The sequence below is a fragment of the Notolepis coatsorum genome (genome assembly GCF_963971535.1).
Source record: "Notolepis coatsorum genome assembly, chromosome: 3".
NCBI lineage: Eukaryota > Metazoa > Chordata > Actinopteri > Aulopiformes > Paralepididae > Notolepis > Notolepis coatsorum.
The window spans coordinates 107935764-108065823 of NC_140167.1; the positions used below are offsets into that span (position 1 = coordinate 107935764).

The 130060-nt window shown below is 43.5% G+C and overlaps 2 protein-coding genes across 2 annotated transcripts in view; both read left to right on the top strand.

Moving 5' to 3' along the window:
• The first annotated feature begins 38910 nt into the window (after positions 1–38910).
• On the top strand, positions 38911–121402 carry cyp27a3 (cytochrome P450 family 27 subfamily A member 3). Its single transcript, XM_084310686.1, has 9 exons — positions 38911–39244; positions 47879–48069; positions 54876–55075; positions 60580–60777; positions 85970–86133; positions 87285–87451; positions 92465–92546; positions 118560–118760; positions 120683–121402. Exons 1-9 carry the CDS (start codon positions 38975–38977, stop codon positions 120839–120841), a joined length of 1632 nt encoding a protein of 543 aa, XP_084166812.1. The 5' UTR covers positions 38911–38974; the 3' UTR covers positions 120842–121402.
• Positions 121403–129433: 8031 nt separating this feature from the next.
• Positions 129434–130060, top strand: part of slc15a2 (solute carrier family 15 member 2) — a gene marked incomplete at its 5' end in the record, with an annotated part of 130554 nt that continues 129927 nt past the window's right edge. The window contains 3 exons of the mRNA XM_084311335.1: positions 129434–129565; positions 129666–129815; positions 129980–130060. The exon at positions 129980–130060 is cut by the window's right edge and continues 132 nt beyond it. Of these exons, the coding sequence (XP_084167461.1) occupies positions 129434–129565; positions 129666–129815; positions 129980–130060 (363 nt within the window). The remainder of the gene's footprint in view (positions 129566–129665; positions 129816–129979) is intronic.

Here is a 130060-nt window from a genome sequence, read left to right on the forward strand (position 1 = left end):
TTTACTGAACACCCGGTCTCGCAAGAAGCTGGTCAACTTCTCCTCTCCCACAGCATGGGCTGAGTTGAAGTCCATGATGAGTTCATCGGAGGCAGGCATGGCTGACTGTAGGGTGCGGAGGGTGGGTGAGGCTGGATCAAATGGGAAGGAATCAAACTCATGCATGCATGCGACCAGGTCCTGCACACGCTGCTCATCTTCTCTCATCCTTTTCGGACCACATTCTATGTGCTTCCTCTTGGCTCTCTTTTTTTGGCCAGGGCATTGTGAGCCACCCGGATCTTGGCCAAATTGTTCACATTTCTGGAGTGCACCAGCAGCTGCTTCTCATTCTGGAGGATGGAGAGCCAGCCAGACTTCATTTTGCTGCCCTTGTTCATTGTACACTCGATCCACATGTCCCAGGCCATGTTGGAGTAGGGGTTGCCTGTGATGGACTGAGTGAAGTCAGTACGAAGGAAGGCGACCTGATCAGCAGGGAGAGCTGTCAGCATTGCCCAGAAGTCAGGCAGCCACCTTCCATACCTATTGTTGTCGTACACTACCATCCATGGCAGCATGGCACACAGAGAGCTGACATACTCATCCCAGTTGCAGGTATGTACTGCATGCACATTCTGCATGAGTGCATCTGTCATAGACAGGAAGTCCCTCCAGTAGTCCGCTGTAACTGAGGGGTACAATTCCCTGACTGTATTGATAAGTATGGTATCATTAAACCACTACCGTCTTATGTACATTCCTACTGGCCATACAGTACACAGGTATCTAATGATGAACACTTCCCACGATGACTCGGTTCCACACAAAACTGGATTTAAGTATTTATTAGCAGCAATAATAGTACATAATATACTTTACTTTACTTTGGATGCGCTTATAAGGCAAAGGAATGTGCGTAGGCAAATCAATAACGAATATCCATTCTCATATTACGCAGGAGATAATAATACAACCTGAATTTTAGGAATTATATCTATGGTACACTAGTAATATAGCGGGAGATACTGGTAGGGTCCCCCCGGTTGTAAGCCAGCAAGGGTAGAGGATTTGTCGGTAGTAGAGTCTGGGTCAACGATGATAAGGAGACTCCAAGTACAGGAGACGGTGCAATAAGATCTTGATCCACAGACGAATACAGCTGTTCTCCGTAGCATGCAGCTCCGCATGGAAGAAAGCTAGCCGGCCTCAGGCTTCTGAGAGGCGGACTCGACGTGGCTCCTCACAGGGTAAATCCCACACAATTGTGGGTGTCGGCGATTCTCCGCTCCATCAATTACAGGACCAAAAGCAAATATAATCCAGCCGAAAAGGGCTATGCAGTCGTCGGTAGGTTATCCAGTGTACATAATCCACACGGTCCTCGTCTAGGGCCCCTTGGGTGAAAGCGCCATGGTAAGCAGCCCAGCCTGGATAAGCACTCTAGCTGGTACGAGGAAACGTTGGTGATGCTGGTCACTGTAGAACTTTAGCCGCACGATACACTATACACAAATAGACTATTACTGACTTAATAGACTAGGTCGAACTCGACGGTACAGCGTTAAACTCTGATACTTCAGTTATTAATTCGCACGCAGTCTCAATGCTCTATTTGGGGCCAAACAGGCCATACTTCACCACACGTTGTATCGTGGGTGAGGCTTCAACTTTTAGTTACTAAGTGCTTCTGTATTCACCTGCGCCGTATTTATACGTTACGTGAACAAACTAGTACCAGCTTTATTCCTGTCTCATATCCTTGCGCAGAACCGTTCATGTCCAGGCAAGTCCCCGGCGGTGACTTTGAACCAGACCTTGGAGGTATGGCTATGGCGCCTGTGGACCGCTGTCCAATAGGAGAATGAAATATTATGGTCTGTACTAGGCTAAAGGGATATTCCGTGTATATGTACAAGGAATATACAAGGGATATCAAACGATATACAAATATTATGCAATATATATCAATCAATAAATATATATATTCGGTTTAATCTGATCCTTCGTAACAGCCGCCTCCTAATTAGTCCCACCTAATTAGATAAGCAGAGACAGATTAACCGCACTGTCCACTACTCAATGTCTGTTGGGAGGGTAGGGCAGTTCACAAAGTCAGGGGGTCATGGTCGTCATCAATAGTATCGGGGAGCCTTGGCAACTCTATTAGCCTTGCCACGGGTCGGGTGTAGATCCGCCCTTGGACGAGCACTTCTGCCGCTCTGACCTTTCCGTCGGCACCGGTGATCACTTTGCTTACGCATAGCTCGGGGTAGTGACTGGTCGATAATCATGACGACTGTTCCTTCTGTCAAATTGTCTCTCTCTTTCACCCATTTCTGGCGGGTCTGTAGAGACGGTAGATAGTGGAGTAGGAAACTGTTCCAAAACTTGTCAGCCAATACTTGACTGTACCTCCACATTCTTCGGCCGTTCGCTTCTTCAGGCCTGTACACTGTCTGTGGTAGCGCGGGGTCCAGCCGCCCAATCAAGAGAGTGTTGGGGGTGACTGGGTCGACATCTGCTACATCACTTGAGACGTAACCGAGGGGCTTTGAGTTCAATACTCCCTCGATCTCCGTGAGGACTGTCGTTAGGACTTCTTCCGCCACGGTCTGGGCCCCAAGCACGGCGTACAGGGCTGTCTTTATTGAACGTACTTCTCGTTCCCAAGTTCCACCGAAGTGAGGTGCATTCGGAGGATTAAACTGGAAATCAATCTGGTATGGAGCGAGGTGGGTCTTAAGTTCTGGGCCCATAGCTTGGAAGCTCTCTCTCAGCTCTCTTTCTTCGCCTTTGAAGTTTGTCCCGTGATCAGACAATAATATAGACGGTTTCCCTTTCCGCGATGTGAATCTTCGGAAGGCCATAAGGAATGAGTCTGTGCTCATGGTTGGAAGGAGTTCTATGTGCATCGCTCGGGTGGTCATGCATTTGAATACAATAACCCACCGCTTCTCGGTCCCTCTTCCTCTCTTTACATACAGCGGGCCGAAACAGTCCATACCGGTGGAGTGAAAAGGCTTGTCGCCGAGTCGGAGGCGACAGGGAGGTAGGTCAGCCATCCGGGGTATACTGGGCTGTGCTCGCCATTTACGACAGTCTAGACAAGTCCGCTGGAAACGTCATACTGCTTCTCTCCCTTGCAGTATCCAATAACGACGTCTGATCTCCGCGAAGACTCTCTCTGCCCCGGCGTGATGCACGTCCTCGTCGTATTTCTTTATGATAAGCTCTGTGACCTTGTGTCGGCTGTTTAAGACTATCGGGTACTTGACGTCATCCGGTAAGTCTGGAGCTCTCCTCAGACAACCACCCACTCTGATGAGATTATGGGCGTCACTCTCAGGGGCTAGGTGGAGCAATCTGCTGTCTGACGGGACGGGCTTTGCTCCCTGTAGACAGTCTAGCTCGTCGGGGAACGAGTCTCTCTGGGCTCGCTGTAGGAGAAGAAGTTCTGCTTCTTCGTAGTTAGCTGCAGTAATGTCAGTAGTGGGCTGAACCTCTGGGTGGTGCCACAGGAATGCCTTTAGCTGCGCACTCTCAAGGGTGAGGCAATCGTCTATGTTGGGGTCTGTGGGGACGAGTGTGTGTGTCAACCCACAGAACATAGATTTCTTGTTCTCTGCCTCCTCTTTACTCGCCTCCCGTGGGGTGGGTGTAGGCCACTCTTCTTCCGGGAGCTTGAGGAACTCTGGCCCGTCACTATATAGATTGTGACGGGTGAGGTCATCCAGGGACATTCCCCGGGTGATGACGTCAGCTGGGTTGTGTTTTGTGTCCACATACCTCCAGCTGGCTGCTTCTGTTAAATCTTGGATCTCTGTGATTCTGACTCCCACGAAGACCTTGTATCTACACGAATCAGACCGGATCCATGTGAGTACGGTCGTGGAGTCTGACCACAAGATTGTTCTTTGCACCGGGATGGTGAGTTCACGTTGGATTAACGTGGCGAGTTGCGCTCCTGCCAGGGCTGCGCAGAGCTCTAGACGCGGGATAGATTGTTGCTTGCGTGGGGCTATTCTTGAGCGAGCCAGGATGAAAGCAGTATGTATTTCTCCTCCCTCCTCTCGGGCACGCAAGTAGGCCACCGAACCGTAGGCTACTTCGGAGGCGTCGCTGAAGACGTGCAGGTCCATCTGGCACGTCTCCGGCCTCACTGTGGGTGGGAAGTAGCTGCGGCGTTTGTTGACACCTGGGAGTGAGCTGAGTTCTGTCTCCCACTCTCTCCATGTGGAGGCAAGGTGTTCGGGTATGGGGTTGTCCCAGCCCTGGTCCTTGTCCCATAACGCTCTTACAATCATCTTTGCCCTGGTGGTGTAAGGTAGAATACATCCCAACGGGTCATATTGTCTGGCGAGTGTTCTGTATACACTCCGTCTTGTGGTCGGTAGTGCAGTCGACCTTCCCTGCTCCTTGGTCAGGGGTGTGTGTTTATAATGGAGCGAGTCTGTTTTGAAGCGCCAGACTAGTCCTAATGTCATTTCTTGGGCTTCTCCTGGGATGGTCGCCATCCAGGTCTCGCTGCTTGCTGCCTTGTCCTCTGGGGAGAGGCTGCGCAATACTTGAGGGTCGCTGCTGGCCCACTGCCTGAGATCAAAGCCGCCTTTGATCAGGGATGCGCGGAGCTTGAGTAGGAGGGCCTCGGCTTCTTCTGGCGTCGAGACGCTTTGCAGACAGTTGTCCACGTAGAAACTATTTCCTACACTTTGTCGGACCTCTTCATCAGTTGCTGGGTCCTCTGCGACGTGTTTTTGCAGTGCAAACGTAGCACAGCATGGGCTGCATGTGGTTCCGAAAGGGAGGACTTCCCATTGATAGATGGTTGGTTGCTCGTCCCCGATCCTCTCTCTCCATAGGAACCGCAGCAGGGGCTTGTCCTCCTCCACTAGTCGCACCTGCAGGAACATCCCTTTGATGTCGCCGCTGATGGCCACCTTGTCTTGGCGGAAACGTAGTAACACGCCTAGTAGAGAGGGGCCGAGTGTTGGGCCGGGCAAGAGCTCTTTATTCAGATTTTGTGATCCGATCTGGTAGCTGCAGTTGAACACAATACGATCCTTGCCGTTGTGGTGGACTTTGTGGTGTGGCACGTACCATGATTCGGTCGTCTGATCGGCCTCTTTAATGTCAATTTTCTTTATGTGTCCCGCTGTGATTAGCTTGTCAATCTCAGCGCGGTACACAGTCTCTTGAGCGGGGTCTCTGGCTAGGCGCCGCTCTGTGTTCAATAGATACCGCTCCGTCGCTTATTTTGGGGCGTGGAAGGTAGGCATACCCTCTCGCCTCAGGAGTGGAGTTGCGTATCTCATCACTCCGTTGACTTTGACTCTCTTTGTCCCCCGCTCGAGGAGGGCTATAGCATAAATGTCTTCCTTGGAACGAATGTCTTTCTTTTCGTTCTTAAAGGGCATTGTCTCTAGTGTCCATAGCCTCTCGACATGCTATAGGAGGGTGGTGTCTTCTTCTGTCACTCTGGAGTGGAGGCAGCTAGTGGCTGCTGTTCGGTTAAGAGACCTAGCGAGGGGGCCTTGTAGTGTCCATCCTAGGCGGGTCTCGACTGCTGCAGGACAGCCTCTGGGCCCTGTGTGGACCCGGTCCATCGGGACGATGAGGTCTGCATGGTCGGAGCCTATCAGCAGGGTCGGGGTGGCACCGTCTATGAGCGGTATAGGTAGTTGACGCAGGTGCACATATTTATCCATCAGCTTGGCGATGGGGTAGGTGTACTGAGACAGGCCTATGTCTTGGCTGGTGAAAGCGTTAGTGATCCTATACCGTCTCTCTGGCTGCCCGCTTGCTGCGATAGTGAAGGAGACATTCTCGCCCTTTATCGTCTTTAGGTCTCTTCTTATTGTCCGAATCGTCATCTGGTCTTCGCTCCGCCGCAGCCCCAGCTGGGCCGCAGCGGACGCGAGGAGAAGGGTCTTCTCTGACCCGTCGTCAAGGACGGCGTAGGTGTCCATGACCTTGTCTTGCTGCTGGCGGGGTCAATGTACATAACACTTGCCTTTGTGCTGCTTGAGGGTGCAGGCTTTCTTCTGTTACTGTCATGTAGGACGTCTAAGTGGGCTCCGTCACACCGACTACACCTCTTCTTTAAGCGGCAATCGGCTGCCATGTGACTGCGCGCACATCGGTAACAGCGTCGGTTGGACTTTATCCATTGACTCACCTCGTCGGCGGTCATCTTCTTGAACGTGTCACAGTGTGACAGCCAGTGTTCCTTTTCGCAGTACGGGCACACCATCTTCCACTTCTCTTTCATCGAGGGGGTACTGTGGTTCTTGTTGCTCGGTACTGATTCTGCTTGGTGCATGACGGTCACCAATCTGCGGCCATCGTTTGCTCTCCTAGGTCCCTCTCTGGAGCTTGGTGTGCTCCGCACGAACGTATCCAACCTTAGGCTGTTGACTTCTCTCACCAGGAAGTCGGCTAGGTCTAGGAGGGATGGCTCGGGACCGTTAGGATCACGGTGGTCTCTTTGCCGCCTGAAGCGCTCTTGTCGGGCGGGCGGAAGCTTCTCTAAAATCCTCTCGACATTAGAGTTTGCGTGTAGTTCGTACATACCCTTTTCCTTTTGCGCCCCCAGCATCCCTACCAGGGATTGTACCTTGATAGACAGGTCATCTAGTGAGCGATTGTCTGTGGCTGGGGGTAGACGGTCAATATTCCTTATCTCTTGTATTACGTAGTCCCATATGCGTCCATATCTTTGGTCGAGTGCTGCTAGAGCCGCGGTGTATGGGGTAGTAGAGGTGGAATATGCCAGCGCTATATTGTGCGCTCGGGGCACCTTGAGGTGCTTGAGTAGGATAGCATATTTGTACGGTTCATCAGCTACATCGGACATCATTGTCTCTAAGCACATTCGTAGTTCTGTGTACTGTGCTCTGTTCTCGTGTGTGAAGTCCGGGAACGTCGGTGTGCCAAGGTACGATGCCATGGATGGCTGGCACATCGGTGAGCGTTGGAGGAGAGGCCTCCTAGGCGAGTCTCCTCTTACGTGTCTTGGTGGGCTGGTACCTGCTGGGTACCAAGGCCCGCGTACCCAGGTGCTGTTCCTCGGGGCTGGTCGTGCGTCAAGCTCACCCGTGAATTGAGTCGGGGGTCTGTAGCGCAGAGCCGCGGGGGTAAAGCCTGGGCTGTACTGGACCTCCTGGTCCTGTGGAGTACTGTGCTGCTGTTGGGCTTGACTCTCCTCCTCTCCCTCTTCTTCTTCCTCTGGCAGGTCATCTAGATCCTGTAGTCGTCTATTTAGCCTCTCCGCGGTGTAAACCGGTTCTTCCCTGTAGCTGGGTCTCGCTTGGACCGGTCGGGGAAGGGGTTCGGAGAGGGGTATAGGCTCTCTCTGGTGGTCGGGCTCAGGGTCGCTTGATCGGGTAGGGGAGGGTGCCCTTGACCCTTGTCTTGACGAGGCCCTGGAGCCCCGTGCGGAGGGAGGGGGGGTTGCCCTGGTAATCAGCTGCTCCATTATCTGCGCTTGTAATCGGTCGTGCTCGGCTTCGCGCTTGGTGAGAGCGAGGCCGCGCTCTGCTTCTCTTTGGGCACCGGCAGCGGCGCGCTGGGCTTCGGCGGCGGCGCGCTGGGCTTTGGCACGGTCTCTTCCCATATTCTCTTCCGTCTGGAGGCGTCTAATCTCTAGACGTATACGGTCTTCGTCACTCCGTTGCTGCGCTTGAAGGCGTTCTCTTTCCATGGAAGAATGTTCGCGCTCACTAAGCGTCTGTGCTTGGAGTCGATCGCGCTCGGTTGAGACTGCCAGGCTGGCGAGGAAGGCCTGCGCCAGCATCTTGTCCGCCTCGCTGGGGGAAGACGCTGGTTGAGGTGATCCGCTCCTGGTAGTACTCGTTGGAGATCCGTTCTCCTGTGGCGAATCGAGGAGATCCATCTCTGGGGTGCTCGTCCCTTCTTGTAGTGGGTCGAGTTCCATCCCTGGAGGGCTTTCTTTATCCTGGAGCTCTCCGGGGACTACTTCTTCGGTCTTGGCGGGGGGTAAAGTCATGTCAGGTCCCTCCTGGTCCCCACCGTGAGCTTGGTCAGTTACGTTAGAACCCACTAGGGTCTCTACTGGCGGGGTAGCCTGGTCGGTAGGGTCGGACATAATTTTACTATCTACTTTTTCCGCGTTTACCGTCTGTAGAAAGCTAGGTAGTATACTGGCAACGTAATCCTCTAAGTACTGAGGTGTCTGCCGTCTACGCTGCGGGCGATCTATTTTAGGAGAACCGTTTTGTGGAGTGTTCATCATTGGCCATGTCAATATTAATACCACTATATTAATATTACGCTAATTACCCTCCGGCTCGAAGGACCAATTGTAACTGAGGGGTACAATTCCCTGACTGTATTGATAAGTATGGTATCATTAAACCACTACCGTCTTATGTACATTCCTACTGGCCATACAGTACACAGGTATCTAATGATGAACACTTCCCACAATGACTCGGTTCCACACAAAACTGGATTTAAGTATTTATTAGCAGCAATAATAGTACATAATATACTTTACTTTACTTTGGATGCGCTTATAAGGCAAAGGAATGTGCGTAGGCAAATCAATAACGAATATCCATTCTCATATTACGCAGGAGATAATAATACAACCTGAATCTTAGGAATTATATCTATGGTACACTAGTAATATAGCGGGAGATACTGGTAGGGTCCCCCCGGTTGTAAGCCAGCAAGGGTAGAGGATTTGTCGGTAGTAGAGTCTGGGTCAACGATGATAAGGAGACTCCAAGTACAGGAGACGGTGCAATAAGATCTTGATCCACAGACGAATACAGCTGTTCTCCGTAGCATGCAGCTCCGCATGGAAGAAAGCTAGCCGGCCTCAGGCTTCTGAGAGGCGGACTCGACGTGGCTCCTCACAGGGTAAATCCCACACAATTGTGGGTGTCGGCGATTCTCCGCTCCATCAATTACAGGACCAAAAGCAAATATAATCCAGCCGAAAAGGGCTATGCAGTCGTCGGTAGGTTATCCAGTGTACATAATCCACACGGTCCTCGTCTAGGGCCCCTCGGGTGAAAGCGCCATGGTAAGCAGCCCAGCCTGGATAAGCACTCTAGCTGGTACGAGGAAACGTTGGTGATGCTGGTCACTGTAGAACTTTAGCCGCACGATACACTATACACAAATAGACTATTACTGACTTAATAGACTAGGTCGAACTCGACGGTACAGCGTTAAACTCTGATACTTCAGTTATTAATTCGCACGCAGTCTCAATGCTCTATTTGGGGCCAAACAGGCCATACTTCACCACACGTTGTATCGTGGGTGAGGCTTCAACTTTTAGTTACTAAGTGCTTCTGTATTCACCTGCGCCGTATTTATACGTTACGTGAACAAACTAGTACCAGCTTTATTCCTGTCTCATATCCTTGCGCAGAACATGTCCAGGCAAGTCCCCGGCGGTGACTTTGAACCAGACCTTGGAGGTATGGCTATGGCGCCTGTGGACCGCTGTCCAATAGGAGAATGAAATATTATGGTCTGTACTAGGCTAAAGGGATATTCCGTGTATATGTACAAGGAATATACAAGGGATATCAAACGATATACAAATATTATGCAATATATATCAATCAATAAATATATATATTCGGTTTAATCTGATCCTTCGTCACTGGCCTCCACCTGGGTGAATAAATTGGTGATGAGGCTCTCGAGGTCAGTATCATCCTCCAGTGCCGCATGTGCAGCTGCACGGGGTTCTTGGGAGAGACTCATATCTCTCAGAATCTCAAGGTTCTCCCTTGTCTCAGCCAGGTTGTGCATGAGCCTCCCCTTTACCAGCTGACTCATGAGTGCCTCATAGATGAGCCTCAAGCAACGCAGCCCCCTCTTGTAATGCTTGCCTTTCAGTGCGCGGTCAACGGAGCCCTCTGCAATAACTCCTCCTGCCACGAGTACATCTCCTAGCTCACTCCCCTTGTAGCGCTTGTAGATAGCGCTCATCATCACACACTGTGTATGGAAGGGACCAAGAAAGGGTACAATGTCATCATGGTACTTGTTTGGGTTCTCGGCCTTGAGCAGAGTGATGAGGACGTACACAGGATGATCTCCCACTAAGAAGGCGAAGGGCATGTGCTTAGTGGCGATGATGGTAGACAGCTTCTCCATGATGTCATTCACAACTGATTTGTTGGGCGGTTGATTGTAAGATGTATGAGAATAAGCCTTGCTCTTCCTCTGCTCCATATTCAAGCCAGCGTGAAACCCATTGTATGAAGGGATGCATGTTATTTATGGACAAGACCATGGCTGAGGCCCATGCCACAAAGTGGAAGAGAATGAAGAACAAATCATTCATCCATCTCCCTCCAGATGCAGATAGCCTACGCCAACACTGCCTCCGTGCGAACTACTTGGCATATCTAGTGCGCCACCCCTCCCTGAAGCGACACCCTTTAAGAGAGCATATTTTGAAGGATAATTAGTTATCTTGTCATACTGTACATTCATCAATTATTTTGCTGAGATCCTTATGAAGGTAGTTTGTTTAAAGTACAGCAGTACCATGGTAAAATTGGTTTTGACATTAAAAGTTACATTTTCGCTCTACTAGATGGTGGCCATCTTGGATTTCTGGGTCAAATTGATGTCATAGAGTCAAACTGATGTCAGATTTGGAATCGTCATGGTTGACTTACACAAAAAAGTGTATTCATACATGATTCTAGGTGCTCTGGATCAAAAGAAAATTTTTCAAGATGGCGTCAGCTAGAGCTGCCGCGGTATTGATGTTTTCCTTACCGCACAAATTTGCGAAATATTTCCTACTGCGGCGATATTACCGCACATTTTTTTTGTCTATTCTTTATAGCATATAAGTGTTATATAATTATACTTGTAGTTGTATTATCTGCGAGACATCGCCACCACGCAACAAGTCAAAATGCTTGCTATCTGCAAACAGCTCCAGCCTCCACTGTCTGTGTGTCAAATCACATTCAGCATTGCCATCTTCCCAGTGTTGTTATGAAGCATGATAGCCAATTAGCCAATGTTCAGCTGCAAAAACGAATAATGTCAATTATGTTATAAGACATTGATATCAAGAGCTATCTGTAGCTACTGCTAGCCGGCTAGATGACGTTAGACAATGCATCATGTATTAAAATAAAGTGAACTATTTAGTTTACTGGATAATTTCGTTGTGATTTAACGTGAGCTAACGTTAGCTACATATGCTAACCGAGGTCTCATGCTGCCGCATCCCTATCATTCTTAAACTGAAATGAGCATTTGTTGATATCAGGAGCTATCAGTAGCTAGCCAGTTAGACAACGCCTCATCATGTATTAAACTAAAAATAGTTGACTGTGTAGTTTTGTTTAAACAGTAACGTTAGCTCGGTAGCTCACGAGCGATAGCTAGTTAGCCAACGCTAGCCAGCACTTGCAAAATGAATACCAAACTGATTATATCAGACGTTGATATCAGGAGCTATCAGTAGATTGATAACACTAGACAACGCGTCGCCTCATGTATTAAACAAAAGTGAATAGATGACTGGGTCATTTTGTTTAATGCTTGTTAAATGTTGAAAGGAGCTCTGAGGACGGTGCCCATGCACTCAAGGGTTTGTTTACAATATGCCACGGGTCTGGGAGGGGGAGGAGGAGGAGGAGGGGCAAGACGGTCAGCAGAGTGTGGCTGTGAGAGAAAAAAAAATCCTCCGTCCCCGTTTGTGATGCGGTATTCAGCTTAACGCTGCGGTGACCGTGATGTAACAGCGATACCGTGGTAATGCGGTAATCGCGGCAGCTCTAGCGTCAGCAGGTATTTTGGATTTGGCCATCTGACAAAAAATGCCGGGATTTTTGGGAGGGACACAGGGGCTAAATATTTTATAAAAGGTCCATAGAAGTCAAATCAATCATCAAAACATCTTAGCCAGAGAATGGTCACGGAATTTTGGTTCTTGACCCAACTACTAAGAGGGGAGATCCCCCCTTGAATGGCCCTTCTAAGGTTTCTCTCCTCCACACTGCCTGTGGAGCATTTTTCCCTATTGTTAGGTTTTAGTGAGTTTTTCCTTACCTTCGCGTGGGGTATGTCGGAGTGTTTGCATTCTTTCATTTATTTGCATTTATTTTAAATTTGTTGGACCTTATGGTGTTCTTGTTCTGTTCTTGACTTATTGTTATGTTTCTTCTTGACTTGTTTAAAGAAGACGTGTACGGCCCATGGGGACATTAACGTGTGTTGTCGGGCCTTACAAATAAATTTGATTTGATTTGTGTGTGTGTGTGTGTGGTGTGTCTGTGTGTGTGTGTGTGCTAATTAAATTAACCTAAAGCCAGTTGATCTTGTCTCCCTTCCAGACAGACAGTTTTAGCCTATATGAGTTCCTCTCCTGGCGAGGGCTTCTGTGAGAGATCTATTGTTTATATTATAATGCTAGTTTCCTGATTGATTAGTTTTCCAGTGGTGAGGAGGCTTGCTCAAATATATTGTTAAGTTTTTCTCTTTAGCTGGCTTTAACTTAGTATTCTTTAGTATTCTTAACCAATGGCCATATGTATCTAAAATGTTACGTCATGTGTGTGTGGGATTCTTATTAATAATTGTGTTAATTATTAATACATCAAACTAGTGTGTGTGTGTGTATTTGTGTGCGTGTATTTGTGTGTGTGTATTTGTGTGTGTGTGTGTGTGAAGGGGAATCTCAAATGCCTGTCTCCAACAGCTCGGGTGTGTTCTCTTCATTTGCATGGTTACATTAACACCCCAATGGCTTGCAATCCACATCCTTGATGAGTTGGCTGCTCTCAACTGGTCATTTTGATCATAATATAATAAGCTGTGCTATCTTGTGGCTAACAGAAGATTAAAATACACTTCAGTCGGTTCTACAACTTCCCAATGCCCAGTGATGCCAGTAACTAGACAGCCGGATTCGATACCAGTGTCTCTCACGTTGGTGACGAGCGATTAGTCTGCTGCGCCACCCAGCCGCACTAGTTACTCTAATCTGATAACTTTTTTCAGTAAATAGTAATCTAACTTGTTACTTTTTACAAGCCAGTAATCTGATTACAGTTACTTTTCCAAGTGGCTGTGCGTTACTATTTAGTTACTATCTCATAATGCTGATGATAAGAGAGCCAGGGGTACAGTCAGCTAGACCGGAGATGGGACGTGCGCCCATTCACGCATGCACACAGTCACACACACATATCTACGTTTATAGCTGATTTTAGAATGGCTTCAGCATGAAGTTAAATCAACTATCCAGTTAGTTTTATAGTGTAATTTGGCTACTTGAGAGAGAGTGAGAGTGAGAGAGATTCATGTTACGCGCGACTTGCGTAGTACGCACTGAGTCCGTTGTCTCAGAATGGATTTGGTAGAGAGAGAGAGAGAGAGAGAAAGAGAGAGAGAGGTAGAGGTAGAGAGAGAGAGAGACTGGATAACATTATCACTTACCTAATGAGACGGGTGATGTTGCTTCGCAGAAGCAAAAAAGTCCCCTGAAGACTCCGATTGAGTACATATCTGCCATGTATGCCAATTTGGTAAGCCACTGAGCATCACAGAAACTATGTGAAAGATCACATTTTGAGTCAAGTAAAAACATCATCACGCAACTCGTAGAGCCGCGCAAGCCAGCGGACCTCGGTGTGGAGAAGTAATTGGCGGTGATCACTGCCCATTGAAGGGAATTCATTCCACCAAGTCCTTTGGATTGATATTAGTATGGACCAGCTGACAGATTCAAGCAACAAAGTTGTATTTCGAAAAGGAGACTTTATTGTCGATCACACAGAGAACACAGAGAAGAGAACTCCTGCAGCCCACAGGCTCAGCCTCTCGTTCAGAATGATGACATGGGGATGACATGTATACCCCTCATGGACAAAGGAAGAGAAGGGAGGGGTGCATGTGCATGTGTGTGTGTGTATGTATGTGTGTGTGTATGTATGTGTGTGTGTGTGTATGTGTGTGTGTGTGTGTATGTGTGTATGTGTGTGTGTGTGTGTGTGTAAGTGAGAATGTGGGGAGGGATATGATCTATCTGCCCCTCCACTGACTGGCCGCACCACAGCCCCCACAAATCAAGAGGGATGCAGCAACGAGGTCATCAGGTCACTCGAGCCAGATGTCGGGAGAGAGAGACACAGACACAGAGACGCCAGGCCCCATGAGGGTGCAGCCTGGACGAGCACAGATATAAGATATCACCAGACATTAACAACCTGAAGAACCTATCAACTTAAGATATTCGACATCAATGAACTGAAAAACCTATCACCATCTCATTGCATAAAGCTGCAAACAACCATGAATTCAATGGATGGGCCTTGATAAAATGGACAGTTCTTACTGCTTTGTCCAAAACTGTTTAAAAAAATATATATATTATGTTTTTGTAGATTTTTATTGGTTTGTACTACCGGTCAGTCCGGTAGAGAGAGAGGGAGAGGAGGAAATGGGAGACAGAGCAGGGGAAGACATTCGGCAAAGGACGCCGGGTCCGGGACTCGAATCCGAGTCGGCCGTTTCGCGACGCAGCACGTTATATGGTGTGCTACTAGAGCGCCTGTCCAAAACTGTTTTGAGATCAGCAGGCATTTTTTTGGCAGCTAGGGCCTTCCTGTGGATGCAGCAGTGAATATATTTTGCTTGCTGAGCCACTGCTTTTACGCTGGTAAGTGCAGAGCAGAGGAGCAGGTGCGTCAGTAAAACTGTCATGACGCACAAGCGCCACTATTTACCCATAATGATAAGTGTTACAAAGGGTCAGATTAAACCGAATATATATATTTATTGCTTGAGATCCCTTGTATAATATTTGTATATCGTTTGATATCCCTTGTATATTCTTTGTATATATACACGGAATATCCCTTTACCTAGGTACAAACCAGACCATAATATTCGTTCTCCTATTGGACAGCGACCCCTAGGCGCCAACGGCCATACCCCCAATGGCAAGTTCAAAGGCAACGCCAAGGCATGTCTCAACATGTCCAGGTTTGCGCAGTAATACGAGACAGAACTGAGGTTGGCACTAGATAATTCACCTTACGTATAAATACGGCGCAGGTGGAAACAGCAGCAGTTCATTCAGTTCATCAGTTCGTTCATTACCAGTAAAGCCTTCACCACGAGTCAACGACCAAGTGAAGTGAGCAACTTTGCGTCTAAATAGAGCACTTATAACATGTGCGAATAGGATAGTAAAAGTGTCAGAGTTTAGTGAAATAACGTCAAGTTCGACCTAGTTTAATGTGACGGATAGTGCACAGGAGAATCTACACCGGCGAATGCAGAACCATTTTTTGGTTGGATTATATTGCTTTGGTACCGTGACTGCTGGAGCAGAGAACCGTCTACCCCACTATCATGTGGGATCTACCCCTGTGAGGAGCACCCTCGAGCCCGCCTCTAGGACCAGAGGCTGGCTAGCTTTCATCCATGCTGTCGGGCATACTGGATTATAGCTGTTGCTTTGTCTGCCGATCAAGGAAGTACATGTACCGACTCCCGTAGCTGGAGCTTCTTTATTCCTCGTTGACCCAGACTTTGCACCCGAACATTCCTCTACCCTGCCGGCTTACAACCGGAGGGAACCCCCCAGTGTCTCCAGCTGACTACTAGTGTGCCTTATGTAATTGCTATGCTACAGGTGGCGTCAGTTTATACCCATCTTACTATTCTCATGGACTTACGCTCTTGACCTACTTTAAGTGTTCTTCGCCTTACAAGCGCAAGTATAATTCTCAATCTGTAACCTACCATTGCTGCTCTAATAATAATAAATCCCTCTAACTAGAACTTTATGTGTCATTGCCGTATTCTTGTGTGGGTGTTCATCAGATATATTCATGTACTGTATGGCCAGTAATTAAAGTACATAACTAAGTAGTGGTTTAATAATACCATACTCTCAATACAGTCAGGGAATTGTACCCCTCAGTTACAATAAGCCTAATTTGAGAGAATAACAAACTATAATACCATGTTTTATATTACACAAAGGTTTAATTACATTTTTTTTATTTTTAAAATTCTTTTTTTTGTATCTCTCTGTCTCAGATTTTTCTCTGTTTTCTCCCTGTCCCAATTTTTGTCGTTGTGCCAATTCCCCCCCCCTCCCCTACCTGGTTGTTGTGCACATGTTCTCCTACTGGTCGGTACAAGGGAACCCTGAAGTATCTGCACGCTTCCTCCGACACGTGTGGCGACAGCCAGTGGCTCTCTTCTCACCTGGCAGCGAGGGCTCTCATTGGTGAAGTGTAATGCGTGGGAGGTCACGCTGCCTTCCTCAAGTCCTGCCTCCACTGAGCAAGCGCCCAGACCTGACCTGTAGGCGTCGCTGTCCACAACGCCAGTTTCCCACCCACGGCTTCCCTCCCCCTAACCGAGCCAAACGAGTTAGTATAGCGATCAGCCCAAGCCAAGGCAATGCTGACTCCGGGAGTCGAGACCGCAGTCTCTTGCATTGGTGACGAGCGCAATCTCCGCTATGCCACCTGACCGCCCTAGAATTTTATTTTTAATTAAAATTATATTATATACATTTTCTATTTTATTTAGTTTGGGAACCACTGTCCTAGAGTGCCTGAGCAGTGGACAGCTGTGACCTTATATGGCCTGATGGCTGATGACGTCTCATTATGACCTGTCTGAGCAGCCAATCATGATTTATGACATTATGCACTTTCAATAAAGCATTATTTAAAAAAACTGTTGTCATTCTTATGTTGTGGCAGCAGCAGTGGGGACGCCTTCGTAACCTAGTTACTTTCAAAGTAACTAAGTTACTTTGATAATCAAGTAATCAGTAGAGGGGCGGCTAGGTGGTGCAAGGCATTCACCACCAATGCTGGAGACGCTGGGTTCGCGTGTTCGAATCCAGCTCTCCACATTGTTTTCAGTTTTTGCTGGTCGTCCGTACTAATACAATTGGCAGTATTAGAGGGTGAGAAAACTGATGGGTGGGTCCTGGGCGTTGTAAACAGAAAAATACCCCTACAGTTCGGTCAGGGCGCCTGCTCAGCAAAGGAAGGATCTGGAGGTAGTGTGACCTTCCACGCGTTACACTCTCCCAGTGAGAATCTGCGCTGCCAGGCTGGCTGCCGGCTGGCTGCGCATGTGTCGGAGGATAGCATGTGACAGTCTCCGGCATCTCGGACCAACAGTAGGGGGGGTGCGCAACAACCAGGAAGGGAGTTGGGAATTGGCAGAGGGGGAAAAAAGATAATAATAAAAAATTTAAAAAAGTAATCAGTAGAGTAACTAGATTACTTTTTAAAGGAGTAATCAGTAATCAGATTATTTTTACAAGTAATCTGTGGCATCACTGCCAATGCCCTTCCATCAGCGAAAACGTCGGGAAAAAGGTTTTCGTTAGGGATGTCCGATATTATCGGCCGACCGATATTATCGGCCGATATCGGCAGTAAAATGTGATATCGGAAAATATCGGTATCGATTTTTTTTTTTTTTTTTTTTTTTACATTTATTTAACCTTTATTTACCCAGGCAAGCAAGTAAGAACCAATTCTTATTTTATTTATTGTCAAAAGTATGCATGTTGGTTTAATTCAACAACAAGAGATATGTAATGTTAATTTTTACTTTTTTAATTATCATATTTTGCACAGATAATGCAGTTTTTTTGGGGGGAAACCCTGCATATATCGGTATCGGTTGATATCGGTATCGGTATCGAAATTAAGAGTTGGACAATATCGGAATATTGGTATCGGTAAAAAAGCCAATATCGAGCATCCCTAGTTTTCGTGGAATGATTTGAGTGATTTTGCGCGAGCTCTCACTTGCACGCCTGTGCGCGAATCAATGCAAGATTTCTCCCGGAGGTAGAACTCGGTGGGGGACACGATTTCCCAATGCATTTCCATCAGCGAAAACATCAGGATTTTGCGCGAGCTCCCACGCGACGATATTAATTGAGGGCCGGATTCGCAGTGATGGGGAAATGAAAAAAGGTCACCCGCCAAAGTGGCTGGTAAGAGTGACAGAGTTACACGCCACTGCCGAATTCTACCCGCATTTGGCGGGTGACGGATGTTAATGTCAAGCCCTGGTTATATTACAAAGAAAAATTATACATCCTGAACGCTTTGTGCAATTGCAATCACATTTGGTGGACATGGTGTAGATACGATGTCTGAGTGACCATAAGAAATGTGGCCAATAGGTGGCACTGTAGCAGCATCAGAAGTTTAAATTGCCATAATGCTCCTGTCTGTGAGAACTCCCCCCTCCCCCTGTCAAATATGAACAGCCACGTTGGAACTTTAAATCGGTAGGGGGTGCTGGGGGGTCGCCAGATGATAATAAAAAATAAAAATAAGAAATCCATTTTTTTTTTTTTTTTTGCGGTCAGGCCACTGAACTTAGAAGCAGGCCAGGCCAGTGTTTCTAGTTGCACCAGTGCAATAGTTAGATAACCTAGGTGGGGAACAACCAGGAGATCACTAGCTAACCTGTAATAATCCCCCCCAGAAAAATTTACTTTGCATTTGATATATTGCAAACATATGCCATCACACACACTGGCATTTAAAGGGTTAGAATTATAAAATGAATATGTGGTGTTATGATCAGGGCTGAAGTTGAATAAAATATTGTATTTATCAATTACAAAAAACTGAAAATCCATAATAATCTGTGTTGTTGCTAATCATACATATGCTAGCCTGTTTTTTAACAATAATTTGTGATGCCATCACAAACACTGGCATTTAAAGGGTACAAATAAAAAAAAATCCTGCACCAGAATGCAGGAAATTAAGTCTTTGTAACAAAAATATTCCTGGTGGGGGACCCCCAGACCCCCTGCTTAAAAAGTGGCCTGACTGGGGCTATATTTCATGGCCTGAATGATTTCCCCAGTCCGGCCCTGGTTAAAAGCCTCCAATGCTTATTAGTGTGTGTGCGTTTGAACGTTTGCATGTTTCAACCATACATTTCCGTTTAACATTTTAAATTTTTTTTTACCTCCTATAATAGTGGGGGTCGCGGCTCTCTGACACCGTTTTTTTTGGGTCGCGGCCTGAAAAGTTTGGGAACCCCTGGTCTAGCCTGTACCCCCCAGACATGTTGCTGGCCCCGTCAAAACAGTATCCTATCAGCCTCTCCATGGGCAGGTCGAGGCGTAAAAGTATTTTATACACAAACACAGCGTCTCGGCTGTTGTGTCTGGGCCGGGCATTGTAAAAACCCCAAAAGAAGTTCTGAGCTTCCAAGTTGTCATCGGCGAACTGTATATTACACAAGAATTGTTCTTTTCCAGTGAGTGACATCAGTGGTTCCGTCAGCGCTCAAGCCAAAGAATGGGCTTTTGGATGCTTTGCCTCTAATTTGTCGCTGAATATCATGGGCAAACAGCTGTAAGATTTCGTTTTGGATGTTGTTGGACATCCAGTTGTCTCTCTTTTGGAGCCAATTCTTCAACTCGGGATCAGACTCGGTGCGCACTCTTTCCATCATGAGCTGCCATAACACCCCATCCCTATTTGCATCACCCCTCAGTGGAAGCCCCTGGTGCCCGAGGGGGGGTATAGGGGAACAGACTCAGTTAACTCTTCAATACCTGATGCTGAGGCTGAACCTGTCGTCTCTGTCTCTCTCTGACGTTTATCAGATTTAGTGGGACTGTCGCTGGGACCGGCGGGACGTTTAGAAAATAAATCTGATATTTTTCTTTTCTGCGAGTGAGACATTCTGTGCTAGCAAAGTCTGACTACTAGCTCAAATCGACTGACTGCGCAAGCACTGTATCACAGTAGCTCAGTGGTCCATGGCGCGTGGGAAGGGCGGGAGACGGGAGGTGAATACAATTAGTTGTTTCACCTGTCATTCAATCAGTCTGTGACAGTCTGTCATCACTCGAAAATCTACTCGGTTTTACACGTATGATTGTGTACATACAGTAGTGTAATGAATGAATGAAAACTTTATTTAACAGATTGGAGAATGGCTACAATACAGTACGGCTCAATACACACAATATTAAAATGGTGAAGTGCTTTGAGCAGGATAAACTTATAATATACAGTGTTACAGTTATACAATTACAGTATATAAATACTGTCATAAAAAAACCAAAAAAAATAAATAAATAAAAAATTATATATATATATATATATATATATATATATATATATATATATATATATATATATATATATATATATATATATATATATATATATATATTGCAATAACTGAGGGGGGTGTGATTTCAGGATGATTAGATAATCAGCCGAAAAATTACAACGTGATGACTTGATTACAGTAAAATGCCTTTTTCTCGTCTTTTTCCTGGAATTACTGAAAAGCACCCAAACCATATTCAAAACGGTATAAAACGGAAATGTACGGATGAAAAAACAATCTGTCTCGGGCATGTTGACTGGAAGCAACTCACTGAGACTCGACAGCGTTATTAGACCCATAGATATAATATAAGATATATTTTAAGCACTCGCAAATGTCGCAGTCTAAAACTATATCCATTGAATAAAGACCTGGCGATGAAGGGGGATCAGCGCTCCCTGCTGCTGGCGGTCAATGTGTTAAGTGTTGTGGTTTATTATCCCGAATAATACAAAACATAAAAAAAATTCATACAGAGGTATGACGCTTGAAACCCCATAGAGGCTTTCAGGAAGTGTAGTTCTGAAAAATTCCAACCCTGATCGACAGTTAGCGATAGACCACCGCAACACTTCCGGGATTCTAAAATCGGGGACGAGATAGCGGGGGGAGCATATGCAGGGCCGCATTAACGACCGGGCCGTCCGGGCCGCGGCCCGTGGGCCTCTAGTGATGAGGGGCCTCCAAAAAAAATCTTTTTTGAGGCCCCTCGTCACTAGAGGCCCCAACATTTTTTAAATTATTTTTTAACTTTAATATTTTATTTTTCTGAAGGCCCCTCGTCACTAGAGGCCCGAAATATTTTTTTATTTATTTTTTTACTTTTATTTAATTTTTTTGGATTTGGAGGCCCCTCGTCACTAGAGGCCCCAAATATTTTTTATTCTTTTTTTACTTTTATTTAAAAAAATATTGGAGGCCCCTCGTCACTAGAGGCCCCACATTTTATTTTTATTTTTTTCTTATTTTGGAGATCGATGTCATACTGTGACACTGAAATGAAAACATTTCATCAACTAAAATATTTAGTCAACAAAAATATTTCATCAACTAAAGTATACAGTACGTCACACCCTGCCGTCTGCAAGTGGCTAATCTTGAGTATTTTTTCTCCTCTTCATAAGAGTTTGAGGTTTTCCGTTTGAGGTAAAAACAGCAATAAAAATTCAACTTGCATCTCCACATCCCAGCCCCGACGCCTGAATACTTTTACCAACGGATTTCCAGTTTCGCGTTCTGCGCTCTGATTGGCCACTGACGTTTCTGGTAGCGCCAATCGTGTGACGCCTCTTTCTTTCACCGGTTAAGCTTAGGCACTCTTTCGAAGTTGGTTAAGGTTAGAGTTTGTCTTAGAGCAGGGCGATAGAACACCAGCCCTGATTCCATACTCTAACCTTAACCAACTTCGAAAGAGTCGCCTAAGAAACGTCAGTCAATATTTCTATTGTATTTTTTTTCTTTTATACGTAGGGATGTCCGATATTATCGGTCTACCGATATTATCGGCCGATATCGGCATTCAAATGTGATATCGGAAAATATCGGTATCGGAAATTAAGAGTTGGACAATATCGGTATATCGGTATCGGTAAAAAAGCCAACATCGAGCATCCCTAATACATACATACATACATACATACATACATACATACATACATACATACATACATACATACATACATACATACATACATACATACATACATACATACATACATACATACATACATACATACATACATACAGCCCTACCCCCACCTAATAGACAGTCCCCTCCCCATCATATACTCTCTGTCAGGATCTATGGGTAACAGTACTGTATATTTGCATATCATATATGTCACAAATGTAACAGTACTATATACCTGTATGTCATGTATGTCCCTATGCCATAAATGTCATGATGTCATATATGTTGTGCATGTCATACATGTCACTATGAATTGAAAATGGGGGACCCTGATGTAAACAAGACAAACGTCTTTCTCTGGTCTGCATCCCCTTAACAATTGTGTGTATTGAGCCGTACAGTATTATTTGTACCCATTCTGCAATCTGTTAAATACAATTTTCATTCATTCATTCATTCACAGACAGTAACACAGGACAAAAACACATTTCAACCCCCGCCCTTCCCTAATTATAATTTAAATTGACATTCACGTAAAAGTAAGCTTACTATTCTAATATTATATTCTTGTCTCCAAAGTGTGTGCATGTTTTTTTTCTTCATGAGGATGGCGCCATCCCCCCATCTAAACATGTGTTTCTTTTCTCTTCTTGATTGATTGATTGAAAACTTTATTAACAGATTGTAGAATGGGTACAGTACAGCTCAATAATTGTTAAGGGGATGCAGACCAGAGAAAGACTTTCGTCTTGTTTACATCAGGGTCCCCCATTTTCAATTCATCATAACATATATGACATACATGACATACAGATAGACAGTACTGCTACATCTATACATTTATGACATACCAGATTTGCAAATACAGTACTGTTTGTGATATGAAAAGAGTCCAGAAAAGAGAGTATATACATTTGACATAGAAACTGTACATTGGAGGAGGTTGGGTAGGTGGGGGGGGGGGGGGGGGGTGGGGGGACTGTACATTGGAGGTGGTTTGGTGGGTGGGAGGGGTGGGTGGGTGGGGGACACTGTACAACTGTACAAGCAAAACTGTACATTGGAATATTGACAAAACCATACTTGGTCATTTACTGTACATTGGAGGGGGTTGTGTTAGGACATTTACAGGGGCCAGTTTCGAATTGCAGTCTCCCGTAGGTGTTCTTCTAGAGCAGGGGTGGGCAATTATTTTTCCCGGGGGGCCGAATGAGCAACTGAAAATATGTTGGAGGGCCGGGCCAAAATTCCAAACTCAATTATGCATAATATACATTTTATTTCTATATAAAAAGCAGTAAATGGCATTGTTTTGACGTGTATGTTATTATTTGGCAATTAAAAGGTGAGGTTAGCTTTCAAAAATATAATTTATTCAAATAGAATTTATTTCCAAAATGATAAACAAAATGTGAAACATTAATAACAAAGGGCATGTATGAAAAAGTGCTATACAAATAAAGTTATTATTTTGAGTTTCATATACTATTGAAACAAGGATTTTCTTAGCTTTCTAAAGACATCACATCATCTTATAGCCAAAATAAACAAGACATGTCACTGAACTGTGTAAAGAAAAGTGTCCCAGTTTTGTAGCCTTTTTTACTTTACATGCCTATATTAAACATTTAATGTTTTCAGAACTGTGCAAAAAAAGAAAAAAAAATATCAAGTGTCCCATTTCACTTGTTATATTTCCACATTTTAGTGTTCTTCAGTTCTTTTTTTTTTCATTCAGTGTGAGAAATCCAGTCTCTGTTGAGCTTTAACAAGTCCATCAAAGTCAGGTTGCATGTCTGAGGTGGAGATGCGAAGCACAGCTGCCAGATGTTCATCAGTGAGAGAGGATCTGTACCTGGACTTGGTAAACGTCATGACTGAGAATGTCTGTTCACATATGTAGGTGGATCCAAAGAGAACCAACATCTTCTGAGCATGTCTCCTCATGTTTGGAAAGTTCTCCTCCTTGAGAGCAGAGTAGAACTCTAGCAGTGATGCTGACTTAAAGTGCTCTTTCAGTAGTGAATCAGACTGCAGGTCAATGAGTTCAAGCTGAACATCAGTGGGTGCACTATCAACACTGCAGGTAAAGGGAGAGGAAACCAGCTGCATTTCATCCTCAACCTTTTTGAAATCTTGAAAACGCCTTGAAAATTCATCATGCAGTGCTCCTAACATGGATGAGTACCTGTGCGGGTCATCAGCTGATGGTTTGACTTCTTTCAGGGTTTTCATGTGTTTGAGATTGTTGCTGCCTAGTTGCCTTGAAATTAATTGCAAATAAAAAAAATGTAATCTACCTACCTCAGTTGTGAAAAAAAAACACACTTTCGACAGTTTTCGGCTTGCCATTGCCCCGACTGCTTTGTTGTTGAATCAAGTCAAATCCTAGGTAAGCGTATATTGTACGTGTGAACGTTGACATGAAAAGAAAAAATGTAAAAAAAATAAATAAAAAAAATATATAATTTTTATTTTTTTATTTTTATTTTTTTAATTATCATGTAATCTTTCGCGGGCTGGTCAGAATCATCCCACCGGCTGTACAATGCCCAGGTCTGTTCTAGAGTGTTTTTGAAAGTGGGTAGTGATTCACATTCCTTTACAGCTTTGGGTAGGGCATTCAACATTGATGTGGCATAATTGCAAAACGTGTTTAGTCCCTTGTTTGAGCCGAATCTGGGTTTAACATGATTTGTGGAGCTCCCTCTGGTGTTGTGATCGTGGTATTCACTGACCTTTGGGAAGTATTTTGACATGTACATGGGTACCTTGGTTGTGTAGTGTATCTTGTAGACCAGGCCCATTGCAAGTTGCTGTACTCTGTTGTCTACTCTAAGCCATCCTAGGTTGTCAAAGTGGGCAGGGGTGATCAAAGTCCTTTTAGCTTGGCCCTCAGAGCCCACCACTTCTAAATATTCTATATATTTTTTAAAGTGGCATATAAAAACGCCACTGTGCGTGCGTGCACGTGTGTGTGGGGGGGCCTCCACAAGAATCTGGCCCAGGGGCCTCTGAAGTCTTAATCTGGCCTTGAGCATATGAATGAATGTGGATGAGAGCCTTGACATTAAGTGGTTGCAGCTACGGCTGTGGGGGTGCTAGAGACATGATCGAATAGACTTTTATGCGCCTGAATCTCCTGAACACGGCGCGACCCATTCCTAATCGATCAGAACTAAATCGGCCGAGATCAAGTCCCTTTTTCAGCACCTACTCCCCATACACATGCGCAGATTGTCAACGGAGTCTGAACGGGCACGAGACTACGCGCAAATGAATGTGGAATGTTCCATCAGAGGGGGGAGCTTGTGGTGGTAGTGTGAGTGGCTATAGACCACTGCACTTAAATATAAACATTAGTCTACCTGGAGACTCAATGAGGTAATTGTAGATGTCGCCATAAGACGCGTCTGGCCATTTAGTGGGATCATTTTTTCATTATCCTGTTCGGCTGAAAGGACACTGGCCACCGAAGCTCCCCCCTCTGATGGATTCATTCGCGCGTCGCCTCGCGCCGTTCAGACTCCGTTGACAATCTGCGCATGCGTATGGGGAGTAGGTGCTAAAAAAGGGACTTGATCTCGGCCGATTTAGTTCTGATCGATTAGGAATGGGTCGCGCCGTGTTCAGGAGATTCAGGCGCATAAAAGTCTATTGAATCATGTCTCTAGCACCCCCACAGCCATAGCTGCACTTAATGTCAAGGCTCTCATCCACATTCATTAATTTGCTCCCCGGACCCCCGCTATCTCCTCCCCGATTTCAGAATCCCGGAAGTGTTGCGGTGGTCTATGCATAGATATCTATAGAACACTAGATAGCTTAAGGCGGAGTCACCAGCGTCACTGAACCACTGAACAAGCTATAGACCACTACACTTCCGCGTTACATTGAAATCGGGGAGGAGATTGCGGGGGGTGCATATGAATGAATGTGGACGAGAGCCGTGATGTAAGTGGTTGCCGATACGGCTGTGGGGGTGCTAGAGACATGATCGAATAGACGTTTATGCGCCTCGCTCTCCTGAACACGGCGTGACCCATAACTAATCGATCAGAACTAAATCGGCAGAGAAAAAGCCCATTTTAAAGCACCTATTCCGCATGGACATGCGCAGAGTGCCCATGGAGTCTGGACGACGCGAGATGACGCTCGAATGAATGTGGACTGTTCTATCAGAGGGGGGAGCTTCGGTGGCCAATGTCCTTTCAGCCGAACAGGATAATGAAAAAATGATCCCACTAAATGGCCAGACACGTCTTATGGCGAATTACCTCATTGAGTCTCCAGGTAGACTAATATTTATATTTAAGTGCAGCGGTCTGTAGCCACTTACATGACCATCGAAGCTCCCCCCTCTGATGGAACAGTCCACATTCATTCGAGCGTCATCTCGCGTCGTCCAGACTCCATGGGCACTCTGCGCATGTCCATGCGGAATAGGTGCTTTAAAACGGACTTTTTCTCTGCCGATTTAGTTCTGATCGATTAGTTATGGGTCACGCCGTGTTCAGGAGAGCGAGGCGCATAAACGTCTATTCGATCATGTCTCTAGCACGCCCACAGCCGTATCGGCAACCACTTATATCACGGCTCTCGTCCACATTCATTCATTTGACCCCCCCCGCAATCTCCTCCCTGATTTCAGAATCCCGGAAGTGTTACGGTGGTCTATCTAGTGTTCTATATATATCTATGGGTCTATGTCCTTCACAAAATGGCCGCCAAAAAACTACAATTCCCATGGTTCAAAGTTTTCCAAAATGGTCGCCTCTCGCGAAATAACCCTGACCAAAACGAAGTGAAAATCTATCTAATAACACTTTAACCTATTGTTAAACTAACGTATTGATGATAATATACATTATAAATGCTGTTGTGACATGGTTATGATGTTTATACTTGAATATGTTTGAAAAAAGAAGAAGATACTGTGGTAATATTGCCTTGGAATTTCATAATTAATATGTGTGAATAAATTAGAGAACCATACTGCAAAAAGGAATGTGTGCCCTTTCAACAGTAGAGGGTGTTTTAAGTGATACTGGTGTTACAGAAATAGTCAATAAACCCCCACTAACAAATGTGCTCAGAACAAAGAGACAAAGGTCACACCTACTTACCGCAGAGCACAGCTGGTCTAACCAGAGACCTCATACTGGCTCTGACATTATAAGACAGGACAATCTATTAATCAACTGTTTAGTATCAAAAGGTCTCATATGATGTCTGGTATCAGTCTTAGAAAGCACTGACTGTACTTGGATGATATTAGACATCTGTAGCCATATAGAAGGAATGTTAAAGTTATATATTATTCATTTAAGAGGAGATTTCTGTTGGGACAGACCCATCAGGAAGACAATGACGGGGGCCACTAGCGGCCCCTCTGGGTATTGAGTCAAGATCCACACAGGAGATCAAAGGGGGGGGCAGCCGGCCTCCCCCAGAGAAACCCAGAGGTGGGGGCAACCACATGATTGGATCAACTGTAATAGTGCTATTTTGGCTAGACATGATAGGATATAAGGAAGAGACAAATTGTAATTCGGGAGCTCTCAGGCCGGACCCAACCACAGGGGGTCTGGGGGCTCCACCGCTTCGTCCACCCAGAGACTACTGTGAGCTGATGCATTTTATGTGAGTAAATCATGGGAAAACACCATTTGTTGTTTAAAGTTTAGTGTAAATCCTTAATATCTGAAACCAGATTTACTCATGTATAAATATGTACAGCATAGTCAATGTATGTTCAAATTATGTTAACCAAGTGACTGTTTGATGTGCAGTATTTAGGTTTGAGATGCAAACCTGATTGTTGATTCCTGTACACAGCAGCCATGTTGATGTTTTCTGATAAATCCTTTGTTCTATTCACCTTGGACTCCTGGCTCTGATCAAATAAATCAGCTGAGTTGAACTACAATTCTGGTTTGTCTGGCCTACACGTTTTATTCCCCATCTGCTAAGTCAGAATGAGGAGACCAACAATTCTATCAGTATGAATCTTTCCTCCTCCTTCCAGATAGTCAATCTCATTGTATTGTGCTACAATAACCTCAGATTATTGTAGAAAGTCTGTGGGAATTTACTACAGAAATGGTGCCGTTCTTCCCTACCCTTTGTGTCTCCCCCTGAAAAGGTGCGGTAGGGTCTTGTCGTATGTATCATATCTGGACCTTGCTGTGTGTTGGGGACACGGGGCGAAGAGCTGGGGTGTTGCTGCGTTTGAAGTGATTGTCGATGGGCTTGTTGTCTGAATGGAGGAGGGAGAGGAACAGGATGAAGGTTGGTTGTGTACGCCACTGTTGGGGCCCACGGTGAATATGGCTTTTTGCATGCAGGGTTGGGAATTGCGGTGTCTTAGGTTAGGATGTCCGGAGGTATGACGATCGCGCTTGTTGTGCAGTGAACATGCAAACGTGGGCTTTTTATGTTGGTATGTTTGTTCAGACACAGGAGGCCGGTCTCGGCCTGTGCGGGCCACGGGGGTTGGGTTGGTTAACTCGTATGGAATATACTTTATGAACTATACGGGGGAGTTGCACCAAGAAGGTTGGTGGCGCACAGACTATCTGGTCATGATGTGAAGGGAGGTGGCGTCGCATGACGGCAGGTAAAAGGCTTCTCTTGCTAGGAAGCACGGTTATTCTGGTGTATACGACAGGAGCGCGTTCTGAGTATATAAATTCCCTAGAAATTATTCTCAGGAAGAGGGCGCGGGTAATGGTTGATTAAGATTTTTTTGTTCTGAATGGGGAGAGAGCTGTGTATAAGAGGAGCTCTGTTGTTATTTAGAACATGCAAATCAGGTATGGTAAAGATGAGTTTGGCCCCTGCATGATCGGGGAACTTGGTCTGTGCGATTGCAGGATTAACACGTAATAATTAATAGAAGGTAGGGGTGCCGGCGTGTTCAAGAGGCTCAATAATAGAATGGTTTGCTGGCTGATCACGTGATAGTCGGGACGTGTCTGCAGGGACCTATTCGGCCGAATTAAATGAAGATGTGTGTTCGTCCTTAGGCATACAATCGAATTGGGTCCGGAGATTCCTTTTTAATCTTGAGCGAAACCGGCCTGTTGATTAATTACATTCGCTGTGATACAAAAACAATTCGGTCGGACTGACTGATAAGTACTTAATGGTTGTATGGGGACTATGGCTGTGGTTAGGAATTGTATGGGGGGGCTATGGCTATGGTTATGAATGATTGGCGTAGCGTAAGTACTTAATGGTTTTGTTATGATATTTTAATGACCAACGGACATATGTTTGAGGCGAGTCCCTGCTGGTGGTTGGGGCTGGCTGGCTTAGCTCTGTGGAAAAGTCCGCGGTGAAGCTGGGGACGTTACGATGGCGTTATGAGAGAATTGATTAAACACTGTGGCGGCGATTACAAGTAAGAGGCGGTTGAGACGCAGGGTGGAGAAATTGTGGCCGTTTTGAGGGTTATTATTGATGCAGTAACGATGGTATAATATGATATTAGGGATTCGCTGCTTGGTGACGTCATAGTGTTGTGGAGAGTATGTAACGTTCGCGGTGCTATGAAGTGAGGCGGAGAAGGTAGGAGAAAGGATTCGTGTTGAACTATGTGTGCGGCGTTGGTTGGTGTATTTGTTTTAAAAGTTATTTTCTGTAAGAGTGGTTGGCTATTTTAGGCTTGTGTGAGTTGTTTATGCTTTGGATGGTACTGAGCGAATTGCGTGGATGAACGGATCTTGAAAGGCACGGCTCCCGTGAGGGCCTTGAACGTCGCATTAGAGCTGGCTAAAGCTGGTTAGCTTGCATGCCGTTGTTTTGTGGCGTTTGGGGGCGGCATATGTCACGTTTCGAGTTTTGAGGATGATGTTGGGGAAGGGGTAGATAACGTGATAGATAACGTGATAAATGTCGTGGCAGATTATGAATGTCGTGGCAGAATTTGGTTGTCGTAAGCGACGTTATAACAGCCGCTTCGGTTGCAACTGCGCATGCGCGGTACAACGTGGATTGGGTCTAGTGCATTCGGAATAGTTCGCTCAGGGGATAGAAACGGGTAAGAGGATATTCTGCATTATGTAATATGGCGGTATTTGTATATTGTGCATTGTATTTTTGTGTGAGCAGGGGAAGGGATGTAACATGTATAGTGGTTAGGTTAGGGGTGATAGTCAGTTAGGGTTTACTTAGGGTGCAAACAATACAGTGAGCCTATTGAGGAGGAATGAAATAATGGATACATTGCCTATGATAGATCTGGGGTTCACAAACCGGCTATTACTGGGTAGATTGTAGTATTGTCTTTGATGCACAGGGGTATATTTTTAACCAGGGGGGAATGAGTGAGTACAGCTCAATACACACAATTGTTAAGGGGATGCAGACCAAAGGAAGACTTTTGTCTTGTTTACATCAGGGTCCCCCATTTTCAATTCATCAGATAGTCAGTCACCCGTGTTAAAATACATCATAACTTTTATTGCACACGTGTATGAAGAAAGGGGCATTTAGGACTAACCACTATAAATGTTATGCTGAGATGGAACATGTTTACATGTATAATAATTAGAGTTGATAGCGTATTTCCAGTTTTTTAGAATTGTGTAACATGTACAAATTGTAAGCTTGGAATAATGATGTTGTGTTTTATGTAGCTTGAATTAAGATGCTTGTATAGAATGCATTGATGTTGAAATGTCAGATGTTGATACTTGTTATAGCTTTAATGACACCATTGATTTAAATAGGATAATGTTTAGATTAATGTTTGCTGCAAGTCTTTAGATCATGGGGATGATAATTTAGTGATGTAGGCTTGTTGGGGTGTATTTTCTTTGCATTGCTAGGTTGGAATCTGTTGATGCTGGTGTAATTGGTTAAATCGTTAATACACTGTTAATATGGTTAAGACATGTGTTGATGCTTGTTTTAGATTATTAAATGTTTAATACACTGTTAAAATGTTGACACAAGCCTCCGACTTGTAGGATAATTTATTGATGGAGGCTTGCTGAAGATGACACATTTTGATATGGTTGTGTTTACAGTGATCGACATGATTGTTTTTATTAATCCTTAATAATTTTATACGCTGGGGAGGGGGTTGGCCTTCTCCCTGGGAATGTGTGATTAATTCAAAAACCTGGGGGCGGCTTGCCTCTGGGAAGATGAGAAGTGTGATTAACCATTTAATGATTTACAGATGAAGGTTATTTCATGAAGTGAGGAGATAGGGTCTTTGTGTCAAAAGCCTTTGTGCTCAGGGGAGACTGTATGCATGGGTCATGAAAGAGGCAAAAGTTGAGAAGGTTATATTACCCAGGGGGGTAGGAATCCTTTTGAGGCGGGCCAATATGCCCAAGGGGGGGTCAGGATGTACAGCTGCTTACAATAGCTGTTCTTTTATGACAGGATGAGAGAGATTAGATGCAACAGGATGAGAGAGGTCAGAGGTGAAGATGCAGGAGACAGTTGCTAATACAGAACACAGCTGGGTTAAGTGAGTGAGACAATCAAGAAAGTGGCATTCATTTGGGGTTATGACTTATGAAAGTTAACTGGTTGATAAGGGAATAATTTGAAACTGTCTGTGCACTGGACGGCAGGGATGGTTCTAAATTTAAGATGGGTCCAGTCCATCTTTGAAGTGAGGGTAGGAGTGCAGAAATAAGGGTAGATTGTGTTTAGCCTGGAGACAGCTGAGAGCAGGAAGGAAGGGAAACTAACGTTGTCTGTGGACCTGAGTGATGATTAATGAGTTAAATGTGTGTGTTGAATGAGAGAGTTTTGATGCATGAGTGAAACAAGCGTGAATGGCTTTGTTTATGAGTGTTTACCTAGAAATGTGAGGATGAGCTGGGTGTCTTTTGATTTCAGTGGGTGCTTGAGCGGGGGATGGGCCCCATGTTCTGCCTTACATTACCCATACGCACACACACACACACACACACAGACACGCAGACACACACACACACACACACACACACACAGACACACACAGACACATTCACACAATTTGATCACACATGCATACACACACACGACTTAGCTTTCACTTAAGGTGGAACTAGTCTTAAAAATAACAAAATGTGTTTAGGTAAGGAGTGTATCGAACCACTTGGGTTATACCATTATCATTTGTTTCATATCATTTGTTTTACTGAAGGAGTTTGTCTTTATTACTTTCATTTGATTTGATTTCTGTTGAATGTTTTGCAGGGATGAAGTATTGAAGTTAAATTTTTAGATTTCTTTTCTATTTTTGATCTATGATTGTGTGGCCTGAATGGGTGTGAATGGAGACTGTAGAGAGAGAATGTGCTGGCTTAAGAGGTGTCAAAGTCACTGACATGTGTGAATGGTACGGTTGGGTGATGAGATGTATTGATTTACTGTTTTGGTTATGAAAGGTTTAGATGTAGAGTTTTGATTTCTTTTCTTTTCTTTCTAAATAACCATTAAGGTGGTCTGCGGTTGGAGCTGGTTAATTTCATTTGATTGGCTTTCACATCTGTTGGGATGTTTTTTTGATTATTTGCCCTCGTTTGTTGTTTCTCTGTCATGATCTGGTGAGAGGACTGTTGGAGCGTGAGATGCATTGGGACAGATCGATGGCAGTTAAGTGGTCCCATTACGTTTGCATAATGGTTAAACATTTGGTTTCTCTTGAGAAATATTTGACATATTGTGTAAAGAAAATTTGTTCTGTGTTTTTGTTCCCTTGCAGTTCAGTCGGGGAGGGAGGATGGATCATCACAAGTGGAGGGATCATGGGGAAAATGTGTAGGAATACATTTCATTAGATTATGACACGATGGTGTGAACCCGTTCAGTCAGTTCCTGTGGGAGGTTGTTGGACTGTGGAAAGAGGTCGCTTGCGGCCCCTCCTTCAATATAGCCCCGGATACAAAGGCCAGAGGTTGAGACAAACCTCCAGACTGACGGAGTCGTTCGTCTGTAGATCCATGGAAATACGGTCATGGGACAGAATATGACAAGGTCCAGGCCTACAAACGTTGGCTTCAGCTGAGGCTGGCCGACATGGGGTGGAGGGGGGGGGGGGGCGAAAACGGTCGGAGACTGTGCAACCAAAGCGTTGAACAAGGGCCTCTGTGTGATTGTTGGTATGTTGAACGGGAGGTGACTGAACGGTAACAACTGGTATAGATTATGACACAACGCAAGAGTACTGAACTAAACACATACACATAGGTAGGAGATTAGGTGTAGGTTATGGCCGGTAATTTCTGGTGAAATTTTTTTTTTCCCTTGGGTGCTGCTCCACCCTCCCTGTCCGTCTGTGCGCAGAGGTGGTAAGGTTTATGTCCATAGGGATGTTCATAAAAGGGGGGAGAGGTGAGAAGACCAACTGAGTTGATTATGCAAAATGTGATTGGGCTGACTTGGAAAAGGAATTAACAGGAGAGGAGAAGCAAAATCTATGAAAGAATGAATACTAATTTCTGTCTCCCCAGATCATGTAAACGGATACCATAATTTTAAAAAATTGTGTTTTATTTGAAATGTGTAATGTTTAGATTAAATTGTTTTAATTGTTTTCAACAAATAGGCCTCTGGCTGTGAGCCCAGAAGAACAAAGCCCAATGATAGTAGGTGGTAAACACTGGATCATGAGGGCAGAGTAGGTTAATTGGGGATCTGGATGAATGGGTCATTTGGATTCCCCGGGAGGGGGCCATAGTCAGGGGAAATGTGGGAAAGAAAAGAAGAAGACAAGAAGGCAAAAATTGATGAGATGTACCAAAGAAAAATGGAAAAAGAAAAAAAAAATTGAGAAATTTTGAAAAAATGAATTTTAATTTTGGGAAAAAATGAATTTTATTATGTATGGTTAGTATGAAAATCAAGTCAATATACAGTATATGACAATGTGAATTGCCAAAGTGGGGAATGTGGTAATATTGCCTTGGAATTTCATAATTAATATGTGTGAATAAATTAGAGAACCATACTGCAAAAAGGAATGTGTGCCCTTTCAACAGTAGAGGGTGTTTTAAGTGATACTGGTGTTACAGAAATAGTCAATAAACCCCCACTAACAAATGTGCTCAGAACAAAGAGACAAAGGTCACACCTACTTACCGCAGAGCACAGCTGGTCTAACCAGAGACCTCATACTGGCTCTGACATTATAAGACAGGACAATCTATTAATCAACTGTTTAGTATCAAAAGGTCTCATATGATGTCTGGTATCAGTCTTAGAAAGCACTGACTGTACTTGGATGATATTAGACATCTGTAGCCATATAGAAGGAATGTTAAAGTTATATATTATTCATTTAAGAGGAGATTTCTGTTGGGACAGACCCATCAGGAAGACAATGACGGGGGCCACTAGCGGCCCCTCTGGGTATTGAGTCAAGATCCACACAGGAGATCAAAGGGGGGGGCAGCCGGCCTCCCCCAGAGAAACCCAGAGGTGGGGGCAACCACATGATTGGATCAACTGTAATAGTGCAATTTTGGCTAGACATGATAGGATATAAGGAAGAGACAAATTGTAATTCGGGAGCTCTCAGGCCGGACCCAACCACAGGGGGTCTGGGGGCTCCACCGCTTCGTCCACCCAGAGACTACTGTGAGCTGATGCATTTTATGTGAGTAAATCATGGGAAAACACCATTTGTTGTTTAAAGTTTAGTGTAAATCCTTAATATCTGAAACCAGATTTACTCATGTATAAATATGTACAGCATAGTCAATGTATGTTCAAATTATGTTAACCAAGTGACTGTTTGATGTGCAGTATTTAGGTTTGAGATGCAAACCTGATTGTTGATTCCTGTACACAGCAGCCATGTTGATGTTTTCTGATAAATCCTTTGTTCTATTCACCTTGGACTCCTGGCTCTGATCAAATAAATCAGCTGAGTTGAACTACAATTCTGGTTTGTCTGGCCTACACGTTTTATTCCCCATCTGCTAAGTCAGAATGAGGAGACCAACAATTCTATCAGTATGAATCTTTCCTCCTCCTTCCAGATAGTCAATCTCATTGTATTGTGCTACAATAACCTCAGATTATTGTAGAAAGTCTGTGGGAATTTACTACAATACTTTTGTGAAACAGTCTGGAGAGATTGATTTATGACATGATGTCATTTGCGGTCTGCCGACGGACCACACGGGCGGAAGAGGTTTTAATGCTATTGAATTTCAATGGTAATTTTAAAAGATTGTTGTCCACCCTACCCCGAGTATGAAAATAAGGATTTTGATTGATTGATTGAAAACTTTAATTAACAGATTGCAGAATGGGTACAGTACAGTACAACTCAATACACATGACAGTTAACACATCCGGGGCCATCCACGTATATATACGTGATTGGGAGCCAGCGCTTGACGGCCAATCACGTGTACAGGCGTGCGTTCTTGATATCAACTGGGGTTGCACGCACCTAATGGCGCCACGTGCGTGAGCGCGCTCCCGCGCATGCGCATAAATGTCCCCTCGCTTGAGCACAGACTACAGACAGTGCCTAATTGCCTCTACGAATGGAATGTAACACATATCATTCACAACAAGTTATGTGTGAATGTATCTGAGAACGTATTTAACACACCTGACGACCGGAACTATTGATATGCAAAGTAGCCCAGGTGGGTACTTATAGCGAGTTGGAGAGTGCAGCGCATTCCTGTGTGCGTGCACGCGCTTTGGCTCAAATCTTACCCTGCACGGAGTGCAACCCTGTCCCAAGAGCAACGCATGCCTGCACGTGTATACGTGTTTAACTTGTTATTTATTTTATTCGCTATTGCCATTCATAATTCATCGAGGCACCTTGTGCATACTGTTCTGAGTGTGTCTGCGATTGCAGACGGTCAATACCGCCCCCTAACGCATTGTGGCAGCAACTGCACTACATTAGAAACGCTGTGGTTTGTTATCTGGGCTGAGCTGAGCCGTGTGGGCGGGGTTTAAATACTCCGTCGAGGTAACCGGTCACCACCATACATTTACATATAAGATATATTTTAAGCACTCGCAAGTGAACAAAGCGCCCCATTGACTTACAGCACTAGCATTCTATACAGAAGGTAAACAGCGACCCCTGGCCATGAATGTGTTAACTGCTTCTGCGCCAAGAACGAGTTATCTCGTTATTGCCCGCCAATCGAATAACGCCAATAACGAGTAAACTCGTTTTTAGGATCGTTATTTCCTTTATTCGCTATTGCCATTCATAATTCATCCAGCAAGGCTCTGGGAGACTCTGGACTCTGTCTGATATTGCAACGGCTCAATACCGCCACCTTGTGGATTTTGGGCGATGTTGCACTCACTCTAAACAGGATGGTGCGTTCTGTGCATCTGTGAATATGTTCCGGGCAGAGCTCTCTTTTTATGTGGATCCAGACAAACAAAAAAAATCAACTCTAGTGCATTGGATCGCTTTCCAGACGCAAGAATCAATATGCTTTTGGCGTTTATTGCGTCATACAAACGAAAAACGGATCTAGCAGATGGAAATCAAATAATTGGAATATTTTTTCTCCAGACTCATCGGCCACAGGTAAGAGGAATCTAACGTTAATTCCAGCTCGATTGTCCATTTATTTCATTGCGTGTATAGGGACGAAACGCCAATCGATTATGTATAATATGCATCAGGGCCTATAACTTGCGTTCTAGGAATTACTGAAGACCACTCTAAAAACATACTTATATTCACGACGGTATTAAACGACAATGTATGAATGGAAAAATATAACGTTCCCACATCCGGAACGATAGATACCCGATGTTGAATGGGCCATAGTAATGTCGATATAGCTATAATATTTAAAAAGTTATAGCCCTGCAAAGAAGGTGAGCGACTCCATAGGCTTACAGCGCTGGCAGTAGAGCTATAAGATGCTCAAATTGCGTGGCAGAGATTGTGTTATGGGAATGCAGACCAGAGAAAGACTTTTGTCTTGTTTACATCAGGGTCCCCCATTTTTTATTCATAGTGACATTCATGACATACACAACATACAGATATAAAATCTAATATAATCATCTAATCTAATCATGACATTTACGACATACATGCATGACATACAGATATACAGTACTGTTACATTTGTGACATACAAGATATGTAAATATACAGTACTGTTAAACAGAGATCCTAACAGTACATACGAGGGGGAGGGAAATGCACATTAGGAGGGGTGTTCGGACATTTACGGGGGCCAGTTTCGAATTGCAGCCTCCCGTAGGTGCTCTTTGAGAGCAGTTTTGAAGGTGGGTAGGGATTCAAATTTGTTTATGGCTGTGGATAGGGCGTTCCACATTGATGTGGCATAATTGCGAAACGTGTTTAGTCCCTTGTTTGAGCCGAATCTGGGTTGAACATGATTTGTGGAACTCCCTCTGCGTTGTGGCCGTGGTATTCACTGACCTTTGGGAAGTATTTCGACATGTACATGGGTACCTTAGTGGTGTATTGTATCTTGTAGACCAGGCCCATTGCAAGTTGCTGTACTCTGTCGTCTACTCTAAGCCATCCTATAGGTTGTCAAAATGGGCAGGGGTGAGGTGGGTTCTAGGAGTAAGGTCAAGCAGTAGTCTGACCAGTTTGTTTTGTAATCTTGTTTTTAGTGCCTTTGAGGTGCGGTACCATGAGGTGCAAGCATAGTCGTAATACCCTTGAATGAGTGCTCCTGGAGTCTTCAGGGTATTCTTGTTTACCAGAGAGGAGATCCGTTACAAGAATCTTGTTTGTTGGTTGACTTTTTTGATTACATTGGATGCCATCTTGTTACAGGAAAGATTTGCCTCTAGGATGGAACCCAGGTATGTAATTTCATCTTTCCTTGTGACAATATTGTCACCCACTGTAGCAGAGAAGCCGTTGGTCTTGCTGAGTTTGTTATTTGATCCGAAGATAATGGGCTTTTTACCCAGGTGTAATGATAGTTTGTTATCTGCGAGCGAGGTGCAGATTCTGCCAAGTTCCGAGCTGAGGGTTTGTTCAACCTGTAACTTAATTGTTCTTGTCAGAGACCAGCAGGGCTGAGTCATCCGCGAACATGGAACAAGTTGCAGTCACAAGCTGACGACATGTCATTTGCATTTTGACTTCCCCACGAAAAGGGACATGTGAAGATAGAAATGGAATATGTGAATATCCAAGATCAAACATACTTTTCAGGTTAATTTTGGGACATGGGTTTGAGACACTATTCTGAGCTCAGAAACAGCTGTTGCGGTATACATTCTGAACACATTGGATCTGTAATTGAACGTATTCACATTCTACCTTTGAAAAATCAACTAATATTACATTTGTAAAATAATTTAATATAATTATGTATGACATTTGTACTAAGATGTAGTAACATGCACTAACGTTTTGCCATATTGTTATTTCAGTCAAACTGAAGACGACTCAAATTCTAAGAATGAAGAATTGTATTTCGAACAATAAATATAAAGATATAACAATAACAAAGAAATACAAAGATAATTAGCTGTGAATAGAAAAAAAAAATATCTCACCACGACCTCTATATCCAGGGCAAGTATTTTCGCCTATACCACGGTGGGGGGGGGGGGGGGGGGGGGGCTGCTTGCAATGGATGCATGTATCAAAGTTCACACAGGAGTTCAGGGTGAGGGGGGGGCTGCTTGCAATAGATGCATGTATCAAAGTTCACAGGAGTTCAGGACGGGGGGGGGGGGCTGCTTGCAATAGATGCATGTATCAAAGTTCACAGGAGTTCAGGACGGGGGGGCTGCTTGCAATAGATGCATGTATCAAAGTTCACAGGAGTTCAGGGCGGGGGGGGGGGGGCTGCTTCCAATAGATGCATGTATCAAAGTTCACAGGAGTTCAGGGCGGGGGGGGCTGCTTGCAATAGATGCATGTATGTATCAAAGTTCACACAGGAGTTCAGGGCGGGGGGGGCTGCTTGCAATAGATGCATAGATGCATACTATCAAAGTTCACGCAGGAGTTCAGGGCGGGGGGGGGGTGCTGCTTGCAATAGATGCATGTATCATGTATGTATCAAAGTTCACAGGAGTTCAGGGGGGGGGGCTGCTGCTTGCAATAGATGCATGTATCAAAGTTCACACAGGAGTTCAGTTGGGGAGGAGCAGTCTGCGTTTCCTTTCTCCCCCTCTGTCGCTGAAAACAAGGAGCTATAGAGGAGAACTCTGTCGGTCAGGGGCGGAATACGCACATTTTACCATCAGTGAATGACAATTTTGTGCCGCAAGATCATGTTCAGCAAGTCACTAATCAACAGTGGATTCCGCGTCTGCAGTCAGGAATATATGAATGGGATTAAACGGGTGACAACAACAACTCTGAACTATGGTGACGTGCGTCGCGAGAAATCCACCACAACTGTCATGGGTGGTAATAATAAACAGAAAACCATGGATGATTTGGATGGACCTAGTTTCTTGATGTCTTTATATTGGCTTTTCGGTAAAGGCTACTTCCAGACGACACATCAAATGCAGGTCAGTGTTTCATCTGTGCACTATACTACAGTATAAATAATAACGCCTGCATTAGCGCGTACCTAGTAACTGTAGGCCTATAAATAGCACCACTCGGCGCATTTAACGGAACTACTACAGTACATTTGTCAGTGTGTGTGTGTGGCCCCAGCGAGAATCGAACCCCTAACCCCTGGCAGTGTTGCTGCGCCATGCTCAAAGTGATTGTAATCTAAATGGCGCGATCATCATGATGACAGCCGTTGCAAATGAGCCTTTGTCACTGCGCCACATTTGTGAATACTATGAATATGCATTGTAGTAGGCCTAATATAAAAATAAAAATAATCCACAGTAGTTGGCAGACAGTGCACTTTGCGCTCGGCATTTATCATCCGCACAACAACATGCACCACGTGACCACGCTCGTATGTTAATTAAATACCACGGTTTTATCCATTCCGCCATGCTGGAAAGGGTATTCAGTTGACGAATTTGGGGTGTTTAATTTAGGAGTGAGTTACACCAACTGTAGCGGTTGAAACATCGCACTATTCAAGCAAGTCCACCCTCAACTCAGTTGGGAGCAGTATATGTCTAACCGATGCCCTGCAGCCGGGTTTTGTAGTTGTGTGTTTCTTCAACGTGATGTCCAGGTCTAGTGACTCTGCTTGGCAGTGTGCGTGCTGGTGGCACAGTGGCGTCATTTCAGTAAAAGGCAAGGTATGGCGAGGAGTGGGGGGAGGGTGATTTCCCCCCCTTGGTGGATTTTTTTTGTCAAATCAGTTGTGCAATAGTCACTTTTGGTGAGTTGTTTCTATACAATTCAGTTATATGACATTTAGGTATGACACATGACTACACAAGCATTTTTAGTATAGAAATGTGTCAACAGACTAAAGCAGGGAACCACAATATTTTGCATACGAATTATGCAGAATGTAATATCATGTGGTTAACACTGTCGCCTCACAGCAAGAAGGTCCAGGGTTCGATTCCCGCTTGGGGACCAGGTTTCCATGATGCCAGTTACCCAGGTGGGGTATCTCCCAGGCCTTTCTGTGTGGAGTTTGCATGTTCTCCCCGTGCTCGCAAGGGTTTCCCCCCCGATTAGATAAACCCAATGGAAAAACATGCACAACAACAACAAGATCGCTAACACTGTGGCGTCCTTGACGAAGACGGACAGGAGCACTTGGATTGGTCCCCTGGCGCGGCTCACGTTGACGCCTGTCTGCTCCCGGCTGCCCTTGGGGGGGAAGGACGACGGGATGGGTTAATCGCAGATACGAATTGCATGCATGCATCGCATGTGTGCCAATTGATGACCTCGGAGCAGGTCCTAAATTATTATTATTAACTGTCTATTACTTTTCTTGCAATTGAGCCAATTTTCCTTAGGTACGGTTTTGAGGTGTGTGTTCAACAGAATGTAGTATCAAAAACACATTCACAAAAAGTATGGGTTACTGAATGCTGAACTGCACTATTATAATCACTAAGCCAGACCTTACCTGTGTCCCTGTATCACTTGTCTCTGCTGCCCTTTGATTAAAAAACGTCCCTATGTCCATTTTCCTTTTTTTTGGGCATTTCAGTTAGTCACAGTAAAAGTCACATAGTAAAAGTGAGATAATTGACGATATCAAAACATGCTAGGGCTGTACCGAATAGTTCGAAGCTTTGTTCATAATGTTGACATTCGAAATCTAAATCAACATAAAAAGTTGTAATACATTTTTTTTTTTTTTTTTTACATTTTTATTTGCCAAGGTATGGCGAGTGCCATACCTTGCCATACCAAAATGACGCCCCTGTGGTGGCAACAAGCCTTGCCAGTAATGTGGGAATAACAAATAAATCCTGCCTATTGAAATAACCACAGGTGAATATCCCCACTTTGATTCCCCTGGTCGACTATACAAACAAACCTATTAGACAGGGTCAATTTTCAGAAAATCATAACCCTGAAGGCATTTCGTGTTTATTTTTGGTACACAACATTTCTAGGGGTATTAAGGGGTGCTGAATCCAAATCTGTTGTATACCAAGCTCAAAATTTTCAAATAAGGCCTCAAATTGAGAAATCCAACATGGCCGCCAGCGCCAGGCTGAAATCTATTTAAGTGCATATCTTTTTGACTAAACAAGGTAGAAACATGAATGCAAATGTGTTTTTATATGTTTGCATACATGATGAATTTAAAATCATATCCTAATTTTAGATCAGTTGTAAAAATGTTGCGTGAAACTCATATTTATAGCAGAAACTGTGGTCGTGCATAACTCATCAACCAAATAAGAAAGAAAAGCAGGATGATCCCAGGTCATGGATTTATTCATCAAACTATTTTCTCTTGAATTTTTTATCAACATGCCATTTATGCAAATTAGATAGTCATTAATATGCGTAGTAGCTTAGGTACAGTAATTTATTGTCAGTCATCAATCGTATTCAGGCAGGTGTCACAGGTGTCTTGCAGTTGCATGATTCATCCAATGCCACTTTTCCTGAATAGAATAGAATAGATTCTAATATAATAAAATTAAAATATTATTTTACCATATCAATATAAGTGAATGTTCAAGTTTCTTTATTAGTGTTGTCATACAGCATACAGAATACATTGCATGAAATGTTTCTTTCTGTGTTGCTCCTGAGAGTGTGCTAGATAATAACAAGATAGTATTAAATAAGTATAATAAGTATAAAATAGAAAGTCAAGAAGTCAAGTACGTAAACAAGTGTAAACAACAAAATTGTTCAGTGTATCTATATATACAGTATGCAGTGTTGGGAAAGTTCACTTTCTACATGAACTAGTTCAGTTCACAGTTCACAATTTTTAAAATGAACTAGTTCAGTTCATAGTTCATAATTCAAAATGTTGAACTAAAGTTCATGGCTTCAAAAATGAACTAATTTTGTTATTTTTAGTTCTTTTTTGATATATATTTCTTTTATATAGATTTTTCACGTACAGTTACTTACATTACAAAAACACACATTGGGACAATGGAGGGGGGGGGTCCTCCAGTTCATCTCTATGCCATCATCCACACCATAAGCAAGCAAAAACAAAACAAAAAGAAAAACAAGCAAAAAGGAAAAGCAAACCAAGACAGGCACTGTACAGTATTGCACTTGCCTCGAGCCCATTCACATGTAGACATATATTTATTTTTTCCTATCCTAGGTCTGTCCATACAATGGGGCACTGGGCCTTTAGAAGGATCCGAGAAATTTCAGCAGGAAAATAGTCTAATAGTGGGGCCCACACCTCCTGAAAGGAAGCGTTGTTGCCTCTATGCATTGCACAGTGTCTTTCATGGGGTAGCACACCGAAGATCTGCACATTTGTAAAAATGGAGGCTTATCCTTAATCCAGTTTATCAGAATGCATTTCCGGGCCGAAAGTAGAAGTTTATCAAATAGTTTGAATTGTAAAGGGTGTCACCCCTCCTACCCAACCCACCCCCCCCCCCCCCCCCCCCCCCGAACCACCTCCAATGTACAGTCCCCCCCCCACCTACCCAACCTCCTCCAATGTACAGTTTCTATGTCAAATGTATATAGGCCTACTCTCTTTTCTGGACTCTTTTTGTATCACAAACAGTACTGTATTTGCAAATCTGGTATGTCATAAATGTATAGATGTAGCAGTACTGTCTATCTGTATGTCATGTATGTCCTGATTAATTGAAAATTGGGGACCCTGATACAGTACAGCTCAATACATACAATTGTTAAGGGGATGCAGACCAGAGAAAGACTTTCGTCTTGTTTACATCAGGGTCCCCCATTTTCAATTCATGACTGAGCTGTACTATACTGTACCCATTCTGCAATATGTTAATAAAGTGTTCAATCAATCAATCACTTGGCCCCAGAACCTGGATAAACACTTAGATTCCCAAAAGTAGTGATAGACTGTAGCCTGTAGGTACCCAGGTCTGTTTGACATTTCGAACATAAAGGAGATATTGAACGGCCCATTTTGTTAGTTCTTTTTTCAATACGTTGCTGCAAACTATTATTTGTAAAAAATATTGAACCACACAGACAGCAATCAGAATACTGGCATTTCCATAACGCTTTGCCACCGCGCATTCAGTCCACACTGCAGCTTTCATCTCTACGGTATATTTTCAAAAACATGAGGAACAACTTTGCTTGAATTGTCTTTATTATGAAAACTAAAACAGGACGTTTGCATATTCTCAATGTTGCTGTCGACGTCGTCGCGTCGATGTGGGGACTTGCTTCTTCAAACCGGGTGGACAAAGTTTACAGACAAACGTTAGATTGTTTCCGTCTGAGTCAGTACTGACTTTAACGTTAAACTATTTTAAATCCCCAAGCGCCGACATCTAGAGGTAGAGTTCTCTGAGCGAGTGCTGCTCTCGACCTGCTGCTGCGCAGCTCTCGGCTTCTGCTCGCAGATTCAGCTGTTGTTGTGATGAGTCTGATGACGTAGCAGGGGTTGACAGGCGCGTTGCCAGATCGGTTGGTTTTCCACATAATTTTAAAGCCTGTTTACGGTGTGTTTTAACTGGGTTTTCGGCTGAAATACATATGAAATCTGGCACATCTTTGAATGCCGTTATAACAGAGTTCTGAGAACGAACGTACTTTTAAACTCCGTTACACAGCGCTGAGAATGAACGCGTTCTCAATTACGTTCATTTAGCGGATAATCAGTACGTTCAGTTCACGTTCGCCCAAAATACGAACGCGTTCATGAACGATCGTTCATTGAACGCGTTCAGGTACATCACTGACAGTATGTACAGCTGGTACACAAATGGTGAGGTATAGCTTAGCTTGTGGTGCCGCCTTGTAGTGGTGAGGTGCAATAAGGAATGAGAATGATGTGCAATTTCCTTACCAATAATATAAATATAAAGTGTAAAGTGTGTCTAAAGTGGTAAAGTGGGTGCTACAGTGTGTTGTTTATTTAAGTGAGTGTATGTGCGCTGTGGGTGTGTTGATGGTTTGCTTATTGTTCATTGTTCATTCATTGAGCATCCTGATGGCCTGGGGATAGAAGCTCCTTCTGAGTCTCTCTGTGCTCTCCATGAGACTCCGGTATCGCTTGCCTGACAGCAGCAGTTCAAAGAGGCAGTTGTTTGAGTGGCTGGAGTCTTTGATTATTCTCTTAGCCTTGCCCATGCACCGCTTGTTGTAAATGTCTTGGAGAGTGGGAAGCCCACCTTCAATTGTGCGTTCGGCTGAACGGGCCACTCTCTGTAGTCTGCTGCGGTCTTGTGCAGTGCTATTCCCAAACCAGGAGGTGATATTGCCAGTCAGGATGCTCTCTATTGTGCATGAGTAGAAGTTCTTGAGGATCTTCTGACTCACGCTGAACTTCCTTAAGCGCCTAAGGAAGTAGAGGCGTTGTCGTGCCTTCTTGATAACACTGTCAATGTGTGTGGTCCATGTCAAGTCCTCGGATATGCTGAGGGGGCTGTAGTCCCTGACCCCCGACCTCCTAAAGTCCACAATCATCTCCTTTGTTTTGCTGACGTTCAGGGAGAGGCTGTTCTCTTGACACCATCCCGCTAGAACCTTAACCTCTTCCAGGTAGGCCCTCTCGTCGTTTGCAGAGATCAGGCCCACCACTACTGTGTCGTCAGGAAATTTGATGATTGTGTTGTTGTTCCGCTGTGCCACACAGTCATGTGTGTACAGGGAGTGGAGGAGGGGACTCAGGACACAGCCCTGGGGGGCCCCTATGTTGAGAGTGATGGATGAGGACGTGCAGTTGCCTGCTCTCACCACCTGGGGTCTGCCCGTCAGGAAGTCCAAGACCCACTGGCAGAGGTCATAGTTCAAGCCCAGGTCCCTGAGCTTGGCTATGAGTTTGGAGGGGATTATGGTATTGAATGCTGAGCTGTAGTCGATCAATAGCATTCTCACATAGTTCCCCTGCCTCTTGTCCAGGTGTGATGCTGCTGTGTGCAGCACATGGGCTATGGCGTCCTCTGTGGACCTGTTGGGGCGGTATGCAAATTGCAGGGGGTCCAGGTTGATGGGGAGGGAGGAACAGATGTAGCCCTTCACTAGCTTCTCAAAGCACTTCATGGCTATGGAGGTGAGAGCTACAGGGCGGTAGTCGTTGAGGCAAGCGGGCTTGGATTTTTTGGGTACAGGGATAATGGTGGACTTCTTCAGACAGGTGGGGATGACAGCCTGTTCTAAGGACAGGTTAAATATGTCAGTGAATACCGGAGACAGTTGGTCGGCACAGACTTTTAGGACGCGGCTGAGGATACCGTCCGGTCCTGCTGCCTTCCTGATATTCACTTTCTTAAACGTCCTCCTCACCTCATGCTCTGTTACCCTGAACACTGAGTCTCCATCAGCAGTGCCCCCCCCTCCATTGCAGTGGTTTGTAGGCTGGTGCTGTTATTCCCAGCCTCAAACCTCGCATAGAAGGTATTGAGATCATTTGCCAGTTGGATGTCACTGTTCAGTTTGAGGGAGGTGCCTTTGTAATCTGTCATCGTTCTGAGGCCCTGCCACATAGCTCTAGAGTCAGCCTGTTCATATTGAAGTTCAATTTGATCCCTGTAGCGCCTTTTTGCTTCTATTACTGTCCTCCTAACATTGTATCTCGCCACCTTGTGGTCATTCATGTTGCCTGTCACAAGCCTGGCATTGTATGCTGAGGTGCGCGCTTTCAGAGCCTCACGGACGGATTTGTCTACCCAGGGCTTTTGGTTTGGGTAAACTCTAATTGTGGTAGAGGGGATTGTTTCTTCTACCAAAGTACAAACAAAGTCCAGCACTGTTTCCGTGTAGTCATTAATATTATCTGTGTTATCGCGGAATTATTGAGTCTGTACATTCTAGTGCCGCTTGGAGCGTCTCCTCCGACGCCACCGTCCAGCGCTTCACCTCTCGCGATACTACAGGAATGCGCTTGAGACTTTGTTTATACTGCGGTACAAGAAAGATGGTGTCGTGATCTGACTTGCCGAAAGGACTGGCAGCATGTGATTTGTACCCGCTCTTAAATTGCGAGTAGCAATGGTCTAAAATATTCCCGCCTCTGGTAGAACAAGTCACATGCTGGTAGACGTTTGGCAGCACTTTTCTCAGATTGTGCCTGTTTTGATGGATTGGTCATGGTATCTGTCAAAGACGACATCTACCCTCTGGTATTTTGCTCCCATCTTCAACACGGTGTCAGTGAACTTGTTGGCATAGTCACCAAATGTTGTAGTGTCGGGTGGCTTTCCGAGTGCCATTACCAGAGCTTGGCCATCAATGACCAGGCAGCTAGGTCCCTGAAGGGTAAGATCTGCAGGGGTTTTAACTTGTTTCGTCAGTATTATTTGCTAACACAGACTTGTTGGTGGAATGTCTCCCGATAGTTGTGGCCAGAGATGGCGGGATGGGCATGAACTCATGCTGGAGGATATTGTCAAGGTCTACCTTACGACCTGCTCTGTAAGCTGTGATGAGCATTTGTAGAATCTGCCTGTCCACTTTGATGGTGTTTTGCTTGTTCTTGGAAAGTTGCACAACTTCATACAAAGAGGCAAATGTCTTGGCTTTGTTCTTTCGAATGGGTGATTTCAGGTTCAGGTGCTGGTCACTATCTGGAGGTTCACACAAACGTTTGTCCACAAACATGTTCAGTTGTGCCTGTCCAAGGTGTTCTGCGCCAAGTATGGATTCTTGAATCTCCGGTGTGACTACGTCCTTGTTGATGTATGTAAGAAAACTTACAAAAGCACATTTAATTCAGGTTTGTACCTTGGGTAGTCATCCTTAACTCATTAAGCCCCACCATTTATTTTTAGAAAATTCGCCTAAAACAGCATGCTTACATTAAAAATGCTTATATATCCAGATTTATAAGAGCTACTTTCATAAACTTGGTACCTGAAGAAAGCTAAGACTTGGGGGATTCTAATGTTGGTGTCCAACACTGTACAGGTATTACCAAATTGCTGTAGTATTCCTGCAAACACTGAAGAAATGTCATTTTTTTTATCCTCACCTATACAAAGATTACAGTTAGACAGTCAAAAACACCCTGTTACTCATGGTTGCACCCCAGCTATATTCCTACTTTCTTCCTCCATAGGTGCAGATGTTCTGTGCAAAGTTTCATGTCAGTAGAATAAAAACTGTGGGTTTAGCACCTGTTTTTGTGGAGAGAGGGCCTGGTGCTGGCGGCCATGTTGGATTTCTCAATTTTGAGGCCTTATTTGACATTTTTGAGCTTGGTATACAGCATATTTGGATTCAGCACCCCTTAATACCCCTAGAAATGTTGTGTACCGAAAATAAACACGAAATGCCTTCAGCACTTTATACAAGCACATTTTCTGAAATTCTGCCTAGTCTATATCTAAGATGGAGTGAGTTGTACAAAAAAAAAAAAAAGAAAAAAAAAAATATATATATATATATATATATATATATAATTATAAATAAATAAGCAGGCCTAAGTATTTTTTCATGTAGACCTAAGATAAGATAAGATATTCCTTTATTGGGACATTCAGGCAGCATGGGGGATGTGGGGGGGGGGGGGGGGGGGGGGGTCAATCAAATGTCCAATTTAGCATTCATGCAGCAGCACACTCATCTACCAAACATTAAATAATTAATATACAACTATACGTATTCCCTTATAGATTGAGCACAGCAAGATCTATGGGCCTCTGTGGAAGTCAAAGTATGGGCCCTTGGTGATCGTGAACGTGGCCAGCGCGGAGCTGATCGAGCAGGTGTTGAGGCAGGAGGGCCGTCACCCCACCAGGACCGACATGCCCCACTGGAGGGGCTACCGAGAGCTCAGGAACCACGCGTACGGACCCCTCACAGAGTGAGCACGCATCAGGCCTCGCCGACACCTGTCCACCGCCTCACAGGGATATTATACTGTATAATATGATTTAAAGCTGCAGTAGATAACTTCAGAGAAATAAGCAAGAGTGAGTCTACACATGTACCTGCCTATAGCAGAAGCTCTGCATCACTTTTCAAGCCCACGCACAACGTGCAACTAAAGTTTTCCACAGACCCACCACCAAGCTGAATTCTTAAAAAAAAATATCAGCAGGTGGTTTTAAACTTTTTGATGAGGAACAAGGTCTTAGTATTGCGATGCGACCCTAGTCCTAGCAACACCATTTTATAGGCCAAAGACATCCGATTGGCCAAAAACAATAGCTCCCTGCATCAATCACCAATCAGATGTTTTGGCCTGGGCTTGAAAAGTGATGCAGAGCTATTTCTGATGGGCAGGTAAAGTCACTCTTCTTAATTTCTCTGACGTTGCTTAACAAATAAGATCCAGACTTTTCCAGGGTTCACTTTCCTAAAAAAGTATGTTGGCACTAAGAGCGTCTTCGCCCATCGACCCAAAATAACACGTTTGTCTCGGTGCTACAGTAAGAGGGTTTGGGGGAAACTGGGATAGTTTAATTTTGTTCTCTCTCTCAATTGAACAGATACACAGGTTGTGACGATATGAGCTTGTAGGGTATGAAGGTCACGGATCAGGACATATTTCAAGTCAAGATGAGATTCTATTCTCAGGACAGACTCTATTTAATCGTTTGTGTCATAGTAGCAAAAGGGAAATCTCTACACCAGACCAAAATCTACCACGAGGGCAAAAGGAGAAATAAAATCCACAAGTTAAAGTAACAAAAGCAAAGCGGAGCCGGAGTCCTGCTTTGCAAACACCACATACCATCCATGCAGTATCTAATTGTTGAGCTTCCAGTGCAGGACCTTTATCAGAGCATAGAAAATTATATTATTAATTATTATAAAATTATAAAATTATTATTTAACCACAAAGTCCCTCTGAGACCGAAATCCCTTTTTCGAGGGAGACCTGGCCAAGACAGTTAGCCAGTTACAGTTTAAAATTTAAATAAATGGGGCGCCCTGGTGGCGCACCACGTATATATGCTTGTAGCGTAATCTCAACGGCCTGGGTTCGAGTCCAGCCCAGGACGCGTGAACACTTAAGGCAGGGGTCAGGAACCTTTTTGACTGGGAGAGCCATAAAAGCCAAATATTTCTAAATATATTTCATTGAGAGCCATATAGTATTTTTAACATATAATAAATTAAATATGTCTTACTTTTAATGCGACTTCTGGTGCTGCATGATTTTGCTGATGGCCTTGTAATCTGGTTCATACGTGGTGAGATTGAGCTTCATGCAGGCATTGAGGCTTCCATCAGTTAAACGTGAGCGTAGGTTGGTCTTAATGTTCCTCATATGCGAGAATGACTGCCCACATGCATATGTAGAGCCAAACATGGTCAATACGGCAATACTCACGCTGCATTGTGTGGTATGTCACAGGAAGCTTGTTCCAAGTTTTAAGAATCAGCTGGTCTTCAGGTTGAAGATTTTTTATTTCTGTCCACTTGTGTTCCCTCGCCAGCTCTGCTCGCTATATCTTCAGCTACAGATACTATTAACTGTATCTTCAAAACTAATTTCTGTTTACTTTTAAATTACACAGTATTATTAAGAAATATCACAAGTATAAAAAAAAAAAAAAAAAATTTTACTCAAAAATGTCTGGGAGCCATATGCTGTCACCAGAAGAGCCATATATGGCTCGCGAGCCATAGGTTCCCGACCCCTGACTTAAGGCAATGCGCTTGTGCTTCCGCATTGCTCTGATTGGCCAGCGCTCTCCCTTCGTGAATCGCAGCAGCTCTACGCACCGAGCGTAGACGCCTCACTCGTTGCAGGCTCTCCAGAAAAACACAACGCCGCCATCTTTAATGTGTCGCATAGGTTGCATAGGTAATATTAATAGGTTGCTGCGGCATTATGCATTCGTGATCCCCCCTACATAATAACCATGCAGGTTAATCAAGCAACGCTCGCACAATACCTAGCTTAATAATAAGTAGGCAATTGGCACAAGTGTAAATTATACATTCGTCACTCAGTTTTAACATCGACGGTTAGCTCAACTAGTTCGTCAGCTTGCTGTGGAGCCTATGGTCAGTTGGTGACAAGTTTGAATCACTTCTATTTTTTTTTTTTTTTTTTTTTTAACTTTAATTAATTTATCATCTCTCTATATAAACGTAACTAGCTATTCATATCAATCTAAATAACGTTCATCTCCGCGAGCCTTCAGAGCTGCTCTTATTTGTAAGTAGAAGAAAAAGGAGTTTTTCATTGTTCAAGAGTGGATATGTTGCAGAAAAAGAATTGAAGTGATTCGAACTTGTCACCAACTGACCATAGGCTCCACAGCAAGCTGACGAACGAGTTGAGCTAACCGTCGATGTTAAAACTGAGTGACGAATGTAGTGGGGGGTGTAAACAGTGATTCAACCCCGCTCAATGTACAGTGATTCAAACCCATAACTTTACGCGAAATAACAGCATATAACGTTATGAATAAAACGCAAATGAAGTTTAAAAAAAAAAAAAAAGAAGAATACCTTCAAAAGAAGGGACCGCACACTCCTCAGTCAGGACTGGTTTTTGCTTATTTGATTGCACAACGCGTTTTGCTTCTGCTTCCTCAGGTGCTATGAGGAAGCAGAAGCGAAAAATAAAAATAAGCTAAAACCAGTCCTGAGGAGTGTGCGGTCCCTTCTTTTGAAGGTATTCTTCTTTTATCTTTATATATATATATATATATATATATATATATATATGGTAAGAATAAATATATATATATAAACAGTACGGTATATACAGCATTATTGTACATGCTATCATACAGTTATATGGGTTATATACAGGTGTATAAGTATGTATATAGGAGGATTATTTGCATATATATTCAGACAGATATGGATATGTACATATATGTTGTAAATATAAATATTAGTGCTGTCAATAGATAATTTTTTTTGGTACTAATTAATCTCACAATTTTCTGTAATTAATCTAGATTAATCTAGATTAAAAATAGCATTTTTCGATTTAAGACTGAAGCTTGTAAAATCATGGAATTAATGTAAAATCAACACAGAAAGTATATTTAGATTCAAATACTATTTTAATAGCTTTCTTTGAATACAGTTTCTCTCCTGTGAAATACAAATGTTCAACAAAACCATCAACATTGACTCAGCTAGACCTCTTTCTTATATCCGCGGCGCTAAGATTGAAGATTTAATTTGACAGCCCTAATAAATATATAATGGATATATGCGGTATATAATAGATATATGTGGTATATAAAGTATATGTATGCGGTATGCTGTATATACAGCACTGTCTCTTCACACAAGGAAGAGACTGAATCCAGCTCAATTAAAACAAATTCTCAGTTACATGGACCTTTAACATGGCTTTAAAATGTCCCAAAGGGACTAGATTAGTTAGATAAGTACACTCTGCAAATTATTCCAGGTCCAGGGAGCAACGTAGGAGAAGGCTTCCTTGGAACCTGGTAAGAAAACCACCTGATGGAATGAAGCTGAATAGTGCTGGAGGTCTATGTCAGGATGTTGCATAGATTTGAGGGGAGTTTGCCCCGCATGGCCTTTTACACAACAATATACAATTGCAATTTCTGCATAGATTTTGTGATGGCCAATTGACCAAAACCATAACGTGTAAAAAAAAAAATACATTGTGCTTGCAAAGCAGTGTTGCATGGTAACAATGGAGTCTTTGTTACTTTAACTTAATAACATGAGTCATAAAGGTCTAAAAATGTGATCAAACATAAAGGCCCTCCTTACTAATCACACATTCCTGTCAGGCCTGTTCTGACAGCACACCCAAATATTTGTACCATGCCCAGCGGTGTGACAGACATTGTGAGGCAAACCAAACGTATCCCGACAGAACAGACTCATCACTATCTGAACCACTGAGGTAATGCACATGTACCCAAGGAACAAGAGCAAACAAAGAATGTTCCCCAGAGCTATGGTAAAACATGGCTATGGTCAAACATGGCTCTGATATTCCCTGTACAAGCTAGCTTGTATCTTATTATACACATACACACTAAACAACGATGCATACAGGATTATTTATGACTATTTTTAAACTGAATCATTTTATTCTTATTATTTGCTAGATCCAAATGTGAAACACTGTGATTATTTGTTCATGAACTACAGGAGTATTACTGAATAGAGAGCCTATTAAGATGCTAGATCCTAATGTGAAACACTGTGATTTGCCATATCTTGCTATGCTCGCTCATGCCTGTATTTTTTATGTCCGTTCTATTTTATAATTTTTTGACTATTTTTAAACTGAATCATTTTAAACTATTTTTACTATTTGTGTTACTGAAAACTGTAAGCGGAGAGCCTATTGGGATGCTAGATCCTAATGTGAAACACTGTGATTCTACCCGTCTATCTTTTTATGCTCGCTTATGCCTGTATTTTTTACTGTTGTGAAGCACTTTGAACTGCAACCTCTGTATGAAAAGTGCTATACAAATAAAGTTATTATTATTATTATTATTATAGGAGAGGATAGAAAGCTTTTCCCATAGATTAAATTGGATTAGATTAGAATCTAATTTATTGTCTTTACTAACAAAAAGAGGTTTGGCATCCAACCAGAGTGCAAAATGTGACAATAGTAATATACATATATACATATATGTGCAGGTGATTACACTGGGTATAAAATATATTAATTATAGCTACTACTGGGTGTAGTGCTAATCAACTGTACTGTATACAGAGTTGTAATACCAATATGTACAGTGATATGGGTATAAAGACAGTATGGTTGTAGTCATACTGGCCAGCAGCGTAACTAGTAAGAGTAGTAAGGGATATCTACAAATATAGATCTAATATCTACAGATATGTAAAAGGTTATGTGCATGTTATTATGTCTCTGGCTTGGTCAGACGTTCTAACCAACACAATTTAGCAGTGTTCACGGGTGAGAAGCCGGTGGGATATGAGTCCTGGTCGTTGCATTAGTGGCCAGCATGTGGTAGTCTACACCCTCCCCAGACTGATAGTAGGGCAGCATGCGGTAGTCTACACCCTCCCCAGACTGATAGTAGGGCAGCATGCGGTAGTCTACACACCCTCCCCAGACCGACAGTAGGGCAGCATGCAGTAGTCTACACACCCTCCCCAGACTGATAGTAGGGCAGCATGCGGTAGTCTACACACCCTCCCCAGACTGATAGTAGGGCAGCATGCGGTAGTCTACACCCTCCCCAGACTGACAGTAGGGCAGCATGCAGTAGTCTACACACCCTCCCCAGACTGACAGTAGGGCAGCATGCGGTAGTCTACACACCCTCCCCAGACCGACAGTAGGGCAGCATGCGGTAGTCTACACACCCTCCCCAGACCGACAGTAGGGCAGCATGCAGTAGTCTACACACCCTCCCCAGACTGATAGTAGGGCAGCATGCGGTAGTCTACACACCCTCCCCAGACTGATAGTAGGGCAGCATGCGGTAGTCTACACACCCTCCCCAGACTGACAGTAGGGCAGCATGCGGTAGTCTACACACCCTCCCCAGACCGACAGTAGGGCAGCATGCAGTAGTCTACACACCCTCCCCAGACTGACAGTAGGGCAGCATGCGGTAGTCTACACACCCTCCCCAGACCGACAGTAGGGCAGCATGCAGTAGTCTACACACCCTCCCCAGACTGACAGTAGGGCAGCATGCGGTAGTCTACACACCCTCCCCAGACTGACAGTAGGGCAGCATGCAGTAGTCTACACACCCTCCCCAGACTGACAGTAGGGCAGCATGCGGTAGTCTACACACCCTCCCCAGACTGACAGTAGGGCAGCATGCAGTAGTCTACACACCCTCCCCAGACTGACAGTAGGGCAGCATGCAGTAGTCTACACACCCTCCCCAGACTGACAGTAGGGCAGCATGCAGTAGTCTACACACCCTCCCCAGACTGATAGTAGGGCAGCATGCAGTAGTCTACACACCCTCCCCAGACTGACAGTAGGGCAGCATGCAGTAGTCTACACACCCTCCCCAGACTGATAGTAGGGCAGCATGCAGTAGTCTACACACCCTCCCCAGACTGATAGTAGGGCAGCATGCGGTAGTCTACACACCCTCCCCAGACTGATAGTAGGGCAGCATGCAGTAGTCTACACACCCTCCCCAGACCGACAGTAGGGCAGCATGCAGTAGTCTACACACCCTCCCCAGACTGATAGTAGGGCAGCATGCGGTAGTCTACACACCCTCCCCAGACTGACAGTAGGGCAGCATGCAGTAGTCTACACACCCTCCCCAGACTGACAGTAGGGCAGCATGCAGTAGTCTACACACCCTCCCCAGACCGACAGTAGGGCAGCATGCGGTAGTCTACACACCCTCCCCAGACTGATAGTAGGGCAGCATGCAGTAGTCTACACACCCTCCCCAGACTGACAGTAGGGCAGCATGCAGTAGTCTACACACCCTCCCCAGACTGATAGTAGGGCAGCATGCGGTAGTCTACACACCCTCCCCAGACTGATAGTAGGGCAGCATGCAGTAGTCTACACACCCTCCCCAGACCGACAGTAGGGCAGCATGCAGTAGTCTACACACCCTCCCAAGACCGACAGTAGGGCAGCACAATGAACCAGTAAGGGAATTGACGTAACAACTAAATTGGGGAGAAAGTGGGAGGAGAGAGAAACAAAATGTCTGTCTTTGTGTGTGCCGTGGTCAGGATGGGGGCCAAGTGGCAGCGTATCCGCAGCATTCTGAACCCTCGGATGCTGAAGCCCAGGCACGTCTCTGCCTACACCAACGCCATCAATGAGGTGGTGACAGACTTCATCCACAAGGTGGCCTGGTTGAGGGATGTCAAAGGTCAAGGGGTCATGGTCAATGATCTGGCGGGAGAGCTCTACAAGTTTGCCTTCGAAGGTCAGCAAAAAAAAGATATTGAAGCTATAGTCATGTTTTAATCTCGTTTCAGTGATGATGGGTGAATACGCATATTGCTAATGTGTGCTAATAATGCTTGTAGGTGAAAAATGAGCTTGTGGTGAAACAGATTTCTTTTGAAAACTGCTTCCAAAATATGTGCCAACAACGTGTGTTTAAAACTAATTTAAAAGTAATTTCTTGGTAGAGGTGTTTAGCAGGCTGTGACGTCCAGCCCGTAGAGACAGAGGTGTTTAGCAGGCTGTGACGTCCAGCCCGTAGAGACAGAGGTGTTTAGCAGGCTGTGACGTCCAGCCCGTAGAGACAGGGGTGTTTATCAGACAGTGACGTACAGCGGTAGAGACAGAGGTGTTTAGCAGGCTGTGACGTCCAGCCCGTAGAGACAGGGGTGTTTAGCAGGCTGTGACGTCCAGCCCGTAGAGACAGGGGTGTTTAGCAGGCTGTGACGTCCAGGCCATAGAGACAGGGGTGTTTAGCAGGCTGTGACGTCCAGGCCATAGAGACAGGGGTGTTTAGCAGGCTGTGACGTCCAGGCCATAGAGACAGGGGTGTGTAGCAGGCTGTGACGTCCAGCCCGTAGAGACAGGGGTGTTTAGCAGGCTGTGACGTCCAGCGGTAGAGACAGAGGTGTTTATCAGACAGTGACGTACAGCGGTAGAGACAGAGGTGTTTAGCAGGCTGTGATGGCCAGGTGTAGAGACAGAGGTGTTTAGCAGGCTGTGATGTACAGGCGTAGAGACAGAGGTGTTTAGCAGGCTGTGATGGCCAGGCGTAGAGACAGAGGTGTTTAGCAGGCTGTGACGTACAGCGGTAGAGACAGAGGTGTTTAGCAGGCTGTGATGTCCAGGCGTATAGACAGAGGTGTTTAGCAGGCTGTGACGTACAGCGGTAGAGACAGAGGTGTTTAGCAGGCTGTGATGTCCAGGCGTATAGACAGAGGTGTTTAGCAGGCTGTGACGTACAGCGGTAGAGACAGAGGTGTTTAGCAGGCTGTGATGTCCAGGCGTATAGACAGAGGTGTTTAGCAGGCTGTGACGTACAGCGGTAGAGACAGAGGTGTTTAGCAGGCTGTGATGTCCAGGTGTAGAGACAGAGGTGTTTAGCAGGCTGTGATGTCCAGGTGTAGAGACAGAGGTGTTTAGCAGGCTGTGATGTCCAGGCGTATAGACAGAGGTGTTTAGCAGGCTGTGACGTACAGCGGTAGAGACAGAGGTGTTTAGCAGGCTGTGATGGCCAGGCGTATAGACAGAGGTGTTTAGCAGGCTGTGACGTACAGGCGTAGAGACAGAGGTGTTTAGCAGGCTGTGACGTCCAGGCCATAGAGACAGAGGTGTTTAGCAGGCTGTTTAACGTACAGCGGTAGAGACAGAGGTGTTTATCAGACAGTGACGTACAGGGTAGAGACAGAGGTGTTTAGCAGGCTGTGACGTACAGGGTAGAGACAGAGGTGTTTATCAGACAGTGACGTACAGGGTAGAGACAGAGGTGTTTAGCAGGCTGTGACGTACAGGGTAGAGACAGAGGTGTTTAGCAGGCTGTGACATACAGCGGTAGAGACAGAGGTGTTTAGCAGGGTGTGACATACAGCGGTAGAGACAGAGGTGTTTAGCAGGGTGTGGTGGCCAGGTGTAGAGACAGAGGTGTTTAGCAGGCTGTGGTGGCCAGGTGTAGAGACAGAGGTGTTTATCAGACAGTGATGTCCAGGTGTAGAGACAGAGGTGTTTAGCAGGCTGTGGTGGCCAGGTGTAGAGACAGAGGTGTTTATCAGACAGTGATGTCCAGGTGTAGAGACAGGTGTTTATCAGGCTGTGACGTACAGCGGTAGAGACAGAGGTGTTTATCAGACAGTGATGTCCAGGTGTAGAGACAGAGGTGTTTAGCAGGCTGTGACGTACAGCGGTAGAGACAGAGGTGTTTAGCAGGCTGTGACGTCCAGTTGTAGAGACAGAGGTGTTTAGCAGGCTGTGATGGCCAGGTGTAGAGACAGAGGTGTTTAGCAGGCTGTGATGTCCAGGTGTAGAGACAGAGGTGTTTAGCAGGCTGTGATGGCCAGGCGTATAGACAGAGGTGTTTAGCAGACTGTGACGTACAGCGGTAGAGACAGAGGTGTTTAGCAGGCTGTGATGGCCAGGCGTAGAGACAGAGGTGTTTAGCAGGCTGTGACGTACAGGCGTAGAGACAGAGGTGTTTAGCAGGCTGTGACGTACAGGCGTAGAGACAGAGGTGTTTAGCAGGCTGTGACGTACAGCGGTAGAGACAGAGGTGTTTAGCAGGCTGTGACGTACAGGGTAGAGACAGAGGTGTTTAACCTTGTTCTACTAGGACTACAGTGCTATTCTGCATCTACAATGTGTTCCATGGGAATTAATTTGATCCCTCCCTTTAAAGGTCCCATATTGTGAAAACCTCACTTTTTCAGTGCTTGTGTACCTACTGTAGAGTTTAAAATAAAATATGTTTCTGACAACAATTTTAACGGATAGTTTGCTATGCCATTGCTGGATATTAAGGTCTGAATTGAATTAGATGGTACAGGCTTGTGCAGCATTGCTAGATGTACGATAATTATTGTATTTGTACAATCAAGGAGGCAGCACGCTCGTTACAGACACAGAAAAAGTGCATTGAGAGCAGGACTGAAACAGATGGGTGTAGAGGTTGCTAGAATGCATACTCTGAGTGTTTTTTCTTTTCAGCAAAAAACTTCAAAGACATGTTTAGGGGACCTCAAAGACCTATTTAACTTGTTGAAAAGGACTACAATATGGGACCATTAAAAAAAAAGAAAAAAAAATATATATAGGGCGCTCCAGTAGCACACCATGTACCGCGCTGCGTCGCGGATCGGCCAACCCGAGTTCGATTCCCGGACCCGCCGTTATTTGCTGAATGTCTTCCCCTGCTCTCTCTCCCGTTTCACCCTCACTGTATCTGTCGGTCATGTCTGACCAGGAAAAGCGATAAACGCTAAAAAAAAAAAATATATATATATATATATATATATATATATATATACTGTATATATATATATATATATATATATATATATATATATATATATATATATATATATATATATACTGTATATTTTTTATGTAATTTTGGTACATGCTATGGAGGAATTGGCATGGATACCTGTCTTATCAATATATGTCAGTTATGCAATTTGAAAGAAAAGCTTTGTAACAAATGACAGTGTCATAACATGTGGAAGGCCTGTTACAGAATGACAATTAATTACCGTACTTTTCGCACTATAAGCCGCACCTGACTATAAGCCGCAGCAGCTAAATTGAATGATGTGTACATATATAATAAGCCGCACTGGACTATAAGCCGCATGTGTTTTAATGTTTAATTACCATATGTAAGGAGTGGAGCCTGCGGCTTAATTTGACTCAACACGGGAAACCTCACGCGGCCCGGACACGGAAAGGATCGACAGATTGATCGCTCTTTCTCGATTCTGTGAGTGGTGGTGCATGGCCGTTCTTATATTGAGCTTTAAGTTCCCACCTCTACAGAGAATGACTCCCATTGGGACACAATACTGTCGGACAAATAACATTAACTCATTTACAAGTTGTATTAAGTTTAGCAAATAAGGGAACAGATAAATAACATTTCAATGCAGTAAAAAAAAGCAATATTTCGATTTTCGGGTTTTGTCCACATATAAGCCGCACTGTTATATAAGCCGCAGGGTCGAAAAATGGGGAAAAAAAGCCACCGCTTATAGTCCGAAAAGTACGGTATTCTACATCTATGGGTGTCCTAGCACTGTAGCTACATGTATGTTCCTTTTCAACATGGATGCAGTTCTAAGTAGGGATGCTCGATATTGGCTTTTTTACCGATACCGATATTCCGATATTGTCCAACTCTTAATTTCCGATACCGATATCAACCGATATCAACCGATACCGATATATGCAGGGTTTCCCCATCCAAAAAACTGAATAATTTCAGGTAACTAATAATTTCACTGGATATATATATAACAAATATTGTTATTGTTTTTTTTTTGTTTTTAAACCGATACCGATATTTTCCGATATCACATTTTACTGCCGATATCGGCCGATAATATCGGTCGGCCGATAATATCGGACATCCCTAGTTCTAAGTGACACCATGTAGACTAGGGTGTGGATCCTAGAGTATGGAACACAGTGTAGTATCCGATTTTTACCTTGGACGTAATTGACCTACTGTATCTCAAACCCCGCCCTCTTTTCCTGATCCTCTGATCACAACTGTCGTTTCCCTCTGAGGATTGGAGGATCAAGAAAAGAGGGCAGGGTCTGAGATAGGTCAATTGCTCACCAAGCCTTAGCCTTGACACTCAGTTGATTAGATACCGGAAGGTATACTGTGGGTCTGACCTTGGTGCTACAGTTGGCTAGATACAGTATGCAGGTCCACACAGGAATGTATTTGCTAGTCAAGGGCAGCGGTGAACCTGCTGTAATGCAATTAGAAAAGTGTATCTTATAAAGCTGGAATATCCCACATTCTCCAGCAGAGAATAGAAGGAAACACCCTAAAAATGAAAACTCTGAGCATTTTCTCAGAATTCAATGTGATGCATTAGGCTGTAGGATTTACATTGCCAGGAAGCAACAACAACCTTTTTCTCACTTTTACTTTTTACTTGGTTCGGTTTGTTTATCTGTAAAGCATTTTTGAGCACCGAGAGAAGCGCTATATAAATCAAATGTATTATTATTATTATTATTATTATTATTATTATTATTATTATTATTATTATTATTATTATTATTATTATTATTATTATTATTATTATTATTATTATTATTATTATTATTATTATTATTATTATTATTATTATTATTTTTGCCCAAGAGTAATGAGCCCTCCTAAGCACATACTGTAACAACATACCAATGAGACAAAGGAGACCTTGGTTAGCCAATTGATTGCGCCAATGTTCTGTTTTTTGTTTTATTTACCGGTATTTATTAAAGATCGTATATCTGGTCCTGTGAATGTCGTCCACCCATAAATTACATTGTGGTCTGTGTTGCTTGGTCTGATGGGCCTATTTCAATATATTGTAATAAATACCTTTAAAAGCCTGTATCAGTGGAACCCTAATGTAAACCTTGATGAAACATGGTGGTAATAATAACTCCAATTGATTCCAATAACTTGAAACTATGTGGTTTCCACCTGACAGCTGTGTAACATACTATAATGATAATAACTTGGAACTATGTGGTTTCCACCTGACAGCTGTGTAACATACTATAATGATAATAACTTGAAACTATGTGGTTTCCACCTGACAGCTGTGTAACATACTATAATGATAATAACTTGGAACCATGTGGTTTCCACGTGACAGCTGTGTAACATACTATAATGATAATAACTTGGAACCATGTGGTTTCCACGTGACAGCTGTGTAACATACTGTACTATAATGATAATAAGACAACATGATTGTGTTCTGACTGCAGGGATCTGTTCGGTGCTGTTTGAGACCCGTTTGGGCTGTCTGAACGAGGTGGTTCCAGAGGAGACCCAGAAGTTCATCGTCTCGGTGGGGGAGATGTTCCGACTCTCCCCCATCATCGTCTTATTCCCCAAGTTCGCTTGGCCCTACCTGTCCGCCTGGAAACACTTTGTGGCCGTCTGGGACCACCTCTTTAAAGTTGGTGAGCAGAATTCATTCATGCACCAGTCAGTCGATCCCTAACAGATTTGAAAATAGGCCTGGGCAATATGGCCAAAATACCACATCACCATTTAAAATAGAATAGAATAGAAATACTTTATTCATCCCGAGGGAAATTTGGCACTACAAATCGCTCACAGTAAACAGTAAACATTTAGGGAGACAAAACAAGTCACGAATGAAGAATAAAATAAGCCTAAGAATAAAAATACCCAGCTCCGGGATATACATTTCCTATGTTATGTTTATACATTCTAATATAAAATATACACAATTTTATTTGACAAATAAAAAAATAAAATGTTGACGTTATTTAGTGGTTCAAATATAAATTACAGTGTGATATGGCATGACATCTTTTTTCTGTCTTTATCTTGTAATACAATATTGTCTTGGTGCTTTTTCAATCAAAATGGTCTATTTTCTTGTACTTTTTTAATACTGCTACAAGGAAATCTTTATTGATGAACTTTCTATTTCTTCTATTTATTTGTTTATTTGTCAGGGACAATGCAAAGAAAACATATGTGCATTAGTTAGCACATAAGTAGTGACATTCCTTACCATACAATAATTATAATAATTACATCACATTACAGTCATTCTACATGTATTGTGTATGTGTGCATGTGTGTATGTTCCCTAATTCATTGATTGATTGATTGATTGATTTGATTGATTGATTGGAAACTTTATTAACAGATTGCAGAATGGGTACAATACAGTACGGCTCAATACACACAATTGTTAAGGGGATGCAGACCAGAGAAAGACTTTCGTCTAGTTTACATCAGGGTCCCCCATTTTCAATTCCTCATGACATTTATGACATACATGACATACAGATATACAGTACTGTTACATCCAGAGACATTATGACATACAAGATGTACAAATATACAGTACTGTTTAAGAGACAGAGATCATAAAAGGAAATATATACATTCGAGGGGGAAGAAACTGTACTGTACGACATCTCGAGAATGTCGATGAATATAAGTACCTGGGTCTTTGGCTTGATTCTCAACTCACTTTCAAGTCACATATTGATGCTGTGATAAATAAAACAAATTGTAGCCTGAGAATATTGTATCGTTCTATTAACTGTTTTTCTCTCCAAGTTAGAAAAATTATCATTACACAGCTGGTACTTCCAATAGTGGACTACGCAGACATAGTCTATCAGAACACCACACTATTAAACCTCTGTCCTTTAATTGTCACTTATAATAGTGTTTGCAGATTTATATTGAGGTGCCCTTATAGAACCCACCACTGTCTTGTGTTTGAGTCATTAAAGTGGCTTTCTCCTCAATTCAGAAGACATTCTCATTGGTTGCTTTTTGTTTACAAATGTATTTACTTTAATTATCCCCCCTATCCCAAGCAGTTCCTAATTCCATATAGTTCAACTTATAATTTAAGACACACGGATCATCCTTTCTTTACCATACCTCGAACTACCAAAGTTATTGGTCAACTTGCCTTTAAATAGAAAGCACCAGCTGATTGGAACAAACTGCCTAGTTCACTCAGATCTCTCACTTCTTGGCGGCTGAGTGGCGCAGTGGGCAAGGCGCTCGCCACTAACGCAGGAGATGCTGGTATCGAGCCCAGCTCTCGGCGTTGCTACAGACTTGGCCGGCCGTCATACTAACACAATTGGCAGTGTTAGAGGGTGGGAAAGCTGGTGGGTGGGGATTGGACGTTGTGGACAGCGACTCCTACAGGTCGGTTGGGTGACGCCGGTACGGCGGAAACAGGAAGTATCGGGGGCAGCGTGAGCCTCCCACGTGTTACTCCTCGCCACTGAGAGTTCGAGCTGTTGCGGTGAAAAGATGCGACAGGCTGCCTCCTCGTGTACCGGAGGGGACACGTGATGCAAGGCTTCTATCCTCACTACAGCCGACCAGTGGGAGGCATAGTCTAGCAACGTTCAAGACAGGGGAGGGAAGAATTGGAAATACAAAATTGGGATGGGAGAAAAAATAGAAAGAAATGGGGAGAAAAAGTGGATAAAAAAATATATATATATCTCTCAGTTCTTACCGGTTATTTAAGATATCTTTGTTTACTCATCTACAGACTACTTGCACTTGTTACTGATTTACTGTGCTAGGGTTTACATGTTTACAGATCAAACTATAATTTTGTATGTGTTTTATATGGGAACATATATATATTGGTGATCCTCTTGGGAGGAATCAGTGTGGACTGTGGGGGTGAGCTTGGGAGAGCGTCTGTCAGTGTATAAGTGTATTTTGTTGTCCTGTGTTTTGTTTAGTTATGTATTGTATTGTATGTTTTGTATCTTATGTTAAGGACCCCCTCGAAAACGAGATAGCATATCTCAAAGGGTTTATCCTTCGGATAAATTTGTTCTCCTCCTTTTTCTGTGATTTTTCTCCCCATCCCAATTTACCTCTCGTGCCAATTCTCCCTCCCCTGTCCCGATTGTTGCTCGCATATGCCCCCCACTGGCGGGGCATATGTAGGGAGGATAGAAGCCTTGCATCACATGTCCCCTCCGATACATGTGGAGGCAGCCTGTCACATCTTTTCACCTGCCAGCGCGGACTCTCATTTGGCGAGGAGTAACGTGTAGGAGGCTCACACTGCCCCTGCCATTTTCCTGACTTTGCTGTGCAGGTGCCCCAACCGACCTGTAGGAGTCGCTGTTCACAACGACCAGACTACCACCCTTCAACTTCCCACCCACTAACTCTGCCAATTGAGTTAGTATGACGGCCGGCCCAAGCCGGAGGCAACGCCGACAGCCGGATTTGAACCCGGTGTCTCTTGCGTTGGTGACGAGTGCAATGTCCGCTGCGCCACCCAGCCGCCAGCCTTCGAATACATTTCAAATGTCAAATTACATTGGGGCGGCTGGGTGGCGTAGCGGAGATTGCGCTCGTCACCAATGCAAGAGACTCCGGTATCGAATCCCAGTCTCAGCATTGGCTTCGGCTTGGGCCGGCCGTCGTACTGGCTCATTTGGCAGAGTCAGCGGGTGGAAGTCGATGGGTGGGGATTGGACGTTGTGGATAGCGACCCCTACAGGTCGGTTGGGAGAGCCTGCACAGCAGAGACAGGAAGTGGCGAGGGTAGTGCGAGCCTCCCATGCGTTACACCTCGCCAATGAGAGTCCGCACTGGCAGGCGAAAAGATGTGACAGGCTGCCTCCTCGTGTGCCAGAGGGAACACGTGATGCAAGGCTTCTATCCTCTCTACAACCGACCAGTGGGGGGCATAGTCGAGCAATGTTCAAGACAGGGGAGGGGAGAATTGGATACACTAAATTGGGATGGGAGAAACATTTTAAAATAAGGAGAAAAAGTAAATACAAAAAAAAATTCAAATTACATTGGAGGTGGTTGGGTGGGCAGGGGGGTTGGGTTTTTGGAAATGTACCGGGGCCAGTTTCGAATTGCAGCCTTGCGTATGTGCTCTTTGAGAGCGGTTTTGAAGGAGGGTAGGGATTCACATTATTTTACGGCTGTGGGTAGGGCATTCGACATTGTTGTGGCATAATTGCATAATTTAGACCCTTGTTTGTGCCGAATCTGGGTTGAACATGATTTGTGGAACTCCCTCTGGTGTTGTGGTCGTGGAATTCACTGACCTTTTGGAAGGATTTCGACATGTACATGGGTATCTTACTGGTGTATAGTGTATCTTGTAGACCAGGCCCATTGCAGTTGCTGTACTCTGTCGTCTACTCTAAGCCATCCTAGGTTGTCAAAATGGGCAGGGGTGAGGTGGGTTTTAGGAGTAAGGTCAAGCAGTAGTCTGACCAGTTTGTTTTGTGATGTTTGTAGTCTTGTTTTTAGGGCCTTTGAGGTGCTTTGGTACCATGAGGTGCAAGCATAGTCGTAGTACCCTTGAATGAGTGCTCCTGTTAGAGTCTTCAGGGTATTCTTGTTTACCAGAGAGGAGATCCGGTACAAGAATCTTGTTCGTTGGTTGACTTTTTTTTGATTACATTGGATGCTATCTTGTCACAGGAAAGATTTGCCTCTAGGATGGAAACCAGGTAGTAATTTCATCTTTCCTTGTGACAATATTGTCACCCACTGTAACAGAGAAGCCATTGGCCTTGCTGAGTTTGTTATTTGATCCAAAGAGAATGGACTCTGTTTTACCCAGGTGTAATGATAGTTTATCAGCGAGCCAGGTGCAGATTTTGCCTAGTTCAGAGCTGAGGGTTTTTTCAACCTGTAACTTGTTCTTGTCAGAGACCAGCAGGGCTGAGTCGTCCGCGAACAGGAACAAGTTGCAGTCACAAGCTGACGACATGTAATTTGCATAAATTAGGAACAGCAGCGGTCCTAGTATGCTTCCTTGTGGAACACCACAGCTCACTGGGAGGGGGGGATAGGGTACCGTTTACCTCCACCATCTGTTCTCTCCCCTCTAGGTAGGATTTCATCCAGCTCACTGATAGACTATCAAAACCAATTGCTTTTAGCTTGTCAATCAGAATGGAGTGATTGACAGTGTCGAAGGCCTTTTGTAGGTCCAGCATGACCATGCGGCAGTATTTGCCCGTGTCCACCTCTTGTTTGATGTGGTCGTTCAAATAGAGAAGGCATGTGTCAGTGGAGTGGGATGTTCTGAAGCCAGATTGGAATTCGTAGATTAGAATATTTTCCGCGAGGTACTTTTCGACCTGTTCGTATACTATTTTTTTCCCATGACTTTCGAGATGGAGGTAAGAATAGAAATAGGGCGGTAGTTGCCTGGGTCTAATTTGCTGCCCTTTTTGTGCAGGGGGGTTACTCTCGCAATTTTGAAGTCTTTGGGTACGTGTCCCTATGACGTATCTTTCATTCATTTATCTAGTCTCTGTGATCGTATCGTTTTTACCCTTCTACTCTGCGCTGTTTGCATTTCAAGTGTTCGGTTGTATGAAGGAAGCACAGACGAGGTGGTTTGAATCAAACAGCTGGGGTGTTTATTCCATTCTTAATAAACACATCTATGAATCAAACAAGTACAGGATCTGCTTCTTCTATCTAATCATCTCTTTGGTGTGGCAGTTGGTCCCGTTCTGATCGGCGGATGGCGGTCAGACTCGTTTCTCCGGTGTGGTTCTGTTTGCCAAGGCAAACTCTGGTCTTCTCAGTTTGGGAGCGCTTGATTTCGTCTCGGCTTGGTGGATCCCTGCTATGATGCGATCCTCTGTCATCGTCTGTGTCCGTGGCTCTGTGCGTCTCCGGCTCTGAGCGCTCGCTCGAGTTCCTTTTGTCCACCAGTCCTGCTGTTTAAGAAGAGAGAGAAACCCTTTTCCCTGCCTGTCATGTGACGTCACTCCAGAGATCGTGCTTCCCTATTGGCCAAATTACTTCTAGAAGATCCCTTTTGAGTGACACGTCATCCTGGTCTGGTGACACGGAGTTTACAGTCTATAACGGGGAGCATCCTACTGGCTATTAGCCGTTCTATTTCCATTACCTTATTTGGGAAGTTCTACCAAGGAGGTCCTTTGTGCCTAGCAGGCAACCAGCTGCTTGGCTCCTCAAACTAGACCTGTTGATCTCATCACCTTTTTTAACCATGGGTCCCTGCCTGACCTTTGGTTCCTAGCCTAAGTAAATAAAGCACAATTGAAGGACTTAACTTAGCTGGTTCTCAGGCCCTAAATTCCATTTGGGAAAGGTTCGGTTTCCAAAAGCCATCTGTTTTAAACTACTGCCTGCAAAAGGCTATTTTCAGTTTGGAATCTGTGTTGTGGCTGGGGGAAGTATTTTATCTCCATCTAGGTGGGGGAGAAAACCGAATGGTCTCCTGTTCGATTTATTATTATACATGGCCATTTGGTTTATTGACCAAGCTGTACTGCAGCCCAAACCTGCTGTCCTAACTGCCCTCAGTGTCCTTGCTTGGAGCTATTTTGACAGGGGATGGTACACTGTTAACAGCTGTTTGCTGAGGTCTGGCTCTTTAGGCCAGGAGACATCCTGCTGATTTTTGATCCATTTTGTAATACATCTTACCACAGTATTTTCGTCCTGCACATGTACATTTCATTGATATTTTTCATGTTTTATTTTGATAATTCATGACATTCCACCCTTAGTGGGGTTCATAACCCACTATATAGCACCAATATGTTCTAAATTAAACATGTTAAACCATAATTACCATTTTTGCTAATATTTTTTAAAAATTCAAAAAATCCAAAAATTACACAAATCGAACTACCAAATTTCCGTCTGTACAGTTACAACATCACCATTCACTCTTTCCCCCCACCCTCGTTAGTCACTTCCCCAGTCACACACAATATCAGTTATTGATATGACATCAGACTAAGAAAGTTGTTCCTGCTTTTACAAGGAACTACCCTTTCAATAACAGCTTTTTTGTTTAGACTATTTTATCCATGTTTTCTTAGCTTCAATGTGTCTGTTTTGTGTAATTGACTCTGCAAGAAAAGATTAATACATCACACCGAAAAGATTAACACTCTAAAAAATCGAGGGAGATTCAAACAAGCAAACATAAATAATTTTTCTCCTCGAAAAGACCACTAAGATCTCAATTATCATTAGCTTTCATCCCTGTCAGTTATCCCTATTCCAACCTCCTGAGGTTTTTTACTGCTAAATTGTTTTGACCGTTGCTCCTCGTTGTAATTTGTGCTAACCACAGTTTCTTCTTTTTTGTGGGCAGTTCTTGGTACTGCTCCGATTTTCCACAGAAGGAAACTATTTTCCCTCTGTCCTTTTTGCTTTTTGGATTTGTTATTTACAAACACACAATGGATTGGAAGGTCTCATTTTCGCTCAAATACATCTTTACTGTTCTGTATTTGACAATACATTTTTTTCCAAATTAGTTATCTATATATTCCACGGCTTCTCAGGTTAATATTCAATTAAATCACCTTTGTCTCATTTATTTTTGTGCTGTACTAATTTACTAGATCAAATATCTCAAGTTCAACACAACACCACTTCTACCCTTGAGAGTGGAATAACCATTTATAACACTATCAATACCTTGTTTCCAGACAGCCTCCTCGGTCCGGACAGCCAGCTCTAGACGAGGCCAATCACCAACAGAACCTATGTGCATGGTAACAAACCACAGTCCCTTTAAACACACATCCCACACACTCCGCCAGCCTTCAACAAGCCGGTGCAGAGTCTCCCATAAGCCAATTATCAATTTCACATGTCTGCACCCTACATGAAAACTACATGGCCAATGGCGACCAAAACCTACAGAGCTTACCTATTGGACAGAGAAACACGTTTCCCCAACACTTACCATACCCAAAAACGTGACACAACTCCCCAGATTCTACTTCTGGACTCTCAATGAGCGGAAAACAAAATCATGAACCAGCTCTCGTCCACCCTTAGTTTCCAGCCCATTATATTAGACATTCCTACCAGTCCCGCCATGTCACCACCACCTGCTATCCCTGACCGGCGAGAGATCCCTCCCAGCCAGTCAGTCCCTAAAAAAAGTGTCAAACAAAAACAAAGAAAATTGCAAACAAATAAACCAAAATTGTGAGTGTCTCCATGCAACACACCCATCTAACAGAATTAAACTATCATCTTAGAGGCATAAATACCCCCGTAAAAACTAAGAAAGAAAAATTAAAAATTAAACAGAAATACAATATATATATATTTTTCTTTTTTTAACGTCTCCTTGACCACCCTTGGATCAAGTATGTATAATCACTACTAAAATAGTCCTTTGTTATTAACTCTGTCTAATATAAAAAATGTTCCATTGTTTCTGTTTTAAAACCACAATTTCGTTAGTACGATTAGCTCATGCAATTGCCAGTTACTTCATCCCTCTACAGCCCCAACTTACCCTTGTTAGTCTTCCAAACCGTTTTAGTAACTTGCACACCTAATCTAACCTTTTAACCTATCTATGTATCTTCGTTTCCATTTTTATTCTAATCAGTCGCATTTTCCATTTTAATTTATTAATAACCCTATTTTCTCTAGCACTTTTAGCTTCGCTTGTGCATTCCCGCTTCGCTCTTATTCAACCTATGGTCTTTGCAGACACAACCTCTTTACACTCTCCCCCTGAAAATGTCCCAACATTCCGCATGCCCAGCATGTCTGTTTTCTGATGAACTCTTGCTGTCTGTTGGACTCTCGCCGTCTGATGGACTCTTGCTGAGCCCGCCACCCTTTGCCACATGATCGAGCGAGATGGCCGATCTCTCCACATTTCCAGCACTCAGCCGATGCCGGCCATCCAGGCGGTCCCAGTTCACCACAACTCCAGCAGTCTCTCGGCTGGCATCCCACAGATCCCGACAGGTCCACCCCTCTCCGGTCCTCTGGTTGCATGTCCTGTTGCCTGGAGGAGAGAGGGGCATACCTGTCCTTTTCAGCCGCCGCTCCTTGGGCCTTTTGTTGTTGGGAGGGGCCTGGAAACTCACCCCTCCTGCGGCTGTCATCATTCCCTCGCTGCTCCGCTCCCCATTCAGGTAACAGAGCAAGTGACTTCTCTTGTTCACTGAGTCCTTGTTCTGCAGTACGAAACATAACTTCCAAAATTACATCACTCATGATCTCAGTCTGTTTCGCCAGCTCTTGTTCTAGCATCTCCCTCTCACGTATGACTTGGTCAACCGCCAGCTGCTTCTCCACCAGTTTTCTACGGACTGTCTCATGTCTTTCGGACGCTTCCGTGAATGCTCTCTGTCTTTCTGGAGAGAGGCACGTCATCCTCTCTTCCTCCACCCTGGCCCTCGCTGTCAGGCTCCTCGTCACCGGCCCACGCCTCTCATCCTGGCTCTGGTGTCGGGGGACGACTGGACATGGGAAACGGGTGGGCTGTGGAAACTGTTCCATACCTGCTGTCGGTCTCTGTTCCAGCCGTACGGCCAGAGTGGACTTTGTGGGACGGCTGTAACAACGCCGCTCGCTTCAGTCGCTTTCTTTGTCCCTTGGTTAAACTGCAGTCACCTGCAATGGACACTCCAGCGTGGATCGGTTCTGGTTGGAGTAATACCGTTGTCTCTGGTTCTCTCTCCTGTAAGACCCCCTGTATTGGAATCAAAGTCATTATTTCCAGTCCCTCTGTTATACTGGTCACCTGAGGGAATTCCATCACATCCAACTCAATCAGATTAACTTCAGGTATTAATCTTTCTACGGGAGTGTCTGCAAAGGTTGTCAGCCTGCCATTATCGGCATTATTTCTTTTCATCGCGCTTCGTGCTTTCTTTTTCTGTTTTTTGTTTTGGTTTCTCAATCTATAACGGCCTCCTTTCCTATACTTAAATACAAGGTTTTGTAAAGGCCTGAATATCTTTGGCCATGGCTTCTTCACTTCTATTGTGACATTTCCAGTTATTGAAATGGACAGATTGTCTACTTTTGCTATTGTTATTGCTTCTAAACCTTCAGTTGTTTCTATCAATGTTCCACTAAGGTGAACCAAAAGTCAGAAAATAAAACTACAGACATCACAAAACAAGCTAATCAGGGTAATACTAAGGCTACCTGTTCGAACCCACCTTGACCCATCTCACTTTGAGGTCATGAGATGGCTTAAGGTGGAAGACAGAGTAAACCAGATAGGGATGTGCCTAGTTCACAGAATAGTGCATGGGGTAGTGCCAGTGTACTTTAACAATTACTTCAACCGAATCAGAGACACCCATGCTTACCAAACAAGGCGCAGCTCAACTGACTTTGTGCCAGTCAGATTCAGGAGCTGTATGGGGAAGGAGTCATTTTTATATTCAGCAGCTGTCTATTGGAATAGTCTGCCCAGTGAACTGAAAACCATAGACAGTGCCGTTAGATTCAAGTCCAGCCTGAAGACATGGCTCAAAAGGGACTATACCTAGACACTTAGCTTAAGGCACCCTTGCATGTTGTATGAGTCTGTATGTATATAAATGTTAAATGGTATATGTGATGTGTTGTGATGTCACGTTTTGTATGATGCATGTGTTAAGCATCACATTCCCCCACCCCCCTACAAGGACCACAATGGAAATAAGCTCTGAGCTTTTTTGTGTTACATCCTTGGCAGTATATCCCGACTGTGCTCTTCTGTCACATGTTTATTTTTATATTGTCAAATAAAGTCATTCATTCATTCATTCAACCTCCTGTATTTCCGACATTCTCTCCCGCTTTCAAACACTCCTGCAATTACCGTTTGGAAAAACAAGTTTCTCTGTCTCTAAAACTATTTTTACCTACTTGAGTTAAAAATCACTCACACTATCAGACTATTACCGGTGCAGACAGGGATTGATAAATGGCTTATCATTCATACTTATACCAAGGCTTATATAGCCGTTTCCCCAGTTGGTATTGAAATCGTTAGAGCCCCATCTGTCCTGCCGAGCACCTGCGCAGAAAGAAAGCAAACACACCCAAACTTAACATCAGTGGTATTTCCCTTGTCATTTCCACTATCTGTTATGCATTCGAAATGTCGGGCAACTCTATACTAATATTTCTAGAGAGATTTGGTGTGATTTATTTCACCATAACGATACGGCCTTAGCTTGTTTTTGTTCGTTCGTCCAACCGGAAAACTGGAGGTTTCCAATCCCTTGCGTGTTCCTCTTACATGATTCTCTGGGGAATACAAACATTAGTTCCCCACAGCCTATCAATTGTCTAATAATCTTTGTAAACCTGGTCCTTCATCTGTTCCAATTTCTTTTTGCCTTGATGAATCTCTCATTCCGATCTTATTTCATACTTTAAATGACCTCTCAGCGTATTTACTATGTAAATGTAATATTAACTTCCGCTTGCTTTCTACTATGGAAATCAAAAATTATACTTCTTCCTACATTTCTTTCCATATTTACATCTCAACCTCTCATCACATTCTTCATACAACATCATTTTTCATTATATTTTCACACATTTCCCCCTCACAACACCAAAAATCCTTTGGTGTTGTCTCCGCTTCCAACTGCTATCAAGGGAAAAAATAAATGTATAGTGATTTATATCACTAAACCCTCGACCGTTGCACAGCGCAGCTGTCCATGTCATAAACTCATGGACACCCATACTATACTCACGCAATATCCTCACAGATCCTCGAATTCACAAAGACCCAAAGTATTTTTCCTTCAGTCGCGAATCCGAACGAAAACACCCCAGGCTCCCTATACAAAGAATATTACAATTCGTCCCACCATTTCTGTACCTAGACAGGCCAGCGCCCATCCGGCACCTACTTCACACACATAATAACTACGCAGTTCAAAACAAACATCTAACCAATAACACACAACATGACGCAAAGCCAACCCTGTTTCCAAGGACCCTAACAGAAGGGGGAACCAGGGGACTGACACCTTGTCTAAAATGAACAAACACACCTCAACCGTCTCTAAACAAAACCAACCTAATGTAAAACCCATTCCCTTCATAACAAACGCTTGGACTCCTTGCCCCCAGTCTAAACATACACGCCACACTCAAGGCTGAATATTACCCTTAGGGCCAGTCAGGGAGATGGAGGGACCCCTAAATGGAAACCTAAACCCAACTTAGCAGTCCACTACCCAAACTAGCCATGGTCTGCAGCGTACCCATAAACCATTCGAAGGCAAGCATCGGAGGGGGGGGCACACGTGGAAAAAGGAAGGGAGGGAGGGAAGGAGAGACACAGGGAGAAATACAAGGAGAGACAGAGGGGGGGGGGGGAGAGAGGAAAGGGAGGGAGGGGGAGAGGGATGGAGGGACGGAGGGTGGGAGACAGAGGAAGGAGTGAAGACAGAGAGGGATAGAGAGACGGAGGAGGGGGGGGGGGGCCTCCCAATTGAACATTAACATTATCAAAAAAATTTAGAATTAACTAGTAGACCTTACCGTATTGCCTGGTCCAGTTAACCCACAGGGCTTTAAACACTATCCTCAGCATCTGCTGCCTAACTTCAACTTAAATCAAACCCTACTTTAATCAGACTAAAGGAGTCTGCATGGAGTCCCTAATATCTAACACTATACTTTAAACCTTACCGAAAAGGCATACTAACTTGAACTAAACCCCTTTGAGAACCTGGTAGCTCACCAGAGTCAAACAGGAAGAGAGGGATTGAGAGGAAACAAAGGGAGGGGGAGATACCGGGAGGGAGGGAGAGAGGGATGGAGGGAGGGAGAGAGGAGAGGGAGGGAGGGACAGAAGGATTACGGGAGAGAGAGTGGGAGGGAGAGTGGGTAGAGACATACAGAGGCAGGAAGAGAGGGAGAGAGGAAGGGAGGGAGAGAGGCAGGAAAGGAGGGAGGGAGGGAGGGAGGAAGGCAGGGAGGGAGGGAGGGAGAGAGGGAGGGAGAGAGGGAGGGGAGAGGGAGAGAGGGAGGGAGAGACACAGAGGAGGAGGGGGGGGGGGCACGCAGCCTCTCGTCACAGCACACAACGTCGCCGTTCACCCCAACTCGTCTTGTCCAACACCGCCCCCTATAGCCTTTCACTGTCTACTGCCCTAACAAAAGCCCATCATCCATCCCCCTTGTACTGACGGCACCATGGCGCACATGTGCAGATCGACACATCACGCTTCCACACGTTCAAACACCTACTAGTCACCCCCATAAACTGCCTACTATTGGAATAACACTACCAGTAAAGTCACAAACAAACACGCACCCATCCATTCCGTTCCTTCCCCACTATTGTCATCATACCGGGCCCACAACAGATATAGATTTATAATCAAACAAGTATATACAGTCGCCACACAAAAACGAAAAAACCGATAAAAACCACAAAATGGCCGGCGCACTGTGAAGGAGAGGTGTAAACATCCAAGAGGCAACACCGCCCTCTGCTGTAACGTTCGCCCATCACCTCTATTGTACTACAGTACTCACAACGTCCTGCAGGAGGCGCCCTCCCCCTCCCTCACAAGTGCGTCATCACGCAGCACATCACCACACAACATCAAATCGACGTCTTTACTCTATAATAAACCACACTCCCCAGAATCCTCCACAGGAGTTTCGTCATGTTTACAAACACGAGATCTCGTCGTCAGCCACCAAAATAGCATCACGCGATATTCACCGAGAGTTCAATCATGCTACATTGTTAGCACAGGTAGCTTAGCATTTCAGCTTAGTTAGCTTCCCACCATTAGCTCCATTAGCTTAGCTTAGCCTCCATAATGTGGTCTCCTATATGGCCCATTATCCAGTTGATTCGAGCGGCACAACACATCGCGACGTTTACGCAACAGTTATACTCCGCAACATAACTTTAATCTCATTAAGCGCTAGTTTACAGATCATATATTATTATCTTTATTTTAGTTCGCTCGCCCGTTTGGCCCCGCCTGGCCGAAATACACAGTATTTTAAATCCAACGCTCCCAAAGCCCCCTCCGAGCAGACGTTTCTAGTGACGTCATCAGTCCCCAAAAGATTGCTTCTTTTAATCCCTACTACATTAAACTACGACTTAATACCACCAATTAAAAAAAATTCAGCGAATCTCACACATCATTTTGGTTCCATTACTCTCGCCATTCACTCAATTCACTCGATATCGCAACGCAGCGTCCATAGTTAATCCCTGTCGTCCTCGCGGCTAATATAGCAAGCTAACCTATGCCACGTTCCACTGCCCTTGAAAAAAAACAAACCTTCCCCATACAACGGACAGTGTTATGGTTTCTCCGCTGCCGTTTTTGGTCACTAGAGTTTTATAACGATACAAAAAATACACTGGCATTCACTCATAACCTCTAACAGACATTCATCAACCATATATATTTAGCAAAACACATTGTCCTATTTATAAACATCCCATTCCCTTGCCCATTCCTAAGCGCATTTCCTAACCTAAACCTCGCTCATACAATGCAACTTGTCTTAATCATAAGTGCAAGTCCTTCATTCAATTTCCATTTTTTTTTTTTTTTTTAAGTGCTCTATATACCAAGGTTTGAGATTCGGCTTACTTACTCCAGAGTCTTTCACCATACACTTTAAGTAGCTCGCAGAGAGTACATTCGCAGGAGCCCCCTGGCGGCTTGAATGGCGTTTTGCGGCCAAATCTGTGCTCTTAGTTTAACCACAAACCAACTATTTCCTACAGTATCCTTCCTCCACGAGCTTGATATTTCTCAGATTCAACAAAAGGTGAACCCAAGCTTGTATGATGTCGGATTGCGTCTTTTCAGCTTCACGTATGAAACGTCTCCCAACGTTAACTGCCAGCGCACCGATTCTATGAAAGAAATCTGTTAAGTAACCTGGCCCGACTCCCCATATCCCCCTGGCTGCGCGCGACCTGAACCAAATACAGACCAGTTTAAACCTCTCAATACTGGCAGTCATAATATTGACCAATGAAGGGTTTTGTAAAATCCACAAATGGTACCGCTCTTTCCCTCCGTCAGCCGTTCCCAGAGCGGGGCCCGGTTTGACGAGTGAAAACAGCGCCTCATTTAACCCATTCATCAACCCAAAATCACTACTACCAGACTCTCAATTGTCCCTTGAACAATAACCCTATTTATAGCATTTCTAGTCGCTTACAAATTCGACACTTCCCCCGCAACTCTGTACTTGTTCAATCCGATTGCGCGCCCCTCCTTAATTCCCTATCCTATCAAGTGCTGCGTTGGCGCGACCGAGACCCGAGCCAGGTTGTGAATTCTGGTCTCTGGCGTCTTCCGATACCAACACATTTTCGGTCCAGCACAGCATTCACTTCTACCCATAGCAAAACCCCAATTTGAGACCGCTCGACCTCCACCAATTTCAGACGCACAATCCTTACTTACCTACAAACCCGCTGTCCTTGGCTGGTGAGGTGTCCTTGCTTGGAGCTATTTTGACAGGGGATGGTACACTGTTAACAGCTGTTTGCTGAGGTCTGGCTCTTTAGGCCAGGAGACATCCTGCTGATTTTTGATCCATTTTGTAATACATCTTACCACAGTATTTTCGTCCTGCACATGTACATTTCATTGATATTTTTCATGTTTTATTTTGATAATTCACGACACCTGTTTTATGATGACTGGGGTGATGGCGGCTGCTGAGTCTCTGAGGAATTTGGAGGGGATATTGTCATGGCCTTGTTAGGTTGGAGGGCGCTCAGTTTTTTGAGTACCTCAACTGTTGTTACCATTTCTAGTTTGAAATCGTCTTTGCGGACCCCTAGGTTATTGTAGTAGGCTATGATGTGATCTACCCCAAAATGCCCTGAGTGGGAGGGTAGTTTATTTACCAGTGTTGTGGCTATGTTTGTGAAGAATATGTTTAAGTAATTGGCCACATCCAGCTTGTCTGTGATGAGCGTGTTGTCCGTCTTTATGTTTATGTTTGAAAATCTGGTTTTAAGTTTTTTACTGCAGCCTAGTTGATTATTGAGTAATTTCCAAAGTTCACAGGGTTTATTTTTGTTTTCCTCAGTTTTGTCATTGATGAAATTATTTTTTGCAGTTTTGATCATGGAGTTTACGTAATTTCTTAGTCTGTTTCTTTGCAGTTTGAGTTCAGTCACGTGGGCTTGGAGTTCACTGCTCGAGCTTTTGGTAAGCTTTGACTGACTTTTACGAAACTCAGCATTTTTTGTCTCTGATTTTCATAGCGGTCAATATTTCGGTGTGCATCCACAGCTCAGCGCGATTTTTTACTCTGGTGGTTCTTAGGGGGCCATGACGTTTAGTACTGTTGAGAATTTGGTTTTGAAACCAAGCCATGTTTCTTTAACCAGTGTACCACTGAGCTCTTCTGACCAGTCCAGGCTCTCCAGTTCTAGGTTAAAGGCCCCGCTAGAGTAGGTTTTGAGGTATCTAGATGTGACTGTTAGGCTAATTAGCCTAGTTAACGCGTTAGCTCTCTGTCACATGACAGTGGAGTGCCACGAAAGGTAGTGATTGCTAATCTTAACCAATCTAAAATCAGCATTAAATGTAAGAACGTCAATCTCACGTTTGATTGGTTAGAATGGTCACTGTCAACTCACAAGGCACATACTGAGTGTACAAACTAGCGAATGGACAGAGAAAGGGACGTTCGGGGAGGGGGGGGAGGAGGTCGCATCAGAACAATAATTTTCACTCACACAAATGCTCCCAATTCTATTTTGAGGTTGCACGGATCAAATTTCGGGAGCATATGCAACCAAAACGGTCGCAATTTCGAGCCCTGCATACTGCTGACTGCTTGTATTTCACAGAACAGTCAGATGGAAATTACTGGAAATTAAATGTTTCAACAGTTCAACAGTGGAAAAAAGAGGAAGGGTGGAGCAGAGAGGGAGAGAGAGAAAGAAATGAAGGCCCTTGCAGGAGATGCCGCTAAATGTGGCAACATTTACGAAATGTTTTCTTGCATCACGAGACCACCAGGTTAGTCAGTGATCAAAATAAACATGCTAGCTAGCTAACATAGCTAACGTTACCATGCATCGTCCCCTGTCAAAAGCCCGATGTTAAAGCTGCCAAAAAACTGGATAATCAATCATTTAACCCTTGTGTCTGAAAACTAAAGTGTTACACTCTTACCATTAGGGGACTAAATTGTCCTCTTCAAAAAACGCCATACAAATATTATATGTTGAAATACTTTTCCACTTTTTTTTCATAAATATTTTATTCAACTTCAGTCCTGATCATACATTTTTTATTTGTATTGTAATGTCAGATAAAAAATGAAATACTCCCACTTTTCTGATAAGAGTTGTTGTTAAGTCTGACATTACAAAAAACAAAAAATCCATCAAAATCAGTGTTGTTGCTAATCATTGACATGATGATTATAACAATTAGCCTGTAATAATCCCCCCCAGAAAAATCCACATTATATATTGAAAATATAAAAAAATGTGTGTGTTTTGTTAACACTTTGAGTGCCATGCCGGGTTTTCCTTTTTACCCCCTTGATGCCACGGTCCACTTCAATGTTAACGTTAATATCGCCTAATCTATGTTTTAAATTATGGCTATGTGTCTAATCTGCCCGTCGCTTATCAAAGACTACTTTTCCAGTCAGTGCTGTCAAGGCAGATTGGTTTTTTATCGCTTCATTTCCGCTTCAGAGCATTTAGAAAAGCACCCGTTTTGAGATAAAAAACTGTTCATTCTGGACCATTCTATGAAAATCGTCTTTTACTGGAATATTCCAGAACGTTGATATTCGTCTGCCTATTTATGAATCGTTTTCAAATAAACGCTAGATGATCAATATTATACGTGCACGCAAGCACATTCGGGCCGCGCACGGATAATCGCCGTGTTGATTTCCTCTTGGACTTTTGGAGTGAAACCGAAAGAGCCCATTTCACAAAACAGCCTATATCTTCATCAAAATTAGTCTGATTATCCTAACACTGATAACATAGATTCCTTACCTGACATCACGATGGTATCCAACTGGTATATTCCAATTCCTGATCACCATTCGAAAAAATCGATAAGTGTATGGATCCAACGTGATACAGTAGTACACATGATTCCGCGGGGCTGAGAGGCTCCAGAATGAACTGTGGTAACCCCGGCTGGATCAGTGGACTGGAATTTTTTTCCCCATCCATTTTCATTGAGTCCATTCCAAAATCCCTTATGTCATCTGGGAGACGATAGGGGGCGCTTTTTTCCACATATGATCGCCGGCGGCGCTCGGGTATACTCGGGTAGGCTCGCGTGATGCAATATGATTTCAGATCGCTAAAAGAAAAATTCGAGAAATCTCGTGAGTGGCTTTCAACATAACTATCGGAACCCGAGATATCTCGTGTGTGGCAGTGAAAGTGTTAACAATAATTTGTGATGCCATCACAAACAATGGCATTTAAAGGGTAACAATTATAAAAGTCCTGCACCAGAATGCAGGGAATTAAGTCTTTGTAACTAAAATGTTCCTGGTGGGGGACCCCCAGACCCCCCGCTTAAAAAGTGGCCTGACTGGGGCTATATTTCGCACTATATTTCCCGGCCTGAATCATTTCCCCAGTCTGGCCCTGCACCTACATACTACGGTTTAGACAGTACCTACATACTGTGACACTTACTGTACAGAATATATGGTTTAGACAGCATCTACATACTGTGACACCTATACAGTTTAGACGGTACCTACATTTGGTTTTGCTCCCTCCCTTCACCTGCGCCCATAACAAGTTGAGTAAATAAACTATAGTCCCCTGACCCACTTGCTTTCAGAACAGGTTTTTAGAGTGCATGGCCTTTTATAAGCTTGTGTTATCAAATTAATTCCAAGGCCACCGATTGCTTCCACCGCTTCCAAAGTTCATTTCACATGTCTCTGTTCAAGGCTGAGTTCAATGTGCCATCAACAGTGAATTGGTCCACTGTCCATCTGTATGGCCACCTAGTGGCTTATGTTACACAACAAACACTATTAGTTGTGTCCACTTCTCAGTCTGCCCGTTTGAACAGTGTGTTTGTGTGGGTTTTCCATTGTGCTGAATAGAAAAAAGTTTACAACCCGACATCAGTTAACAGAAAATATCCACAATGTTGCAGTGTTTTTCTTCTTTTGGGGGGTGGGCAGATATTTTGTGCAGCAAACATTAGAAAAGTACTAACTGTAACAAGGACACATAGAAAGCAAAGCATTCTTGCATTCATTTAGCTGGATTTACACAACGTTCCCATGAGCCACCACTAGGGGGCAGAGTGGTGAACTGTGAGTGAGTGACATTACTGGCCTGTGAGGAGGAGAAACTTATCTTCAGCCTCTCTGTGCTGTGAAGAGGAGAAGCTTCTATTCAGCCTCTCTGTGCTGTGAAGAGGAGAAACTTATCTTCAGCCTCTCTGTGCTGTGAGGAGAAGCTTATCTTCAGCCTCTCTGTACTGTGAAGAGGAGACGCTTATCTTCAGCTTATCTGTGCTGTGAAGAGGAGAAGCTTCTATTCAGCCTCTCTGTGCTGTGAAGAGGAGAAACTTATCTTCAGCCTCTCTGTGCTGTGAGGAGAAGCTTATCTTCAGCCTCTCTGTACTGTGAAGAGGAGAAGCTTATCTTCAGCTTATCTGTGCTGTGAAGAGGAGAAGCTTCTATTCAGCCTCTCTCTGCTGTGAGGAGGAGAAGCTTCTATTCAGCCTCTCTGTGCTGTGAGGAGGAGATAACTGGGTAATCTGTGGCACTTCCGTGACCGTGGAGAGCGTTTCTCAATGGATTTGTCATCTAGGAGGGTTAATAAACCAAATTAGCCGGGGTGTATTTTTTTAAAAGGCAGGGGCAATTTGTGAGAGACCAAAATCCAAAACGACTGCCGTGGAAATTAACTTTTTAATGGTTTGACCTACAATGATGCACAATACATGGTTTCAGAGCTTATTTTGGTCAAGGAATACATATTTGGTGTTTATATAATGATTTGACCTATTGTTGACCTTCAAATGCAAGATGGCTGAACAGGGATGCGCGTTCATGTTTCAGAATGCATCTCAGCTGTGATTGTTTGAGCCACTTAAGACATCTTCCCCACACGTTGGGGACTCAGAGTGAACTTGTCTTCGATTCTGTCTCAGTTGGTTCCAAGATAAGTCTTCCAAGAGAACTCTTTGGAAAATATTCAGGAATGAGACCCATTCTCCTTTGGTTCATTACAATTTACTCAAGCCTAGTAACAGACACAATATTTCTGACACTGGGAATACATTCCCTGAGATCCATAGATGTCCCTAGATTCAGATACCAAAAACATGCGTTTTTCTGTTCTATATTTCTTCGTAAAGATGCAAGGAGATACAGGTGTTACTTTCAGTCCCCCACACATCCTGCTATACATAAAACATAACGATACAACTTCCTGTTGCAACACAGGAAGCTTGTTTCTAGGTTTGCATTTTTTTGTCCAGACATAGCCATGTCTGAATTCCACTAACTTACGAAGCGCAGCTTCTTAGAAATGTCTGATTTTGGGCAGCCCCCCCACCCCCGGTATCCTGCCTGTCTCTTTGCATTCAAACCGTCTCTTTTCATACACATTGTAAACTGAAGTGAGACTCTGCACAGATAATACATTTAGCTTATCAGCTTCTATCCTTGATTCAAGTAATCATTCTTTCAGTTCCAACTGGGTCATTGTTAGCAAAAATTCCACCACAATATGCATTTGCATAGATGTATACGTTATTTTTACATAAATCCTTTTGATTTATCAGGTTAAGAACCACATATTACTCTATCAATCAATGATCAGGCAATTTTTCATTTTCATTTCATTTTTATTTATTCGTACATGGAATTGTTACAGTCCAACTGTGTCTTCAGTACATATAGTTCACTTAATATGATCCACTAAATCCCATGGCCGAAAGAAACAGGAAGAAGAAAACTCTTATTGTACCTGCCCTAGGTTGGACAAGATATGCCTCCTAAACGGTCTAAATGGAAGTACAGGAAGTCCAGGCTACAGCCGTACCGGTTCCGGTCAGTCCAGGTCTGTTTATAGTCCCCAGCGAAACAAAGAACGAAGCAGACGCTCATAAATTGTAAATCGGAGGCAGCTTCCAGGGGAAATACAAACACCGGAAATTCGACCCCATAGACACTTTGGGCAGTAGTTCTTTACCAGGCGTTATCTCACGGAGATACAACTAGTGGGAACGAGGTTGCACCTGCCCCACATACAGTACACTGACAGACTGTTCATAGAGCAATGTTTACCAAACCAAACTAAATGTACATACTTATTTAGCAGAAATGAAAACAACACAATTAAATTAACATAAATACATACATTTTTTTGTATCTATCAGTTAAATTGCATATTTACTGAGGTTCATTCAGAGGGGCAGAACTATGGTGCAAGCAACACTTGTGAGCTGCTAAGAACACGTGGGACAGATGTAGCATTTTACAAAAACAAATGGCTGCACTCAAGCTTGCAGAGGCCATACATCCAACTAATGGGAGATAGTTTGATTACAGAAAAATTCTCTGCATGAACACAACTGTAACTGTACTAAAAAATAAGGGTTGTCTCAGTTCACAACTATATTGGTCAGGTTTTGGGTGGGACTTGTTTGCTTCCTGCAGCTTCTGATAACATTTGACACGATGCTCGTTATGTCACACAACAGCAAAGTCACACAGCCAGTTTGGATCAGACAGTTCAGACAATATTTCTTCAGCCACAATAAAGCTAGCTTTGCTGCATGGTTTCTGGCTGTAGCTCCTGTGAACATACTCTGCTGCGATTGCAGTCTGCCTTTTAATTCTTGGACAATTTGTTGTTTTTCTTGGGAGGCTAAATCTGGCATGCGTTTGGTGTTTGGTGTAAAAATTCAGACGTAGATTGTACTCTTTGACGACAGACGCCGCATCATAACACAAAAGACATACCGTTTCTTATCCTTGAAGCACAAACATGTTTTCACTTTCACATCTTTCTTGAAACTGCCTTCCATCTCCATCAACTTTTCTCTTACTGGACATGTTGGCATCATGACACTAATAAATATGTTCAATTCTCAATTCGACTTGATGGTGAAATCGCCGTAATTAAACACCGATGTCTACATGTCATGTACATGGGATGCCGCCACTTTGCCTGTCACATAATTGACATGCATTATGGGAAATGTAGTTTATAGTCAATGCACGCTTTAAAGCAGCATAGACTTATAATAAGACAATCATAGACCACCGCAACACTTCCGGGATTCTGAAATCATGGAGGAGATCGCGGGGGGAGCAAATGAATGAATGTGAATGAGAGCCTTGATGTAAGTGGTTGTAGCTACGGCTGTGTGGGTGCTGGAAAAAAGATCGAATAGACTTTTATACGCCTGAGTCTCCTGAACACGGCACGACCAATTCCAAATCGAACGGAACTTAATCGGCCAAGCTATAGTCCCTTTTTCAGCACCTACTCCCCATACGCATGCGCAGATTGCCAAAGGATTCTGAAGGCGCGCGAAGCCGCTCTCTCCTCTCATCTGGGGCAAATAACCCACCCTGCTGAAGCAAACAGGGGTGCTCATGTCTCCGACTTTCACAGATGGATGGAGTATGGTGGAAGATACCCACCTATCCCCTGTGTCCATAACTCAACTCATCATGAGCAGAGCTTTCATTAGAGCCTAATATGAAGGCTCTGTGACGATTTTGAAAAACATCTCTTTTGGAGCTCAAAATTGGCAGCCATCTTGCATTTGAAGGTCAACAATAGGTCAAATCATTATATAAACACCAAATATGTATTCCTTGACCAAAATAAGCTCTGAAACCATGTATTGTGCATCATTGTAGGTCAAACCATTAAAAAGTTAATTTCCACGGCAGCCATTTTGGATTTTGGTCCCCGCCTTTTTAAACAATACCCCCCGGCTGAATTTGTTTATTAACCCTCCTAGATGACAAATCCATTGAGAAACGGACCTTCGCTCTCCACGGTCACGGAAGTGCCACAGATGACCCAACTAAGAGGCTTATCTTCAGCCTCTCTGTGCTGTGAAGAGGAGCAGCTTCTATTCAGCCTCTCTGTGCTGTGAGGAGGAGAAGCTGGGGCAGTGTCTGTTTGTCCACAGCAGAGAGAAGAGACTGTTGGCTGGAGTCTGTATAGATGTCCGACTCCTGAAGGGTGGGAGGTGCACTCAACAGAGGCATTAGGAAGGTAAACATGCTGCCTAAAAGTTATGCAAGGCGGTTGGGGTAGAAAGGGGTACTGTGTTTAAATTGTGTTCATTTCTAGGTTCATTCTCTACAGGTCATTCTCTTGGTTGAGAAAAAATTCCCCACCCTCCAGCAGCCACAGGTTTCGCCCCTAGGAGGCTGAAATTGGGCATGGAGTGATAAGGATAAGTGCTCAATGAAGAAACCCAATTCCCTTGGCAAACATATGCTACTCATAGTAGTCAAATAAAAACATCATATGTGTATATGAGTGTTTGTGTGTGTGTGTGTGTGTGTGTGTGGGGGGGGGGGGGCTAGGATGCGAACACGGTTTAGGGTAAGGGGTGTGGGGGTAGGGAATAGGATACAAACACGGTTTAGGGTAAGGGGTGTGGGGGTAGGGAATAGGATACAAACACGGTTTAGGGTAAGGGGTGTAGGGGTAGGGAATGGGATACGAACACAGTTTAGGGTAAGGGGTGTAGGGGTAGGGAATGGGATACGAACACAGTTTAGGGTAAGGGGTGTGGGGGTAGGGAATAGGATACGAACACGGTTTAGGGTAAGGGGTGTGGGGGTAGGGAATAGGATACGAACACGGTTTAGGGTAAGGGGTGTAGGGGTAGGGAATGGGATACAAACACGGTTTAGGGTAAGGGGTGTAGGGGTAGGGAATAGGATACGAACACGGTTTAGGGTAACCCTAACCCTACACCCCTTACCCAAACACACTGTAGCACCCACTCCACACACTTTATAGCACACACCCACTTTAAACAAACACACTGTAGCACCCACTCCACACACTTTATAGCACACACCCACTTTAAACAAACACACTGTAGCACCCACTCCCTACACTTTATATTTATTGATGAAGGATTGCACTACAACTCGTACACCTTACTGTAAATTGTACCTCATCCCATTTCTGCTTTGCACTATATAGTACTGTACATTAGTACACTGCATAGTATTGTATATTATATGGTAACTCAGAACATTGTACATATGTCTATACCGAACACTGTGACCTCATTTTCTTCTTCTAAATTACATGCTATACTATGTTATTTGATACTATCTTGTCTAGCACAGTCTCTGGAGCGTAACAGTAAGAAGCATTTTGTATGAAAGTATTCTGTACTTCTGTATGACAACTATTAAAGAAACTTGTAGGGAATAGGATATGAACAGGTGCAGGAGGGAAAAGTCAAATTACTGTCAAATTCAAGTAAAATTCTGATTCTAATTCTGATGTGCACCTGGCACCAGCAATGTGGGCCCCCATGCCTGCACGGCACGCAGCCCAAGGCCAGGTGCCACACAGTGGGCGATGAAAGGGGTTTGTCAGGACCGGGGTTTAGCCTGGGGCTTCCTCATTTCCCTTCAAAACCCCCCAACGGGCGCTTGAATGGCTTTTCCAGACCGGGCTCTAGATACCGGGGGCTTCCGCACTTCCTTCCAAACCTCCCCAAGGCAACGAGTCTCTTAACACGGCGGCACGGTGGTGTAGTGGTTAACACTGTCGCCTCACAGCAAGAAGGTCCAGGGTTCGAATCCCGCTTGGGGACCAGGTTTCCATGATGCCAGTTACCCAGGTGGGGTATCTCCCAGGCCTTTCTGTGTGGAGTTTGCATGTTCTCCCCGTGCTCGCAAGGGTTTCCCCCCCCGATAAGATAAACCCAATGGAAAAACATGCACAACAACAAGATCGCTAACGCTGTGGCGTCCTTGACGAAGACGGACAGGAGCACTTGGATTGGTCCCCTGGCGCGGCTCACGTGGCGCCTGTCTGCTCCCGGCTGCCCTTGGGGGGGAAGGACGACGGGATGGGTTAATCGCAGATACGCATTGTATGCATGGTTCGCATGTGTGCCAAATGATGACCTCGGAGCAGGTCCTAAATTATATTATTATTATTATTAACAGACCCAAAGCACCCCGTAAGTGCAGAGAGGTTTGAATAAATGAAGTGTGACAATATATGTGTTAAGTCTAAAGCTATACAATGGTGTTTTCCTTGTACAGAAAAAAAGAAAAGAAACTGGCACCATTATTTTTAACAGCCCGATCTGCATTGAAATATGTAAATAAAGTACTAATTGAGGTACATAATGTACGTTATGTTATAGTAATAAGTAATATATTTACGTATTGTATAAAAAAGTACGTATTACAAATAAGTACATATATTACATATTCTAAAAATCTTTACTTTTTCCATTTTCAGAAAATGTTTAAGTTCTTAAGTTAAGATCGAACCCAAACCTTAACTTTATATCTTAACCATAACTGTTAAGCGAACGTTAAAACTAACCTTAAGTGTAACTATAATCATAATTAGATAGCGGTGAGAGCACTGACCCGCCACTGCAATGTTTGCTGGTTCAACTCCTGCTTGCAGCCATTTGTTTTGGACATTTGCAGATACAATATGTAAATACAGTATATTACTTGTGGCTATAACATAACGTACATTATGTAACTTTTTCCTGTGGTCAATTAGTACTTTATTTAATTCTGCTATATACCTCTCATCGTTAGCTTAAACGTTGTGTGTGTGTGTGTGTCATCCCCCCCCCCCCCTGCATCCCCAAGCTGAGAAGCTGGTGCAACACAAAATGGAGGAGATCCAGGAGAAGGTGCGCCTGGGGCTGCCTGTGGAGGGGGAATATCTCACACACTTGCTGCTCAGCGAGCAGATGACCGTCACAGAGATCCTGGGCAGCATCACTGAGCTGCTGCTGGCGGGAGTCGACACGGTGAGAGGGACTTATTCTCACCATTTATCATTTTAGGAAACAAATTTATAAACAGCACAATGGATGTGAATGGTATCTTATCGGGTCTTCATCAGGGAGTCACTTCCACTAAGGACTTCCATGAAGTAAGCTGTTCAGCCTCTGCATTCTATCTCTCATACTAATTGCCCTTGTCCTTGACGAGCACCTGTTTTTTTTTTTACTTCAATATTATCATAATTATATTGACCCAGTGCAGCACTCCCAGTTGATTGTCTTCAATATGTAACGTGTATATATATATTATATATATTATGTAAGTTCACTGCATTTCATACTGCAAAGGCTGTTTTGTGGTATGATCTGTTTTGTACAGATTTGACATCTTAACAATAGAGAGGGAAGCACCAATGCCACTTTTAAATCTTTTTTTCTTGGCCTCAACTATCAGTCGATACTGATCCATTACTTTGAATGAACAGTATAAACTTTAGTTTGACAGAAATGTATTAAGATATAATACATTTTCCCCATCAAAGAGATCTAACATCTTTCTATATCTAAAAAAAAAATGCATAAAGTCCAAGTGGCTATGCTTTGATTTGCACATGGCTCTTGGTATCAGGGTTTAGGTATTGGAGAAATACCCTGTATCAATACCCTGTACCAATGCTGATTAGGGGTGGAGAAAAAAGATTATACAGCAATATATTGTGATAGTTTGCCTGTCAATATTACAGTAACTCCAATTATGGATATTTAACACTTTTGTACATTTACATTTTTTACAGTAAGTGCATATACTGTATATATATTTATTTGTAGGTATTTTTGCTTGACAATCCCATTTTACTGCAAAACAAATATATACAAAAGATATATATTTAAATTGCAGATGTTAACAAACACAATATACTGTATCATGATATTAAAATATCGTAACTGTAGTATTGTGGTATTATCGTATTATTATTATTATTATGATTATGATTATTATTATTATTATTATTATTATTATTATTATTATTATTATTATTATTATTATTTATGGTATTATTATTATATATTATCATGGGGCCCTCTGGTGATACCCACCCCTAGTGCCAGCATTGGTACAATAGCATCTATCCAAGCCACTTCCAGACAGCAATCCTTGGGCTGCTCTGTTGCAGACGTCCAACACCATCTCATGGTCTTTGTACCACATGGCCCGGGAGCCAGAGATCCAGGACAAGCTGTACCGGGAGGTGATGAACGTGTGCCCGGGAGACCAGGTGCCGACCAGCGACAACATCGCGCGGATGCCTTACCTGAAGGCCGTCGTCAGGGAGACGCTGAGGTCAGCCGGGTCCCTTTTCCACTCGTCTGTCAGGAGTGGGGGGAGTGGGGGGGGGGGGGGGGGGGGGGGGGGGGGTGGAGGACGCAGACACACACAAAAAGGGGAATCTTAAAGTTACCCCAGAAAGGGGTAACCACTGGAATCGCTGAGCGATGAGAGGGTGGGGGAAAACACAAGAATAAAATAAATACAAATAAAAGCTGTAGGAAACACAAAAAACCAGTATACAATAACTGGGGGAAAAAACCCAAAGTAACCACCACTGCCTAGCAGTTGAAAATAACAACAAAAAAACAGCACTAGAGACAGAGAAAACACAAGAAGCATGAGCTTGGGACGCTCCTCTACTATTGAGGGAAAACATGAAATGGACAAGCATCCGAACACAGTCAACCATGCCTACTTAAAGGCACTGCACAGCTGACACCAATCAGGTGGCAATCAAGCCCACACACCTGCCATGCCGCATGGCAATTAACTGGTGTCTGGTGATTGACAGCTCACCAGAGAAAATCAAAAAATACATCCAAAGCACACTAGAATAAACTAGGGTTTGTTTAGCAAAACATTAAGGCCATGTCCCCACGTATCTGGATCTTTTGCCAAACGCACATTTTCTTCCACGTTTGGGCCTTTCATCCACACATAAACAGTGTTTTCAGAAACATAAACGGAGATTTTCGTAAACGCATTTTAAACCGATTCCAAAATATCGGTTCAGTGGATCCGTGTAGCATAGTCTAGATAACCCATAGTCTAGATAAACGATGACGCCACAGCTCACTACGCATGCTCAGACTGTTCTATCTATGGCAATAGGCGCCTGTAGCCTTGAAGCGCATGCAGGTAATAAGATGAACAGCGCCTGGTGCTGAAATGACAGACAGAAATAGCATGTAGTTTCTTCCCCCTCGAATGTATATATTTTCTTTTATTGATCTCTACCTCTTAAGCAGTACTGTATATTTGTATATCTTGTATATCATAAATGTCTGGATGTAACAGTACTGTATACTCCAGTGCCGACAGATTCGGCCATCAGACGCTGCTTGCGTGTAATAGGGATGTATCTGTTGTTTAGTTAGGCCTACTGGACATTTTCGTTTACATAAGTAGATTTTTCGTTTTAGTTTATTTATTAAGTTAATATGAACCGTGTTTCGAAAGTTTTTGAGGTTGTTAAATACATGCTTTTGATTTATTTAAGTGACGAGTGATGTTTTTTTCGTCCGCTTATTTTCTCGAGAGATATCATACAATGTCAATGTTGAGACCTTGAGATCACAATATCGCGATTCCGAAACAAAATAAGGCGAGGCATTATCACAAACTGTTGCAAAGATATTTAATGTTTTGCTAAACATGTCTAGTTTTGCGCCCGGCTTCAGTTAAAAGCCAAATTGCATTCTAAATTTAGTTAATAGACTCGCGACAGAAGAGGTCTGCACCTGATGCTCTCTGATGTTGCGGATAGTTGAGGATGTTGGCACCACATGTGAACAGTACAATGCAATTAATGAATGTCTTGTTGTAATTAGTATATATATAGTTTGTGATAAGGACTCGCCATATTTAGTTTCAGAATCCGGAGATTGTGATCTCAACATTGACATTGTATCTCTCCGTCACCCAGTGCGCAAAAGTAAAGCATTGAATCGTGACATATCTAGATTGGTTGTTTCCTCTAGTCTGGACTGCATAATCCTCCGCTATATCTATCTATTTATCATCTATGTATGTCAATATAGCCAATGGAAATGCTAGGAATGGTCACGTGGGCAATTCCTATCGTTTCTCAGTCGTCCTGACCGCTCGTACCACTATGGTATTTGAGATATCGCTTATCGCCACCTACTGGCCCGCATGCTTGTTGGAGCAATTTATATGCGTTTATGTGTTTGCGTCTGGATCAGTTTTTTTTTTTGTTTTGACACTGTCGTGTGGACGAGGATTTTTTTTTAATCGGAGCCTGAAAATATCCATTTGGCAAAAGATCCAGATACGTGGGGACATGGCCTAAATATCTTTGGAACAGTTTGTGATAAGGACTCGCCTTATTTTGTTTCGGAATCGGGAGATTGTGATCTCAACATTGACATTGTATCTCTCCGGTGAGAAATAAGCGGGCAAAAAAAAAAACGTCACTCACCACTTAAAAAAATCAAAAGCGTGTATTTAACAACCTCAAAAACTTTCGAAACACAGTTTATATTAACTTAATAAATAAACAAAAACGAAGAATCTACTTATGTCAAACGAAGATTTCCAGTAGGCCTAACTAAATAACAGATACATCTCCGTTACACGCAAAAGCACTGGAGTAGATAGACAGTACTGTTACATCCAGACATTTATGAAACAAGATATACAAATATACAGTACTGCTTAACACTTTGAGCGCCACGCCGGGTTTTCCTTTTTACCCGCTGAATGCCACCATCGGCGCCAATGTTAACGTTAATATCGCCTAATCTATGTTTTAAATTATGGCTATGTGTCTAATCTGCCCATCGCATTATCAAAGACTATTTTCCAGTCAGTGCTGTCAAGGCAGATTGGTTTTTTATCCCGTCGTTTCCGTTTCAGAGCATTTAGAAAAGCCCCCGTTTTGAAATAAAAAACAGCCCATTCTGGGGCATTCTATGAAAATCGTCTTTTACTGGAATATTCCACAACGTTGATATTCGTCTGCCTTTTTATGAATCGTTTTCAAATAAACGCTAGATGATCAATATTATACGTGCACGCAAGCACATTCGGGCCGCGCACGGATAATCGCCGAGTTGATTTCCTCTTGGACTTTTACAGTGAAACCGAAAGAGGACATTTCACAAAACAGCTTATAACTTCATCAAACTTACTCTGATTATCCTAACACTGATAACATAGAGTCCTTACCTGACATCAGATGGTATCCAACTGGTATATTCCAATTCCTGATCACCATTCGAAAAAATCGATAAGTGTATAGATCCAACGCGATACAGTAGAACTCCATGATCAGCGGGGCTCTGAGGTTCCAGAATGAACTGTGGTAAGCCCGGCTGAATCAGTGGACTGGAAAATGTGGAGTACCGGATTTTTTTCCCCATTCATTTTCATTGAGTCCATTCCAAAATCCCTTATGTCATCTGGGAGACGACAGGGGGCGCTTTTTTCCACAATGATCGCCGGCGCCGCTCGGCTATACTCGGGTAGGCTCGGGTGATGCAATATGATTTCAGATCGCTAAAAAAATTATTATAATAATAATTCCGAGAAATCTCGTGAGTGGCTTTCAACCACCTATAAATAAACCCGAGTATTCTCGTGTGTGGCACGGAAAGTGTTAAGAGGCAGAGATCAATAAAAGAAAATATATACATTCGAGGGGGAAGAAACTGTACATGCTATTTCTGTCTGCCATCGTTATTATCATCATGGCTTCAAGGCTACGGGCGCCTATTGCCATAGAACAACAGTCTGAGCATGCGTAGTGAGCTGTGACGTCATTGTTTATCTAGACTATGGCTACACGGATCCACTGAACCGATATTTTGGAAAATCTTCGTTTACTTTTCTGAAAACACCGTTTACGTGTGGATGAAAGGCCCAAATGTATAAGAAAATGTGCGCTTTGCAAAATATCTGGATTTGTGTGGACATGGCCTAAAATAAAACCCACATAAACCGTGATCCATCACAGTCCGCTCTCGGGCTGTCCACCTCGACTCTTAGCGGTTATTGTGAATGTTGGATCGGGCCTGCCTGCTTCATTCTCCTCAGAGTCGCAACTAAAGATGTATTGACTAGAGATGGGCATTGATTTAGTTAAATTATAAAAAATCAAATAGTTGATGCAACTATTGTTTTGTCTTAAAAAAATATTCCCCTTTTTTACTGTGTAGTGCAGGGGTCAGCAACCTTTTGGATATGAAGTGCCATTTCTTTTCTTTTCTTTTCTTTTCTTAATCAGTGTGCCAAGACACCAGATCAAAATTGTATTGTAATATGTAAACGGATCTGTAATTCTATTCCATCCACATAGCATAGCACCAGTTTTAATCAAATAAATTCTCAGGACATTCAGGACATTATAAGTATATATGAGCACTATACAAGAATGCTGCCATCCTTATGAAATGCTTGCTTCCCATACCTGGAGATGGCACGTTTGATGGATTCAGTCTTGTCTGCCTCACCCTTGAAAGTATTATCATGTTTGGTCTCAAAATGGCATTTAACACTCAAGGTTCACCAAACAACATTTTCAAGGCATAAAGTCCACACAGCACTGTCCTTCTGAAACCCCACTCTTCTGTCCACGAGGGCTGGAATGCCTAAACCTTTACTTTAGCTTTCTTAGCTAGCAGCCTGCCATCATCTATCGACCATTATTTAATCTGCCTCTGATTGGCTCTGATCCTGATATTCTTTTATATATCAAGCAAACTACCATAAATAACAGGCCGCACAACTGCCAATGACTGTGAAAGAAGTAATGTGACATGCGGATGAGAGGGAACTTCAACACTTTAGTGTTGAGAGGGGACCCCTATTAACTGTTACACCGCTGAACGGCATGCTGGGTACAGCTCACTAGCTAGCCAGGTAGCATAACAGCTTGGAGAGGCTCAATCACTACAGTACATTCAAGAACTTGAGATGTTACACTCTGTTCACTAAGCTTGCACATTTCAAGCATCAGTGATGTAACTCAGAATGAATGCTTTTGTTCTCGTAAATAAATATCGAACCCAACTGTTAGCAATGACAGCAGCCTGCTAGCTTGCTTGTTTAATTATCTCTCGTTCACTATTGTAGTATAGTAGTCAAATAGTTCCCAGTGAGTTTTGCCCATCCCTATTATTGACCATAATTCCATGGTGGCCCTTTTGCTCTTACTTTATCTCATGCTCAAGTTGGGATGGTTAAAATGGCTACCGTTTGAGTATATATTCAATAGTAGTTGCTTTTTATCAAATGAACAGATTGTACTTGAGTGAATCCTCCATCGTGTTCTATTGTCATCAGGCTGTATCCCGTGGTGCCAGGGAATGCCCGCGTCACCGTCGAAAACGAGATTGTGGTAGGAGATCATCTGTTCCCCAAAAAGGTGAGTTCAGATATATGAAGATCATCTGCCCGACGGGCCCGGTACAGGGCTGAGATTCATATCACGCCATAAATCAACCAATACAGAGCATAAGAATTAATGTTGCGTTTTTTTGTTTTAATGTAGCCAAGAGTAAAGACCCTAACCCTGTCAAAACAGCAGTCAAAGTGTATATTTTCAGCACTACGTTTGTTTACCAATGATTTGAAGTGTTATTAGTGAAATTTGAGTTTATAGAAATCTCAGTGCATCGAATCGGAAAAAGGCGTTTATTGACTCAAGGATTTGGCGCAACCTAACTTGAGTATAGTCTTTTAAGGGGCGCCCTCGTGGCGCACCGCATAGTGCTTCGCACACCTACGCGGCCGTCCCGGGTTCGCCTCCTGCTCCCAGGCTGATTTGTCGCATGTCCTCCTCTCCCGTTCTCCCTCTCCTCTGTCGGTCTTGTATGGCCAAAAAATGAAGCTGTAAAAATGCTCAAATAAATTTAAAAAAAAATATATATAAATAAAAAGAGTATAGTCTTTTGAGAGAAGAGACCCAGGGCTTTTGATGGGCTTTCGAATAAAATAAAAACTACACTTCCCAGCTCACCCCAGCCCCTGTCAATCATCTGACTTGTAGCGGGAAGATTTTTTCTCTTTTTTTTCGGGATCATATCTCACGGGTGGAACAAACCTGAACGTTAGTGCCATAAAAATAGAATGCAGTTAGTTTATCTACCTTTCTGTGAATGTCTAGCAAAAAACGGCGTTGCAATCTGATGAAAAATGGCGGAGAAATGTACATTATAAAAAAGTAACTGTACTTACAGTAGATTTCATTCACGGTTTTTGCTCCACTCTCAGGGGCACCTGGTGTTACTAAATCCAGATTGAACTCTGCCATTGGAAAGGGGAGTGTGAGGGCTGCGTGTGTGTGTGGGTCACAAGCAGATAATAGGGACTCTTTAAGTTACAGAATAACCATACGTTACATATCAACTGTCCTCGCGTCCCGCTCTGCCTACTGAGATAACCCCTTATCTCCACGCACCTAGCGTCACGCCTCACCCTTCCTCATTTTGTTTCCACACGCGGAAGCAGCTAGATGCACTTCAGAACTGGAGATTGTTATGAAGCAGAAGGTGAAATTACACAATGTTGGGAATTCGCCAGAAGTTCGCCAGCCTCCGGAACCTTCTCGGCCCGTCCTGACAGCACGACGGCCCTATTCTATGTTTTCCTTGTCTCGTGACAGCGGACCGAGGGACTTCGTGCGACGGTTAGCAGTCGAGCTAAGTCGCGCACAGGTAGGGCCTGCGCTAAGCAGGCATTGGTAATGGCATGTGTGATACTGCTCGTTGTCTCGTGAGACGACCGAGTGATGTATTGGCGCAGGGGGCGGGATATTTGGGAAGACATGGTCGTCATGACTCTCTTTTGGATGTTTTTCCAGGTATCCTAGCGCGCAGCTGATGCTACAATGTTGGGGCGCCGTTCCCCATGTACCCCGCCGAGGGCTGTCTTTACTGTCTTCCCTCCTCTTAACCATTCATGCTGACGGTCAATCGGTGTCTAATGTTGGGGGTTTAGCGGGGGCTTTTTTACACTTTCAGGGCTCAGGGCAGGTGTGCTTTTTGTGAATCTATGAATTGAAAATGGGGTTCCCTGATGTAGACAGGACTAGCGTTTTCTCTGGTCTGCATCCCCTTAACAATTATGTATTGGGCTAGCCCATTCTGCAATATGTTAAGAGTTTTCGTTCATTCTTTCATTGATCCCTTCATGGGTGCACACCGCAGTGGAGGTTGTTACATGACTACTAGTGGAGCAGTGCTTCACTAGTAGTAGACTTTGGTCAGCAGCCACCATTGGTGTTCCGTGCTTAGTGAAGCAGGTGGCATCAGTCCTTTGCCCTGACATGGTGGAACGGTGTCCCGTCCGGCCGACGCCATGTGGCGAGTCGGCCCGGCAGGTGGCTGGTGGGCTGATGAAGCCTATACCGCCGCGGTACAGAATTTAGCAGCGACTGGAAACATTGCTCAATTGGCTGTTTTTCTGTCAAAAATGGTGTCGGGTAGTGGGGCCTTAGGGCCAGCCGACGTCAACCATCGCACAAGGTTTTGAGGTTATTCAGCTTTTGACCTAGCCGCAAGCTATAACCGCAGGGAGGGCTAGGATGCTGTCAACGGTTGTTCACAGGCATCTTTGGTTGGAGCAATCTCCCCTTGAGGAGGGGAGGGGTCTCCTCCTCAGGGCTCCCCTCTCCGCGGGTGGACCTTGGTCTGTCCATGGAGGCGCGGGTGGTATTTGACCTGGGCCCCACGCTGCCCCACACCGCGCAGCCAGAGGTGAGAGCACGGCCTCGCCGGCGGCTGCGGCGAGGCCCCCAGCCAGCGGCCATATTTCCCCCGCCTGAGATACCCTGGACACAAAGAAAACAGGTGATCACAAGGCCGACAGCCTCAGCGGCCCGAGGGATCGGCTATATTAGATGGGCACGCCCTAAAAAACCGCTGCCATCTAGCTGTGTCTAGCACGCTCTCCGGTCACTCCCCCCCGCTACACTACGGGGCACAGGGCTCTGATTTGTTCCCTTTGGCTGCGGGCCGCGTTCTTCCAGTGAAGAGCAAGCGGCCCCACATTTCGCTTCTCATGGAGACAGGGGCTGACACTAGTGGTCTGCAAGGGCCTTGAAATAAAGCCCGAGCCCTGCCCGAGCCCGTGAACTTCAGGCCCTGCCCGAAAATAAGCCCGACTGTAAATAATATTTTAAGCCCTAGCCCGCGTGAAAACCCGAAAAAAATTATTATTATTATTATTAAAATATAATTTTTTTTTGTATTTGTTTTAAATATTCGAAACACGGTTTTATATGAAAGTAATAAATAAACAAAACTAAGAAGCATTTACATAGCCTGTTTCTCTCTTATTAGAATGCCGTCTCTCCCAGTGCTCGCTTATAGACTGACTCACACATCAGCCTCGTAAAACGTATTGAAGGCTATAGAATCTTCTTTGACACACACACACACACACACACACACACACACACACACGACACACAATAGCCTACAAACAGAAAACAGAAATCAGATTTCGAGCAGAGCGCAACATAATGAAAATCACAACAAAACAGGTAGCGCGACCCAGCAAATAATAAACATCACTCACCACGACGTCAGCAACGCGTTGAACACTGTTAACAAAACTTCGCCAACCAGCTACATACATCCCAAAAACAAATTAAAACGTTCGCCAACTGGCTATATTCCAACACAACCAATCGAGTTGAACTTGTCCCCTGAGTTCTCCCTGCGCGCTGCGGTAATTACATCCAAATGTTTCTCTGGCGCAAAAGAGAAAATTAATCCTAAGGAAAACGAAGGTTATCCTATAACCCTAGTTATATGAAAGAAAAAAAAGACGCAATAAAAAAATACAAAAAAAAAAACTGCGGTGCCCGGGCCCGGCCGAGCCCGAATTATTTATTAAAAAAAAAGCCCTACCCAGCCCGAACCCGCCGGGCCGGGCCCCGTCGGGCCTGGGCAAGGTTGCAGTGCACTAGCTGACACCCAGTTGCTAGCTAGGCCTGGGTCTGTCTATGAGAGTGCTGTCAAGCGGCTCCCACACCACACGTCCTGCGTCTGTGTTTGGTGAGCCTGGTGTTGTATCTGTCGACGGAGCAGGGTTCCCTGTATCTAAAAAAATTTGTCAGAGGGGGAACTCTAGGCCCAGGAGGTCGCAGCGTGGGTTGCCCCCAGCCCCGCCCTCGCCAGGCCGGGTATTACATTAGCAGTGATGCCACTAACGCGTTACTAAGTACGTTTGGAAAGCTTTTCCTTGTATTGGGGAGTGACGTCACAGCACGCAACCTCGCGTGTTGAGCCATGCTGGTGGGCGCGGCTGTTATTGTTATTTTCAGGCTGACCTAAACTGCGAGCTAGTAGGGAGACGCTCGCGCTCGTAACGCTTTCTTGCACTGGAAGTTCACTAGTCTACTTAACGTTTGTGTCAGCTAAGCCGGGTGAAAAAAACATTCACTTTGCGGAGGAAACAAAATACTGTCTACCGCATATGGAATATACAGCACAGCATGACCATCGACTTCTACAGGACTCGGAGCTGCACCAGCCAAACAGTATGTTCCACCTTTGAGTTAAACATCTTTTGCATTGCACTATTCATGAACATGGAACACCATACTGCAGTATGTAGGTTGTCAGTAGCACACTGACAACACTGCAGTATATATATTCCCTCCCCGCCCTATGTATATTTCCCTCCCACCCACCCACCCCCTCCTAATGTACAGTCCCCTCCCCATCATATGTATATACTCTGTCAGGATCTAGGGGTAACAGTACTGTATATTTGAATACCGCTTATGTCACAAATGTATCAGTACTAAATACCTATATGTCCCTATGCCATAAATGTCATGTATGTTGTGTATGTCATAAATGTCTATATGAATTGAAAATGGGGGACCCTGATGGAAACAAGACAAACGTCTTTCTCAGGTCTGCATCCCCTTAACAATTGTATGTATTGAGCCGTACTGTATTGTACCCATTCTGCAATCTGTTAAATAAAGTTTTCATTCATTCATTCATTCATTCATTCACACAATAATAAATAATAATAACGTAGAACCATATCTGAATGGGGCAGGCCTCAAAGGTAGGCTACATATCAGCCTACATGTGGTGTTATTGACCATTTATCTTTTGTGAAATCTATAGATCTATAGATAGCAAGATAGGCCTACCTGCCCTATTAGTACATTTTACTCAAACTGAGTACATTTTACTAATTTTTTTTTGTCATTCTTATGTTGTGGCAGCAGCAGGGGGGACGACTTCGTAACCTAGTTACTTTCAAAGTAACTAAGTTACTCTGATAATCAAGTAATCAGTAAAGTAACTAAGATTACTTTTTAAAGGAGTAATCAGTAATCAGATTACTTTTACAAGTAATCTGTGGCATCACTGTACATTAGTGCCTCCCCCGTCTGGACTTCCGATCCCACGGTGGTCGGCAGGCACGCGTAATTTGGGTGGTAGTAATATCACTACAGGGCTACGGTGTGTAGAGACCCACCCTATCGGGCAGTGTGAGGACCACACACCATGCATGTCCAGCTGCAGAGCAGGCTGTCCTCAGCAAGCTAAGCCGGGAAGATGCTCAGCGGGGGAGCTTATGTCACATGGGGTGATGGCCGCTCCCCCCGTATCAGACCGCCCCTTCTGTCGGGGTCCCCCCCTTGGGTGCGGTTGCCTCGTTGGTAGAGTCAGGGTGCGATATCCCGGCTCCACGAGACACCCTGCTTGCACGGTTGACAAGACCAGGGTTGACAACGCACAGCGGGAGGGACCGGGCCGCGTGAATATTAAAGGCAACCAACTTGTGTTCGGCTTTTCTCTGATTGGCCGCGCCCCCACGCGCAAGCAAGCGCAGCCGTCCCAAATGAAATCCAAAGAGCAAGCGCGGCAGCGCGGCAGCTTGGGCTGCTGTTCCAACGCACTTGTGTTGGGCTGCGGTAGCAGTGGAGCGCTGCTGACTGATTATTATGTTTCGCGTTTTTAACAACCAAAGTTAGATTCACTCGTCACTGTACATGTATAAACAAAGCCCACACAGTTATGAAATAATAAACACTGACTATCTGACTCTTACCAATAAACACTGTGTTAGGACTATAAACACTGTTAGGACTATCTGACTCTTAATAATAAACACTGTGTTAGGACTATAAACACTGTTAGGACTATCTGACTCTTAATAATAAACACTGTTACAGACTAGTGTTAGGACTATCTCGATTCACGCGTCACTACTGTAACTAGAAACTCTGGGTGTCACTGTACATCAGTAACGTTATTTCGCGTTTTTAACGTCAGCGGGGCGATGCGGTGGTTAGTCCCCGCTTCCGTGCACCGCCGCCGGCTCTACTCGGTCCAGCTCCAGCAGCAGCGACCGTGCTCCGTTGTAAAGTAGCGATTTTTATTGTTTTGTCATGAAAACCCAATTACATAATCCAACATATGTGTAAAGAAACAACATATTCCAGTTAACGGTATATTTTTTAATGATTCATTACGGTATAAATTAGGTTAACTGGAGCTGTGGAGGCTGCTTGTTGAAGAGCCAGCGGGGCGATGCGGTGGTTAATCCCCGCTTCCGTGCACCGCCGCCGGCTCTACTCGGTCCAGCTCCAGCAGCAGCGACCGTGCTCCGTTGTAGAACGAAGCCCTTCAATGACAGAGCAATGACTTCGCGACAGCCATATTAGACACATCGCCATAATTTAAGATATAGTTTATGCATTCGCAAATATGAGAGTTCTGTCATTGAAGTGGGTGGTGGCAGCTTACTAACAGTAGCGATTTTTATTGTTTTGTCATGACCAAACATAATCCCAACATAGATAGGAGGTGTACTGTATGTCAAATGTCGGTCATGTGGTGGAAGTGTTTAGTACAGTCACACAACAGAACACCGCTGTAGACCAGCGCTTTTGCCGCGTCTCTCTTTGCGCGAGGGCGTGTGCTAGTGGATTGATTGATTGGCCGGAATTTTACCACGTATGGCTGCAGTGGTAGCCATATGTTGGTGTGGATGGAGAGAACGCTGAGGGCGGCGCTTGTGTTACGGTTTACACACCCCCGCCCTCCGTTTTTGGGTTTGGTACAGACTCTATTATCAGAGTCCGCGGCAGTGACAGCCCTGGCCGAGGAGATTCGTTCTCTGGCGGCGAAGCAGGCCGCCGTCGTGGTCCCATGGGAGGACGCGATGAACGGCGTTTCCTCCCGATATTCTCTGGTGCCCGAGAAATCGGGGGGGTGGGGTGTCAGACCCATACATCTCAACAAGACACACATGAGTCTGACCAGTCAATACATATTTTATTTACATACTCCTTTTAATGCCAAACATCATGTTCACCCTCCTCCTTATACCTTTCCAATATTCCTTTTTTCTTTTACTTTCTTTTAAACTGGTATATGTTTTTAATCAATTTAACCTCCTCGTCCAATCCATTCCATAATCTTACACCACAAACAGATATACACATAGATTTTAGAGTGGTTCTTACACCCGGTTGCTGGAGTTTCTGTTTCCCTCTAAGATTATAAATCCTGGGCCCTCATTCATCAACGTGACGTAGAAAATGTTCTATTTCCACACGTAAGCACAGAATTTAGAATGTGTGCACGCACAAAACAAACAGGATTTATCACACATGCGTACACAGGTCCTACGCACACCTGTCTTGATAAATATGACTTTGATCCTACGTTTGAGCTTGTGCACTGTTTTAAGTATTTGCATACCAGAACCGCCCCGATTAACCATATACGGTAATGGAACACCCCCAAGAAATGTGGAAAAATGGACTAAGCCGAGGGAAGCGTGTTATGTGACAGGCTGACAGACGTGTACACGTACGGTGATGTCGGATATGATATCTATTAACCATTGCTGCCTGGGCAGCGCAAACACTAATAAAGACCGTGCTGGAATATGACTGCCTTTTCCCGTTTTGTTTGATTAATACCCAGGGATTAAAGTTGTCCTCAATTTTATTCCAAATCGCGACGGATTTTCCGTCAATTTTCTACCTGCTGCATATGATTTCTAGAGGCATACAATCTATTTTGATGTCAGTATTGGGTAACCTATATAAACAATAATACAAGAGCATATACAAGAACAATGAATCTCACTGCCATGTATGATGTAGCCTGCCTTTCAATACATGAACTTGAATTCCATCATGTTTGTGTGCTGTTGTCACAATGGGTGGTACTGGTCCAGTAATAACAGTCTACACAATATCACGATGGACCATGCCATGTAGCCTATGTTCTATTATGACATGATCTGTGACGACAAATGTTCTAGAATGTTTGATTAAGATATCATACTCTGACAGCATGCCTATGATCAACAAAAACGCGAACTTGAATCCCATCATCATATTTACATAGTCTGTCCACTATCTTTATTACTTTGTTATTCCCCCCCCCCCCCCCATCTATGTAAAGCGACCTTGCATGGGTCTCTCTTGAAAGGCGCTATGTAAAATGAAGCTATTATTATTATTGTTGTTGTTATTATTATCATGTCTGTGTGCTGAGCTCAGTGACGTTTCAACGGAGCGAGGTAATCTATTCTAATCAACAAATTGAAGTAGAAAGCATTCCGTTGTGGCCAATCTTATTTGGAAACATGACACAAAATAATAGTATGTTGCTTTTTATTTGAAACAATATTTAATCGCGTTTGGAGGTGGGTGTTCTGCTTCTGCCCCCCGTGCCAAACAAGCAAGCCAACCTCTTGTTCCCGCATGAGCCCGTTATAATTACACTACTGTCGCTATTTTACAATGAACTATAATGAATTACGGGTCATACAGAAGTTGAACACGCCAGTGTTGGAACTTGGAAGTAATGCACGGAAGCTTATTTCCGCATTGAAACTAATGCAGAACTGAGGAGTGCTTATGCCGTAGTAACGATGTTCTACCACTGGGCGTCAGCTAAGTGTGCTCCGAGCTGTGCGTACACATAAGCACGAAGTCAAGTTCAAGTTGAAATTGATGAATCCCACACTTTGCTTAGAAATGGTCGTACGCACAGGTTAAGCACATATCTGTGCGTAAGTCACGTTGATGAATGAGGGCCCAGGTTCCTACCCTCTCAGTGAACCGATATTGGATGGGGGTTGGAAGAGAGTTATGTGAAGCTTTTAACATGATTTCGGCAGTTTTAATTTTAGTCCCATAATTTAAAAGCTGATGCTTGTAAAAACAATGGGGTAGAGTGTTGGTTGTACTTAGCATTGTACACAATCCTAATGGCCTTTTTTTGCAGAATATAAAGAGGTGATATATTGGAACAATAAGTATTACCCCATACTTCCAGACAATAATTTAAATATGGGACTACAAGTGCATGGTAGAGGATGAGAAGTGACCTTTGGTTGACAAAATTCTTGGATCGATACATAATCCCCACACTTTTGGCCATCTTGGATTTTACATGACTGATGTGTGGTTTCCAGCTTATCCTGTCATCTATGATAACACCCAGGAATGTGGTTTGATTTACTCTTTCAATACATACATTGTCTATCATAACTTTCACTGTTATGTCACTATTGCGCTTTCCAAATAACATTAATTTAGTTTTACTCAAATTCAACGACAATTTATTCTCATCAAACATTTTTTTTTTAACTTGATCAACTCGTGTGTGATCACCTGCAAAAGATCCTGCAAATTTTGCCCTGAACAAATTATATTAGTGTCATCTGCAAAAATAATGAATTTCATGATGGATGATACTCTACATATGTCATTAATGTATAATAAAAACAGTATCGGACCCAAAATTGACCCTTGCGGTACTCCGCAGACGATGTTCATCAGTGTTGACCTATGTTTGTCAAATAGTACAAATAGTTTCCTGTCTTCCAAATAACTTTCCAACCAATTTAGAACAGTTCCTCTAATACCACATCGATCCAGTTTTTTTTAATAATATACCATGATCTATAGTATCAAACGCCTTTTTCAAATCTATAAATATTCCTACAGCTAATTTCTTATTGTCCGTACATGTGGTGATTTCCTCAATTAGGTCTGTAAGTGCCAATGAAGTTGATCTATTATGTCGGAAACCATACTGGCTGTCGGAAAGCAAGATATTTTTTTCAATAAAACTGAAAAGTCTTATTGAAAAAAGCTTTTCTAGTATTTTTGAGAACTGAGGTAGGAGAGAGACTGGCCGGTAATTTGTAAAAGTATGTTTATCCCCTGATTTAAATAATGGTATTACTTTAGCTATTTTCATTTTATTTGGAAATGTTCCTGTTTGAAAGGATAAGTTGCAAATGTGAGTTAGTGGTTTTATAATTCCCCCAACAATTTTCTTAATCGTCTCCATATCAATATCATTATAATCTTTAGATTTTTTATTCTTACAGTTCAATACAGTGTCCATTACTTCATTTTCATCTACCGGATAAAGAAACATTGAGCTTGAGAGTTGAAGTCAGTTTATCCAGTGACCTAGCCCCTTTCGTGACTTTCGGTTTGCAAGCCTGGGGCTTTTGTGACCGCAGTCACTTATTTATCTGCCGCCACCACTTCAGAAGATACCAACCAAGCGTGAATGTGTGGATCACGTTGTGTCAAAAATATATCAGATATGAATTTCAAAGATACCCAGCGTACAATATGGGTTTAACACAGCTTTACGGTGGGGTCTGGAAGCTCGGAGTTGCTAATAAACAGTTTAAAACATTGTTACTTGACGAGTGGTATTTACAGACCGAACGTCCATCTCCGCCGTTAGTGTCACAGCGCATGCGCAAACCGAAAGTCACGAAAGGGGCTAATCCAGAACCTGAGCTACGGAAAGCAAATAGCAACTGGTGCCGCTATTAGGCTGCCTGGTGCGCATGCGCTGTGACACCAACGGCGGAGATGGACGTTCGGTCTGTAAATACCACTCGTCGAGTAACAATGTTTTAAACTGTTTATTAGCAACTCCGAGCTTCCAGACCCCACCGTAAAGCTGTGTTAAACCCATATTGTACGCTGGGTATCTTTGAAATTAATATCTGATATATTTTTGACACAACGTGATCCACATATTCACGCTTTGTTGGTATTTTCTGAAGTTGTGGCGGCAGATAAATAAGTGACTGCGGTCACAAAAGCCCCAGGCTTGCAAACCGAAAGTCACGAAAGGGGCTACCAGTGACCCAGTTGTGAATGTAATTTTCTCTGCCAATTCAGGTCCAATACGTACAAATAATTTATTAAAACCATCAACCACCTCATCCATGTTGCTTATGGACTTTTCATTTACAATACAATTATCTAGATAGTTCACACCATTAGACCCCTTTCTGATAAGATTATTAAGCACCTTCCAAATACCCTTAATATCATGTTTTTTACTTTCTAGTAGATTGGCATAGTATTCATTTTTACAGTTTCTCATAATAATTGTTTTTATACATTTTATATTTAGACTCTGTTTCATTAGTTCTGTATTTAATAAATCTTCTATACAACAGGTTTTTCTTTTTGCAAGCATTTAATAGCCCCTTTGTTAACCATGGATTCTTTGTGGAATTTCTTTTCTTGTCCTGTTTTTTTATTGGACATTTGTTGTCATATGATGCTTTAAATATTTCCAGAAAAGAGTCATCGATATTATTTGCTTGGTATACTGTATTCCAATCCTGTTCAATTTAAGTTATTTCTCAGAGCAGTCAATGACTCCTCACTTCTTACACGGCTATAGTTTAAATGTTTTGCCTCCAGGACTTTTCTATACATAGTATCATACTAGGGCTGTCCCCGACTAAGGATTTGGATGGTCGACTATGATTGGCAAAAATTTGCCGTTAGTTGACTATTTGTCGACAAAAAAAATGTATATAAAAAAAAACAATATTAAAAAAAAAAAATGATCATTCCATTTGGGCTGTGGGGGGTGTTTAATGTCTGAAGGAGTCGACTGAAGGCTTCTTGTCCTCTGCAAAAGCATGCAATTGGTCCACTGATGGATACATCTTGATATTTATCTAGTCTAGTGTGTTCATTAGATGGGTGAAATCCTCTTTCAGTGCCTCTGTGCCTGTTTTCGTAGGCAGTTAGCCTCTGGTATGCATGCCATTAGCGTTAGCCACGCTTCTATGCCTCTTTTCTTTTGGAAAGAATGATAAAAAAACAAAAAAATATATATATTATAATTTTTTTTTTATTCGACTAAGAGGTTGGCTAGTCGACTACGGCTCCTTTCGACCGATTAGTCGACTAAACGACTAATAGGGATCAGCCCTATATCATACACAACAAAAATTGGTAGATGGTCACTAATGTCTACTAAAGTAATAGGAGGCGGGACTTTGGTCCTGGTCGCGCCGGGCCGGGGCTCAGCTGTGTGGTTCCCGGCCCTGATTCCTGGCCCCGCCGTGGCCTGTTCCATGGTCACCGCGGGCCCTCTCTCAGGCACTCTGAACTCTGTTCTGCCTCCTGTTCTGGGGCAGCCTCTAGGCTTGGCTGCTGAAAGGGTTAATCTGGTGGGGATGCGTCTCGACTCTTCTGTGGTTAACGCCATCCGGAATGCGTGCGCTCCGTCCACTACCGCGGCTTACGCTGGGAAGTGGCGTATGGTCGAGAGTGGGGGGTAGAACATTGTTCAGCCACCCTCTCGTGGGACGATCTTGCTTGGCGCACGGTGTCTCAAGCCTGTGGAACGTTCTCTGTCTCCGAGTCGGGACCTCCAACTGTTCTGGAAAGGCTGTTGGGGCCCTGTTTGAGCCTCTTGAACAGGCGCCATTGGATCGTCTGTCTTACGACCGCGTTCCTTTTTTGGGCCGGCACCTCCGCTAAATGCGTGGGTGAGCCATGTGCTCTCTCGAGTGCCTGTCTGTTCGGGCCGATAGTGGTGCGACTCTGAGGCCTAATCCAGTCTTCGTGCCAAAGAATATCCGGAGCTCTTTTCGCTCCAGGGATGTTGTGATTCAGGCGTTTCATCCTCCTCCTCACGCTAGTGGGTTGGAGTCGAGCCTTCACCTGTCGTGTCCTGTCCGTGCACTGGGGGTTTACCTTAGTCGCACGCAGGGTCTCAGGGCTTCCGATCAACTGTTTGTTACGGTGGCCCTCGCGCGGGTGAGGCACTGTCCAAGCAGCGCCTGTCACATTGGTTGTGCGAGGGCGTTGCCCTTTGCTACACGTTGGCTGGACAGGTTCCCCCCGGGGGCGTCAGGGCGCACTCCATTCGTGGTGTGGCGGCCTCTGCTGCCCTGTTAGGGGGGGCCTCGGTGGAGGACTTTTGTGCTGCGGCCTCCTGGTCCTCCCTGAGTCTTTTTGTTAGGTTTTTACCTCATGGACGTGACTGGGGGTTCTGTGAAACTCCCAGGCAGTCCTGAGGTCCGGGACCTCTCCTGTGTCCCGCCATCAGGTGGGCTAGCGGGAGTGTGTGGGTGTGGACTGCGGGGTGCTGTGTCACACGTGGTCCCGCTTGCGCTGTGCGCTCAGGGGTGCCTGGTTCCCCCCCTTTTCGCACTCTGGTGGAGGTGACTGCCTCCCCCCCTTCGTTAGGACGGGCGGGTGGACGGGACTCCCCTCCTCCCTGGCTGGGGCTTACGGGCCCTCAGGGGGTGCATTTGTCCGGGCCACGTGTCTGCTCTGCCCTTATCTCAGTAGGCAGAGCGGGACGCGAGGCCAGTTGATATGTAACATATGGTTATTCTATAACCCTAGTTACATGATACTGGCTGAGCGTCCCGCTCTTAGCGCCCTGAGGTCCCTTGGATGTTTTTCCGCTTATGGAAATCGAACTGAGGAACAGTGAGGCGTGACCACTTCCGGTGTAATATAGGGCACATGGGAGTGGCGTGGTCACGTGCAAGTGGGTGCATTGTTTTTGTTTCTCGTGCACGGTAGGTGCGTGGAGATAAGGGGTTATCTCAGTAGGCAGAGCGGGACGCTCAGCCAGTATCATGTAACTAGGGTTATAGAATAACCATACGTTATCCGTGTAACAAATAACCACAAAACTGCTCATGCAGACATTAACTCATTGGGCGCCAGCTATTAGTCGGGGCCCGCTGTAGCTAGGCCGCGCTTTAAACGATAGGACTGCGTCACCTTGTTTGTAGAGTTATAACTATATTCTATATTATAGCCATGGATACAATACTATGGCCCATTTGACATCACCTATCTATCGTTCAATATGTGAAAAAGAATACATTTTCCCATCCATACGTTCCCGTGTTATACCGTGGTGAATATAAGTATGGTTTTAGAGCAGTCTAGGGTAATTCATGAAATGCTGAGTTATAGCCCTATACGTCAATTCCACTATAGACGTTGCCGTTTATTAATAATAATAATAATAATTATGTACACTTATGTACAATTATGTAGCCTGTACACGCTATTATTCCAAAATCAGATCTATATCATAGGTATTATGTTCCATCATGCATGCATGAAAGGGGGGGGGTCGTATTGAACACTAAACTAGGGATGTCCGATATTATCAGCCTACCGATATTATTGGCCGATATCGGCATTAAAATGTGATATCGGAAAATATCGGTATCGGTTTTCAAATTAAAAAAAAATAATTACATTTCTATAACCTTTATTTACCCAGGCAAGCAAGTAAGAACAAATTCTGATTTTATTTATTGTCAAAAGTATGCATAATGTTGTGTTAATTCCACAACAAGAGATATGTAATGTTAATTACCTGAAATTATAAAAAAGAATTGGGGGGGAAACCCTGCATATATCGGTATCGGTTGATATCGGTATCGGAAATTAAGAGTTGGACAATATCGGTATATCGGTATCGGTAAAAAAGCCAATATCGAGCATCCCTACTAAAAACCCTTATCAGCCCGATCGGTATAAAAGCATTGCAGGATCAAGCAAAAATTTACATCAGATCGTTCTTACCTGTGATCGGGAGTATTCCAAAAATAATATTCCAATTGTTTGATCGCCATCTGGTACATCCGATGTCCATTTGGTCCACGGCATAATCCACCACAACATATGGATCGGGATATTTGACGCGCTTCAATGGAACCGGGAGAGCGGCTGCCCTCGCCTGACAAGGAAACATGAAACCGGAGACGTTTGGCCATTACACAGGCCAAGATACAAGGTTACAAAGGGTGCTTGATACCGCCGTCTAGCGGGATGCGGCCGGTATTGCACTTTGGCGACCTCAGACTCATTCCCTATGGTAACACAGAGGTCCGTGGATGAATAATGAATACAAATATTGAATAAAGGAATAAACGACCAAAACCCGAGAAATCTCGGGTCTGGCGCCCAACGCATGGCGAGTTAACCCAGGATATCTCGGGTCTGGCGCCGAATGTGTTAAGGAGAAGGGGAAAAATAAACAACAAAAAACAAAACAACCTTTACAGCCTCAAAGTGAGTATTTAAAAAAATAAATCAAGTCCAAAAAACAGGACAACACCCAATAAAGTATAGTAGACAAATAAATAAGCCACAAAGGCACCTCCTAATAACGTTTATTGAAAACGTGAAACAATAAACCTCCAGTGGCGTCGCGTGGGTAAAATAACAGGGGAAGCCAAAAAAAATTATTAAATTTTTTTTTACCATTACAGGTGTGTGATGACGTCACGTGACTGAGAGGAATGGCGTGCTGAGTGCTCTGCACAGCTCTGTCCTTAGAATATAGTATTTTGCTTCTAAATGATCATCTATTTAAACTGAAGAACTGGATTATTTTGTTCAAACATAGTTGCCTGTCTGCATGTCTATTTCTGGCTCTTGCCGAGAAACCCGAACCCAGACAAAGAAAGGTGAACGGCGTGCAGCAATCAAACAAATCATGTCAAGCGAGGACACACCTGCCTGGGCGCAGCTACTCCTAACGGAGGTGAGCGACCTTAAATTATCGGTTGAAAGAAGACTGGATGAACTTGGCAATTCAATGAAAGACCTAAAAAAAGAGACACAGGCTATTCTGAACAGAGTCTCTAATGCAGAAGGAAGAATCGGAGATCTAGAAGACCAGTGTGCGGCTAATAGTAAAACCCTGCAGGTCCAAGCCAAAGAACTGAACACGCTACAAACAAAGTTTAGTAACTTGGAAGCACAAAATCGGGGAAATAATCTGATCTTTGTTGGCCTGGCAGAAGGACTGGAGACAGGCAACCCAGACAAGATGATGGGCGACATATTAAAATATATTCTGGATGGTAAAGACGACCAGCCAACACCAGAAATTGAAAGCCCACGTCCCCGTAGCCCACGTCCCCGCCCGGCTCCAGGTGAGCCACCGCGGCCGTATCTGGTGTGCATACGGAGATGGAGCGACAGACAGAGGATCCTCCAGGCCGTGGCGGAGAAAAGGCAACTATCCTGGCTAGGACAACCACTGAGAGTCTTCCAGGATCTACCAACGGAGATTAAAAAAAAGCGCGCAGAATATGATGACATCAGAGCGAAACTCCGCAAAGAAACGTCCCTGCGCTATGGAATACTTTACCCAGCGAGGCTCGTTATCACCATTGATGAGGTGAAATATATCTACAACAACGCATCGGAGGCTGTTGAAGATTTGAAGAAACGATTACCCAAGATCTTTGGTTGACATGAGTGAGAGGACCAGAGGCATAACTGCACCAGCGTCACTGTAAGCCCCCCTGCTCTTTTTTTTTTATTTTTTTTCTTCTATACCTTCATTCATTATGCTTTACGGCTGGGAGTGGGACTGATGGAATTATTGAGATATTACTTATGTTACACAATGAACAAGTGGAAAATGAACTAATCACACTCTCTCCCTCATAAACATAACGCTGGTGCCCGCATCGCGTATTTTTATTTTTTATTTGCGCAAGTTGATTGAACCTTGAGAACGGAGCTGTGTAGGATGCAGCACGGCCGCGCCTGCTCTGCTCGCGGACAAGGGATGGACATTAAGTCTATCTCTGTTTTGTTTACTGTTTTTCCTTTGCCTAATGGCTTACTTTATGTATGTGTATGTCTTGTACTTTTTATTTTTGTCTATCCATACATGTTGTTGCATAGTTTACAAGGAGGAAGCTGTAAAGTTGCTTGATAAAAATAATGGGACCTAATCATGTAAATCTGATTAGCTGGAATGTGAAAGGTATTTCAAACAAAACGAAAAGATATAAAATTATTACATATTTGAAATCCCTATCATGTGATTTGGCAATGCTCCAGGAGACCCATCTGAATGAAATAGAATCAGTTAAATTGAAACAAAGATGGGTAGGTCAAGTGTTCTCAGCACCAGGCAGTGGAGCCTCTAGAGGGGTAAGCATCCTGATTTCAAAGAAAATATCATTTAAACTTTCAAAACAAATAGTTGATAAAGATGGTAGATATATAATTTTGTCAGGTATTTTACTAAATGAAAAATGTACCTTAGTAAATGTATATGCTCCTAATACGGGACAGAATACTTTTTTGTCAAAGCTGAATCTGGTGCTGGCAGAATTTGCAGATTATCCCATTCTGATGGGTGGGGACCTAAATTTGGTTAGCAATGCCTCGATTGATAGGTCTGGGCGTCCCCTCCCACTAGACGGAGCATTGTCAAGTGCACTTAAAGAAATGCAAAACTCACTTGCATTAACCGATATTTGGCGTGTTGTCAACCCTGACACACGTGAATATACTTTTTACTCCCACGCTCATAATTCATATTCCAGGATTGACTATTTTCTCTTCTCACAATCCTTGGTGGGTAATGTAATTGATTGCAAAATTCATAACATACTTTTATCAGACCATGCGCCCCTGTCAGTCCTTTTTACTCCTGCTGTAATTAACAATAAAACCAAACAATGGAGATTTAATAACTCCTTATTGAAAGATCAAGTTTTTGTGTCTATGATTGAGGAGAAAACACAGGAGTACATTAGTATTAATCTTACATCAGTCCAGTCAGTGCAGACTGTATGGGAGGCTTATAAGGCAACCTGTAGGGGCTGGATTATAAGCTACTCAACAGCTAAGAAAAAGGAAAAAATGGCAAGGAAACATGGTCTGATTACTGAACTTAAGTCCTTGGAAACTAGTCATATGTTGGACCCTGACAATTTAGAACTGAAAAAAGCAGTGTTGGTTATAAAAACAGAATTACAAGCAATTCTACATGAGGAAAATGCATTTGCCCTCTTTCAGTTGCGTCGAAAATATTATGAATCTGGCGATAAGGCTGGTAAAATGCTTGCTCTCAGACTGAAGCAGCAAGAAAATCGTCAATCAATCTCTAGCATATATGATGAAGATGGCTCTCTGATTTGTGAACAACTTCAAATCAATAAAGCATTCACTAAATTTTATAGCACACTGTATAAATCAGAATGTTGTACGAGTGAAGAGGAAATGGAAAACATTTTCAGAGATATAAATCTCCCAACCCTCTCTGAAGAAGAAAGGGAATCACTAGATACACCTATCACGGAAAATTTAATTAAATCAGCTATCAAATCCCTCTCAACCGGTAAAACACCGGGTGATGATGGTTATACAAGTGAATTTCTTAAGTGTTTCCAAGTCACTCTTACACCACTTCTAATATTGCTGTTTAATGATATAGTGGCCAATCAATCCATGCCGCTAACCATGCGGCAAGCTACTATTTCATTGATTCCAAAACCTGGCAAGGATCACTTGCAAATGTGTAATTTCAGACCTTTGAGTATTTTAAATAATGATTATAAGTTGTTTGCGAAGGTCCTTGCAGGGCGATTGGAAAATGTTATAGCCTCATTGATTCATATTGATCAGGATGGCTTTGTAAAGGGTCGTTTAGCTTCAAATAACATGAGGAGGCTAATGCATGTCATGTCAAGGGCGGGGGCCTCCCATCATCCAGCGATGGCAATATCGCTGGATGCTGAGAAAGCCTTTGATCGAGTGGAGTGGAAATATCTGTTTTATGTACTACCTAAATACGGATTTGGTCCGGTTCTCATGAACTGGATAAAGGCACTTTACCATGAACCGGTTACGTCAGTCAGAACAAATGGTATAAGGTCTGATCCATTCCATCTCTATCGATCTACCCGCCAAGGATGTCCGGTTTCACCGCACATTTTTATTCTTTCCCTCGAACCACTTGCCTGTGCTATACGTGCTCATAAAGAAATCAGTGGTATTCGTATTGGTAGTTGTGAGTATAAGGCCAGCCTGTTTGCTGATGACATATTATTAACACTAACAAATCCTAGCCATTCCATCTCTCAAGTGCTAAAGCTTATAGATACATTTGGTAAATGTTCGGGCTATAAAGTGAATTATAGTAAAAGTGAAGCTATTCCACTTAACAACCTAACTTTTCAATCACATCTGGGTTCTGCTCCTTTCAATTGGAAGCCAAAAGGAATTAAATACCTGGAATTAAAATCCGATCTCCCATTAAAAAAATGGTTGAGTTAAATACATCTGACCTTTTAAAGAATATAAAGGAGGACATCAAAAGATGGACAGTCTTGCCTTTATCCCTTTGGGGCAGATCTGATATTATAAAAATGAATTTGTTACCAAGGCTAGCTTTTTTGATGTCCTCTATACCTTTAAAGTTCCCTCCTAGTTGGTTCAAAGAAATAAACAAATTATTTTCTGGCTTCCTATGGAACAACAGAAAACCTAGAATCAGCCATAAAAAACTTATAAAACCAAGAAATAGTGGAGGAATAGGACTACCAGATATCCACCAATATTACATAGCATATAACTCAAGATACCCCTTGCAGTGGGCTTACAATAGTGTGAGACAGATTGGCAGCTGGGAATGGCTTGAAGAACAAATTATAGAAGAACATAACAAAGATCTATCTCTTTCAATGTTGTGGTATAACCCAAAAATCACTCCCAGACTGGACAATCCGCTTTTAGAATTTTCATGTGAGATAGTGAAAATCTTACATAAACGCCTGACCTTTAGTGGATATTCCTTACCATCATGTCCATTATGGAAAAACCCTTTGCTCTCTGCAGGAGGTAAACTCCTTAAAAATAATGTATGGCAACAACATAATATAACACAGGTGGGCCAAGTGATCAAAAGGGGAAATATGATACCTTTTAATGAACTTAAAACACAGTTTGGGCTGAAAGACACAGAATTTTTATCTTATTTACAAATACAATCAGTTATTAAATCATTGTTGTCTAAAGGCATAGCTATAGGAACAAACGGAGTCATGGAAGAGACATTAAGGGGAATTACAGGCAGGAAAGGCATTGTTTCTGCAATGTATAAACTATCATGTTCAACCACCCCTGATACCAATGCCCAAACTAAAGTCCAATGGGAGCGAGACATGGGTATATCCATATCTGAAACACAATGGGAAGCAGCACTTAGGAATAGTACAAAAATATCAAAATGTGTTAGATATAAAATTATACAATTAAAGATACTACACAGGGCCTATATAACACCCTGTACATTGAATAAAATGAATCACACCCTACCCAAATTGTGCTGGCATGGGTGTGGAGTAGAGGGTACGCTCATGCACTTGCTGTGGCACTGCCCACTTGTTAGGAAATTTTGGTTGGACATTGCTGAGGACCTGTCAGTTACTCTCCAAATTGACATTAATCCTTGCCCTATAATGTGTATATTGGGTGTAAAAATGGACACTGCTCAAGCAAAGATTGTAAATAATACTGTAGCACTGGCTTTTCTAGCATGCAAACGGATTATTTTAATGAACTGGAAAGAACGCAAACCGAACTGCTTCAGTATGGAGAACTGGCGCAAGGACTTCATGGACTTGCTATCGATGGAACAGGCTGCTCTGTCTCTTCAAGAGAGTGATAGGCCCGATGGCCTTCAAGGTCCCCTGAACTTTATTAGATCACTATCTGGAATAAGTTTGTCTACTGAACCTTTGTAACGCTCTGCAACCCCCCCCCTCGCCCCTTGTTGTTATTGTTATTATTATCATTTCTTGTCTTGTTTTGTTGTGTATGTATTGTCTTGTTTGAGAAAAATAAAAAACTTTAAATATCAAAAAAAAAAAAAAAAAAAAAATTTTTTTTTTTTTTTTAGTCAAGTAGTCACCATGTACACTACAGTATGGCTCGGCGGCCAGTCAAACTTTCTTAACAGATTGCAGAATGGGTACAATACAGTACGGCTCAATACACACAATTGTATAAGGGGATGCAGACCAGAGGTCCTATAAGGAGGTCCTTTGTCCCCACAGCCATCAGACTGTACAACAGCGTATTATAGTTACACCTGTTTTTACATCTGTTTTTACACCTGTTTTTATACACCTGCTTTTATCTAATCACGCTACTATTTTAATTTTAATTTTAATATTGACTGGTATGATTTAATTGAATTTTATCATGTACTTATTTTAATTCATATTCACGTATTTCTCTGGTCTGCATCCCCTTAACAATTGTGTGTATTGAGCCGTACTGTATTGTACCCATTCTGCAATCTGTTTTCATTCATTCATTCATTCATTCATTCACGTGTCTGTTGCGCCGCGCGCCCAGCCATCAGAGCGCTCCTACTGTAAAATGCGGAAGCAGTCATTTCAGCCTCAGTTTTACTCGTTTATAAAAATGATTTAAAATGTTTATTAGCAACGCCAGGCTTTCAAACCCCGCCGCATCTGTGTGTGAAACCCTAATGGAACGCTGGGTACCTTTGACATTTATATCCGATATATTTTGGACCCACCGCTAGCTTTTAAGCAGTGCTTGATGGTGCACATTAACCTGGCTACTACGGAGGAATAAGTTACTGCGTATTCCAGCCCCTGGCTTGCATTGCAGTCATGAAAGGGTATACAAGCTTGCCTGATAACGTTAGTTAGTCCTTAGTCAGGCTGCTCAGTTCTTACCTGGTCAATAATGTGGTCCTCCTCTTGCCAGATAGATTTGTTAAATCATAATATCCACAGTGGTGTGCTCTGCTGGTCCTCAGTACTGTACTGGGATGTCACGTTAGGTAGTCAGGTGGAAACGTGAACTTCTGAGTGCCCCGCCTCCAGGTGGAAAATATGCTGAACGTCTTCCTCCCAGCTCCGTTTTAAACTTTTAGGGTGTGGCACAGTGGCAGTCAGCTCGAATCTGATTGGCTAGGATCGGATTTGGAGTTTGGACTCACTCTATAATGCTGGAAGCCTGGAGAAAGAGACCTACCCACTGCCTCTCTCCTATACTAGCTGCAGTAGTGAGCACAGTCTGACAGTGTGTTAGAGGGAGTGAGAAGGAGAAGAGGGAGACATTAAAAAAAAAAAAAAAAAAAACACGGATGCACAGATGAAAAAGAATGTAAACTATATTAAAAAAAATATATTTTAAATTTTTATTTTTTTTATTTTTTCATATTTCATAATTTGATATGAATTTATAGGGAGGCATGGCTTCCGTTGGCTTCCACAAGGATTCACCACTGTAAACCTCCACTAAGGGAGTTTATGTGCCGTAGTGGGCAAAGAAAGTTAAAAAAGAAACACAACCATAAAAGGCTCAGCCTCTATATTTAAGTGTAGAATAAAGCCAGTAGCCCAAAACAAGAATGGCTACAAATAAAGGCAAAATTCTGAGTAGGGCAGAGATCAGCACTACACTTCAATATGACAAGCGAGACCAGAAGGATAGCCAACACTAGGAAATGAAAAAGCAGCTAACACTGCGAGATTCAAACTTAAATAGTTTCAGCTTTACCATAGGCACAGCTGCACTGGATCAGGTGCAATCAAGCCCAGACACCTGCCGACCCATGAGGCAATACCACAGAGACCAGTAATTGACAGCTATCCCTCACGAGACGAAATAGACAGCTGTCCCTCACAGAAAGGTGAAATAAAGCAAAAACCATGACAGGAGATTTGGCCCGATCCATAGATGTGTGACTTGGCCATAATAAGGTCATGTATAGGCCTTATTGGCATGTGTCCGGATGACAGAATTCAGTACTGTATCTACAAAACCTCCTGTTAGTCATCTGCCCTTTATTCATTTGCTTAGATTTTTTGTACATGTGATCTGAAGAAGGTGCTGAATGAGCTCAGTGGCATTTTCTAATGTCTGGTAAATGTTAGCATGGTGTTATTCACCGTCAAAGATGAAAAAAGAAAAGAAAAAAAAGAAGATTGATATTCTCCTTTGGTTCATTACAATTTACTCAAGCCTAGTAACAGACCCAATATTTCCGAATACATTCCCTGAGATCCATAGATGTCCCTAGATACCAAGAACATGCAAATGGGAAATCAAGGTTATGAAGTGGTACATTATATTCATCCTATTCCTTGTTTTATGGAGGTATGTATGGAATAGTCACATCAGTTTAGTGTGGTCTGATGCTGGCAACACAAAAAAGGTTCATAGGAAATAGACAAAAAACTATTTTATCCCGCTGTCAAAAATATTTTATTAGACTATATACATGTTTCCATTCTTCGCCAGGCATTGTACCCTTCTTATACCATCCTCTGCCAGCTCTATTTGTCTATGGAGATGTTCACCTACTTTGCAGGGCTATAACTTTTTTAATTGTATTGCTAAATTGACATTACTATGGCCCATTCAACATCGATTAGCTATCGTTCAGGATGTAGGAAAGTTTTACTTTTTCATTCACACATTCATAAAAAAATACGGTCCAGAGTATAAATATGTTTTTATCATTTTCTGCAGTATTTCATAGAACGTGAGTTATAGCCATAAATGCATATATTACATCATCAAATGCAATTTGATACCGATTGACGCCAGATTAAAAATGTCAACTGTACAAGGTCCCAGACGTTATGACTCATCATGCGCGGTTGACCGGAGGGGGGGGGGGGGGGGGGGGGTCATTTATAATGCAATGACTGACGTTAAATGAATCATGTAGTATGGGTGATATATTGATCATAGCAGTTTGTATGGATAATAATAATCAAAAACGCTGAAACTCACCGCAGCTTCCTCGTAGCGATGGGGGATGATACTGGAGCAAAAAGATCGCTATTATGGGCTGTTGATCTATGCGCTCCATTTCCAGTTTGTATAATACTATATACGTCCAAATAATGTTGTTTATCGAGTTATGGCAACGGATCGATTATCCAGTGTGTCCAGGGCCCTGTTCCCCGTACCTGGTTCAACTAAGTCGATCAAGATGTCATTATCCAGATTCAGTTAACCCGATGTTTGAAGCCGGGATTTTCCTGTTCCTCGAAGGTGGATTCAGTCTCGTTAACTCAACCCAGACTTGAGACCCAGGATAAGTGCGCGCGGCCGCTCCAGTTGAAAAGCCAGCACGTATCGATAGCAGAGATCCTGATTCTCTAGCGGCATTGATTGATTAATTGATTTAAAACTTTATTAACATATTGCAGTACGGCTCAATCGCCTCGCCGACAAGTTAAATGCGTTATCTATAGGCTAATTTTAAGTCCCTCATTACCTCAATCAATCAGATTATATTTCTTTAAACTTGCCTGCTGGATTGAATAATCAAATGAGATCTTGCTAGCGAAAATAATTAGTTAAACTGTTATACAGAATAACGATACGGCTCTCTTACCCATTGATTGATGTAAGGTCGATCTTTTACTTATCTCCACTGTGGTGTAACGGGTTCTTCTTTTGACTTTCACGCAGACGACCGGGGTTCGAAACCTAGTCTTTCCCTTCTTTTTGCGATGTAGGAATAATTCAATTTGGTGCACGTTGAGAGCTATATAAAGAATGACATCCTCAATGCATGTAGATTTATAATATTTTAACTTAAAACTAGGCTACTTTGGCGTATAATCATTAATATTATATTCCAAAAAATTATATTGGAAACACGGGGTTTCGAACACCGGCCGCCGGGTTGCCAGGATTGAGCACTACCGCTGCGCCACTGTGCCAAATGGGATAAATTCATTGTTTATACATTAATGAACGAGAGACCCGTGTTTAGAATATTCTTTATTTTGAATGAAGTTTTATCTCTTTATGCTCATTCATTAATGTGACGTCAACGGCTCATTCAATTTCTCAAATCCGTCAAACAGCGCATCTCATCAGACATCTTAATCCCAGTTACAATTAAAATAACCACATAATGTGTACATCGCACCGAGCGAGCGCCACGGTATATAACGTGCATTATTTAGGACAAAGTGAATTTAGTATCAGCATTTTGGGTCTATTTTACATTTCAAAAGACCCCTCTGGAAGAATGGAGCACAAAAACGTAATTCAGAATGGTATAACGCAGATCCTAGACTGTGGGAATAATTTCAGGAAACGCGCTGTCACTTCTTTGCGGGGGCGTGGCGATGGTTCATCCGGCTAACTTGAACTTAAACCCTGCTTTCGACCAGGCTCAAACTTTTGGATCTGTTGTCATGGTGATTTGGACAATCCAGGTTCGGGGAACCGGAAAGTCCGGCTTAAGTCAGACTTCACCGAAAGTTATCCGGCTAACTCAGTTATCCAGGTACGGGGAACGGGGCCCAGATGGAGTCCCGCGAGCGATAGCGAGTGGCGGACGGAATAGGGGTGACACCAAGCACTTCCGGCCCCACTTCCGGTTTGGCAACTCGCCGATCGGCCACCAGGTGGCGGTATTGAAGCGCTGGAGAGTTGACATTGACATCGATGACATTGGCAGATTAAGCATGGCGAGGAATGACGTCTTAATCCGTCAATGGCGGAGAATGGGTTAACATATTTGTATGTGCATTTCAAAGTATCACATTAGAAAAGCTTGATGGAAATGGCAACATTCCAAAAAACCTTCCTCAATTGCGCAAAAAAGGTTTTTACTAGGGCTGTCAAAATTAATGCTTTAATTTTGGAGATTAATTTCAATTATTTAAAGCATTAAAATAAATTAATCTAGATTAATCTATGGAGTGAAAAATCTTCAACATTCTAAACTTTCAGCAGTATATTTGCTTGTTCTTTTTTTGCGTCGACTCATGCACCTTTTTGAAAATCATCTGACATGAAGATGGAACACATTTTTGTTGTTAATATGATTTATATTACTGGTTCATACAAGACATTATCTTCCTCTAAGCCAATCTGCACTTTAATATAGGCCTGGGTTGTTTTTATTTCTGTTAGCGCCGTGGGTCAGCAGCCGCGGTCTAGCTGAGTCAATGTTGATGGTTTTGTTGAACATTTGTATTTCACAGGAGAGAAACTGTATTCAAAGAAAGCTATTAAAATAGTCTTTGAATCTAAATATACTTTCTTTGTGTTGATTTTACATTAATTCCATGATTTTACTCAAGTAAATATCTGTTACAAGCTTCGGTCTTAAGTAGAAAAATGCTATTTTAATCTAGGTTAATCTAGATTAATTACAGAAAATTGTGAGATTAATTGGTTAATTTCTTTTAATCTATTGACGCGACAGCACTAGTTTTTACGCTTGCTTGAGATGGATTTTAGCCATGTTATGTTACATTTCTATGGGAACACTTCTCCCCTCCCTAGACACTGTTCCACCTCTGTCACTACGCTGTGTCCTACGATGAGGGGGTGTTCCCCGAGCCCCACGCCTTCCTGCCCCAGCGCTGGCTCAGAGGAGGGGAGTCCAAGCAGCACCCGTTCGGATCGGTCCCCTTCGGCTTCGGGATCAGGGCCTGCCTGGGCCGGAGGGTGGCTGAGCTGGAGATGTACCTCCTCCTGTCCAGGGTAAGACCTTCCAGGTGCTCAGACCTTTTGAATTGCAGGGCCAGGGGCTGAAGCGTAACGCGCATGGCGTGGACCAAATAATTACGACTGGAAATTAGAACATTTGGAATATATTTAGGTCTCATATTATGGTGTTTGTTGACAACATGTCTTGTGATAAGCTAATTATTTCAAAATCACTTGTAATTGAATTTCATCAAAACAGATCAAACAAGGGTTTTACCAAGCAAAGCACTTCTTCATTCCTAAAATGAGAACATTCCCAGGAAAATCATCCTGTGCAAAGAAAGTGATACGCTTTACGTCACCAGCAGCAATAGCACTTTGTGTGCAATGAATATAAGTAGTAATAACAAGTAGTTAGCATTACTTTTCAAGATGGAAAGCAAGTAAATGCAGTGCAGGAAGGAACTGCAACAGCATTGACTGCTTACCACTGATATATATATAGACCAATATATATGTTTATTTTTTTTTATCATATAGGTATATTCACCTACATTATCTTTTTTTTCTCTTTTTTTTCAGGGTCCATACACAGTGTCATCACTTTACATTCATGTATCCGTGTCTTCTGTAGTTCAATTTGCATCAACTGTCTTCCTGTGTTCGTTTTGCCATAACAGATCACAACAGTTACAACTTTGAACAATATTATTCTCAACCATAACCATGGCACTGGGTCTGGCAGCTGGCCAGCCAGGGTTAATTATTAACTGTGGAGTGTGCGCTGGGTCTGGACCTTCAGACCTTGTGACTAAAGGGAAATCTTAGTTTATTTTTAGAAGACATTTTTATAAGCTTGTCTGATTGGTGATGAACTGCAAGGCATTTCAATCCATCTATAAAGAGCTTGTAGGAGTGTTTTGGTTTTGGAGATATTTGAAGAAATCAATAGGGAGGGACACAAACCACTCCCAAATTGGGATTGCATTTGGGCTGTGATATGATATGATATGATATGCTAGACCCTTGACTATTATTCATTAATTTGTTTGTCTCTTGATGTAGAATAATTGCAGGACTGGTTCCTGGGATGTTGCAAAGTGTCTCTTTCTAGCATTGGTTTTAGTTGAAGCGTAGCAGTATTGTTGCTTGCTTGTACTTGGGACAGAAACAAACCCTCAGTTGGTACACAAGTGCCAAAGGGTTGAGGGAACCTGCCCATGGCAGTGCCCACACAATACATTCAAACCACGTTCAATAGCTGTAGGAGCTGAGCCAAGGTAGTCCAACCATACCTCTCCCCTTTAAGCCCCATGCAATTGTCTGGGTTAACATAGCTAACATAGTTTAAATAGTTAACATAGCTGTTCTGAAAAAGACTTTACAGAAAACATCTCCACAGCGATAGCATGGTCGTCAAGGTAAGACGTGTACTGAAGCTATTCTACTCTATGTACTGGAGCTATTCTAGGCCATGTACTGAAGCTATTCTACTCATTGTACTGGAGATATTCTACTCAATGTACTGGAGCTATTCTGGCAGAAGTCACTGGGGGCACAAATGGGTCTAAAATGTGCGTCTTATTTGTATGAAGTTTTGACTATTTTCCTAACTTGTAAATATTACCGGTATTCAGCATTCATTTATTTGCCTAATGTGGAATATCTCCCTCTCTCTCCCCTCTCTCTCTTCTTCTCCCCCCACTTTCTCTCTTCCTCTCCATCCCTCTCTATTTATTCCTCTCTGTCTCTTTCTCTCCCATCCCCCCCTCTTCCTCTCCGCCCCTCTCTTTCTCCCCTTTCTCTCTCTCGATTCTCCTCCCCCCACTTTCTCTCTTCCTCTCCATCCCTCTATCTTTTTTCTCTCTCTCTCTCTCTCTCTCTCTCTCTCTCTCTCTCTCTCTCTCTCTCTCTCTCTCTCTCTCTCTCTCTCTCTCTCTCTCTCTCTCTCTCTCTCTCTCTCTCTCTCTCTCCAGTTGATAAAGCACTATGAGGTGAGGTCGGATCCTGCAGGAACCACAGTCAAGCCGATCACCAGAACCCTTCTTGTCCCGGCGACATCGATGAACCTGCAGTTTCTCGACAGGCCAGTGGGACTGGAGGACTCAACAGCAGCGGCAGGAGTGTCATTATGAACTGTAGCATTCACATCTTGTCGCCTTCCTGTCAACAAGTGCTTGTTTTATACAAGCTTCAGTCAGTGTGTATTATAGCAACTCTTCCACACCAAAGATGTACCAACTTTGCTTTTCAACACTAAGTGTAACTTTTCTTTTTTTTAATATGTAAATAAGAATAATTCACTATCCTGAAATATTTTTGCTCCAGTAGCAATTTGTTTTCAGACAAATCATGTGTAATTTTTGCCTTCTACTATATTTTACAAAATGTATATGTACCTTTAAAATGTATATTGTTCAAAATATGTTTATGTTGATCATTTAGGATTCCCTAAAGAGCTATGGTGTTGCTATTACAAATTGAGACCTTCCAGACCTAAAATATCAAAAGTGTCTAAATTGTCTTAGACATACTATTATACTGTGAAACTGCCATGATTATTCATTTATTATCATCAATATTGCCCCAGATTACTAAAACTGGAATTTATTAATTATGTGTTATGGTAGAGTAATATCTCCCTCTTGTGGACACATTATGCTACTACAAAATAGGAGGGTGATTATACTTAAATGAAGAAATATATATTTTGGTTTATGGGGGGGGGGGGGGGGTGACGATTGATGTCTTATTTTTACTGGTCGCGACCCCTAGAAGCAGATCGATGCCTCTTGGTCACTCCCCTACATAGTCAACATGGTGTATTTCCATTTCCATTTTTCAGGATATACTTGTAACTTGACCAGGAGGAGGGGTTTAGTCTTCAAATATTAATTATTTCACAAGAAATAAGCATCTATTCCAAACATTTAGTTTGTATATCTTTTCACGACAGGACATATACACAGGTGTATATTTTATTTGCAGACATCTTGGTTGCAAACAAGTGGTTATAAACAAATAGCAGGTAATTATCATTAAATGACAACTGTGGCCAATGCGCTGTGGCATTGTACCATTTTGTATGGCAAAACTCCATCATGGAAATACTATTATACTACTACAATACTATTTTTATGTTTCTCCTGATTTGATAAGACTCATCTCCTTCCCCATTGGTAACCATCAAATCAGGTGAGCAATATAAGATGATTTATATATTTTTTTTACCACTGCAGAGCATAAGTCAGTATCATAAAATAATAAAAGTAATGTATTACACAAAACCAAGCAGGTTCATAGTATGATCTAGAGATGATTATGCTGTTAACGCAGAAAACTGATTAGGGAGTTTTCTCTGGTGTTCCCAGATAGAATTACAAGAAGAGGATGAGTCACAGCCCCAACGTTGTCAATCAATCAATCAACGTTGTCACTGAAGTTATTCAGCACTGGGAGACAAATTAGTTACTTACAGTGCAATGATATTTGTCTCCAAGGGGAAGACAAGGAGGGAAGAATTTTTTTTTTTACATCCCAGGTTCCCAGACATCACAGAGTGTAACAAAGTACCCTTTGGTGCATGTTTTTAGACATAACATGAGTTTTTAGACTCATGGCCAAACCATGGCAGCCATGCAGGATGCAGCAATAATCGGTCTTGACCACAGCTATTGAGCCTACTGCTGGTTCCCTCATAGTGTCTCCTGACGAGGCCAGGTGGCAGGTGCCCTCGACCCCAATGTCGGATCACAGATGACCTACTGTCTAAACTAAAGCCTATGATGCAGCAGCATGCATGGGGCATATTAGTAACTCCCTCTCTCATGCTTGGCCTCTCAGTCTTCCTGCAGGAGGCTATGAGTGAAGACGCCGCCCACAGCCTCAGTGATGTTTCACTACAGGCCTTTGCTATTATGTCAAGAGAACTTGGGCATTTGATGTCTATTCTGCTCCAGACTCACCACGAGTTTGGTTTACGCAGTACCCCTTGACAGAGGCAGCTAGGAGGATCCTTTCTGATGTCCCAGTAGAGGCGCTAGAGTGTACTGTACTAAATTGGCAGACCAGGCAGCAGCTCTGTGTTCTTCACAGAGGCATGCCTCCCCCTAGCAGGCCCATGACTTTCAAGGCGCTGCTCGCTTGCCCCCCAAGCAACCTTGGATGATGCCAGAGGCCTAACAGTTGCCCCCCCCCCCCTGGGACTTTCCCAGCAGCAACTCAGTTACTGGGCTGCTCACATCTCGGACCCGGCCGGGTCAAGATGACCTTCATCAGCGACCAAACAAAAACCCTAGCTCTGAGCCAGGAGCTATCCGCCCTCCTGGCCAAGGGCGCTATCGATGCTGTAGATTCCCTTGTGTATCCAGGCAGGTTCAGGACGCTTCCATTCAGACTCTCCCTTTCCCCATGGGTGTTCATCAGGTACGCGGCAGCAGCACTCTTGCCCCTGCAGTCTCAGGGTATGAAGATTCTGCCATATCTGGACAACTGGCTGATAAGTGCCTGAACCCCTCTCATGGTTGCTATGAGGGCATGTCCATTGCTTCAGCGTATGGAAGACTCCTCCACCTCCTTGCCCTACATACTGTTTATTCACCTATTGGGCAAACTGACAGCTTCAACTGTTGTCCATCTGGGCTTACTGTCGTTGTGCCCCCTACAGAGGTGGCTGAACAGTGGCACAGGCACAAGAGGCTCAGGGTGTCACAACAGTACCTCCTCACTCTATCTCCATGGAGGGAGAGGTCTTATGTGAGTGCCAGGCCCTCTCTCAACCCTCTTACAGCACACTAACAGGGCGGAAGTTATTCTCTGAATGGTGTTCAGGCCAAAATCAAGAACCAGTACACTGCCCTATGTCTTCCATTCTGGAGTTTTTACAATCCCTCTTGGACTAGGGCTGGTCTCCCTCAACCCTGAAGGTGTATGCGGCCATAGATATATATAGAACACTAGATAGCTTGCCCGCGCTGCCGGCCAATGGAGAGCGACGTCACTGAACCGCCGCCATCTTGCTCCAGTTAGCCTTGAGTGAGAGTGAGTGAGCTGCACAGACAAAAATACTCATAACTCGCTGAAATATTGACGGATTTACAAACGGTTTGGTTTATTACAAGCATTATTAACGTGGCTATGATTCAAGCGGTTTGTAAAAAAAAACATCTTTAAATTTTATTTTTATTATAAGTATGCAGTATCATAACTACATCTTTGATGTTTATAGCAAACCAACCCGTTTGTAAATCCGTCAATATTTCAGCGAGTTATGAGTATTTTGTCTGTGCAGCTCACTCACTCTCACTCAAGGCTAACTGGAGCAAGATGGCGGCGGCTCAGTGACGCTGGTGACTCCGCCTTAAGCTATCTAGTGTTCTATAGATATTTATGTCAACAATGGCACAGTGGGGAGCCACAGGCTGGTGTCTTTCTTTTTAAAGGGGGAAGATTGCATCCCCCCGAGCACCCTGCAGGGCTCCAGCGTGGGACTTGCCCCTGGCGCTGGATACACCCTGTCTACCTCCTTTTGAGCCCTTGCCACAGGCAGAGCTGAGTGGTGGTTGTCAGCTAAGGCTGCATTTCTCAGAGCTACATGCTTTGTCAGTGAGTGACTTGTGTCTGCGGTGGAACACAGGCGGCTCTCAGACAGGGATGACAAATTGAGGCTGCTATGTGTTCTGCTTCTACTCTATGAGGAAGTAAGTACTCAAGATTCCTTGTGACTGTTGGTATGAGTCATCCACCACTTCAGGTGGTCAGGAAGGATGAAATAGAATTATAGTTACGTATGTAACTGAGGTTCTATGGATCCTGATTCCTGGATGACCACCAGAACACTGTCACTCTGAATCTTTGCAATTGCACTGGAATATTCTGTAGGAACAGAACAGCTGATGGCACCTGAAGATATACCCTAGCTTGGGGTCATCAGGGGTCACAAAGTGACATTGTTGGTATCAGGGACGTGCACAGGACTTTAGAGGGGCAGGTGCTCAAAGGCTGAAAAGGGCACTGGGCCTGTGCTATTTTTGGGGGGCCTTTTTGGGTGGGAGGGGCCTTTTTATGCTTTTGGGGGGTTATTATCTTTATTTCATTGTCTTATTTTTCTTTATTTCTATACATTTTACTTAAATATTTTATTATAATGTGTATCATTGTTTTATGTAGTTTCTTTTTCCATTTTATTTGTTCTTTTTTTAATGTCAACATATTATTTAAATTATTCAAATGGTACTCAAACATGTTCCGTTGTGATGTCACCAGTGTTGGGCAAGTTACTTTTAAAAAGTAACTAGTTACAGTTACTAGTTACTTCTTCCAAAAAGTAACAAAATTACTTACTCAGTTACAAATTATACTATCTCAGCTCAATACACACAATTGTTAAGGGGATGCAGACCAGAGAGACTTTCGTCTTGTTTACATCAGGGTCCCCCATTTTCAATTCATGACATTTATGACATACACAACATACAGATATAAGAATCTAATCTAATCATCTAAACTAATCTAATCGTGACATTTAAGACATGCATGACATACATATATATATCTGAGCACCTGAAGACTGTGCTATTAAACCAGGAAGTGCAGCACTGTTGATAAGGCTGTAGCCTCCACTACTGTAGTGCCCTGCGCTGCAACACAACTAACACAAGAGTGAACAAAAAATGCTCATGGACTGTCTGTCGTTGACTGATCGCTTGTGTTGTTCGTTGGATTAGTTTTGGATTATTTGGGCTCGCCAAACAAACTATCAAAACGTACACGGAACCGCGGTCTGTCATTGACTGAGTCGCTTGTGTTGTCGCTGTGTGTCAGCCTCTGGATTATTTCGAACACCCGCCCACCTCTACCTCTGATTGGCTTACCATGACATTTTACTCAACCTCAGCCAATCGCGCACTGCCCACTAACCAAGGAAAAAAGTATTGCTTCTCAGCGCAGAGATCTGTCTGATCTGAAAAAAACAGCTTCAATCATAGTAACGCACCGCATTTTTTGGCAGTAACGGTAACAGCGTTATTAAGATTGGAAGAGTAATCCGTTTACTCGTTACTGAAAAATATTCCCATCACTGGATGTCACAGTATGATGTCATAATAGAACATTCTAGAACATTTATGATGTCATAATAGAACATTCTAGAACATTTGTGATGTCACAGTATGATGTCATAATCAAACATTCTAGAACATTCGTGATGGCACCGTATGATGTCATAATAGAACATTCTAGAACATTTGTGATGTCACAGTATGATGTCATAATCAAACATTCTAGAACATTTGTGTAGGGTATATATTCAACAATTCTCAGATATCAGAAGAAAAGTGAAGATCTCACTTGTTGTTCCTGGCTATTTGTCTGTAAGCTTGAATATATTCTGTAGATACAATTTAAAATCCCCACATGGAAAAGGAAACAATGTCCTGTACAATCCTTAATGAGCTGCGTCTGGAGGGAAGGCTCTGTGATGTGGTTATTAAAGTCAACAGCACTGAGTTGAATGCCCACAAGGCCCTCCTGTGTGACTGCAGCGACTATTTCAGGTAAGCTTGGTTCAGGTTAGCTTGTTCAGCTTAGCTTGTTTCAGGTTAGCTTGGTTCAGGTTAGCTTGGTTCAGCTTAGCTTGGTTTAGGTTAGCTTGGTTCAGGTTAGCTTGGTTCAGGTTAGCTTGGTTAAGCTTAGCTTGGTTCAGTTTAGCTTTGTTCAGGTTAGCTTGCTTCAGCTTAGCTTGGTTTAGGTTAGCTTGGTTCAGGTTAGCTTGGTTAGTAAACAGATACCATACTGTACTTTTTACTGTACACAGATAATATACAGTACTTCTACTGTAAACATATACTATACTGTACTTCTACTGTAAACAGATAATATACTGTATATATACTGTAAAAAGATAATATACTGTACTTCTACTGTAAAAAATATACTATACTGTACGTATACTGTAAAAATATAATATACTGTATTTCTACTGTAAACAGATAATATACTGTACTTCTACTGTAAACAGATACTATACTGTACTTCTACTGTAAACATATACTATACTGCACTTCTACTGTAAACAGATAATATACTACTTCTAATGTAAACATATACAATACTGTAATTATACTGTAAACATATATTATACTGTACTTCTACTGTAAACATATAATATACTGTACTTATACTGTAAACATATACTATACTGCACTTCTACTGTAAAATATACTATACTGCACTTCTACTGTAAACAGATAATATACTGTACTTATACTGTAAAAATATACTATACTGCACTTCTACTGTAAACATATAATATACTGTACTTCTACTGTAAACATATACAATACTGTACTTATACTGTAAACATATAGTATACTGTACTTTGACTGTAAACATATAATATACTGTACTTCTACTGTAAACAGATACTATACTGTACTTCTACTGTAAAAAGATACCATACGTTCTACTGTGCTAAGACCCTATACTTCTACAGTGAAAATATATTACTACACAGGACAGAATGTTGCTTACTGTTTACTCATCAGATATCTCTATACTCTGCGTCCCACAGAGCCCTCTTCACTCGCTGGAGCGACTCAGAGAAAGCAGTCCACACTATCCCTGGGGTGTCCCCGGGTATGATGCAGCTCATCATAGAGTACTCCTACACACGCTTTGTGCTGGTGACAGCAGAGAACGTGGCAGAGCTTCTGGTGGCTGCAGACCGGCTTCGCGTCACTGGCATAGTAGGAGCATGCTCTGACTTCCTAGAGGGCCAGCTGTCTCTGGAAAACTGTGTCGGCATCTGGAGGTTCACGGACATCTACTGCTGCCCTGACCGCGTGTACCTGTTCCGCAACAGTAAGTGACTTCCGGGGTAGGCCTGATTGGCCCCGACAGGCACGTGACGCGGCAAACTCAGGACGCGCAACGAGGCTGCTGAGCGCTGTCGCGCGGAAATAGGCTGTCTATTGCCATTCTCTAACACAAACTCTAACCTTAACCAGCTCCTTAACAGCGCCTAAACTTAACCGTTCTAACCTTAACCAACTCCGAAACAATGCCTAACCTTAACCTTAACCTTAACCATGCCTAACCTTAACCATAGAAAGAATATTGCCATTCTCTAAGACAAACTCTAACCTTAACCAGCTCCTTAACAGCGCCTAAACTTAACCGTTCTAACCTTAACCAACTCCGAAACAATGCCTAACCTTAACCTTAACCTTAACCATGCCTAACCTTAACCGGCGAAAGAATACACGTTAAAAAAGAAAATCACGTTAAAAAAAAAAGTTTTGATGGGATTCGAACTCACCAACAACGGACCGCAGGATCGCAGGACCGCTGCTCTGCCAGGTGAGCTATAGCGCCGAATGAGAGTCATGGCGTATTTGGACGGTTACGTAATTCCGTAAGCTCTGCCGCTCGGCTCCGCGGAGCGTGCTGCGCGGCAGAGAAAGTTGCGCGTCACGTGCCTTGTCGGGGCCAATCAGGCCTACCCCGGAAGTCACTTACTGTTGCGGAACAGTTACACGCGCCCTGACCTGAGGCGCAAGGCCCATCTCTGCATCGTGTGCCACTTTGAGGAGATGTTGCACGTCTCACAGGAGTTTGTGGAGCTGTCCCCGCAGCAACTGGTGGACATCATCGAGAGGGATGAACTGAACGTGAAGAGCGAGGAGATGGTGTTCGAGGCCGTCCTCCGTTGGATCGACCACTCCCGTGAGGAGCGTAAAGCAGACATCCCTTTGCTGCTGCCCAAGGTAACTAATTGTATTATGGATACGCAAACATGGTTGCTATTGCCTGAGCCACATTTATTTTATTTATTTTTTTATTATTTTACTTTTCCTTGTTTGTCTGTCTCTTGCCAAGGTCATTATGATTCATGTTACTGTTATTATTGTTGTCGTCGCTGTTGTCATTGTTATTATTATTATTATTATTATTATTATTATTATTATTATTATTATTATTATTATTATTATTATTATTATTATTATTATTATTATTATTATTATTATTATTATTATTATTATTATTATTATTGTTGTACTGTTATGTTCTGTTTTATGTATGAAAATTAAATAAAAACATTTATAAAAAATTTAAAAAAAAACTAATTGTATTACTGTGCATTACATTAAAACAACACTAGGTTCCCTAGTACAGTGGTTGTCAAACATTTGGGTCCAAACTGTTCCCTAGCAACAGAAACCGTCTACAACCGATGTCTAAGTTGTACCCGCTGTCTGCTTGTCTCTTCCCAGGTTCGCATGGGCTTGATGAGGCCTGACTACTTCAGGAGCAACGTCTGGAACAACCCTGTGGTGAGGGACAGCCACGACTGCAGGGCCCTCATCCTCAGCGTCCTGAACCCCTCTGGCTCCGACAGGCTCCCAAACCCCCTGACCCGCCCACGCCGGCCCCAGGAGGTCCTATTGGCCATCGGAGGCTGGGGTGGCGGCAGCACGACCATGGAGGCTTACGATATCCGAGCCGGTGGATGGATGGACGTGAGCGTTGAGGGGGAGAGTCCCCGGTGGTGCCACGGCACCGCTTATCTCCACGGTCTGGTCTACTGCGTCGGTAGCGAGGACCGCAGAAAGACTCTCAGCAGTGTGTGCAGGTTCAACCCCGTCACTCGCAGCTTGCTGCAGGTGGCTCCCATGCACTCACGCCGCCGTGAGCTCAGCGTGGTCGTGTTGGACGGCTGTATCTACGCCATGGGAGGGGAAGACGGAGGCGTGGTACTGAACACCGCCGAGCGCTACGAGCCTGAAACCAACCAGTGGACAGTGATCTCACCCATGCTGGAGCACAGGGAGGCCGCCGGGGCAGCAGCCCTCCAGGGCAAGGTGGGTGGAACTGAGGGACACAGGGTGCTAGATGAACACAAGGAACGTTAGATCAGAAATCAGAAATGTCTTTAAATTAGAATATTATTTCTTATTACAGGTTTACATCTGTGGTGGCTTCAACGGGTCAGGGTCTCTGTTCACAGCTGAGTGCTACAGCCCAGACACCGACCAGTGGACTCTGATCGCCCCCATGAGCAGCAGGCGTTACGAAGTGGGAGTCGCAGCATACAGAGGACATGTCTATGCAGTAGGTGCACACGGAGACAAATGCTTTATACTAGATATTTGTATAGATATATCATTTGACTTTCAATGCTTCTGTGATGCCCTCATTTCCCTAAATGGATTAATACAGTGTCTGCCTGCCTGAGCCACACACTAAAACATTCCTCTCATGTGTCCTGTCCTCAGGTGGGAGGGATGGATTGTGGAGTCCTGCGTAGCATGGAGGCCTACAGCCCCTTGACTGACTCCTGGAGCGCCCTGCCCGAC

Coding starts and splice junctions, on each gene's coding strand:
- cyp27a3 (XM_084310686.1), top strand. CDS start 38,975: ATGACAATTTTGTGCCGCAAGATCATGTTCAGCAAGTCACTAATCAAC. Junction 39,245..47,878: donor AGACGACACATCAAATGCAG/GTCAGTGTTTCA, acceptor ATTCCCTTATAG/ATTGAGCACAGCAAGATCTA. Junction 48,070..54,875: donor GCGTACGGACCCCTCACAGA/GTGAGCACGCAT, acceptor TGCCGTGGTCAG/GATGGGGGCCAAGTGGCAGC.